The sequence below is a fragment of the Bidens hawaiensis genome, unplaced genomic scaffold (genome assembly GCF_021521415.1).
Source record: "Bidens hawaiensis isolate Kalapana, Puna unplaced genomic scaffold, B.hawaiensis_p1.1 tig00001382_1, whole genome shotgun sequence".
NCBI classification, from domain to species: Eukaryota; Viridiplantae; Streptophyta; class Magnoliopsida; order Asterales; family Asteraceae; genus Bidens; species Bidens hawaiensis.
In genome coordinates this window covers 2,876,024-3,020,202 of record NW_027491078.1, presented here as the reverse complement: position 1 = coordinate 3,020,202, position 144,179 = coordinate 2,876,024, and the positions used below count along the sequence as shown (strand labels likewise).

Sequence of the window (144,179 nt, the reverse complement as noted above, 5' to 3'; positions counted from 1 at the left end):
TGACGTAAAATACAAAAGAATGTATACCTGCAGAGGCACCGAAAACGACATCGTAGATGACATCCCTACCGTTTCGTGGCTCCCCAGTGGCCATACTCCTTCAAGATTATCAGACTGAAATTTCTTCTAAATAAATTGAATCCAAATCTCGAATAAACCCGCATTTATTAAAGTTGCAAGCTAAGTTTGCGTGTTCAATTGTTTGATCTAAAATTGGAATGTTTCAACTTTTATTAAGTCCAATTGCCCCATGTTATGTTTTGATGAGTCATTTGAAATATTATAACCTCTAATCTTATACCCTTTGGGGATTATTTAATTCCTATAACAATTTCATTTTTAATCATAATCCAAAATTCAAATCATGTTGTCAAGCTTGTTGCTTTCGCATTGAAAGTTTATATCTCAATTAGTATGCGTGTCATATATTACATATACGTCAAATATAAATTGCATTTATACCGAGGACCTTTTATTCAAGATCATACATAAATATATGTTCTACACAACTAGAAGTCACGTATTATTCATTTGCTCATATGGTATCATGTGATTGTTCTAGCTTGTTTGCAAAAGCTATCTAAACAATATATTTATACTTTTGATTTTTAAAAATTATGTTTTGATGGAGTAAAGTACAATTGTACAAACGTTGACACAACATATTTGTTGACCTTAATGTGTTTTCCTGTCTTAACGGTGTATTCTAAGAACATGTATTATTAGATGTATTTTTATATCTTAAATGGTTACATGTATTTTCTATATTACGGTTCTGTTCTTTATTCTTCAGGTGCGTTTTGTCAATAAAACAACATACTAAAATTACTCACATGATATATTTGATTGTGGAGTTGTTCTTCATCCACGTTCAATAGTCGATACGATAAGGTAGCGTTTGGTATGCGAGAATGGAGAGCAGAATGGAATGACCCATTGTGAAGAATGAAGAAAAGTGTGTTTGGTTGATCAAAAGAATGGAATGACTCATTACATAGTCCATTCCATTCCATCTAAAACACCCCAATTTCATTCCATCCATACCCCATGTTTTTTTTTCATTCCATTCCCTCTTTCACCCTATATCACTTCCACCACCCTCCCTCCACCACCACCCACCACCATCAACACCCACCACCGCCGCCGCCGCCACCACCAACCACAACCATTGCCGTCCACCGCCGCCTCCACCAACCACCACCATTGTCGTCCACCGCCGTCATTACTGCCACCAACCATCAGTGCCAGCCGCCCACCATCAACCACCACCATTGTCGTCCACCGCTGCCGTTACCGCCACCAGCCATAGCTGTCAGTGCCAGCCGCCCATCACCGCCACCCGCCCGCCGCCACCATCAACCATTGCCCCCGCCCCTCACCGCCACCACTCGACGCCCACCGTCACTACTGCCCACCGCCTACCACCTCCACCACCCACCCCCAACACCACCCACCTCCAACTACCATTATCTCATGTCGCCCACTAGGGATGAGATCGGAATCATACCGCTACCGACCGGTCCCGGTCCCGAAAATCACCAATTTTTGGTACCGGTACCGATACGAAATCTTCGGTTCGGTACCGGTACCAAAGGTAAAAAAAAATGGGGAAATACCGGTACCGGTCCCGGTCCTGATACCGAAACTCAAAACTTTGGTACCGATTTGGTACCGACGGTACCGATTCCGGTATCGGTACCAACCGGTACCCGTACTGAATTTGCCCATCCCTATCGCCCACCACCACCCGCCACCACCATCCACCATCATCGCCCACCAATGCCACGACCGCCACCTACCTCCCGCCACCGACCTCCCACCACCACCATCACAACCGCCACTTACTATTATTTTAATTTTATTTTTTCTTTTTTCTTTTTTTTTCCTACCTACCAAACAACACAAAGTAATCATTCATTTCATTCCTATGTAGTAACCAAACATCTCATCAGAATGGTAATAACTCATTCCATTTCTTTGTCCATTTCATTACCACGTTCATTCAATTCCGTCGTCCATTCCATTACCTAATACCAAACATACCCTAAGTATTACCGGTGTCTAAGGTTTTACATAATTTAATAGCTCTTATGCAAACAAAACAACATAGCATGCAGTTGTTAGAATAAGCGATTTTAATTAAATAGACTTTTTCATTTTGACAAATTTATATATATATATGTATGTATGTGGGTTTGGATATGGTAGAAAACATGTGTTGTGTAGAAATTGTAAGAAACAATCTAGGGTATTCACTTTTAGATCTAAAGTATTAAATTGTGTCAACTAATAAAATGTTGGTTTCTATTGTTTAAATGGTTGTAAAAGGGCAAAATGGTAAAGTATGGGTTTTTTTTTTAAAAAAAAGGAGGTTGCTTAATATTTGGCTGATCATTCGTTTGTAATAGAGCAGCCCACAAAATTTGCTCATTATACTTTGACTAACAATATTAAAGACAAAGATGAAGCAATTGAAGATCATCGACTTGATTTCAACCGGTAAGTGTCTCGTATTGGTGTTGATTAGACCGATTTAGGCAGAAGAAAAAAACCCTAATTTTATCGCTCTGTATTTTGCGTTGACTTTTTTTTAGGGTTGATTGTGAAATCGGTACCCATACAGGTGCAATGCGTGTTGAATTTATGGTTATTTATACAAAAATAGAAGTTCAGTTACACGAATTTATGATGCTAATGCAGTGTGTGTGTGTTTATTTTTATAGGTTTTTTTTTGTGGGTACTGTCAAATGACCATGGTTGGTGTCGGTGTGGTTTTCCTGTGTTGGTGCCAAATGGTATGTGTTGGTGTTATGAGTAATTGTGTTAGAATTTGTGTTGCTATTAGAAATTATGAGTAAATGAAGTTGTGTTACTGTTAGTGACATATATGGTAAACTTCTGCTGATTTCATCTTTAGTTTACATGCTCATGTTAGAAGTTAGTTGTGCTGTTAGAAGTTATTTGAGTGCTGTTGTTTAGTTTATATGCTACTGCTAAAAAAATAGTTAGTGTGGTGTTAGAAGTTGTGTTGGTTTGATATAAGTTCTCAAGCCCCATCCATATTTAGTTTATGTGTTGGTGTTCGAAGTAAATCGTGTACTTGGGTGTGCTAATAATATATGTGTTGTTATTAGATGTACTGCTATGATAAGAGAGCTAATACGTTGTTGGAGTTAATATTGTTTTACTATTTATTTTTTATGTAGATGCAGAAAGAAAAGTCATAGGATTGCTTTAATGACTTCATTTGGCAAATATACAAACACGTCTTCAAAGAGGTGTCAACAAATAAATGTGTAACAAAACAAAAGGCTCTAGTTATTAATCTTGTTTTAAAAAGAGTTAATGGCCATTTTCGTCCATGTGGTTTGCTACTTTCGCCACTTCAGTCCAAAATTTGTATTTTTGTCAATTTAGTCCTCATAGTTTTAAATATTAGCCATTTACATCATATCCGTCTAACGGCATCCAGCTATGCCGTTAGTTTAAGGGTATTTTTGTCTTTCTCCTTTTTATTTTGAGTTATTGGTCATTTTCGTCCCTGTGGTTTGATACTTTTGCCAATTCAGTCCAAAGTTTGAAATTTTGTCAATTTAAGTCATTTTTTTCTATAACCCTAGAGAGCATTATCCAAGCCCAAAACAAGTCTGCATTTACTCTGTCGACAGCAGTAATCATACCCCCTCCTCTCGTATTTAGTTTCTAGACGGTTCCTAAACTCTCCCCCATGGTGGAATTCAATGGTAAAGTGGTCAAAGCAATTCCGTGAAACCGAATTGTACGAAAAAAACTAAAAATCGTTTCTTTGATGAATGCATAATATTTAGGGTTTAGAGATTAACATATCATAACGAAAATCTGGGTCGTAATCAACTATTATACATTAATCAACAAAACAATTTTTAGTTTTTTGTGTATAATTCGATTTCAGGGAATTACCTTGACCACTTTACCATTGAATTCCACCATGGAGAAGATTTTAGGAAATGTCTAGAAACTAAATATAAGGGGGGGTATGATTATTGTTGTCAACAGAGTAAATGCATACCAGTATTTGAGGTTACTCGATGTTTTTGGGCTTGAATTATGCTCTTTAGGGTTATAAACAAAAAACATAAAAAATAAAAAAAACTGAACATTAAATTGACAAATTTTCAAACTTTGGACTGAATTGGCAAAGATATCAAACCACATGGACTAAAATGACCATTAACTCAAAATTAAAAGGAGAAAGACAAAAATACCCTTAAACTAACGGCATAGCTGGATGCCGTTAGACGGATGGGACGTAATTGGCTAAAATTTAAAACTATGAGGACTAAATTGACAAAATTAAAAATTTTGGACTGAAGTGGCGAAAGTAGCAAACTACAGGGACGAAAATGGCCATTAACTGTTTTAAAAACATCAACTCCCAACATACGAAAAGGAACAGATAAACATTGTGAACATATGCCTATTTATTTTGTTTAAATTGATATTGTCATGAATAATGATATGAATAGAATGTTGTGATTTTGTGTTTAAATGGATAGTGGCAGTTTGATGTGTTATTGATGCTATTAAGGAAAGCGTGAAAGACAGATACTTGGGATACGTGACAGAGTTGAAAAGGTGCTCTGATTGGACTGATTGTTTTTTGTTTTTCAAAAGTTTATTTGTGATTTTATGTTTCGGTATCATTTAAGAATATTTGGGATTTTATGTTTTGGTGACTATTAGTAAGTTGAAGTTTAAAACAACGCATTGTTATGTTATATGAAATGGTTCAATCGTTTTTGAAAGATGTGGATGCGTGTTTCTTAAGAAACAGCACTTTGTAAGAAGCGTGTTTCTACACAATACATATGTTCTACCACATCCAAACGCGTTTTAACAAAAGAGCATTTCGTAATACATACTAGGATATCTTAGTAGAAGTTTAGAAACAACATGTTATTGATTCTTTAAGTTATATTTAATGTTAATCCTGTATCAGTTTTTTGAAAATGCGGATGTGTATTTAACAAAAGGGTGCTTGTGTTATTCACATTAGGATATGTAACCGCACTTGAAATAAATTAACAACTGTAAAGACACTAATCTTCAAGCCAATTAGATGAAAGAGTAACAAGCCGATGAACAACAAGTGGTACGTTTCATAAAATAATCATATATGAACAAATAAAGATAAAAATTCTACAATGTTACGAACAAATCAACGTCAAAAATCGACGTTTCAAAACAAAATTACACATGTAATCTACAACAAACCGGTTACCAAATAACAAATCTACAATGTAATGTAATATGTCTCGCAACACTCAGAGAATGGTCATTTGAAGCCTCGACAAGCGGACAATTATTTTCTTCAAAAAGGGCATAAACATTGTATGAGTTGTTATCAAAAGCCTGTAGGCTGTAGCTTCAAATATGCATGACATCTCGTTCGAATTGATGGCGTATTACGACATTGTTTGGAGGATATGAAGCCTCTAAATTGTTCAATGTATCAACTTTTATAAAAGTTTTATGACCTTTCAAACAAACAAAATATTTTAAGATTACCAAACCACATTTGGATACTTGTATAGTCTTTCTAACTGTGAATCCACCAAGTTTGGCATAGTTAAGGTAGAATGTAAGAGCTTGATCAAAGGTTTGAAATATCATGCCTAATGGTGGCCTTTTAGAAAGTGAAACGTCTGAAATATAATAATTCCTAAAAGACCTCAGCGATGTTCGAACTGTACCAGCACCATAGTTTTCGTTAACCTTCTCTCCAAAAGCACATCATGTAACATATCAACACAAACATAAAATATATGGGATAAATAAGTGTGTATGTGTAAAACAAATTAAATTAAATTGAAAACTTGAGAAAACATCACCCAAATATATAACTATATATAATTAAATAACCACAATATTTAAACCAACACACATCTAATATGCACATTGAGACTTTGAGCAGTACGTCTAATATACACATCTAACCAGGAATGTACATAAAAAAACAACACATCTAGAATAACTAATCAATCAACAAAGATAAACAAAACATGTAGTATAGAATAGCAATGTTGCTTTTAAGGGGGGAAACCACATGTCTAATATAACTATAAACATACAAACGAACAGGAATACCAATGCATATTGGCTCAGCCAACACCACCAACAAGCATTTGGAATCAAATATGTATATCTAAACAAAAATTCTGGAAAAACAACACGTATTGACTCAACCAACACACCAAAAAAAACATTTGGAATCGAAAATGTAAAAATAAATACCTACTGAAGCTTAACTATTTGTCCATACCTTGGATGTTTTCAAACTCATGAGCATGCCTATAGTTGTTTTCTTGAACGTCTCTATGATATGATGTATGAAAGAAAATTAAAACCCTAAACCTTATGGAATCACTAACCATAATGATCGACAAACAACCAAAATAACAAAAATTAATAAACTTAATTAGATTGATACCTGGGTAAACTGGATTGTCCATTCCAATAGTGAAAACAATGAATTTTGAACGAAATGCGATTGATAATAAATCTTGAATGATCGTCTAGTGAATGAATAAATGGTGGAATTACCTAAATTATTGTAACTGATTGATTGTAGAAGTGAATAAAACAATCCTGGATTTTTGTAACTGGTCACTTATTATAGGAATTGAAGAAATAAGATTTTATCACATGACCATGCCCTTTCTTATTTAATTATTATTTTTCTAATTGTCTTCTTCTAATTGATTCTCACAATTCTCATAAAAAAAGGACTTTCTATTTGATCCACCATCGTATGTATGTATGTATGTATTTATAAACATAAAGTCATTGTTATTTTTAACAACTAAATATTACACTTTATAGAAATTGAACAATTGAACTCATATATTCTACACCTGGGAATACTCAACATTTTATATTTCATAGGTAGTTGATTAGGCTCTTGATTGTTGTAGCCCCTATGGCATGGGTATATTTCAACCGATCTTAATATGCATTCAATTGCCATTTTACACTTTATAAGAGTATTCATAATGAAATTCTCATCCACATTCATATAATTTAACTAAAATACATATATATCTATAAAATCTGTTCATTTTTTATAAATCTTCCATATACAATTCTCCATATATATTCATAATCATTTAAATAATGCATTTGCCAGCTCACAATTACATTAAATTACAAGATATATGATAAATAATGAACACTCAAATATGTAGATTTACTTTAGTTTCCCATATAATGTGTGATATGGGCTATGGAGATAGAGACTCTAACAGAGACTCTAACGTAAGATTGAAAGTTCAAAAAATCATATGTTTTCCTTATAATTTGGGTATGTGGAAGAGGATGGTGACTCCATTGTGAATGCTCTAAATTCACTATGAAGATGCTCAAACAAAGAGTAGAATTGCTTATGTTTTCTTTTTCTTTTATTCATCATCATCATCATCATCATCATCATCATCATCATCACTACTTTACCAGACTAAACTAAACTAAACAAATTAATAGTTTTTCTTGGTCGTTAAAAAAAATAACCATAATTTTTAAACCTGTTTAAATTTGAGCATGGAGGCTCAGGCCCACGTAGGCCCAATAGCAAAATAAAAAAATAATCTAATAGCCTGAGCCCACACGGCCACACAACCTAAATCAGATTTCCATGATTCCATCAAGCCTTGTTTTTTTTTTCCGTCCATTTTTTTCTTAATGAAACTTCGATTAATAAATAAGCGTTTAAAACTCTGTCTCCTGTTTAGTGTTTCTAGAACCACTCATATACTTTAATTTTTAATGTATATGATTCATATGAAGAGACTTCACACCATAATGCAATGTCCTTTGTCTCTTGTTTAGTTTTAACGGTTTTTCTTTAGTTTTTTTATTTATTAAACCAAGAAAAGTATTAGATCATCAATATTAGGGATCAACATTCTTTGATAAAATTCTTAGATCCGTCATTGGTGATCTAATATTTTTTTTATAAATTTACAAATGCATGTGATTATAATTATATATTGTATATGTGTACGTGTGAATGCTATTATGCTAATGTGTAGCACTATTGATTTATTTATTTTGATATGTGGGCTGGGCGTTTACTTTATTTAGTTATATAATGTATAATTAATTATATTATGAAGAAGATTAGATATATGCTTTATCATATGACCAAATTCACCTTTGGTTTGTTTGTGACTTTGTGATGTAAATTAGTATATGGCGGTCTATAGTTTATTGAAGAAATGTGTGGAGGGCATAAGCATTCCACATGCGGGTACCTTTTTGTAATTAATAATTATTTTGCCAAGATTAATTTACTAAAAAATAAATCGACTTTATTCTTTATTTATTTTATCATTATCAAAATTTCTTAATGGGAGACTTACAATGATTGTCGTTTTTTGTATTTATTTATATTAAGGTACTTTGTTAGAGTATCTAGTAATCCAAGTGAGCACGCTTTGTAAGGCCCCGAATCCGGTAGCATTACTTTAGCGTCAGATTTACTCATAAACACAGTTCTTACAAATCAGAGTTCATCAAAACTTTCGCGGAATATCAAAACTTTCATGAAACGTTACAACAATCCAAAACTTGCCTTAATTAAACATTCCTGTCTTTCAAAATAAACGTCAATTACATTAAAACATCTTGAGTCTTCAAATGCCAGTCTCCTATTCGCCCACCATGTGCCCGCTCAAGCTAGTTGTCTCATTCTACTCACCTGCGTGCATACTAAAAGTCAGCTACGCTGAGTGAGTTCTAGTTAATCGGACGCCATACAATACATACACATACATACATATCCGAAGATACATATCCATACCTAACTAGTTACCCTTCTGTTCCACATACATACTTACTACCATACATACATACATATCTACAATCACTAACCTCAGTCTACCGAGAGTACGTTCATAGTCCGCCGTCTATACCTGTACTCAAGGTCGTGAACACGTAAAAGGTCCGCAGTCCTTACCTATGTTCACCATTTATGGTACGTGCAAGGTCCGCAGTCCTTCCCTATACCATCCTACATCCACAACACGTACAAGGTCCACAGTCCTTCCCTATGTTGCAACATAAGCCATAGCACGTACGAGGTCCGCAGTCCTCCCCTATGCTACCACAATACAAATACAGCACGTATAAGGTCCACAGTCCTTTCCTATGCCATCCTACATCCACAACACGTACAATGTAACACCCCGACCGATGGCGGATTATACATCGGGGCGCCACGTATTGTTTCATTACTCGTGACACTATTTGGGTGTCAATATTTAATAAATACATTTTCATTGCGCACGCGCATGACACAAATCGTAAAGTAACATAAATCATATCATAACTTAAAATATTCAAATAACATAATTTGTCTTGTTACATTTTAATCTAGGTCCAAACAAAAAGAAAACATCCTACGTGTCCTTGAGATTCCCAAAAGCAGCTATAGCAAACCTGAACATGTGTTAAAATAAAACGTCAACACTTGCGTGTCGGTGAGAAATCAAGTTTAATAGATATAAATAGATAATAACAAACACTGCGCGCAACATGTGCTTAACTGGGGTTTAACATAGGGTGTAATCAGATTGTGATCAAGCCTAAATAGATCATAGCTCATAGTTCAATCTGTGCTCCCAATCGAGCACAAAAACGAATAAATCATACGTGCATGTGTAAACAAAACAAGAAAACCGTAAACGATAGGTCTCCCGTGTTCATCTAATGGATCCATGAAAACTTCGGAATAGGCCGAACAAAGCGGTTAATGATTCACACATACAAATAAACAGCCAAGTAAACGTCCATAACACATGGGGTTTTGCGCACATAAATTTCATAAACAAGTTTAAGACTCAAGTTGTACGAACACATGAACATCCCAAAACGTTAAAAATAAAAGGGGATTAAGTACGAGATTACTCACTTGTAAACGGTGCGTTGAAAGATAATGCAAGAACCAACTTTTAAACAAGCACAAGTTAACCTATAAATAAGAGTTTATTGGTTTAACGATTGGTTTTTATGACTTGAATATATGCAGTAAGTATCGATTACTGTTAGTTAAACAAATTAAAACTAAATATATATATTTATAATTACCGAGATCTGGGCAGAATAAAAGAGAAGACGGAGGCAAGGAGAAGAGTTGGAGGCGCTGCTGAGGAATTACGGCAGAGAGCAAAAGGGAGAGAGATTAAGTGTAGTGTGTGTAGTGATAATAGACAAGAAATTTGCTTAATTTATAGGAAAACCCAAGGGAACACAATCCCTTAAAAAGGGGAAAAGATCTTATCAAATCCAGCAAAAGATAGTAAAAAGCATAAGAAAACAAAAGCAAAAGATATCAAAAGATATGCCGGCAGCTGCAGGGGATGGGGAAAAGCTGACAGGTTACAGGTAAAGCATGGGAGGTGTCAGATAAAGCACTGTTCAAGACATGCAAAAGAAGATTTCAAAAGATTATGTCAGTCACTTTTTCTGTCAACCAATAGGATTGGTGCGCATGCTGCGCCGAAAGTGGCTTTTCGGACAGATGTCGGAACTGACCTACAGTGCTCAAACCAAAGATAAGATATTTTCAAAAGCATACAGACTGACCTAAACTGAAGAAAAGACTTAAGGTCTAGCGCGAGAAGACTCGAGCGCGCGCGAGGGCGAAGGCAGACAGAGAACAATCCTTAGCGCGCCGCGGGAAGAACTACAATCCTTAGCGCGTCGCGGGAAGAACTACCATTCTTAGCCGCCGCGGGAGAACTATAATCCTTAGCGCGTCGCGGGAAGAACTACCATCCTTAGCGCGCCGCGGGAGAAGTATAATCCTTAGCGCGCCGCGGGAAGAACTACAATCCTTAGCGCGTCGCGGGAAGAACTACCATTCTTAGCGCGCTGCGGGAACAGTTCGCCTCGCGTATTGCAGGAACAGCTGGTCTTCACGCAGGCTTCCTTGTAAGGAGTCTGGCGCGTGGAGCTGCGCAGACATCCTTAGGCGGGAAGAACCAAAGGACAAGCAAAGAGTTAAGAGAAAAAGGGGTTCAAGGCGCAAGGGTTAAGCAGAGGGGCGGGACGGCGACAAGAGAGAAAAAGGGCGAGAAGAAATTATTATTATTATAAAGTAATATAAAAATATATATATATATATAATTTATTTTATGTTAAATTTACAAAGAGTAATAATTAAATTTTAAATCATAAAAAGAATCGGCTTCGAAAACGGGTACCTGGGTCGGGTCGGATTGGGCAGATGTCACATACAAGGTCCACAGTCATTCCCTATGTTGCAACCTAAACCATAGCACGTACGAGGTCCGCAGTCCTCCCCTATGCTACCACAATACAAATACAGCACGTATAAGGTCCACAGTCCTTTCCTATGCTGATGCCTATCTATAATACGTATAAGGTCTGCAGTCCTTAACTACGTTGTCGTCTATTATCTGTAACACGTATAAGGCCCACCGTCCCTATCTACGTTTACATCTATCATCTACTTTACGCATAAGGCCCGCAATCCTTAACTACGCCATCACCAGCCTAGTCTATGTGCGACAAAAGCTAGAGGGATTTGCCATCCTAACTTACTATGTCGAACGTGGAACTCACATACCATTCGTGTACCTGTATACACATACCTCACATATACAATAATTACATTATAGCATAAGAACACTCTAGGCGTTCTTTACATCATTCATTTAACAACCAAACCTCTTGTCGATACGTGCAATATCCGAAGATCGTTCACGCCCCGACAAGTATTCATTTGTAATGTTCATACATCTTCGATATATAATATTCGTACCTTTATTTTTAACCTGACAGTACGCGCAATATCCGAAGATCGTTCGCGTACCGACAAGCAATCATTCATATCCATCACATATATCACATATGGCATACACTTATCACTTAGGATAAATGTATTAACAACACATCGAGTATGCACACAGCCCCGAAAACATAACAAGGAATGGGGCTAGAAACTCACCTGAATCCTGTTACGCTCTCCGTTAATCGTTATTCCCTTCTTGAGCTGTGCACGGCTAACTGTATAATATTTACATGTATCAATTAACTACTACTACTCATGTTTATTCCCTTCTTGAGCTGTGCACGGCTAACTGTATAATATTTACATGTATTAATTAACTACTACTACTCATATTGTATTTCTATCTTTATACAACCCACAACGAACGGGGGTCCGGGGGCAGCGCCCCTGGCAGCGGGGTCTAGGGGCGGCATCCCCTAGCAGGGTCCAAGGGGCAGAGCCCCTGGCTGGGGTCGAGCTGCCAGGTCAGCTTGGAAAAATTTTATTTACATTAACTGTCTTAACACATTTTCCATTAGGTTTTTAATTTATTTTCCAATCGAACTTGACTTTTAGGCGAAGTTAAACCTTAGGCGAACTTAGCTTTAGGCGAAGTTAAACCTTAGGCGAACTTAGCTTTAGGCGAAGTTGTCATCAGGCGAACTTAGCTTTTAGGCGAAGTTGTCATCAGGCGAACTTATCTTTTAGGCGAAGTTGTCATCAGGCGAACTTAGCTTTTAGGCGAAGTTGTCATCAGGCAAACTTAGCTTTGCAGGCGAAGTTCATCAGGCGAACTTAGCTTGCAGGCGAAGTTGTCGGCTGCAGCTACTGTTCGTCCTTAATCATCTTCGTTTCTTAACCAAATAACTCGATTTAGGTATCCACGGAATCGTCTGACCAGCGCCTACAAACCCCAACCATCAAATCGGCCTAACATCGATGTTTAAGGGGTGCGATTTAGGCATATAGGTTACGGGTTCTTTTATCAATCGATTAACCCATCAAATTTTATCCATTTTCAGTAAGTTTAGCTTTGTAGGATTCGTTTTTACCATACAAACACAGATCTATCATTTCTATACTAATCCAAACCTAAACGAACAAGTTCTCGATATAAACGTACCGTAAATGAGTCGAACTACGAACACGAGCTGGTCTTGTTGCTTTGGTTCGTCACGACGATCTAGCACCAACGAGCTCGGGTCCTCGCCTTTGGATCTTGGTTCGGGTTGTGTGTGTTTTGGAGTGTGTAGAGATTAGGATGGATAAATGGATGGAATGGAAAGGATTGGGGTTTAAGGGGGTATTTATACTCCCTTAAGCCCATGGACCGAATGCCCATATTTCCTTTTGGTCCATATCTAATATCATCTAATTATCCTACTAAGTTTTCATATTTTGCTATTATTATTATCGTTCCACTAACTCGTTTATTTCACCCAACAAAATAATATAATAAATATTACTTTAGAAATTTCAGGATGTTACACGCTTGATAATAAATAATTAAATATATAAAACCAATATGTAAGCCCCCTCTTTTTATTGATTTCTTGTTTAATGAGGTTGAGTATGGATTGAATTGGTTGGATTGGTTGGCTCGTTTATTATTTATTAATTATTTTATATATAATTATAATTATTTTTTCTATTATTATGTATAGAATAAAATATGTTATTTAGTTATTTTTATTTATTTTTTCATAACATTGTATATATTAATTGATAATTATTAAATATATAATTTAAAAAACTTATATAAATGACATGCTAGTTTGGGCTCGCGAGCCGGCTCGAGCTCGTAAGTGAAGCTCGGGCTCGGGCTCGGGCTCGTTTGTTAAACGAGCTTATTTTTAGGCTTGAGCTCGGGCTAGGACTCGATTGAGATTTTTAACGAGCCGATCTCGAGTAGCTCGCGAGCAGCTCGGCTCGTTTGCACCCCTAAACGAAATCTTTATCCAATCTAACTATGGCAAGCTTTTAAAAGATCGGCATTTATCAAAAGATACCCCAATGATCACCAAAAAAAAAAGAACCTAAAAGTATAACAAAATATTTATCCAATCTAATTAAGACAAGCTTTTAAAAGATCGCACGTCTTTGAAAGTCTGATACGTACCAATCGGATTAGATAACTAGAAGCGAGGTTAAGGAGACCAGAAGAACATGTAGAGAGAAGTTAGACCATTTTCATATTTTCATTCATAATCATAAAACAAAACATAAAGGGTTTAAATAGTCTTACAATCTAACATCAACCACTAACCCAGTAACTACTGAACTAACTAGACCCCCACTAACTATTAACTAACTAGACCAAGTAAAAAAGTTAAGATAATGGATGAGATAAGCTAAATATCCCACGTTCACAACGTCGGCAATGCATGGCGGCAAGGTAGAGTTAGGCACGTATCAAAGTCTTATTTAGTTGCTGACTTATTATCAAACATAACTTCGTTTGTTGTTTTTCATATACACCAGCATATTGTAAAAATGATACCATGCAACACTTTTCTCTCTCGATACTTGAGGTTTGTAGTTGTATGAATCGAGTGGTCTTGGACCGAAAAGGCAAAGATATGTGGTATTTTGTACCGGCCATTAATAAACTGCCAAACCAAAGTAGCAAAGTGGCATGAGACGAGGAGGTGGGCGGAATTTCTTCGGTTTCTCCACATAGCTTACACTATCAAACCCACATTTATATTAGCTTACCGCGCCACCGACTAATAAACTGCCAAACAAAAATAGCTAATTGGTTGCAGTTATAAATGAAAAAAAATTCTGAATCCGTCACTGAATGTATATGCGTGTGATTGACGGATTCGATTTTTTTCTCCCTTAATGCCAAAATCCAAATCCATGTTTAGTTAAGGTTCGTAGGATTTTGTTTTATTATTCCTGAATGGCAAGGTTCGTAGGATTTGAAAAAAAATAATAATAATAAGATCAAACTTCACACGTATATGTTTCTAGAAGCTATCCTTTCTCTGATAATGAAATAAGTCAATAACTCATTTGTTATGTTATACAGGTAGGATAACACGACAAAAACTAGGTTTTAAATTTGAAACGAAGTTGAAGTTTTAGGTCATCAAGGTTTTCCTTTTCTATTCTGTAGAAAGTTGTCTTTTTTGTTTACTTCTTTTTCTTTTTCCTAAAAGCCAAACTTTATGTAAAAGGACAACTTACAAACAAGTTTTTCAACATACAAGAGAAGGGAAAATAAAATAAACAGAAGTATTCTTAAAATCTCCATGTGTATTACTTCTTTCAGAGGTGGTGCTGTTTGTTTTTTTCAGATTTAAAATGTCTGAAGTTTGCGAACCACATCTACAGACATATGTAGAAGAAGAGACAGACAAAACCTCTGCAATCTGCAAAAAAAAGACTGTTTGTTTTTTAACGTATCTAAATTGCTAAAATAAACTGATAGTGGTGTACAAACTGTGGTAGTGAGTGGTGGTGGATGATGGTGGTGGTGGTGGTGGGTAGTGGACATTGGTGGTGATGGACGATGGCGGTAGATGGTGGTGGTGGCAGGTGGCGGACGATGGGTGGGTGGTGGGGGTGGACTGTGAGTGTTGGTAAGGAGTGGTGTTTTAGCCCTCTGCAGACCTTAGAAGATCTTAGAAGTGGATGAGTCAATTCTGCATCAAAAAAGAGTTTGCGCATATGTTTTTTAATGAAACGTCTTTGAGAAAATAAACATTATGCAGATGACAATGCCTGCGCGTGGTTTGCGTAGTGCAGACAAAAGAGCTTGTGAAGACTTAAAAAAAACAAACATCACTGTAGTATACTAGTGTGTTATCAATTTATTTTAGTAACTATTAATTTATAATACTTGTGTTCGGGTCTCATCTAAAGTTTATTTAGCATGTCTCTATTTTATACTTGCAATAATTTAAAAAAGCTATTATGAGATTATTTTATAAGACTATATGTATTAATTATTCAAAGATTATTTCATAATCCAAATGAACTTCAATAAGTATGCCCACTTGAAATCATTTTTTTTAATATATTTTGTATAAGTCCACTAGTGGTGCTCTTTCACCATATAGAGCACCTAAAAGCATACTCCACAAACACAATGCAATATACTCCATGGTTTATTTTTAACTATAAAGCTTCTTTTGAATGTGTACACATCATTTTAAATAGCATATTCTTTTAAAAGGTTTTGATTCTTTGGTATTTTAAATAAAATACAGGCATCTCGGTATTGAGCAACTTAAAGAACCAATCAATAAGTCTAGGGGCCTAACAACATATTGAGAAAAATACAAGGGCGTTGGAATAATTTACCACATAAAAAAAACTTAGCAGCATGTGTATTGATTGTATAGTACAATGTCTAACATATCCAACTAAAGTTAATACGTTTTTGTATCAAGATTGGCATATTAAGCTTAAACACAAAGTCAAATATTAGCAACCTTTGATTATGTAAAGGGTGCTCCTTCACCCTAGAGGTCGAAGATTCGAGTCTTGTTATGAACTATGAAGAAGATTAGGTGTGGTTGATTCCTATGTGGCAAAAGAGGTATGGTTTGGATGGAAAATACCTAACATGATCCAGACATGACATAAAAAATGACAGGTTATTGGGTTGGCTAACGGTCTAACACCAGCTTTAAACAGGTCTTTAATTAACGATTAACCAAACACAACCCACTAAATAAATGTGTTAACATGTGTAAGGGTTTTTAAAAAAATTCATACCTAGATTTTTCATTTTAGAGATGAAAAATGCTAAGTATGATCCTACTTTCAAAGAAAATCTATCATAGTTATGGTTGTGCTTTTTAGTTTGCCGACTAAACAAAAATTTTTAGTCCAAACCAACTCATAATTATTCTTATCCCATTCTTTGGTCAAATTTGATGAACTTCGATACTACTCTTTCACACCTAGTCATAAGAAAACACTTTCTGTATTATTAACATAACTTAAATTACAGCTTAATTACGAATTCATTGATAGACACAACCTAAACCCTAATAACAAATAACCGATACCTCATACCTACTTACATCTAACTCTAGCAATCAATAACCAAACTTTAGATTCACAATCACCATGTTGTTGGTTTCGACTTTTGCATAAATTTTTTGACAAATTCCAAGGATTCATTTAAAGCTCAAAATTCAATCCTAACACAGAAAACTTAGGCAAGAGATATAGTTTATGTAATTATTTACATCTTTTATACGCCTCAAGTTTTACTCAATTTACACTCAACCCTTACAAGTTTCATAGTTATAAGTTTACACATTAATTTCAATAATTTCAAATCCTCAAATTAGAATGACCAAAATCCTGGCATTACATTTTACTATGAAATAAAAGGCACTACTTTTCTTATAAAGTGTTATCTAAAAAAGAAAGTTATTGAAAGTGAAATGACTAAAAAAGAGAGAAACTAGTAAATAGAAATAAATTGATGTTACAAATGTTTTAAAGCATTTCAAGATCAGTTCAATGTCTTTATCAAGTAGAATATTTGACCCACACATGAATGCAGCCACTTTTCAAGAGCACATTTCACCGGACCACTTTGATAAGTGCAAATGCCAAGCATTTTGTATTTATTGTACTAAGTTTGCTTTTTCTGTCAATTAATACATAAAAGTTACAAAAAATGTTTGATTTAAAAATGGTATAAAATCATAGAGTTGATTATTTCATAGACTATACTCTATATATAGTCCATTTTAAACTTGATTCGAATTATCACCGTGTTTTATTATTCAAAACACTTCTTGTTATTTCACACGGTTTACGCTTACTGGTTCACGAAAGAGTTAATTTCTCAGTTAGCTAAACCCTTTTTTATCTTTAACTTGCCTTTGGACTCGTATTTTGTTCCTACACAACCAACATAGGTTTAACGACATTATAAAAGATTGCTAAGTTATTCTATTTGAATCTAACCACCCGACAAACCTGACTAGATGAAATTTTAAACTGAAAAACAAACCGAAATATATATTTCGGTTTCATTCAAACCAAATTAGTTATTCGGTTTCAAAAACTCAATTTGGTTAATCGAGATAACCGAATTCATGTATATCAGCCATGAAATTTTGTAATTGTACAACCCAACACTTAGCCTATTATTACAAACCCAAGGAAACTGATCCGAGAAACCCAAAATCTAAACCGTCGAAATACCATATGGTAAAAGTCCCTTTCGAAATGAATACGAATCGAATTCGAATTCAAATTCGGTTTCTGGTTCTATTAGATTTTCAAGTTAACCGATAAAATAATAAAAAAACCGAGGAAATCAAATCAAGAAATTCGAAACATCAAAACCTGAACTCACGAATATCCTGCTAACTCTATGTCTTATTTTGGGTTTTGATTATCTTTTAATAGTTTTATGATTTTTATTGGTTAACTTATGGTGAATGTTGATTTTTCTTGGTGATATAATTATGGCTAGCTCTAAAGTTGTATATTAGGCTGAGGGGTGTGGGGGGCGCGAGAGGGGGCGCGAGTGGGGGCTCCAGCCAATAATATTGTGACGTGTGGCAGAGAGAGAAACTTGATAAGATGGGTGTTGGTTGTGGTGCTCGCGCCCCTGGCCCTGGTGTGGAGGGGCGCGAGAGGGGGCGCGAGCGGTTTATTTTTTTATTTTTTTATAAATGTATTAAAAAACGTATTATTAAAAAAACAAGAAATTATTTAAAAAAACACACATTTTTTTGAAAATTCATAATAAAAAAAAACATACTAAAAATTAAACAAACAATAATATTTAATAATAAAACTAATCTAATACAAGATCATCTGGTCGCCTCGCCCACAAATGTTCAACCAACTCATGTCGAAGCTCCCCGTGTATCTCACGGCTCTTGATATTTGCTATGTTATGAAGTTTTTGTTGATCACTGATTGTGGACGGTTGTGGCGGAATGTCACCTTGGTAGTTTTGGCATATAGCTTTGCCCTCGTCTTCTAACGTCATGTTGTGTAGGATAAGACACGTGTAGACGACGTCCACTATCCTCTCCCGAGTCCAATAACGTATCGGGTTCGCCAGAACATAATATTGTTTTTTTATAGCTCCAAAAGCTCTTTCAATATCTTTTCTAGCAGACTCTTGCTTCTTCGTAAAATACTTCCGTTTGTCGGCGATTGGATCTGTAAAAGCTTGAACTAACACAGCCCATTCGTTGTAAATACCATCGACCAGATAGTACCCGTACTTGAAGAGTTCTCCATTTGCAACAAAAGATTGAGGTGGTTCAACCCCGTCGATAAGGTCGTTGATCAAATGTGACTGATCGATAACATTAAGGTCGTTATTTGACCCAGCAACACCAAAAAAAGCATGCCAAAACCAAAGATCCTGTGACACCGCCGCCTCAAGTATGAGGGTCGGCCCTTCATGATCACCACGGTGGAACTGACCTCGCCAGGCCGTTGGACACATAGCCCATCCAACATGCGTACAATCGATGCTACCTAGCATCCCAGGAAAACCATGTTTTTCTGCGTGCACCTCATATATGCGTTGGATGTCATACGTTGTAGGTTTACGCAGATATCTCCGAGCGTAAGTCGATATGACTCCTACGTACAATATATATTACAAAATGTAATAAATATTTAATAAAAAGTAAAATTAATGTTTTTTACCTTGGCAGAAAAAATGAAGGGATTCACGTGCAACCCTTTTCGACATCTGTAAATACTCATCCAAAGCGTCCGACGAGATGCCGTACGCTAATTGACGGATATCAGCCGTGCATTTTTGAAGAGGGGTAAAACCGGGAAGACCCCAAGCATCCTCCCTTTGTTGAAAAAAGGGACACCGTGCCTCTAAATCACTCGCTATACGCGTGAACAATTGCCTGCTCATTCGAAAACGAGTTCGAAAATCCGACTCCGCGTATACCGGTTGAGGGCTAAAATAATGTCTCATCAAAGTATCGTTAGCACCCGATCGATCACGATCACGAGGTGGTGCTCTAACCCTCGAGAGTCGGGGTTGATGGGCTTGATTTTGCAAGAGATTGACCACGGTTGCGGTCAAAACTCCCACTACATGAAGAAGCAAATCATCCTCTTCGGAGGAGTCGGAATCAGACGAGTACGACGACATTATTTTTAAAAAAAAAATTGGGACGATGGGTTGTTTTTGGATTTTTATATGAAATGGGTTATATATAGGAAAAAAATTTTGGGTTTTATAAAGGAGTTTGGGATATTATATATGAGTTTGGAGATTGAAGTTGTGTTTGATATGGTTAAAATGGGTTGATGGTATGTGATATTGGTATGTGATATTGGTTTTGGGTGGTATGTGATATTGGTTTTATAGAGAAATTTTTTTTTTTTTTTTAATAAACAAAGAGCCCAACGGCTCTATTTACGCAACCCAAGACTCCTTCACGCGTATTCCCAGCCGCTACCCCTCTTGCGCTTGCCTCTTTTTCCGCGCTCGCGCCCCTCTCGCGCCCCTCTCGCGCCTCGGTGGTGTGGTGCTCGCGCCCCGGGGCGCGAGCGGATGCGCTCACGCGCCCCCTGTCGCGCTCCACACCCCTCAGCCTTATCTGAGAGAAGAAAAATGAACGTTATAAAGTCAAGGTCAAGTGGGAGTGGGGTCAGCTCCGAATGTGATGGGGTTTGTCTAGTATTCTGGTCGGACTTGTGACACCACCAATATGTCACATGCCACCTTGTAATTGGCACATCCTGCTTGCACTTTCCACATGTTTTCCAAATTTTAAATCCACTTTGGACTTGTTCTCTTCAATTTACATATATACCCTCCAGGCATTTTTTGCCTTCTGTTGTTTCATATATCTTGTTTCCCATCTTTAGCCTTTATCTTTTTAAGGTTGTAAACGATTGCACTTTTACATCTATGATGGAACACTATGTGAATGTATGATCGGATGAAATACATTCGGGTAGTTTGATGTAAATAAAAGAAATATCACTCTTACCAATTTGACAAATTTTTATACTGTATTCTCAGGTTTAAAATATAAGAAAAAGAAATAATAAGATTGGACAGGGAATGAAAGAAAAAGAAATTATATACTTAAAAGACATTCTCGAGTTTAAATAAAAGAAAGTGTTAATTACATTCTTGAGTTAAATAGAAAGGAAAAGATAGGAAAAAAATTTATAATTTTACAATTATGTTCTTATTCTTGAGTTAGATAGAAATGAAAAGATAGAATAAATTAGTAATATTGTACATGGCTATAAACTTTTCCTTCACAATCAGGCTATATTTGGCTGGAAAGTTTTTGTAGCATTCGTGAATTTTCAAACCCAAAAACCCGACCCATTTAAAATGTTTGATATAATTCGAACCTTCAGTTATTATTAAAGATGGTAAATATATTGAATATGATCATTATGTTGTTTATGATTTTCATGATGTTTTATTAATATTATTATCTCAAGCATTAAATTTAAGTTAATATCAATTCAATTCGTTTATGTTTTGATTACATTTCAACTATTATTTTTTCATTAATTATGATTAATTGCAAATTTTGAATATTCAACTATATTTATTTATTTTGACCAATTTCATGACTTTTACCCATAAGACTTGTCTTTTGACTTGGTTTAGAAGATTTTTAATTCACCTAAACTATATAATGTATAACATCTTTACCTTCATCAATTCTTGGTCAAACCATTTAATTTCATCATTAACTTTTGCTTAAGACTAGCTTGACTAATTAATATGGTCAAACATTGTTATTAACGACTCTTGCACTATAAATTCATGTCCTGCCTTTGCAAATCCTTCACCACAACCCAATTAACTCTCACTCATGCTCTAGCTCACTTTTGGTGTTAAAGTCCAAGTTTGACCAAGAAAGTCAAACCGTTCAAGTTCTTCTTTTACTTTGTTATTCCATCCTCGGGTAATTTATTATTTTATGTAAAACACATCATGTTGTCACCTTATGTCGACAGTCATGGTTGTGTTTCACTATCGCTTGTCGGCTCGTTTAATGTTCGGTTAAAAACAAGTTTTATGTTAAAAAAAAACTAACCTTTGCAAACTAATAAAAGCAAACCAAACATTTTCAACATGTCCACTTCATCTTATCATTTCAAATATGTTAGACATAAACCCGACTCAAAATCGAGTTCATGTTTTACCAAAAATGAACCACTCGATTAACTTGTCTGCTTAAATAATAATCGGTTCAACAACAAACCGAACTCATTAAAATTAACTAATAAATATTATAACATATATTTTCCCAAAAATTAAAATAGATTGACTAAAAGTTAAGTAACTAACTTGTTTTTCTCTTAACTTACAAAAAAAGAATAAAATTTTATTTTTAACAAACCTTTTATTCATTAATTTATAAACCGAACATGTCGGCCATCTTTTTTTTTTCTTATCTTTCCTTAAACTCATTTTTGACCCTAGTTATTTTCTTATCTAAGGTCGCTCATTGAACCAAACTTTGTCGGTTCACTCGCTTAAGACATCTTCGCTTATTTTCTCTTTTCCCGCTAAGTAACAAGTGAGTTTTCATAACCCCTTTTTACTTTTACACGTTTTGGGGTGTAGCACGTCCAAACTTGGTTTTCTTGTGTCAAACTAAAATTCACATGCGTGTCTTGTATGTAGTTGTTTTGTATCATATTGCTTGTAAACTGTGTGATTATGTGCTAGTTGTTTACTGTTTTTTGTTGGTGGATACACATACTCATAGTGGGAGGGTCCGACGGGACGTACCTGCGCCGTCTATTTGTTAATGGAGGTATCATACACATACTCATAGTGGGAGGGTCCGACGGGACGTACCTACGCCGTCCATTTTTAAATGGCGGTATCATTATCATTATTCTATACTCCAAGTAGCTCTGCGAACGGGGGTTTCTTAGTAGATTTGACTTATGTCAAGCGAACGGGAATATCATGTATTTACTTTTCCTTTGCTTTATGATTGAGACGATACATTTTGACTTGTGAATTTTTACTCTTTTCGTATTATATATATGCAAAACTTATGAATTCTCACCAACATTATTGTTGACAAAATATATTATTTTAAACGTGCTGCAAGTTAAAGTTTCAGTATTGAATACTAGATTAGTTGGACCATTAGGTTATTAGAAACATATCATAGGAAATTTCAAATTTATTGTATTGTGTATTTGTGATGTAATGAAATGAATATAATTATTGTCGCTTTAATAGCGTTACGAGCTTATAAGTGATCTGTACGTTACACCCAGACGTATTCCGCTTAAAGCCGGGGTGTTACAGTTTTGAAGGAAAAAAGCCCAACTTTTCTTTCTATTCTCTTTCTTTTCTTAAAAAAAAAAAACTCAAGAATGAAAAAAGAAAAATTTTCTTATCTTTCATTTTTCGAACCCTTAAATAAAAAACTCAAGAATGCAGTGTTAGGTATTATGATAAACAAAGAGTGAGAAAAGGATGTCCTTATTTGATTGGATTATGTGAACCGGGTTCTTTGGATACTTCTTTGTGTGCCCTTAGTAGTTTAGTACCCTATCTTGAAAGAAAAAAAAGGAACTTTGTAGCATTTGGTTAATATGAAGTTACATATTAAACCATGGTGTAAGTTGCGAAGAAATATGTTATCTAGAAGACCCTTGATGCATAGAAGTATCCGACAAGTGAACTTAAATGTCTAAGTTCGTCCACTTAGGTTCCCCGTTCCTTATTTATTTTTTGAGGTGTTTTAATTTTAGGTTGAGTTAATGGCCATTTTCGTCCCTGTAGTTTACTACTTTCGCCACTTCAGTCCAAAATTTTTAATTTTGTCAATTTAGTCCTCATAGTTTTAAATATTAGCCAATTACGTCCCATCCGTCTAACGGCATCCAGCTATGCCGTTAGTTTAAGGGTATTTTTGTCTTTCTCCTTTTAATTTTGAGTTAATGGTCATTTTAGTCCCTGTGGTTTGATATCTTTGCCAATTCAGTCCAAAGTTTGAAAATTTGTCAATTTAATGTTCAGTTTAATTCAGTTTTTTTTATTTTTTATGTTTTTTTGTTTATAACCCTAAAGAGCATAATTCAAGCCCAAAAACATCGAGCAACCTCAAATACTGGTATGCATTTACTCTGTTGACAACAGTAATCATACCCCCCCCCCCTTATATTTAGTTTCTAGACATTTCCTAAAATCTTCTCCATGGTGGAATTCAATGGTAAAGTGGTCAAGGTAATTCCCTGAAATCGAATTATACACAAAAAACTAAAAATTGTTTTGTTGATTAATGTATAATAGTTGATTACGACCCAGATTTTCGTTATGATATGTTAATCTCTAAACCCTAAATATTATGCATTCATCAAAGAAACGATTTTTAGTTTTTTTCGTACAATTCGGTTTCACGGAATTGCTTTGACCACTTTACCATTGAATTCCACCATGGGGGAGAGTTTATGAACCGTCTAGAAACTAAATACGAGAGGAGGGGGTATGATTACTGCTGTCGACAGAGTAAATGCAGACTTGTTTTGGGCTTGGATAATGCTCTCTAGGGTTATAGAAAAAAACTGACTTAAATTGACAAAATTTCAAACTTTGGACTGAATTGGCAAAAGTATCAAACCACAGGGACGAAAATGACCAATAACTCAAAATAAAAAGGAGAAAGACAAAAATACCCTTAAACTAACGGCATAGCTGGATGCCGTTAGACGGATAGGACGTAATTGGCTAATATTTAAAACTATGAGGACTAAATTGACAAAAATACAAATTTTGGACTGAAGTGGCGAAAGTAGCAAACCACAGGGACGAAAATGGCTATTAACTCTTTTAGGTTTACACTAGACATGTTATCAATGATAAATAAATACATAGACGTATAGTATTGTAAACAACTCAAACATTAAGTATGTGTTTGAAATAAAGGTGGAACATGAGTTAAGTGCAACTTTAGATCTATGGTGGTAATACTATATATGATGCATCGATTTAAAACATATTTTTCAACATAAACTTATTGTATTTCATACATAGTTATAAGAGCATTTTCAATTGATTCCCTAAATTATGAGAGGGGGTTCTCCACTTTTTAGAGATGGTTAAAAATGGTTGTGAGAGGAGGAGAGAGAAAATGTTATTGTTTATTGTTACATTTGGAGAAGCGCACTGTTCATCTCAATAATTTTTTAATATTTTTGAAAGTGGTTGTGAGAGAATGAGAGAGAAAAGGTAATGATAAAAGTATAAAAAAGTATTATTTAATTGAAAATGAGAAAGAAAAGATAGTGTTTTTAGTATAATTATAGAGATGGAGATGGAGAATTGAATGAGAATGCTCTAATAATTCGACACTTAATTGTAATCTTTGGTGATGATGTAGTCGACCTGCACAACCACAGGCCCATATATAAAACATTAAGATCAACCTGCTTTCCAAATATTCATCAGCTTTCTCAAGTATTCATTAAGTAACATTCATTAAGTAACGTAAAGTGTGTTATTCTACATATTTTGATTCATTGGAAGTCAAACTCGCTAACACAAAACACATATATGATTAGGAGGATAATGTCACGGAGCAATTCTCTCAGACTTCGTGTGGCACTCGAAGGCCAGCCAATCGGTTCGCTTATGATCAGGGTCTACTATTTTCGTCCTTCCTTGGACTCATTAGACGAATGACAACAACTCACTACCAGCGATGCATTCATCGTGCAAGTATGACTAGGCATGTAACCACTATCTTACTGAGGTCGTTCCCGATAAAGTGCGAGACGAGCCCAACAAACCTAAGCATTCAAGCACTTTAAAGCAATCCGATCTTCAAACATTTGATCCATGACACTCTCCCACCATCATATCCATGCACGTCCTTGTACATGCACATGCCGTCCCATACCATCGTAGCGTGCAAGACTTGGACAATGTGGTTTCCTCTATGCCATGCATGCCTGAACTTGCTGTCCATTACCAGCTCACAAGTCGAAGTCTTGCGTTTTGAGAATGATTCACTATGATAAATCAGACACCCGATAGCTTAGCAACTATGTGCGTTGGCCCATGTCAGTTAATTATGCCATTGGATTATGTTTTGGCGACGCTGACGTTCACCAAGGTAGTACACTTCAAACTAGTTACGACTCTATTTTAGATTATGCCATTTAGATTTGCAAGCCAGCTCAAGCTTTATTATTAAATAAACCTTAACAAAAGCTCAAGCTAGTGAACTGTAAACCAAATAGGCAGACATACCAAACCAAGGAACTCACGTGTGACACTCCTTCTCGCACGTGCCATCCACATCCCGACAAACCCATCCCACAAAATCAACCGCTTCCGTCACCAAGTCAAGCCAGGCCCACTTATCCACGTGGCACACCACTTCATAACACATCCCATTATCCACGTGGCACACCACACATTACTGAATACTGATTACTCTCTCTTTATCCAACCCAAACTCTTAATAACACATTCTTCATTCATAATCACACACACACACACAGATAACATATACATACACATATACATATATACATTCACACTATACCACATATCTAGGGTTTTTAACACTCTGAATCAAATCACACTCATAATTAGCTCTACGAATGGCGACGCCGTTGACGGAATTGCAACGGCGTGACGTCGGAGGCGTGGCGGTGATGACGTCAGCGGCGGTGAACCGGATTGGCTCGTCTAGTGGAAACGAACCGTCGCCGGTTCATATATTCCTGTACTTTCATAAAGCTATCCGGTCCGAGCTGGACGCGTTGCATCGATCGGCTGTTGATTTTGCGACTAATTCGCTTGTGGAAATTGAGCCGTTGTTAAAACGGTATCGTTTTGTTCGGTCGATTTATAAGCATCACTGTAATGCGGAAGATGAGGTGTGTGTGTAATTGTTAAGTTATTGGATTATATATAATTATATATGTTTCTGTATGAGATGTAATGAAATATGATTAGATGCTACAGTAGTGATAGTGATAGAGCTGCTGAAGCTTGTGAATAATTAGTTGTTGTCCGCTTGCCTTCTGTTTGGATGTAATCCAATAAACAATTAATACGGCAATTATTAGTTGTTAATGTTCATGATTTACTTAATAATAATTAAATTCTGATTTAGCTGATGCTTGTATGTACTTAGCTGTTAATGTTCATGATTTACTTATTAATAATTGAATTCTGATTTAGCTAATGCTTGTATGTAATTAGCTGTTAATCTTCATGATTTACTATAATTGAAGATGATACTTAATTTTATTATTATCATTGTTATTATTTTTTATTTATAAATACATTTTTGAACAGCTAGATGATATTAAAATTTGATTTAACTGATTATCAGTTATCAGGGAGAAAAGAATTATGTTTAGAAGCAGCTCAGAAACAATTATAGGAAGTGAATCATATCTGTGGAAGATGATACTTAATTTTTATTATTATTATAATTATTATTTTTTGTTTTTTGAGTATGTTTTTTAACGACTAGATGATACTTTGAGTAGGATATAAATCCGATTTAATTGATGATCAATTTAGTAGGGAGAAAAGTATTATGTTCAGAAGCAGCTGGAAACAATAATAGGAAGTGAATCATATTGGCCGAAGAAAATACTTAATTATTATTATTATTATTATTATTATTATTATTATTATTATTATTATTATTATTATCATTTTTGTTATTTTTTATTTTAAAATCTTTTTCTGAACGGCTAGATGATGCTTTTAAGTAGGATATTAATGTGATTTAAGTGATGATGAGTTAGTAGGGAGAAAAGTATTATGTTTAGAAGCAGCTCAGAAATAATAATATGAAGTGAATATATCAGTTGAAGATGATGTTTTAAGTAGGATATTAATCTTATTTAATTGATGATCAGTTAGTTGGGAGAAACAAGTTGTGTTCAGAAGCAGCCTCGAAACAATAATAGGAAGTGAATCATATCTGTTGAAGATAATACCTTTAAGTAGGATATTAATCTTATTTAATTGATGATCAGTTAGTAGGGAGAAACAAGTTATGCTCAGAAGCAGCTTCGAAACAATAATAGGAAGTGAATCATATCTGTTGAAGATGATGCTTTAAGTAGGATATAAATCTGATTTGTTAATATCTTATAATGAACTTAAATCAGATTACTCTTGGATCGGCAGGTTATTTTTCCGGCTCTTGATATCCGCGTCAAGAACGTAGCGCGGACTTATTCTCTCGAACACGAGGGCGAAAGTGTCATTTTTGATCAACTCTTTGCATTACTGGATTCAGATATGCAAAACAAAGAAAGCTATAGAAGAGAATTAGCATCCTGCACAGGTGCTCTTCAAACATCAATCAGTCAGCACATGTCCAAGGAAGAAGAACAGGTAATTCTGTTTAACAACTACTTTTATCATAATAGTTTGATAATCATTAATTATTTTTCATAATTTTGTAGGTCATACCGTTGCTTGTTGAAAAGTTCTCATTTGAAGAACAAGCTTCATTAGTTTGGCACTTTTTGTGCAGCATTCCCGTTAATATGATGGCAGAGTTTCTTCCATGGCTTTCTGCTTCTGTATCTTCTGATGAACGCCAAGAAATGCGTAGCATGAAGGGGTATGCACCCGCCTTACCATCGAGCGGGGCGGGTCAACCCACAAGATATAGACAAGAGGCTTGAAATCAGGATGTCACGAAGACACAAAGCCAAAACCTATGCGCGTGGCGCATATCACATATGCTCACGCATATCACATATGCGCGTGGCGCATATCACATATGCTCACGCATATCACATCTGCGCATGAAACATCCGCGCGTGAGAATAAAGAGAAGACCTTGCGCATCCCCGGGATAGGCGCATAAAGGACAACACAACAAATGAGACAATAGTCTAATCCAAATCAGGATAAGGACAACCATGATTGTACTCATCAGACAACCTTCTAGAAGGTATCTTTTAAGGAATAAAGAATGTGCTGATGTTGACAGCTGCCAATGAAGGGTGGACAACTCAGCAAAACCCATGTGCCACCACGTGATGGCACATGGGTCAGGTAAAATACCTTGGTCAGAGAATAATCAATGAAAAAGCACCAGGTGTCCTAAGTACACGTGGCGCGAAGCAATAGGAGGAGGCCAAAAAGGCCCTAATTGGGTCTGAGCCCAATCATTGGAAACCCTAATACTATAAATACCACACCACCTCCACAGTTGGGGTCAGGGCAAGAAAATATATGCTAAATCCTTTACTCATTTTCACATCCTCAATATCCTCTCCTACAATATCTGATTCTCACACCGGAGGGTTACCCCAAAGAGGACCCCTCTGTCCCTTTCTGAGGGGTAAGCTCAAGGTGCTGTTCGTTTTGTAGGTGGAAGAACCCGTATCTCGGAAAACCATCGGTGATATAGCATACTCGTACCCGAGGAACGTTGATCGTATACAAGTAAGTCGATCCACGCTTCTTCATTGGCGCCATCCGTGGGACAACGGCAACAAAACCACTATTTCATCAATTTTCTCTCTGAAAATCTTCACCATGGTTTCCGGTGTTCGAAACAACGATCAAGTTCTGGAAGATAATGAGCTTGAGGATGTTAATGAGGGACATCAGGTTCTGAGGGCGCCGCGTGACACTGCGCGCACCACCAGTAACCATCCCTTCAACACAACACCTCATGATCAAACTGAAACTCCTCCAGACGATCTCACGTCTGACTGGTACAAAACAAAAATGACCAATGGACCCGGAAGTTGAAACCAATGACCCTAAAGAATGGCTCATAAACGAACAACGGCGTCTAATGGACAAATACAATGAATTGGTAAAACACAAAAAGTTAGCCGATTTAACACAAAGGCTCGCATTTGATAAACAAACCATTCAGGGAACAGCAAAAAAGACGCGCGCGCTGGAAGACGGTCATTCTGTTCACACCGAACAAGCTGATATTAGTGACGAGAAAGAGGTGCACAGCATGAAGAAGACGCGGGATACTCATACAGGAGGTTCACAGCTTCGCGCACACATGCACATAGCACCTGGAGCCAAAGCTGATATGGATTTATACACACCATAAAACCCACAAGCGAAAGCGCAAGTGGACGTAACCACACCATATAGGCCAGCCATCTTGATAAAACATTCAAAATTCACTGAGCGCATTGCGAAGGCTCCCATTCAACACAAAACCAAGATGCCAAGTGGTTTAGGCAAGTACGATGGTACAACAGATCCAGATGATTTCTTACAAGGTTTTTATAACACTGGAAACTTAGAAAGCTGGACGATGCCAACATGGTGTCACATGTTTGCTCGCTGCCTCACGGGTGCAGCGCGTGTCTGGTTCGAAAGCTTGCCGACAGGACAAATCGATGGGTTCGAAGAGCTATTGGAAAAGTTCCAGGCTCACTTTATACAGCAGCGCAGTCACACACGCGACCTCGATGACATCATGCACTGCGTACACAGAAATGATGAAACCATTGAAGACTACATAACTCGTTTCAATCAGGAATCTCTTGCAATTGGAGGCATCACTGAACAACTCTTGAGCGTTGTGAGCAGAGAAGGCATGCCAACCACTTGGGCTAAGCTTATGGAAGCATCGCGAGTCTTCGCGCGAAATGAAAAACAAATTGCCCAAGACAGAGCAAGAGATAAAGGGCATCGAACAGAAGCACCACGCAACAATGAAAGGAGGGGCAAACAAAACTCCGTATGGTCCAGGTTGCAACAAACCAATTATTCTCTCGCAGAAAAGCAAGCGCAACAAAGTTCACCCCCACCCCAAAAAGACATTCTTAATCGCGGAGAAGGTGACAAGAAGGAAGGTGGCAGAGAGCCTAACAGAACTCTACCAAGAATATGGACTCCCCTCACCAAAACGCCTTCGCAAGTGTTAAGCACAGAGAATGTCCAGTTTAAAAGCCCCAGGCCATTACTCTATAAGGGACCACCGAACAGTGGCAAATATTGTGAATTTCACAAATCCACAGGGAACAACACTGATGCATGCCATCATTTGAAGGATGCAATCGAAAAGGATGTGAAATCAGGTAAGTTGGCTCACCTGGTAAAAAATCCAAGACCAGAGAATGAACAACCAGACGGAGCCTCGGCCAGTAAAAAATTCAAAAGAATCTGTGTAGCTGAAGGAAGAAAGCAAGGGCAAAGATCGAGGAAGAGAAGCGCGCAAATCCAAGGGGATTGGCGCGAGCAACAAGTAATCTTTCCAAGAATCAGAGGAGGCCCGTCTATCAGCAGTCCTCTAGTCATCACTGCACACATCGCTCATTATGAGGTGTCAAGAGTCCTGGTGGACACCGGTAGTGAGTCAGACATCATGTATGAGCAATGTTTCAGGAAGTTGGATCCAGAAGACCAAGCAAGGCTCGAAGTTGTGAGTGCACCAATCTCGGGTGTCTCAAACGAAATTATTCACCCCCTAGGTCAGATACAATTCGAACTAACTATGGGGGATGAGAAGCGCAAACGAGCTGAAATTGTCAACTTCCTGGTCTTGCCCACCACTTCATGCCATAGTATGATCTTGGGTAGAGGAACGATTGCCCAATTCAACGCCATACCGTCACCAGCGCATGGCGCGTTGGGGTTCCCAACACCAACAGGAGTAACATTTGTGTATCGAGATCATTTATGCGCAGTAACAAGTATACCTCGAGAAGGGAGAATGAAGCTTCCAGTGGCAAACAACGCCCCAGAGGAATGGATTCTCAACCCAAAATTCCCAGAACAGACAAATCACAATCGGAGCTACGATATCAGATGACACAAGAGTGAGAATGAAAAGATTGCTCACAACGTATATGTCAGTCTTCGCGTGGCAACATTCTGATATGACTGGGGTTCCGCGAGACCTGGCGCAGCACTCTCTCAACACATTCAAGTCTGTAGAGCCAATTGCTCAAAAGAAAAGGGTCATAGGAGACGAGAAGGCAAAGGTCATGAATGAGCAAGTAGAAGATCTACTGCGCGCGAATATCATTCGCCCAATACGATACCAAACATGGGTAGCCAATCCTGTGATGGTAAAGAAGAGCAATGGGTCATGGAGAATGTGTATTGATTTCAAGGACCTCAACAAGGCGTGTCCAAAAGATTGTTACCCCCTCCCAAACATTGACATGAAAGTGGACTCTGTGGTGCCATTTAAGCTCAAAAGTTTCCTGGATGCCTATAAGGGCTATCACCAAATTCAAATGGCACCACAAGATGAAGACAAGACTGCTTTCAGAACTGACAAGGGTGTTTTCTGTTACACAAAAATGCCCTTTGGTTTGAAGAATGCAGGAGCCACTTACCAAAGACTCATGGACGCAATTTTCAACGAGCAGATTGGAAAAAACTTAGAAGTCTACGTGGATGATTTGGTGATTAAAAGCAGGGAGGAAAAACAAATGCTCAAAGACATCGAAGAAACCCTTCGGCGCCTAAAGGAAGTAAACATGAAGCTCAACCCGAGCAAATGCACACTCGGCGTGAAAGAAGGGAAATTTCTCGACATAATGGTCACCAAGGATGGTTTCAAGGTGAACCCAGAAAAGGTGGAGGCTATCCTCGGCATGCCCTCACCATCCACCATGAAGGAAGTTCAAAAGTTGAATGGTAGATTGGTATCAATTAACAGGTTTCTAGCAAACCATGCAAGCAAATCTACCCCATTCATTAACACATTGAGAAATTGCTTAAAGAAAAGCCAATTCAAGTGGACGCCTGAGGCCGAGCAAGCTTTCAATGAGATAAAGGAATGTCTGATAAATCTGCCTGCGCTCACAGCTCCACTACCTGGTGAAACTTTAACGTTGTACCTGTCAGCAGGAGAGCGCGCCATTGGCGCAGTATTATTGGTAGATCGCAAGGGAATCCAAACACCAATTTATTATGTAAGTCGGGTGCTGACAGATCCTGAGACGCGCTACACCATCATAGAAAAGTTAGTTTTATCACTAATGCATGCGTCGCGCAAGCTTCACAGATATTTCAATGGTCATCCTATTGAAGTCTTGACTGATTACAACATCCAGCAAGTCTTGCGATGTCCCGCGCTCTCAGGAAGGCTGACAAAATGGGCGCTGGAATTAGGGGAGCACACGATCACCTATAAGCCTAGTCCAGCAATCAATGGACAAGTCTTAGCTGATTTCATCGCAGAAATTCCTGAAGGAAAAGTCGAAGAGGCTCAGCGCGAAGTAGACCCTCCGCCAGCCAATAATGAAGAAAACGTTTGGAGATTATTCACTGATGGAGATTCAAACAACGAAGGGTCTGGCGCAGGCCTCAAACTGGTGGATCCAGAAAATCATGAGTATACTTACGCAATCAGGTTGGATTTCAAGAGCACCAACAATGAAGCTGAGTATGAAGCCCTGCTGGCTGGTTTGCGCATCGCGCGCAAGTTCGGAGTTAAAAAGCTAGAGGCTCATGTAGATTCATACCTGGTAGCAGCACAACTCAATGGCCTTTATGATGCCAAGAAGAACACCATGCCTCTGTATCTAGAGCAGGCGAAGAAACTCACTGAACAATTTGACTCTTTCAGAATCATACATATTCCGCGCAGTGAAAATAAGTCTGCCGACGCGCTAAGCAAGATGGCATCAACCAGCTTCGATCATTTTGGCAAAGATGTCAGGGTGGAAGTAATGAGCAACCCGTCAGTGGGAGCGAAGTCTGTCCTTGTAATTCATACAACACCTTCATCATGGATAACTCCAATAATGGAATTCTTGAAGGAGGGAAAGGTACCAGACGATCGCGCACAGGCGAGGAAGATAAGACACAATTCGCAGAACTACGAACTGCTTGATGGTACATTATATCGACGCTCTTATCTTGGACCGCTCATGAAATGCCTAGACGCTGAGGAAGCAAGCTATGTGATCAGAGAGATACACAAAGGAATCTGTGGAATACATGCTGGCCCGCGCATGGTGGTTGCCAAGGCAATGAACGCAGGTTACTATTGGCCAGGCATGTACTTGGACGCGTTAAAAGAAATCCAAAAATGCAAAGCGTGTCAGAGCTATGCGCCGAACACCATGCGGCCAAAGAACAACTTGATTCCGGTGACCTCTGCATGGCCTTTCCACAAGTGGGCAATCGATATTGTGGGTCCCTTACCACAAGCGCCAGGGCGAGTAAAGTTTTTGGTAGTGGCAGTAGACTATTTCACAAAATGGGTTGAAGTCAAGCCACTGGCAAAAATCACAGCTGAGGCAATGAAGCAATTTATTTGGAGCCACATCGTATACCGTTTTGGCCTGCCCATGGAAATCGTGAGCGACAATGGCAAACAATTTACTGATAGGAAGATATCCAGTTGGCTCAAGGAATTGCGCATCAACCAGGTCTTCACTTCAGTATACCACCCTCAAGGGAATGGCCAAGTGGAACGCGCGAACCAAAGCTTGCTGAATGGGCTGAAGAAAAGGTTGGAGGGAGAGTCCCATGCATGGCTCGAGGAGTTACCCAATGTCCTGTAGGCGCACAGGACATTAAGCAAAACCAGCAATGGCGAGTCCCCGTTCAGCCTAACCTATGGAACGGAGGCTATGATTCCAGCAGAGATTGGATGCCCATCCTATAGAGTGCTCATGATGAGTAAGACGGATAACGAGCGCGAAAGGAGGTTGGATCTCAATTTACTTGAAGGACGCAGAGAGGCGGCTATCATCAGTGAAGCCAAATACAAGAAAAATCTAGAAAAATACTACAATCAGCGCGTGAAAGAATGCCACTTCAAGAAGAATGATTTTGTCCTTCGGAACAATGAAGCTAGTCGCGCAATACCTCCGGGAAATATGTCTCCCAACTGGGAGGGACCTTATCAAGTCTCGGAAGAATTGGGAAAAGGCACATACGCTTTAAAAGATTTAAATGGAAAGAAGATCCCGCGCACATGGAACGCAGCACAACTTAGAAAATGTTTCATGTAAAAGTTGTCAAGTTTGTAATCAAGGCTTTTTAAGCCATTATGAATAATGATACGCGCTATTTTCTCTTAATATGGGTTCTATTACCTTTTTGCATACATGTTTCACACTTCCCTTTATTAATTTTGAGCAATATGACAACATTGTATTGACATCAAACTAAAGATAAAACGAAGTAAAACATACATGCGCGAGCTTCAAGCTCAAACGCGTTAACGAGTTTTAACTCTAAAACGTCAGGGCCTTAGCCCAATAATATGAGCCTTAGCTCAGGGCCTTAACCCAATAATATGAGCCTTAGCTCAAATTACTCATAGCATCCATCCTACGTATTGCGCAGCTGGACCATAAAAATACCTAAGCACAACTAAGGCAAAGCACATGCCAAAGCATAGTTGTTAAGGTCTCAGGTCGGGGCCGCGCATGGGATTATAATGGATATAAGCAGAGTAACACATACTGACACGTAAAGGCTAAAAAACTCATTCATAATTCCCTATAATAAATGCACGATAACGTCGCGCAAAAGAGGAACAATGAAATGCTAAGGCACGTGTCAGCATATTCAGAATATTGCAAAATAACTTGAAATATGACAACTGTTAAGGATTAAATAAAATAATTTCCTTACAGCCTTGTCCAAGTTTCAATGTGTAAGCATACATTATATTCAACGAGCACAAACATGCAATATAAAGAGACGAATTGGGAATGCGCAAGATGCGAATAAGGGAAAAACAAAATTTCATTCCACAAACATAGAAGTTTACAAATTTACAAATGATGAGGTAAAAACTACAAATACAAAAAAAAAAAAAAAAACAAGAAGGGCTTTTCAAGTCTCTATATCAATATCAGCCTCTTCATCGTCCTCATCATTACTTCCTCCGTCAGCATCTGGCGCAGCCCGCTCCTCGTCATCTCCAAACTTACCATAATCAAGCTGTTCGTCTTGAATATAGTCGTCTTCTATTATGATAGCGTCAGAAGTAGGTCCTTTGGCCACGCCAGAGCCGCTGGCAGAGGTAGCGTTGCCCGCGCCATCATCATGGCCACCAGTCCCTTCACATTCATCAAGTAATTTCTTTAAAGCGCCAAGATCGGGCTGGTCAGCAAGCGCGGCTATCTGCAAGTCACAAGGAATAGTATGAGTACAAAAGATTATGAAAATAGGTCAAGTAAACTCATTAAGGTTAAAATACCTGCTCAAGGATGGGAATTGGAGTATTCAGGTACTTCTCCCCCACCTCAGCCATGTCAGCGCAGACAACGTCGAGCTGATAAGGGTAGTCGGATGGATTCTTCTTTAGCATGCCATATTCATAACTATCCTTAAACCCTTCAGCTCGACCCACCAAGCGCGACGCCGCATTACAATCCATCACAAGGGTCTGAAACTCGTCTGAGTATTTCATCGCATAAGCGCGAGTCACACCCTGTGAAATCAGCCATTGACGGTCCTGCGCGAGGGAAGAAACAGACGTCTCAAGAGCAGGGATCTGAGAGTTTAACAACTCAACAGTTTCCTTGGCTTGTTTTAGCTCTTCTTTGTCAGACGCCGCTGCCGCCAAGGCTTCATTCTTTTCCGCTCGCGCAACATCGAGCTCTTTCTTCAGGCGCGCAACCTCACTCTCCAATAAAGATTTGTCAGTATTAACCTGCGCAATAGTTTGGTCACGCGCCTCTGCTTCCAACTCCAGGTCACGCGCTCGACGCGCGTACTTGGCCGCGTCTGCCTCTGCCGCTTGCAGCTTCTCCCGCGCAGCTTGCAGCTCAAGCCCGCGCTTCACAAAAGCAGCGTTGGCACTTGCCCGGTTCTCGCTAAGTTCTGCTTGGAGTTTCTCAGCCCTCTCTCGGGCATCAGAAAGATTCCAAGCAGAAATCTTAGCCTTTTGCTTGGCCTCCGCAAGGGCATCACGTACCTTTATATAATCATTGCGAAGCTCTTGGGAGGCACCAAAGAACGCAGACCCAGCAAAAAGGTGGTCATTAAGCAAGTCCACGCGAGCGCGGTCCTCTTGAAACCTCCTTTCAGCTGGAGGAACAGAGTGAGCCCAAAAGTCTTCACATACGCCCATGGATTGGAACGAGCTCTCTTCAGTGATATTCCAGCTCGAGCGGTATATGTGATCGGCTCCCTACAAACACAAAGCAACGCAAAGAAAGGTTTTAGTTATCTAAACACTAATTTGGAAGTCTGCACAGCGGAGCAAAATAAACTTATACTTGCGGAGAACCGGCAGAAAGGTTAGCGCCAGCTGGTGAGCTCCTGCCCGCCCCATGAGAAAAAGGCTGCGCCACGAAATCTCGTGGCGCTATAGGGCTTACGCGGCCACCATCAGAATCTTCAAAATTAACCTCCTCATCATCCTCTATAACAGATCTCTTCTCCTGCGACTTGGAAAAATAAAAAATAGTCTCACGAGGAGGGCTGCGCGCAGGAGGAGGTGAGGGAGGTCTTGACGCTGTTAGATCAGCGCGTAAAATAGTCTCCTGCTCCTTAGTGATCCCAATGAGAGGAGATTCAGTACTTGTTGGAGCAGGAGCAGAACTAACGGCGCCAGCGCTAGCAGTGCCACCAACAGCTTGTGTGCCAGCTATAATTCCTATTAAAAAACCAACAAGGAGAAATGATTCATGACTTGAACTAAAAGAAAAAATCAGACAATCAAAGCGCAATAAATACCTTGGCGCACCGCAGTCCGCGAATTAAACATCGCCATGAAGTCCATTTTCCCCCTTTTCTAAAACAGGGGACTTCAAAACAACCTTCGGCGTAGCCTCGGCACCTTGCTGCGCCTGAGGTTGAGCCACCAACGTTGCCGGCTCTACAAACATTTGAGTGAACAAAGCTTCATTAATGACTATCAGAATCACGCTCATAAAACCACAAAAAATAAACAAAGTATACCTGTTGGAGAAGACGAAACAGCAGGCACAGCACCGCTTCCCTTGTCCGCCCCGCGCAGAGACGAGGTGGCGGCACCATACCTCGTGTGGATGGGAGGACTGCCCACACCTTGAGGCAAAGAAGACGAGGAAAACTTGGAAGTAAAACCCTTGGTTTTCTCAAGTCCCTTCGCCTGAGTAGGAGGAAGATTCTGGGCAACAGATGCATCATTTTTTTTCTGTTTTTTACTGGCCCCTGCGCCAGTTTTGCCTTTAGCCTTGCGCTTGAGTTTTTGCGCTTCAGCTTCTTCCTCCTCCACTTCCTCTTCCACAAGCTCTAACTCATAATTAGCGAGCGCATCTACAATACGCGCAACAGAAATGTTAAAACCAAATTTGGTACTCTAAGGGCCTAAGCACAAATACAAAGGCTTACCAGGCGCATCGCTGTAAAAACAAAATTCTAAATCGACAGGGATGAACATATCATCGAAGCGATCAGGGAAAGCAACTTCCCCGGCGCGCAGCGCGACAGAGCCACCTTCCGTATGCTCGTCATAGGCGGCGTGGATGTATTCCTTGCTTTCTGCATAAAACAAGACAAGTGATATCAGCAAAACGAATTATACTCGCGCAAAATTAATGCAATGAACAAACAACCCACCTGAGCCATCAACATGGATGACAGGCTCAGTCCCGCTGTCAATCCACCTCTTGCTCATGCCAACCCCCACCAACGCTTCCTCGCAAATTTTCCTAGCGGGGGATGGTTCAGCAGATAACTTCTTAACCCACGCGCCAGATGGGTTCTTAAGAACGTCATCATCCGCGGGCGCAGAAGTAATCGCGCGCGTAGTCATGCGGATGGGAATCACACCAGCCTTGATATAGAAGAATTTTTCAGCCCAGTCATGAAGGCTTTTGAAGGAAACAGTGCAGCACTTAACCTTCTGACTGCGCGGTGTGAATGAGAACCAAGAATCTTGGATTTTCGGCTTATAAAAATATTGAAAGCGCCGAGGGGTGGGCTCCTCGCGCTGAGCTTTGCACATGAACTCAAAATGAGTCATGCGCACTAGTCCACAGGGATGAACCTGAGATATATGAATCCCGTAAAACTGGAGGAGCGCACCTATAAACCTCGTCATTGGAAGACGAAGATTACAGTGGGTGAAAAAATGAGAGTATAAAGAGATATAGCCGGCGGGAGGATCCGCCGCCGTTTGCCCGGTCGCCGGGAGCAGACAGCCATACTCAGGGAGAATACCCTGAGAGGCGACGAGATTATCAAAGTCAGATTGTTTCAACTTGCAGGGAATCTCATCCCATCTCTTCACCGCCTTGTTCTTCCCTCCCTCCTCCGACGAGGCCTCGGCAACCCGTTTACCCTTGCCGGTCTTCTTCATAGTAGACATAACCACTGATTTTACACGGCCTTTACTAGGGGAAATTGTGGTGTCTGGGTTATCAGACATACAATTGCGAATCGAACAATATGGTTACTTTAAGCACGGAAATCTGGAAGCAAAGATAAAGGCTCTTAATCGGAATGTAAATTGAAGAAGCAAAAGCTCTGAAAATGACAATGGAGATGAAGAAAAAACCGTTCAAAATGTTTGGTTTTATAGGCCCAGGGGATAGAAAGAGAAACAAGTAATAATCAGATCTACGCTCACGCGCCCCCTCGCGCAGGCGTAGGCCAACATAAACGCGACACGTGTTCCTGACACTGTATGAGGAGACGTGAAAGGCAACTGTAGCACCTCGAGCACGCGAAAGGTCTGACACATAACGTCTCCATCTCTGATGCATGTCAGCATCAACCAACCACGTGCATTGACGATTCGTTTTAACCAAAGGGATAGAATTTCGCGCAACGCACATATGAGAAATGAAAAAGAAAAGACAAACCCTGTTAAAAGAGTAAACTATTAAGTCTAATATCTATCTTACCTCGCTCGCGCGAGACAAGACACACATTAGACTGGGGGGGCTTGAAGGGGTATGCACCCGCCTTAACATCGAGCGGGGCGGGTCAACCCACAAGATATAGACAAGAGGCTTGAAATCAGGATGTCACGAAGACATAAAGCCAAAACCTATGCGCGTGGCGCATATCACATATGCTCACGCATATCACATATGCTCACGCATCACATATGCTCACGCATATCACATCTGCGCGTGGCGCATATCACATATGCTCACGCATATCACATGCTCACGCATATCACATCTGCGCATGAAACATCTGCGCGTGAGAATAAAGAGAAGACCTTGCGCATCTCCGGGATAGGCGCATAAAGGACAACACAACAAATGAGACAATAGTCTAATCCAAATCAGGATAAGGACAACCATGATTGTACTTATCAGACAACCTTCCAGAAGGTATCTTTTAAGGAATAAAGAATGTGCTGATGTTGACAGCTGCCAATGAAGGGTGGACAACTCAGCAAAACCCATGTGCCACCACGTGATAGCACATGGGTCAGGTAAAATACCTTGGTCAGAGAATAATCAATGAAAAAGCACCAGGTGTCCTAAGTACACGTGGCGCGAAGCAATAGGAGGAGGCCAAAAAGGCCCTAATTGGGTCTGAGCCCAATCATTGGAAACCCTAATACTATAAATACCACACCACCTCCACAGTTGGGGTCAGGGCAAGAAAATATATGCTAAATCCTTTACTCATTTTCACATCCTCAATATCCTCTCCTACAATATCTGATTCTCACACCGGAGGGTTACCCCAAAGAGGACCCCTCTGTCCCTTTCTGAGGGGTAAGCTCACGGTGCTGTTCGTTTTGTAGGTGGAAGAACCCGTCTCTCGGAAAACCATCGGTGATATAGCTACTCGTACCCGAGGAACGTTGATCGTATACAAGTAAGTCGATCCACGCTTCTTCACAGTTTATGCAGAGTAATCCCAGAAGAAGCGCTTCTTCAACAGGTAATATTTTTAACATTAAAGATTATATATTTATATTTATTCCTATCTGACATATTATACATTCGTGTAATCAAAGATCATATTCACATGGATGGATGGTGCCAATATCTTCAAGAAACGCAAAAATCTAGAAGATAAAGGCACATATCAGTGCCCGTGTTCATCTTCCCAGCTCATGAAACCAGAATCTTCACCTCTTGATCCGCCCGTTGATGAAATATTACACTGGCACAAAGTTATTAAAAAGGAATTAATTGATATAGCTGAAGCTGCTAGAAGTATACAGTTATCTGGAGATTTTTCAAATTTATCTTCATTTAATAAACGACTTCAATTTATTGCAGAAGTTTGCATATTCCATAGGTATTGCAATTTGCAATATGGCGTAATAATGTTGATGTTACATCTGAATTGATATAATTTTGTTTCACACTGTGGGCGCAGTATAGCAGAAGATAAAGTTATTCGCACAAGAGCATGCAGAAGAAGAGGGTGAATTTGACAAATTTAGATGCTTGATTGAAAGTATTGAAAATGATGGAGCAAATTCATCTTCATCTGAATTTTGTTCTAAATTGTGCTCACATGCTGATCATATTATGGCAATTATTGGTAACCACTTCAAAAATGAAGAACTTCAGGTGAGCTGGCAAATAAAATGACACATTTTCTTGGAATTTAGTATTTATCACAAGGCTTATTAAAGTGAAAATCACATTTATAGGTTCTCCCACTCGCACGCAAGCATTTTAGTCCCAAAAAGCAACGAGAGCTTCTATACAAAAGTTTATGTGTGATGCCTTTAAGGTTAATTGAGTGTGTGTTACCGTGGTTGGTGGGATCACTCCCGAACATTGGCAAGCAAAATCATTTCTTCATAATATGCATATGGCAGGTTTGTTTATTGTCATTTAAAGTTTTCAAAATAACAAATTTTGTTTGATTTAACCGAACAAACGATCGTATATGGACAATTAAACGGACACTGTTTGTTAAAAAAGTTAGCGTGTTCATGTTCGTTTGTTAAACATATAAACAAACGTAAATGAATGAACATAGTTGAACACAGTGGCGGACATACTCACATGGTTAGGGGGTCGGCCGACCCCTGTGAAAAAGAAATTTTTAATGTTATATATGTGTTAAAATCCTGACCGACCCCTGTAAACTTTTGGCACCAACCCCTGTGAAACTATTGAGAATGTAAGATGAAAAGAAAAGATTGAACTTAAACTTGCCGGAAATTTTCCGGGGTCTGTACGTGGATGATGCCAGAGGTAAATGCAGGTTCAATGAAGAAGATGCATAATATTTAAAAGTGGGAAATTATATTAGGTTATGCAAAAAGCAGGTCTAGTGTAAAGTAATGTCAGTGTTATCACTTTATTTTATTAATTACTTATTTATTTTCTATATTAATTAATTAGATTGAAACTTTACGTTTTCCTGTATTATATGATTTATTTTTATGCTATTTATTGTTTTTTTTTCTATAGAACAATTTGTTCTTATGTGCTATTGTGTTCCGACCTTATTCGAATCGAAAAAGTTATTGGACATGCATATAGAGGTAAACATCTGACCCCTAAAAAGATAATAGGCCATGAAATTTAAGAAAGCAAAGGGGGAAAGTGAAGATTCGGATTTTTTAGTGGTTTTTCAAGGAAGCGTGGAAGAAGAACGAGTAATAGGTTAAGTTAAAAAATATATGGTCACGAAAAAAACTAATATTTAATTGCTTATATTATATTTCACATACTTTTTTTTCTTATATGATATTTAGTTTGATTATTATTATCCCGATCGAATCAATTAAACTGGGCTGAAAAAAATTTGAACACTGATTTTGCTCAACCTAATCGGCTGAACCGAGCCGAATTTTTTTAGTACTGATAGTTAATTGAGTACCGAGCAAAAAAAATTCCGACCCCTGTGAGAATTTTCTGGATCCGCCATTGGTTGAACATAATGAACGAACATAACCGGACGAACACCACTTTAAAGTAAACGTAAACATCAATATAGTGGATCTGAAAAACTAATAAAACTAGACTAAATTTTAAGTGGCTATATTTTAATTTCTATCAACATAAGTGACCGCACGAGATACGTGTTCATGTTCCTTGTTTAACTAAATAAATTTTCTTTTTGATCATGTTCGTTCGCTTATTAAATAAATGAACATAAATGAACTTCCCTGCCGAACAGTTCACGAGCAGTTTTGCTGAACACTCATTTCGTTTATAGGCCTATTAATAATTTAATTATAATATTCAATAGTATGCTCTTTGTTGCTAATCTAATATGGTGTTTTGGTTAGCCCCGGCTTCGGATACCGCACTCGTGACACTCTTTTCGGGTTGGGCTTGCAAAGGCCGCCCTCATGAATCATGCTTATCTTCTGGTGCAACCGGTTGCTGTCCCACAAACGCGCTTCTTGAAGAAAATGACAGGTTGGGCCCACGTTCCTGTCCCTGCAACCTTCCAACCAAACGGGCCAACTCAACTTCACGAAAAGAAAGCAACGGGTGTGTTCCTGGGCTAGGAATGGATAGTAATAAACTGAAAACGGGCCCCACGAAATCTTTACGGGCTTTATCTTTCGGCCCGTCTTCTCCTTCATCAAGCTCGAATCTTTTCAACTGGGAAACAGGCATAAGTTTAATCGAAGAGGGTACTGGTCGACCTATCGACACAATTTTCAAATTTCATAAAGCCATTCGAAAAGACTTGAGTTTTTAGACGTTGAATCGGGCAAATTAAACGAGTCGAATGAGAGTTTTTTACACCAGTTTAACGGTCGGTTTCGTTTGCTATGGGGTTTATATCGAGCCCACAGTAACGCGGAAGACGATATCGTGTTTCCTGCATTAGAATCCAAAGAAACATTACATAATGTGAGTCACTCGTATACATTAGACCACGAGCAAGAAGAAAAGCTTTTTGAAGATATATCAACTTCACTCTTTGAACTGTGCGAACTTCATGACAAAAACAATAATAATAGTAATAATTTGAGAACTGATGCTGAGCTGGCGACTAAGGTTCAGGGTATGTGTAAGTCGATCAGAGTGACATTAGATCAGCATATTTTGCGTGAAGAGCTTGAATTATGGCCTTTGTTTGATCTACATTTTTCGGTTGATGAGCAAGATAAGCTTGTGGGTCGGATCATTGGGACCACGGGTGAAGTATTACAGTCGATGTTGCCATGGGTCACATCAGTACTTACTCAAGAAGAACAGAATAGAATGATGGACACGTGGAAGCAAGCTACCAAAAATACTATGTTTACAGAGTGGTTAAATGAATGGTGGGAAGGATCTTCTAGTTCTTCAGATGCATCATCATCATCAGATAAAAATATTTCACAAGGTTAGTTATTATTATGATAGCTGTCAGCTGGCATATATGTAACTTTGACCAGTTGACTTTTTTATTTGGCACTTGAAACCTGTTTTCTGCATTTTTTATTATTTTTATTTTTTGTAGTTTTTAGGGGCTAATTGCAATAAAAACCATCAAATTATATTTAAAAATGATGACCTGGCAGCTGACATATATGCAACTTTGACCAGTTGATATTTTTTTAATGTGGCCCTTGAAGCCTGGTTTCTGCATTTTTTGGACTTTTTGTGGGCTAATTGTTTAAAAACCTGCAAATTAATCTAAAAAACGATGACATGGCAGCTGACATGTATGCAACTTTGACCACTTGACTTTTTTTATGTGGCACTTATCTTTAGTTATAACCTTAATTTCATGTTGACTTTCTAAATGTAAATAAATTTTTTTTTCTAATATGTTATTTTTTTTAAAACTCATTTAGGATTTGAATCACATGAAGATTTAGATCCAAACAGTTATACCTTCAAGCCCGGGTGGAAAGATATCTTCCGGATGAATCAAACTGAGCTCAAATCAGAAATAAGAAAAGTTTCTAGAGATCCAACTCTTAACCAAAGAGGGAAGGATTATCTCATGCAAAACCTTATGACCAGGCGTGTTTCTTATTCCACTTAATTTTAATTTAAAATAAATAAAATGTTAATTCTTGCCGACTAACTAAATCAACGTCAATGTAGTGGTTGGATAGCTGCCCAACAGAAATTAACTCACGGAAGAAAAGGCGACACGTCAGATAATGAAGGTCTATACGGACGCTCGCCTTCATTTCGCGATGTGGATAAACAAATATTCGGTTGCGAACATTATAAACGCAACTGCAAGCTTCGTGCTGCTTGTTGTCAAAAGCTATTCACATGCAGATTCTGTCATGATAATGTCAGTGATCATACAATGGACAGGTATTATATATATATCTTAAAACGCTTTGGTTCAATGAAACAACGTATCACTTTAGTTATTTATTTATTTGTTTATGATATTAGGAAAGCTACAACCGAAATGATGTGTATGAACTGCTTGAAAGTTCAACCTGTGGGACCCGCTTGCACGACTCCATCTTGCAATGGACTATCAATGGCGAAATATTATTGCGGCTATTGCAAATTCTTTGATGATGAAAGGGCGGTATATCATTGCCCGTTTTGTAATTTATGTCGGCTTGGAAAGGGGCTCGGGGTTGACTTTTTTCATTGTATGACGTGTAACTATTGCTTGGCGATAAAGTTGGTTGATCATAAGTGTAGGGAGAAAGGCTTGGAAACAAACTGCCCGATTTGCTGCGATTTTTTGTTTACTTCAAGTGCAGCTGTTAGAGCACTCCCTTGTGGTCATTTTATGCACTCTGCTTGCTTCCAGGTGGCACAATCTTACATTATTATTGGTGTTATTTGTAATTTATTTTTAAAATATTTTATGCTGAATTATTGCATTTTACTTCCAACAGGCGTATGCTCGTACACACTATATCTGTCCGAAATGCAGCAAATCCATGGGAGATATGTCGGTAAGTAGGCCTGTAAACGGATTAAATGTTCTAAGAACCATTCATTTATGTCTCGTTCATCATTTATGTTTGCGAGTGTTTTCTTACGTTCATTCTGTTTATTTTTGCTCATTTACATTCATTGTTCATTAGTTTATGTTTATTCAAGCTCGTTCGTTTATTTTCTTTCATTGATGTTTGTGAAGCTTGTTTATGTTGGAACATGAACAAATTTTTAGTTCATTTAGGTAAACGAGTGAAGATGAACATATGTCTCATTCGTTCATTTATGCTCGTTTACGTTTGCTTTCATTCACTGATTTGTACTCGTTTATTTTCATTCGTTTATGTTTATTTATGTTCATTAGTTTATATATTCGTTTAATCATTTAGGCTCATTACAACTTAGTTTACTTTTATGTAATTACACTATTACTTTAAAGGTTACGTATAGTTTTATTCAATTTTTAGGTGCAACCTATTGACGTTAAACGAATGAACACAAAAAGTAAACCTTGTTCGTTTAATTGCTTAGTGTTGGATCTTTGTTCAGTTAAAGTTAAACGAATGAACACTAACATGCCCCGTTCATGTTTTTGTTCATTCGGTTCGTTTGCAAATGGCCGGCGATTGCTTTTGTTTTATTTACTTATTTTTGTATTAAATACTGAAGTTTTTGAAAAATGTTATGTATTTGCAGGTGTATTTTGGTATGCTTGACGCTTTAATGGCTTCTGAGGTGCTTCCAGACGACTTTAGAGACCGCCGTCATGTAAATATTTTATTTTTATATCTTTCTAACGCGTTTATTTTAAATTCGACCGATACTAAGTTTGAATTTCCAGGATATATTATGCAATGACTGTGATACAAAGGGAAGTGCTCCTTTTCATTGGCTTTACCACAAATGTGGATGCTGTGGATCATACAATACTAGAGTAATCAAGGTTGATCCGGTTTCGGTTTTTTAACTAAACGGTGAAATTGTGTAAATATAGTAAATGTGAGGGCGTAATTTGCAATATATCTTTTTATTGCTACATGTTGCATTCGTGTTTCGTATCTAATAAAATTCGAAGGCAGGGCCGGTTCAACGTCCTCGGAGGCCTAAAACTAACTAAAATTTTTGAGGCCTTTCTCTTTACTTTTCTTTATGCATATAAGGCTAGAAAGTATACAAGAATTGTAGAATTTTGATTATATGCATTGATAATGGATATGAAGCACTCCTCTTTAGCTTGTGGCATATCAATTAATTACTAATTCTAAAAGAACACTATTTCAAAATACATAGCTTCTATTTAAAATTGAGGCCCTATAAAAGTGGAGGCATAAAGCTATGGCCTTATTTAGCTTACCCTAGAGACGGCTCTGTTCGAAGGTAAATAGAAACCTCATCCATCGTTAAATGTATTTCATGTAGTGCTTGATATATGTAACGAAAGTTAGAAAGAAAGTACTTAAATTGTTACATAAAGCAAAAAATATTAAAAAAATTAAGTAGATTTTGTGATTCTCAACATAGTATTACTTTTGTATTAAACCTGTGTGTAATATGTTAACCATCATATATCTTTTAAAAAATTAATCATTTACTTCAATATTTCTTTGTGCATTAAAAGTTCAAACACAAAAGCCACTAAACCAGCATAACATAACACACCCTAAGGCTATAAGCCGAACCGAGTGAAGGCTTGCTTGTTGCTTGGCTCGTTTACAAACTGAATCGAGCAGAGCGGGTCGTTTACAATCAAGAAAAAAACGAGCGAGCAGTTTTCGATCAAGTGACAAGCGAGTTCGAGCGACGAGCTGTTTGGACGCCCTAATCACACCCATGACCCAACCCAAAGGCTAATGGGTTGCTACAAGGCAAAGCTCAGTATGATAAGTCAATAACAATATAACATAGAACCAACTCATCAAGTTGCATTAGAAAAACACTCCAAATTAGTTTTATATGTTTATATCAACTTATTTATTATTTTTATATAAATTTATTTTACAAAACGTATTTATATTGCTCGCAAAACCATATGTCTTCAAACGTTTTAAGCACAAGTATCCATAATATTTTAATTTTATGTTAGTATAATAGCGTTCCAAAAAATATATATATATATATATTAGTATAATGTATTCAACAATTGACATGTATATATAAAGAATGATTTACTTTTTGTAGTTTTGTACCATTTTTTTTAATAAAATCATTGATTCATCTCCATTATGTTTTAGATGCAAGTGCATATATTATTATAGCTCTTAGTTTCTATTTCTTTTAGTTACTCGTTTAACATATTGCATAAAATAATTTTACCAAAACCATGCTAAATAATAATTATATTAAGTGGTGGGCAATTTAAAATAAAAGGATAGTAACATTCTTACAAGTGTTATCCCCTCATGCTCTTCTCTTGGGGCTAATGTGGACGCTAGGCGTCACGTGAACGCCAAACTGTTTCTCGTTGAGATGGAGTCCCCGCATGCCACTCTCTTTCTCCACATATATAACCATTGAACGGTCTATTCTTTAATTTTTCTTTTCATTTTTGTTTTTGTTTTTTTATAAATACCCCCTTGAACTTTCACACTTTAACTACTTCACTATCTATTTCTATAAATTTGTTCACAAAATTGTGAGAACTAAAACTTGGTGGAACATATTTACACAATTCAGCTATCTAATGACAATGAAGACTAGATATTAGTTAATTTTTTAAAATATTTTAGTTTATTTTTTTGTTGAATAAGAAATGAATGAAATATAAAAATTGGGTATGACATAGTTGAAAGATGGAGTGATGATATAACACTAATTTGACACAAATTGATAAATGATGATGGTCATACATTTCAAAAAAAAACTTTTATTTATAAGTTAAAGCTGTTAATTATTAATGTAAAAGTCAATGAGCTGGTGGTAGAGTGGTAAGAAAATATTTAGTGTTTCATGTGACTTATGTTCGATTTCTACCCTCATCATTTAGTTTTGACGGCACCAGGTGATGATTAGAGACTAGGCGAGTTGTTGACGTTCACTAGTTGGATTCTTGAAATGAACAAGTTTTACCTGATTGGGCTGTCGCCTCTTCGGGCGAGGGCGTTGGCCTAAGGTGAGGGGTTTCCCTATATCGAAAGGCGAGCGCATCCCGATGGTGAATTTAGTCTGCAGCCCATTTGAAGGATTCATTGCACGTTCAATTTTTTTTTCTTTGTTAATATAAATCCTCGTATTTACCAAGTTATATTGCTAAAATATATTCGTTTGCGATTTTATTCCTTTTAGTTGTTAAAACTTAGTAATAAGAGAAATTTAATAAATAGGGGTACGTAGATACCTAATTAGTTTTAATGCTACTTTGAAGATGTGGTGTAAACCATTACAAGAAAATTAAGAAAAACAAATGCTAGCTCTACTTAAAGTTTGAATTTAGCTAGCTTCTTAGTAGCTAGGTTAGTTAACGTAGGATTAAGGTGGCGTATTATGTCACGGAAATCTAAGACCAAATCTGAAAAAAAAGACACTATTTGTGTCGTGTTAAAGTGTATATATTTTGAATAAAAGAATTTGTCGGATATATAGAGAAGATCTTTAGGGGGTGTTTGGGATTCCTTATTTTCATCAACTTATAACTTATAAACTTTTTAAAAAGTTAATAAGTTGTATAAGGTGTTTGTCAGACTATAAGGCCTTATGGATTTTAACTTATGAAGAAGACAAAATAAAGAGGTTTTGAAAAGTTAGGAATATGTAACTTATTAACTTAATGTATTTGATTTACATATTACACCCCTCTAGGGGTGCAAACGAGCCGAGCCCGAGCTCAACTAGGCTCGAGCTCAGCTTGTTTAGCTTACACGGAGCTCGAGCTCGAGCTCGGCTCGTGAGTATATTTTCAAGCTCGAACTCGGCTCGTTTACTATATATCAACTATTCTTTATATAAATATAATTATTTTTATATATTTTTTTACTATAACTTTATGTATAAAATAATATATATTATTTAGTTTATATATTTTTTAATAACATTATATATATTAATTAATAGTTATTAAATATATATATTTTAAAAAATTATTTAAATGACATGTTCGTTTAGGCTCGCGAGCCGGCTCGAGCTCGATAAGTGAAGCTCGGGCTCGTTTATTAAACAAGCTTATTTTTAGGCTCGAGCTCAGGCTCGGGCTCGACTAAGCTCGGCTCGATCGAGCTTTTTAACGAGCCGATCTCGAGTAGCTCGCGAGTAGCTCGGCTCATTTGCACCCTACACCACTCTAATCCTTAAAACTCATCACACTCCTTTTAAGAAAGAGTGTTCTTTTTAGTCATTAACACATAAGTTAATCCAAACAATTTTTTTAGAAACTTATTTTAAAAAATTCATAAGTTAATAAGTTCATTTAACAACTCCTTTTTCACTTAAATAAACAATCCCAAATACAACCTTAGTTTAAACATTTTATGATTATGAAAGTTGTTAATATATGTACACAATATATATGGCTTCATTAATAGCTAAATTTTAATAGAAAATACTCATCAATAGAGTGACTTGTTTTAATCTAAAAAGAATAAAACTTATATACCCATAAGTAAGACTATTTTGGCATTGTTCAATGTTCAACGAGCCTATAGAATATGTGGCAATAGCGGCAGATTTACAACATCTAGTATAATGGGTCGAAGGTCACGAGATCTAAAACTTTTTTCCCTACTTTTAAGTTTTGGGTGGGCAATCCGGTTCGAGTTTGGTCGGGTTAGGTTAAATAATAAAAATTCTATATTGAAAAATTAAACTAAAACACTAGTTAAATCATTCAATTTGCCGTTCTTACACATAAAAATAATTTTTAAATAAATAAAGACAAGATGCGAGGGGAAATATGAGTATTTGAAAAAGACAAGACGCGGGGGGGGGGGGGGGGGGGTGAGTGGTTACCTCAAATTCACATTCTAATACCGAATTCACATATTCAAAACACATTCAAGCACCAATTCTTCCAATGATGGCGGTGGCGACGAAAACGGTGAGGACGTGGTGGTGGCAGTGACGGTGGTGGTGCATTTTCTATTTATCTTCCTCTTTATTGTATCAAATAAAATTTTAGTAATTTTTTTTTATTTATATTGTGTAATATCTATCTCTTTATTTCTTATGTATAATTTAATATTATGTTTAATTTTATTTTTTCAAATGTCATCTCCTTACACAAACACAAAATCCAACTTGTTGAATAAGTACATACGAATATACGATCGTAGAATAGTTGACAACCCAGGTGTGAGAACATATTTTCAATTTTCATAGAATATCGATCATACTATCATCAAATACTTTAGGCCAAGGATCGACTCATTATATAATAATTTGTTCATATTCCCTTGTGGGATATATGTAATACCCCCTATATATTGGAATCCAACCTTGCCCTTCCACTTGCATTAATCCATACTATCAAGAACTTATGAATCTTTTGACTTAGGTTGATTCCAGTTAGCTTAACCCTTGTATTATTCTTAATTTCAGTTTCATATAAGTTTTATATACATTGTCTGATTGTCAAGAACCAAATATTGTGTTATAAATGAGTGAAAAACTGAGATTAAAATGAACTTTCCAAACAACGTGTGACTAAAACACTAGTATGATGTTACCACGCTGACCATCCGTTTAATTGTGAGGTGTTTGCGTCTAAGAGCATTCTCATCCAACCCCTTATATTATGCGAGTGGTGTTTTTATAATTTAGAGAGTGATTCAGGTTGTTATGAGTGAAGAGTTTTTATATTTTAGAAAAAATATTGATTTTTTTGTATATTTGAAAAGTTATTGTTCATCCCCTATAATTTTTTAATATATTTTGAAAGTGGTTGTGAGTGAAGGAAAGAGAAAATGTAATGATAAAAGGTATAAAAAGTATTATTTAATCAAAATGAAGAGAGAAAATAAAATGAATTTTAGTGTAATTTTTGGTTTGGAAATAGGGTGTGAGATGAGAATGCTCTAAGAGCATTCTTATCCAACCCCTCATATTATGTGAGGGCTGTTTTTATAATTTAGAGAATGATTCAGGATGTTGTGAGTAAAGAGTTTTTATATTTTAGAAAAAGTAGTGATTTTTCTGTATATTTGAAAAGTTACTGTTTATTCCCTATAATTTTTTAATATATTTTGAAAGTGGTTGTGAGTGAAGGAAAGAGAAAAGGTAATGATAAAAGGTATAAAATGTATTATTTAATTGAAATGGAGAAAGAAAATAAAGTGAGTTTTAGTGTAATTTTTGGTTTGGAGACCGAGAGTGAGATGAGAATGCTCTAACGCCATATGTATGAGATTCATTAAACTAATTTAAATCTTCAAATGTTACTTATTTCTAAACTTTAACCATTTCTTTTTTTGCAGATATTTTTTTAACACAAAATGATCAAATTATAATAGAGAGATGCGTAAGCGGGCAACAAGCTGTGCCGCCACCCCTTTTGAATGAGAAACTTAATCTACTAAAAACAAAATTATGTTAATTAATTAACATATGTGTGTGACACCCTTTGCAAATTGTAGTAAGTCTGATTATGGACAAGCTACAAAGATTTCAAGGCTCGAAAATAATATTTAATCTCAAACTAGGCAAAACATCCGCCGCGTTGCGGCGGAGAGTCGGTATCGGTTGAGTTCGTTAAGATATCGGTACCAGAACAAAAAAAGTAAACCTATAAAAGCCCAAAAAATCAGCATGCATACAACATATGACCGAATACGAATTCAATCGACATCGGTTAGATTGTTACGCTACCGACACAAAATCTTAAAAATAAGTTAGCAAACTATTAGAATAATAACGACACTAGTATAGCCAATACTCAAAAATGTAATATTTCTAAAGCGACATTTAATCGCGCTAAAACTTGAGTGTTAGTAAAATCCGATTGGTGTAGCAACGAGTCGACGTGAATTTGGTCTAATTGTCTAAACAAACATGCCTAAAATAAAAAGAATAAAAATAATAATAAAAAAAGAAAAACAAACTTGTGCATTTTAGGGGTGAACGGAAGCGAATTTGGTCGGTTTCAACATTACCGACATACCGACACTTAATCGTCTTAAAAAACATATAAAATTAATAAGCTCAAAAAAAGATAATAAATTAAAACATATAGCTGCATGGAATCGAACATGAGCTTGCATAAGCAAAAGGAGTTGGGCATACTTCATAGGACCACCGAACCACTTACAACACTACATATTAATGTCCAATTATATTAGCTAAATAGTCAAAGTAATGACTCTTAAATGATTCTGTGGCACGGAGCTTCAATATTTATCTATACAAGGTTTAAACCCGTCGCGTTGCGGCGGTGGCCTGACGCAAATTCGATTGGTATCGGTTAAGTTCGTTACGACACCTGCATTAAATCAAAAAATTATATGTGAACACCCAAAATAGTATCAGCACGCGTACAACTTATGATGAAAGCGGCACATATACGATCGGTATCTGATAGAAAAATAAATTAGTAAACGTATAGCTTATGATACAAAAAATAATACAAATAAAACGACGTTTATTCGGTTGGCAAATTACAGACGTTGTGACGAAAAAATCGGTCGGTATTATAGGTTTGCCACAACACTGGAACTAAACTCAAAATATAATTTCAAAAAATTGACATATTTAAAACAAAAACAAAAGGCAAAATAAACACCGGCGTTGCAGCGGCAAGTCAACATACATTTGGTCGGTAACGATTAGGCTCGTTATCGTACGAGAAGTAAACATAAAAAATAATTTCGTTATTGGCTAGGTTTGTTACGGTACCGAAACTAAATAAACAATAACATGAGTGTTGCGGCGACGCGGCATTGCGTTTTTAGTTAGTGCCGCTTAAATTCGTTACGATACCGAAACTAAATCCAAAACTCAATTTCCTTAAATTATTATACTTAAAAAAAAACTTTAAAAATAATGTAGATTGAAAGGCTTTTCGATAACATGATCTCAAACCACACCACGAATAAATAGGGCGAAAAAAAGCCACCAAAATTACAAGAACAAACTGACAAAAAATTAAATGATGCACATGACAGCAAAGGGATTTGAACCTGGAAAGTTAATGAAGAAACACTAATGGACCCCGGGCTGATTACGGATAACCTGGGGGTTAGATAGATGTTTCCCACGAGGGGTTAGACCCGGCAAAGATGGTTCTTCTGATAACCTGCAAAACAGACACCGTGAGCTCGTCACTGAGAAGGGGGGGGTTCCTCCTTATGACCACCCTCCGGCGTGAGAATCAGACTAGATTGCTCTTGAATATAAATGTATATTAGGAGATTGCTAGAGCAGATATCAGGTATAATATGTAATACGAGATAGTATATGATGATAAGATTAGATGATCATACCATTTGGGGTATTTATAGCCGAAGGTAGGTTTCCAAGAAGGTATTGCCGGCTGAATAGTATTCCTGTTCTACCAACTGTGGCCTACGCACGTGCCATGCTGGTAGTTGGTGGGTAGGCAGCGGCTGACAGTGACCAGGCCTGCTGTGTACTATTCCTTTTCCACCAACTGCCGGCTATGCACGTGGTATGACAGGAGTTGGTGAGTAGGCAGCGGCTAATAGTGACATACGGTACAAGAGCATGCTGCTCGTCATACTGTTGTCAATGAGCTGTCGTATCTTTGGTCAGATCTTTTGCCCATACCTCGTCAGGTACAGTACAGAAGATCTTCCCGTATCGTACGGACTGGCTTATTTGGGCGGGAGTATTCCCCCTCCCGCCTTTGTGCGGGATTGTTCCCGGCTTTGCTCATTCCTTCAGGTGACAACTGAATTATTTGAGAGCTAAGTGCCTTGTGCGTGTAGCCTTGCTGCGCGGGTGGCCTTCCCTGATGGCTTGTATCCGTAGCTGCGGGAACAGGCAGAGTACTTCACCATTGGGAGGCATTTCCTGCGGAAACAGCTTGCGTACTGCGCGTAAGGACGTCACGTCTCTGAGCATGGTGGGTCCTGCGGATCCAGTTGGTTTCTGCGCAGACGTCTCTTTTCAATGTGAGTCTTGCGGGTCCAACTGGGCTCTGCTGGGACCTACCTCTTCGGTTAAACACAAAGAAGTTAGAGAAATCAATTCAACCAATACACCAACACTACAAACTTGTTTAAACAATGAAACTAAAATACTAAATATAAAAACAGTGGGTTTCTAAAAAAGAGTTGTGGCACCATCGTTTGAGCTTTATCTATATATATATATATAATACCATTATTGTGGATGGGAAAAGAACACCACAATGAAGTACGAAGATGTGAGGGGTAATACAAGGACAGGTGGCCTCTGATAAGTCTTCACCAAATTACTAAAACAAAATATGAAATCTTAATAGTAAAAACAAATAATATTGGTTGATATAAGCCAGATGCTAGTATATTACAACATATATTAAATCTCTCTATTGAACATACAACTATAATAGCTAGTATGTTGTATATAATTGCATAAACTTTGTTATCTTTGCCTCTTTGGGCTTTCAAAACTCAAAGAGCCAAGATGTATCCTAAGTATTTCATATCTAACATTAGGTAAATACCATATCAACACATCTGACAAACTCGAATTATTTCATATCTAACATTAGGTAAATACCATATCAACACATCTGACAAACTCGAATTGACCGGTTTTTGACGACATTCGTTGTACAAAAGTACAAATATTTGTGTTTAGTTTGTTAAACATATCATGTTGATTTATAGTTGTACGTGTTAGAATTCTAGACTTCCATGAGAAGGGCACTTGAGAAAGTTTCCTCTATGAGTCCGACCAACTTATTTGTGCCCTTGAAAGGTTGGTATGGTGGTCCAACGTTTCATAAGCTCCACAAGATAAAAAAAGAGCCATAAATATGTTTATGATATTATTTTAAATAAATAATCAAGAGTTTTTAATAATAAATCCAAAAAACCTTTGTAACTAAGAGTGAACAATATACAAATTTGGATTACAGTTTTTAAAAAAATTATGGTTTACAAACACAAAACTATATATGATTATATCATTTGTACAAAGTTTTAATCAGGTTAAAACCTTATTGATGATTTTAGTGTTATTAATTCATTGTAATTATTAGACTCACTTGAAATCAAACGAAAATCTAGATAAGCCTTCTTATGGGTTAGAGGCCGGTGTAGGGTGCATATGACACATTCAATTTTAATCTAATTTTTGGTTTTGGTGATTCAATGAAACGTAACGTTTCATAAAAAACATTGAGATCTTTTATTACTGTTAAAAACACAGTTTTTTGTTACAGTTTGGTAGAAACTTCACAGTGAAATACTCTTGTTTTTTTGAATTAATCGATTGACGTTTTAAATAACTAATTGAAATATTTTTATCTGAAAGTGTTTATACAGAGTTAGAAAAATAATTTATAGAAAACACACAATGTCTAACCTTACTAATTAGAATCATAGTTTATGTGCCATGGTATAAATGTTGTTTGCACTCTGAGCCATTACCATATTATATAGTCCAAATCTCCAACCAATATTCAATATCATATATTGTTATTATTTGATAACTAATTAGCATCTAAATTTTATTTACAAACACAAAACTACAAAAATTAGGCAGCAAAAAGTGTTGTTTCCACATGAACAATATTTGATGATTTTCTTAAATTTTAGAAGTACCATATCGATTTGACAATTCGTTTTGTTTCTCGAGCCTAGATCGATTATGTCTATGATGAGACTCGTCATTTGTCAATAACAACACCATGCATTCACCAAACATGACCCTCCCTCCCCTTAATTTGCTTCAACTTTACTCCTAATGATAATGACGGATCTCATCATTCGTCCCATGCATGCATGTTATAAATTTGCATTATTTGCACACAAAAACAAATAAATAAATAAATTCCCGAAAATGGCTGTAATTAGTTGGTGTAGATCTTAACATTGACTTTATCAAATTTTAAGATTAACCCTTCGATAGTTCAACCACCATGCAACAGTAACATGCATCACATTCTTTAACCCCTATCCCTCTTCTAGGTCTTTAACTACATACATGACTAATCAAATAATATTACCACATGCCAAAGAAGATTAGCATTTCATTTTTCTTATATAACTTTCTATGACCATTTTTTGTGTTTTCAACTATAACAAAGAATATAATTTAAATCGAACTAGTTTAAAAAGGGCCGTGATTTGTTTAAACCAACTTAGAAATTAATCGTCAATTATAATGGATCCTAAATGATAATTGATCGATGAATAATGTTTCGTAGATTGAATGGCTGAAAACCATCTCTCTTTATTAAGAAATTACAATGAAAGGAGGTTGATATGTATATCATGATAGAACTAAAAGAAACAATGAAGATGATAGTTATGAACATTGTTTATTAATAAAATAAAAAATATGAAGTTATAACAAATAGTGACAATTAACAATAATCTCTAAACAATTAATAATATAAAGCAAAACGTTAGTTAAGTACATCAAACATTTGAATCAATGGCTGTACTTACTCTTAATTAGTACTCACTTTATGTCGTTATTAAAAGTATATATATATGTTAGAACTTAGAATATATGTAATACTCAGTTTTCTTATGCACTAACAAATACAAAACCAATAGAGATGAGTGTTGGAGTAATATTTTTACACTAACAATGCATCATTAACTTTATTTATCTTTATTGTTGGTATATGCATTAAGTATCTCTATTCAAATAGAGAATTTTATAAATAGTTTTGGTTAGAATACATCAACTATATTAAAATCCATATCTTGTGTTTACAAAATAAAATTCCTTACATTTCAGCTGCTTATTTCTCTATGAAAGTTTTATAAACAAAAGGTAGACGAAAAATGTATTAAATTTTAACAAATATGGACGTACGACATAAAAGACATAATAGAAGATTCACATATAAAAAAAGAAAATATAAATAATGCAAGATACAATCATGCATTTTATGAGATTAATAAGTGATACAAATAAAGATAGACACAACCAAAAGTCACCAAATGAGATTAATAAGTGATACAAATAAAGATAGACACAACCAAAAGTCACCAGTCACATTTTTCTTTATCTAACTCTATTATATATTTTAAACACAATAATTTTCTTTATACAAAGAGATGCTCCTAACATATCATATGATTATTGCAAGATTTAAAATGAATATTAATATAATATAATATAATATAATAAATAAATGTGGCTAGTCAAAACCTATACAACTTACCCAAGATACTTTTAAGCATTATGAACCACATGCATCAATAAAGACTTGATGTTTGCCAAATTTACACTTACTTTTCTTACATGATGGACTACAATAGTGCAATACCACCTATAAATATCATGACTCATGCAACATCTTTAATCCATGTAGCTAGATTCATAACTTATATATACACACACATAATAATTATATTATGGCAAAACCTAGTACCAACACAACACCACCTAGGTTAAAGCTCTTTGGATTCAACGTACTTGAAGATGAAGAAGTTGTGGGGCCCACCAAACCACCATCCGTCTCGACAGACGGACGGAAATACGAGTGTCAGTACTGTCGTCGTGGGTTTGCGAACTCGCAAGCCCTAGGTGGCCACCAAAACGCTCATAAGAAAGAACGTCAGCAGCTAAAGCGCGCTCAAATTCAAGCTAGCCGACACGCTGCCTTCAATCCACCTCATCATGGCGGCCGAATGATACTTCCAGCCAATGGCTTTACCACCCCATCATGGCTCTTTGTTCCTTGGGTCGGGTATGTCTTACCGGCTTCTTCATATGCTGGTGAGCCGTCGGCTGATCAGCCGAATATTAGAGCTAGCCGTGGGTTAGCCGGTTCGGATGGTGGGCCTGGGTTTGATGATTCGTTTGGACTTGACTTGCATCTGAGACTTTAGACGAGCCGAGCCGAGCCATGGTTAGGAGAAATTTTGAGTTTTTACTGGCTTGGATCTTGTAAATTGTTAATTTCCTTAAAATATGGAGGCACTTGTTTAGCATTAGTATATGTTTTATTTAATAAATGGAGATGATTAAGCTTGAAATTTTTGTATATGTTTGCTATATATTAGATAAATCGGATTTTGTTAAGTTAATATTTATGGTTTATTTGGAAGGGCGGATGGCCTAAGGGCCATCCAAGTGGCATCGGGACAACTAAGGACGGGATGAAAATGGTTTGGTACCGAAGGGGAATGCCCCCACGTGTATATGGTACCAAATATATATTGGGATAGATGGTGAAACCATTGGTACTTGAAATTTGATTTAATAAAAAAATAAATAAAAACTAAAAAAGTGTAACAATAATTATTTAAATGATTATTATTATAAATATTAATTATTATTTGAATTAAACAAGTGAAAAATGGTTTTGAGGCGAGTGAAAGATGAAATGAAGGCATTTATATGGTTATTAGGTGTGAGATAGAAAAAAAAATGATATGACACGAACATAAAGAAGATAAAGTTGCAGCATTAAGTAAATGATTACACTTCACAACAAGATCAATCTAAGTCATTGGGTTCACAACATTTAACACTTAAAGAGAGTGCATCAATAAAAATCTGACTTTAGTGGTTCACTTGTTAAATTTCTAATTTTTAAATCTCTAAGAATAAAAATAAGCAAAGTTATATGATAAATTTATAGAAAATACTAACCGTAATCAGTAGGTTATGATTAATAACATTTTTACAACATTCCTTTTCCAAAAAATAAGACTTTAAAATATAAAAAGTTAATAATAATTATTCAACCTTAACCTACTGACAACTTTTTGTAACAAACAACATAAAAGTTGGTTCTTATTGAATTACTATTTATATATCGGCCGCTTAAAACTTTGTATTTATTTATTAACCACTGACGACAACGTTCTTTTTTGAAATGGAACAACAATGTTAATTTAAAATGAGATATATAATCACATGTCAGTAATCTAGATTCATAGTTATAGAAATATAAAATCTGGCCCACTTTATATATTTCAAAGATTAGGGGCAAAAATTTCATGTGCTAGAAATTTAATAAGGAAAGAAGCTTACCTTGATAAACTTGATATATAATTTGTTTGCATGTTTATAAGTAGGTATTGTAGGAATTTGATGTTATTGATGCTGTTTTAGTTCCTTATTAATTGTATGCCAAATGATCCCCCGCCATAGTTGTAAAAATTGTCCTTAGGCGTCGATTAATCGTTATTTGTCAAAATTAAAAATTATATGTATATATATTTGAAAATTTGCATATAAATTCCATATGATTAATCGTTAGTCTCTATCTCATCGCACACTAGTGCCTAACGAGCTTTACAACACTGGCCCTGACATCACCAATACAATAAAGTAAAAACATGATATTCTTATCTTAGATTTATTTTTAATTTTGAACGCTAACCACACACCCTCTAAATCTACTTATAAATCTATGTCTACCACAAGATTATAACCTATAACCATTTAAGGAGCAGCACCTTTACTATATTCGTTGATATCTTAGGAGTTAGGATACAAGCCATTTGGTTGTAAAGTTACCATAAGAAAGAGAAGCCCCTAAGGTATTACTTTCTCTTTGAAGTTCTTTAACCTTAATTCTACGTTTTCAAGAATTCATATCTTCAACCATGTCCTCGATGAGGTTTAGGCCTAGCAAATCATGCCTAATCCTGTTATCTCAAGTTAATTTAGGTCGGCCTGTACCCGTCCTCCCCTCTATAGTAATGTGTTCTACGGATCTAACATGATTCATCGTCTGCCTTCTCTCACATGTCTAAACCATCTCAATCTCCAATCTTTTACCTTTTCTGATATGCTAGTCAAGTATAATCTCTCCTGAAACACATTGTTTCTTATTCAGTCTAACCTTGTGTGCCCACACATCCATTGTACCTCCATTTTCCGCATATGTGTCTTCTTAATGGCCTAGCAATCTGTTTCATATAACATTACAGGTCTAACTACAACCCTATAAAATTTTTCCCGTTAGTTTAGTTGGGAATCTCCTGTCGCATAATACACAGTAACAGTACTTGTGGCTGCTCTTCATCTACACCATCCTACTTGGACTCGATGAGCCACATCATTATCTAACTCCTCATCGCTCTGGACAAACGATCCTAGATAGTTGAACTTCATTACCCGCGGAACCATTTGCCCTTCAATGGTGATATGGGTGTCTTCATCATCATTTCACCCCCCCCCCCACCCCCAAAAAAAAACCCCATAGTGGAGGTACTTGCTCTTAGAGCGACTAATCCTTAAACCTTTTCTCTCTAAGGTTGTTTGCCACTCTTCTAGCCTTATGCTCAGATCTTGTTTTTCTCTCAGCAACTAACATAATATCGTCTGCGAACATCATGTACCACAGGAGTGTCTCTTGAATCGACTTTGACAACTCGTCTAAGACTACTCACTATTGCAAAAAGAAATGGGCTCAACGTTGACCCCTGGTGAAGGCCAAGCTCCACGACGAAGAAGTCAGTATCCCCCACGGTCACACAGACACCTGTAGCACTCCTGGCATACATATCCATAATTATCTTTATATATTTCCTCGGGACCCCTCTACCCTGCAGGCAATCCCAAAGCACTTTACGTGGCACACTACCGTACGAATTTTGCTCTTAGAATAAGAAACTGGGTTAGTAACCGGTTATTCTGGTTAACCGGTTTGATCATTAACCAAACAAGTTTCATAGGTTGGGTTTTCAGACAAGTTAAAACCTGTTATTAACCTAATTGGTTATTTTCACAAACAATGTTAACCAATAACAGGGCCGATTAGAGGTGCACGAATCGGGTTTTTCAAATACCCGGGTTCGGGTATGGAATCGGGTTCGGGTATGACCGGGTATTGGAAAATCGGGTATTGGTAATACTCGGGTCGGGTTCGGGTCCGGTATTGTCTCTAAAACTATATCCTATGCATCGGGTTCGGGTTGGGTATGGAACCGAGTATTCTAAAACCGGACATTTGAATACCCTATAGGGTACTGAAAAAACCATATTTTTAGGTTTTTTTGGGGTTTTTTTCGGTTATAGATTGGATTTATTTTTAAGGGGTTACAATTTTTAGGGGTATTTTCGAGTATTTTTCAGGTATTTTCGGGTATAGATCGAGTATTTGAAAAACCCGGTTTCGGGTATTGGAAAAACCCGGTTCTGGGTATGTTACCGGTTCCGGGTCTCGGGTATTACCCGGTATAAATGGGGCCGGTTCCGGATACGAGTTTTGGTACTAAAATGCATACCCTATCCGTACCCTACGGGAAGGGTTGGGTACGGATTCGGATATTAAAAACCCGGGCATAAAAAAACCGGTTCCGGGTATTTTTTTCGGGTCCGGTTCAGGGTTTGGGTTTTTTGTGCACCTGTAGGGCCGATTATTAACCGATGTGACTAAAACGGTTAACCAGTATTTGAAGTTTTGAACAGTAATTGCACCTCTACTCTTTACATGCATATGAGCCCAAAGCCCAATCTTTCAAATTGAATACGTATGTATAGATATGAGCCGAAAGCCTTGTTGAAATGTGTGGGCCCGCTTTGTAGGGATTTGCATTTCACGAACTGTGTGGGCCCTCTTTGTAGTGATTTGTATTTCAATGCTTGATTCAGTTGATCGGAGGATCCTATGTGGGATATCCCATGCCGGGTCACATGTATCTTTTCTTTAAAATAAACAGCTTAACTTTTAAGAAAATTCCTTAAATGTTTATTCTTATAGAGAGATTTATAAAATGTCACTCACCTATAAAAACTTTTCAAAATGTCCGTCAAATCCGGCACTGATGACGTATTTGTTTTCTAAGACGACGTGTTGCATAGTTTAATTCAGAAATAAGGCTCTCCGAGTTAAATGTTATATTATTATAATTAATTTTATTTATATATAATTTTGTTTTATAACTTTTAAAATATGAAGTTTTATAAAATTTTAAATGTACCGTTGAGATGCGTGTAATTTTGTCTACGTGCCGACATAAATTTTACTCAATACGAGCCATGCCAAATTTAAATCGGAACGTTTCATATAAATTTGGCCCAACTCGGTTTTGAGTAAATTTTATGTTAGCATGTTGATAAACACAAGCATGTCTCAACGATGTGCTGGAAATTTTAAAAATTTTATATGGTAAAAGTTACAAATTTAAAAAAATTGAGCTAAATAGGTTATAACAATAAAATATTAAATCAAACTTCAAAGAAACACGACGTCGCTTTTGGAATTGGGACTTGGGTGTGGCGACAAAATTAACTATGCGTGGCGGTGATTTATGACGCATAATTTGAGATCAAATTAGGCTTCAAGCATTGCTTGATACCAGGCGCCGTTTTATGAGTGGATTCTCAACGCGTCAGCCATACTTAAAAATAAAGCATGACCATCTACTTGAGATGGGATAATTTTGGATTAGCTTGATTTTAAGAACACAAGTATATTCTCTCTAAAAAAACACATTTTGGGAACTTGCCCTTACTTTTATAGAACGTCGACTCATATAATCTTTCATTAAAACCCATACTAACCAATCAGCTTCATTACACTGTCTGATCCGACTCGTATGCTTATAGCACGTATAATAAAAAAACGTGTACGTAACTAATAAAATATATTAGACATATGTATTTTAGGGGCAATAGCCGTTGTTATTTCGTTAAATAGTCGCTATTTTTCTTTATGACCTGTATCTAAACCCTACATGTAAAAATAATTGTCAAAATGATATGAATGTTATGAAAATCATCACTATGATGCAAAAGTTACCATATAATAAATAATATAAAAGATGGGAAATCATGTAGTAGTATTTCTATATAAAACTAAAGATTATGAAATATTATGTAGAATCAACTGAGCACCAAACTGAGGTGGAAAAGTGAACGTAGGGAACGGAGAATGCTTGTAAGACGGTGAAAGCTCAAACGAGAAGCGTTGCAAAATCATCACCATCGCTGTTTTCGCTTCCATCATCGCAAGGTTTTGTCCGATGCAAACACGAGGACCACTAGAAAACGGGAAGAATGGACTTGACCCTTTGCCTTTCGTTGCATTCATGATCCCTTCTGCGAATCTTTCAGGTTTAAACTCGTTTACATCATCTCCCCATATTTCCCGGTCATGATGCACATACATCATGGCTAACATTAATTGCATGCCCGATGGTATCGTCATGTTTCCTAGCTTCGTGTTCTTGTGAGTTGCACGTGTTAGCATGATCACGGGTGGGTATAGCCTAAGAACCTCGTTTAGTATCATTGTCAAAATCTTGAGGTTTTTTATACCTTCAAATTCCAGTTCTTTGTCACCGAAAACCTTAACAATCTCTTCTCGAGCTTGGATTTGCCATTCTTGATGCAAACTCAGACAAACCATCGTCCAAGCCATAAGATTCGAGGTTGTTTCCGATCCAGCAATGTAGAATAGTTTACATTCTTCAATAACATTTTCCATACTCATTCCGACTCCATGCTCTTCAATCTCTTTTTTGTTTGATTCTAGCAAAATGCCAAGCAAGTCGTCACACGCACCTTCTCCCGTCTCGATTGCTTTCTTCCTTTCGTTGATTAAAGCCGTCAGTAGTGATCGTCGTTCGTTAACATTTTCTTTGAAGTTCTTTTTCGCTCGGGTTGGTATTAACCTAAATTTCCAAACAAATCAATTCCAATATGTTAATCATTACATATAATCTGATTAAGATTACTATATATACTAGATATATTATTTACTGTTTTACTTACCTTGCTCCGGGAACACGGAGCATAAAAAAGCATTTGGAACATAAGATTGATTTGTTCCTTAAGGATTTGGAATATCTTCTCTCCTTCTTCATAAGAGCTTCCGAAAGCTGTTCGTGAAATCACATCTCCAGCTAAATTATCGATGTATGGCCATACGTCAACTTCTGTGGGAGAGAATCTGGCAGTTAGTAGCTCCCATTTGTGGATCATATCACTACAACTTGAGCGGATAGCCAAGAACATGATCTATGCACATCAATCCATGAATTGTTTTAGGTTTGGATTGGACCAATCGAGAAAATGAAAGATGCTATGTATCATCAGACCCTTTAAACCAACTAATATTATCTTTTTCGCTTATAAAGAGTTTACAAATTTGTTTTTCGTTGCTCAAGTGGACTCGTCCAGAAAGTTATATCTTGGAACTTCCCATGCAAGCACGCTTAATTGATCGAGCTCATAGGCGTGAACATGATCTATGTACACACAAATCTGTTTTATTAAGAAAAAAAAAGAAAAGCTTATATATGGATTTGCTTGCGTTGTCTGAGTAGACACTTCCCGCAAGGTCAAAACTTTGTGGAACATCTCTACCCACACATGTTTAACTGTGGAGCCCTCTGTTAACCCAAATCCAGTGCGTCTAAAACATGCTAGTTGTATTTTATGACAGGTATTTCTTATGAGCCAAAAATCCCTCTTGTCCAAATTGGACGACGCTAAATTTGACCATTTATAAGTTTACAAATCGTATTTTTGTAAAACCAAATACATTGGTATTAAAAGTGATAATGAGTTATAAATGAATAAACCTAAATGATATGTTGCATGTAGTCATAGGTAGCTTAATACTATATTAGTTACCTATGGATTATATAGAAAGAAAATGTTATAGGATTATTAATCGACTGAAACGAACATTATTAAATAGTGAGTTATGAGGGTATAATCTACACGAACCTTCAGATTTTGAAGATTAAAAGCTGGATTGATGATTTTACGATGTTTGATCCATTTGTGACCCTCAGCGCCAAGAAGTCCGGCGGCAAGGCCATCTTGAAACGGCACGGGAGGGGGTTTTCGAAACTCGTCTGGTCTTAATAATATCTCTTTTATCAACTCCGGATCCCTTATATACATTCTTGGCTGTGGCCCCAACCACACGAACGATTTTTCACCTGCTCAAATGTTTTATTTTAGGACTAACATTTCCAAAATCATTGTCCTTGATCAAAACTTAAAAAAATAAAACAAATTTAAACATTTAACTTTTTGAACACGACTCACACACCAGTGTTCTCTCCCAAATGGGGAGATTAAACACAGAAAAATTTAACATAGAGGATCGTAAAAACTACATAATAAATGTGTACGACTAAGAGAAGCATTTACATAACGGTTTGATATCATATTTAAAGTAGGGGTGTGCATAAAACAAGGAAAAACCGATCCGAAAACCGACAAATCAAACACACGAAACCAAAAAAACCTAACCAAAACAAAAACCGACAGTTTGAATTTATGTTTTTGTAAAAGACAAACTTACGATTCGGTTTGGTTTTTGCTTTGCAAGTAAAAAAGATGTGAAAAACTGAACTGAATTTGTAGATTTAGTTTTTTTATTTCGAATAATTTATAAGAATTTAACAAATATGTAAGTCAAATAATCCAAATAGAGTGTATAATAATCAATAACTTATTAATTAACATAATGATTTACACCCAAATTCTTTACTTTGGGATATTTTAGACTAAAATTTTCAAGCTCTATTGACAAACCGATAACCAAAACCAAACTGAAAATGAAAAATGAAACTAAACGATTTTCAAAAACTCGAAAACCGAAGTTATGGTTTTAGCCCAAAACCGACCCAAACTGAACTTTGTGCTAAGTTTTGATAGTTTAAAGCAACAATCAAAATCAGAATCGATTCAAACCAAAAGCGCAACAATGAATAGCTACATTAATACCATATTTGGAGATGATATGATGATCAAAAGGAAGAGCATACGAAGTGATATCATGGGTGAAGAGGTAGGTCCCAGCAGAGCCCAGTTGGACCCGCAAGACTCACCCTAAACAGGGACGTCTGCGCAGAAACCAACTGGATCCGCAGGACCAACCATGCTCAGAGACGTGACGTCCTTACGCGCAGTACGCAAGCTGGTCCCGCAGGAAATGCCTCCCAATGGTGAAGGACTCCGCCTGTCCCCGCAGCCTCGGATACAAGCCATTAGGGAAGGCCACCCGCGCAGCAAGGCTACACGCACAAGGCACTTAGCTCTCAATCATTCAGTGTCACCTGAAGGAATGAGCGAAGCCGGGAACAATCCCGCACAAGGGCGGGAGGGGGAATACTCCCGCCCAAATAAGCCAGTCCGTACGATACGGGAAGATCTTCTGTACTGTACCTGACGAGGTATGGGAAAAAGATCTGACTAAAGATACGACAGCTTATGGACAACAGTATGGCGAGCAGCATGCTCCTACACTGTATGTCACTATTAGCCGCTGCCTACTCACCAACTCTTGTCATACCACGTGCGTAGCCGGCAGTTGGTGGAAAAGGAATAGTATACAGCAGGCCTGGTCTCTATCAGCCGCTACCTACCCACCAACTACCAGCAGGGCACGTGCGTAGGCTACTGTTGGTGGAACAGGAACACTGTTGCAGTCGGCCACACCTCCTTGGAAACCTACCTTCGGCTATAAATACCACAAATGGTATGACCATCTCATCTTATCATATCTTGTATTATCATATTATACCTGATATCTGCTCTAGCAATATCTTAATATACACTTATATTTAAAGAGCAATCTAGTCTGATTCTCACGCCGGAGGGTGGTCACAAGGAGGAACCCCCCCTTCTCAGTGACGAGCTCACGGTGTCTGTTTTGCAGGTTATCAGAAGAACCATCTTCTCAGGATCTAACCCCTCGTGGGAAACATCTATCTAACCCCCAGGTTACCAGTAACCTGTCCGGGGTCCGGTTAGTGTTTCTTCATTGGCGCCATCCGTGCATAAAGCTAGAACTACATTTTTCTCCAGTTTTTTCAAACTTCTACAAAGATGGTTAGAGAAATTCCGGTAACCACAACCCCAGCTACTGGGGGGAATACCGGTAACACAGTTTTTACAAACACTACCCCGGTTACCCAAGCCGGGGCAAGTGAAGTAAATTTTACGAACACTACCCCAGTTACTCATGCTGGGGCAAGTGCAGTAAATGATCGCCTACTGGGATCCACTGATACCCAGTTTGAGAAACGAATATTCCCCCGCCAAACTCTCGATGAAGTTAAGGCATGGGCGGAGGCACGACAAAAGGAATTCCAGGCTGAGTTGGACGAACGCTTGCGTTCCGTACAACAGGCCGACGAATTCGAATCATGGGAGGATGACTCGGAGGAATCCGACTCCGACGCGAACCCTCGCCATAGGGCAAAAGGGAAGCGTAAGGAAACGGAATCCCAACCGAAAAGGCATTTTGGACAAGCCTTCAAACCAAAAAGCACAGGTGGAAGTCCACGAGACTTCTCCAAAACGTTCAGACCAAACGTTGCAAATGCGGGAACGTCCAAATTTGCAAGGGACATTGCGGAAGCAATCGCCCCAAAAAGTGCCAAACAAATGTCAAGCATAGGCACATATGATGGTATATCTGACCCCGATGATCATTTGAACAGATTCATAGCGGGGGCAACCGTCAGTAGTTGGACGGAGCCTACATGGTGTTACATGTTCCAAATGACATTGGTCGGGGCCGCTAGAGCGTGGTTCGATCGTCTACCGGTCAACCACATCTACGACTGGGCAGACTTCCAACAGAAGTTTAGCCAGCACTTCAGCCAGCAAAGTGTAAAGGCAAAACCCTTCACATACCTAGCACCCGCAGGGAATTGAAGCCAAATATTCCTCGGCAACCAAGTAACTATAAGACGGGTGCGGGTACAGTGTAAAGGCAAAACCCTCCACATACCTAGCACCCGCAGGGAATTGACGCCAGGAATACCTTGGAAGTAAAGTAACCGTAAGACGAGCGCTGGTACAGTGTTAAGGCAAAACCCTTCACATACCTAGCGCTCCGCTGGGAATTGAAACCAAGAAGGATCTTCTGGGCAATGCCTGCGGAAACGGAAATAACATCCCCGCATAGCGGGAACGTCAAGAACTACGTTGTTTGAAGCTCCAGGATGGAATTGGTGGTTTTAACATAATTGATCACTATGTTCTAAACTGCCAAAACCTCATGGAGAGTCCACACAAGTGGGACTCAACGCTCCTGACTTGCGAGGAGGTTACAGACCTACCCGCATCATACCCAAAGACCAAGCATGAAAATCGGGAATTTCTGCAAGTGACAAGGACTTCCGCGGGAAGAATCCCCATGGAAAACCTTAAAAGACCCTTTTCAAAACCCTTTGCTTAAGTCCAAAAGTTCACCTCACTTTATTAAACACGCATGAGAAGAACATTGGACTGGGGGGACTTGAAGAGGTAGGTCCCAGCAGAGCCCAGTTGGACCCGCAAGACTCACCCTAAACAGGGACGTCTGCGCAGAAACCAACTGGATCCGCAGGACCAACCATGCTCAGAGACGTGACGTCCTTACGCGCAGTACGCAAGCTGGTCCCGCAGGAAATGCCTCCCAATGGTGAAGGACTCCGCCTGTCCCCGCAGCCTCGGATACAAGCCATTAGGGAAGGCCACCCGCGCAGCAAGGCTACACGCACAAGGCACTTAGCTCTCAATCATTCAGTGTCACCTGAAGGAATGAGCGAAGCCGGGAACAATCCCGCACAAGGGCGGGAGGGGGAATAATCCCGCCCAAATAAGCCAGTCCGTACGATACGGGAAGATCTTCTGTACTGTACCTGACGAGGTATGGGAAAAAGATCTGACTAAAGATACGACAGCTTATGGACAACAGTATGGCGAGCAGCATGCTCCTACACTGTATGTCACTATTAGCCGCTGCCTACTCACCAACTCTTGTCATACCACGTGCGTAGCCGGCAGTTGGTGGAAAAAGAATAGTATACAGCAGGCCTGGTCTCTATCAGCCGCTACCTACCCACCAACTACCAGCAGGGCACGTGCGTAGGCTACTGTTGGTGGAACAGGAACACTGTTGCAGTCGGCCACACCTCCTTGGAAACATACCTCCGGCTATAAATACCACAAATGGTATGACCATCTCATCTTATCATATCTTGTATTATCATATTATACCTGATATCTGCTCTAGCAATCTCTTAATATACACTTATATTTAAAGAGCAATCTAGTCTGATTCTCACGCCGGAGGGTGGTCACAAGGAGGAACCCCCCCTTCTCAGTGACGAGCTCACGGTGTCTGTTTTGCAGGTTATCAGAAGAACCATCTTCTCAGGGTCTAACCCCTCGTGGGAAACATCTATCTAACCCCCAGGTTACCAGTAACCTGTCCGGGGTCCGGTTAGTGTTTCTTCAATGGGTGACCGGAATTGGCTTTTTGATCTACCTTCTTTCACTATTGCTTCAAGCTCTTTCATGTCACCTATTAGAAGCTTGTATGGATTACCTTTATACCCTTCATCTCTAAGCCACTTCTCTAGTTTCTTTGGCTTCAACCATACCCAGTTTAGTAATTTCCATCCCCAACTCAAGATCACAGTTACAACAATGGCGATTGCAACTTTACCATGTGTTTCCATCTTTTTTTTAAAAAAGAAGAAAAATGACAAGAAGAACAATGATAAGGGCAAATAATTTTCAACAAGGATGAGTCACTATGGAATTGTACGGATGTTAAGTGAAACATGTACACCTCATGCTTTAGAATCCAAATATGATCACTTCAACATGTGGGTTGTTCCTGGATAAGAGTAAGTTATATGACACGTAGATTATATTTTGTAATTGCATATCACGTGTGAATAATCATGCATCATAATTTATAGGTATATTGCTATTTTATTAATCATAACTATTGTTTTTTAGTCACTGGTTGTCTCAATAAATAAATTGGTTACTGATGGTTCTAACTTTTAACACATTTATTTCTAATGGTCCACGACTAACAGAATCTTAACGCCATTAGTTTCAGGTCATTGGAAAAACGTTTTTGGCTGGAAAAGTCAAATTTGTTGCCGGAAAACACCACCTGAACACCGCAACCACCACCAATTGACTCACCGCCAACCAACTACCACCACTTGGCACCATCAACCGATTCTGACTATGGTTCTAGGGTTTCTGGCGACCTCAATAATTGGGACTTTTACTAGAAAAAAGGTTCCTAAAGGTCCGATACAAAGTTACCAAGATGTTTGGGATGAAAATGTTGAGTTTTCGGGAAAAAAATTTGAGTTTTCCGACCAAAAACGTTTTTCCGGCGACTTGAAACTAACGACGTTAGGATTCTATTAGTCGCAGACTGTTAGAAACAAATACGTTAAAACTTGGGACCGTCAACAGCCAATTCGTTAGTTGGGACCAGTAGTGACCAAAAGTCGATAGTTGGGATTAATAAAAAACCAATATACCTAATTTATGATATAAGTCTTTCATATATAACTAGGTTGTTACCCGATGATAGTTGAGATTAATAAAAAACCAATATACCTAATTTATGATATAAGTCTTTCATATATAACTAAGTCTTTCATATATAACGCCTTGCTTGCGTTGCGCGCATATAATGTATATATGTGTGAACCTTCGGGTGGGCAAAAGTGAAATTGCACTAATTTTGACGTTATTTTACTAATCTTGTGAAAATAAAATTAAAAGTGAGGGAAGGTTAATCAGGCATCATGTGGTGGCGTTGATATTCGAAAGACAAGAGTACATACACCAGTCGACCGGTGTGCCGATGGTTGAGTGTTATGTGCCTTATGTCCAAGACTTGATGCAAAACTACTATCGAGCCAGGGGTCTCACCGGAAGCAGCCTCTCTATTCCTACGGGGTAGAGGTAAGGCTGTCTACATTTTACCCTCCTCAGACCCTACCATAGCTTTGCTATTGGTGGGATATACTGAGTACGATGATGATGATGATGATGATGACCCGACGCGTTGCGCCGGGCTGTTCTGTTGGTCGGGCGTTGTTTTTGTAAAGTTTGCGCGAATTCGGTTGATATCGGCTACGTTCTTTACGGTACCAAAACTAAACCTAAAAAGTAGTACCTCAAAATAACACATTTAATACAAATTAAAAACGAAGCATCACACTACCTTACTTTTTCGTTGCTTGATTTTGTATGAAATCTATTTAAAAAACAAAAAACAAAAGAAAAACACAAAAATACAAAGAAAAACAGCTTAGAAAAGGTTCGAACCCAGGTCGTCCATGTTACATGGATCTAGCAACACCACTACACCGGCTTACTTTTTTGTTGCTTTTATTATTTTCAAAGAAATAAACACGGAAACAAATTTCTAAATATTTAAATAAAAAAGAAAACTTGGTGACTGCCACATACATGACAACCACTGATTGGACAATCATTGTAGCACTCAGTTTTCTTTAATATATAGTATAATTATTAAGTAGTTGATTTATGTAATTGATAATTTGACACATGTATTATTACATAAATAGTTATACATAAGAACTTAAAAAGCTTTAAAAAATCTATAGCAACTGGAATTTAAATTAAAGAAAATAAAACTCATTATTTCATGCATATATATTTTTTAAATAGTAAGTCATTAAAAGGCTATTTGGTTTTTAATAAATTAGTGAAAGACTTAATACCTGAAAGTAGATATTAACACATAAAGAGGATTAACAATCGTGGTTATTCCTTTTCTGTCAATCGAGCCTTATCTCACCAAAAAAACACAAAAAAAATTGTATTTGATTCGGTACAAATAAAATTAACTACTAAACATACGTACAAATGAATTTTATCAATAAAACCATTTGTATTTGATTCAGTACAAAGGAAAAGAGCAAGTTGGTGCATCCAACAAACAACTAACTAGAATTTATTAATAAAATAATTTTTCACTATCAAATATCTATGGTTTCGGCTGACTCGATCGAACATTTATTGCTTGGATGTTTCGTGGCTTCGGTGATATGGAATAAAATTAGTAGGTGGTGCAACATTCCTATGAACTTTGCTTCTTCGATTCAGGCTATATTTGCGATCCATAATCAAGTTCCGGAAATCGAATATAAAAGAAAAATGGTCCGGTCAATCATCATGGTGGCAATTTGGTGCATTTGGAGAGCTCGGAACAAGCGAATTTTCGAGAATAAACCCATCAAAATCGACAACATACTTGGAGATATCAAGATGTTAAGTTTATTTTTGGATTAAACATAGATCTAAATGTTTAGATATAGATTGAAATAGATGGAAAGGGTTGTTTTTGTAACTTGTCTTGTTCGTTGTTTGCGCGGCCTCTTAATGAAGTTTCTATGCTGTTCTCTTAATGAAGTTTGTAGTTAAAAAAAAAAGCCCTTGACATTAATTTGTCATTGTTACGACATTTGAACTAGTATTTTCTCAACCTGCTCATTTATGTCTATACTAACCTCTTAAACTAGATCTTAACTAAAAATTAACACAATCTCATTCTTGAAAATCGATAATCGACATATCTTTCAATCGAAACCGACCAGTTTGATAATCCGGTAACCAAAATGTTATGATTGTTTGGGCAAAAGAACAAGTATATGGAATCGATTTAGGAGACTAATTCATATTGATTAATGTCTACTAGTATTGAAATAACAATGCTGGTATATTGGTTTATGAAGAAAATAAACAACACTAAGTTATAATACCCTCATGATGATGCATGACACTCATTGTACATAGCTATGTAGGTTTAGGAACCAATGGTGTGGCTTGTAACATCAAGTGAGCACCAAATTGAGGTGGAAGAGTAAACCATGGGAATGGAGAATGCTTGTCAGATGGTGAAAGTTCAAAAGAGAAGCATCGCAGGATCATTGCAATGGCTGTTTTCGCTTCTGTCATTGCAAGGTTTTGTCCAATGCATACACGAGGACTATTAGAAAAGGGGAAGAACGGGGTCGACCCTTTGGCCTCCGTTGCATGCGCAATCCCATTTGCAAATCTTTCGGGTTTAAACTCGTTTACATCGTCTCCCATAATTCAGGGTCATGATGAACATGCAACATGACTAATGCTAATCTTACGCCTGGAGGTATCATCATGTTACCTAGCTTCGTGTTCTTTTGTGTCTCCCACATCATCATGATCACTGGAGGGTATAATCTAAGAACCTCGTTTAGTATCATTTTCAAAATCTTGAGGTCTTTTAAACCTTCAAAATCAAGTTCTTTGTCACTGAAAACCTTAACAATCTCTTCTCGAGCTCGAATTTGCCATTCTTGATGCAAACTCAAACAAACCATTGTCCAGACGATCAGATTCGAGGTTGTTTCGGATCCAGCAATGTAGAATAGTTTACAATCTTCGATCACATCTTCCATAGTCAATCCCACTCCATGTTCTTCAATCTCTTTCTTATTTGATTCTAGCAATATTCCAAGTAAGTCATCTTGCTTACCTTCTCCCATATCAATTGCTTTCTTTCTCTTGTTGATCAGATCCATTAATATAGATCGAAGCTCGTTAGTGTTCTTTTGAAACTTTTTGTTGGCTCGAGTAGGTATAAACCTAAAGTTTCAAAACAATATATTGATCATATGTTAGAAAGTGCATATAATTCGAGTAATATTACTAGATCTTCATCTTTCTTTTTTGTTACCTTCTTCCAGGAATGTGAATCATATTAATAGATTGGAATAAAAGATTAATTTGTTCTTTTTGGATTCCGAATATCTTCTCCCCTTCTTGATAAGAGCTGCCAAAAGCGATTCGTGAAATTACGTCACCAGCTAAATTATCGATGTATGGCCATATGTCCACTTCAGTGGAACCGGATTTAGCAGTTAGAAGCTCCCATTTGTGGATCATATCACTACAACTTGAGCTGATAGCCGAGAACATGATCTATGCACACATCAACCAATGAATTGTTTCAGAGCTATATCGGTCGAGAGTATGAGAGATGATATGTAGCATCAGACCCCTCAAACCAGTTAATATCATCATTTACGAATTTGTTTTTGATTGCTAAACTAGAGATTTACTTGTAGTCACCCATCATGAACTTTTCAACGGAAATCTATTTAACTGAGGAGTTGGTAGTATTAAGGATGGACATTTATCATTAGATTAACATTTATTTTGAATCCACTACCCAATGAACGGCACCGGTGTAACCAAAAATCCCGATGAAACCGAATATGTAACTCAATAACATCTCGTATACAGGGGCGCAACTTAATGTAACTCGGGGAGGGGGAGGGGGAGGGGGAGGGGGGGGGGGGGTTGTTCCCCGGCCTCACTATTTTATGTATGAAAAGTTTTATACATATTGAGTCTGCCTCCTTATGTTTTCGTCAAATCTTCACCATTGCTTATATACCCTTACTAACTAAGACATCTATGTATCAACACGTTTAAAAAATGATCCTTTATATATTTTCTTTTAACGATAACTCACACACTTTCTAACTTTATTCTTAAATTAAACCATTTTTTTTACCACCACGGGGCTTGAACCCACACCCTATTGAGAAGATTATCCAACTCCTTCATCAATACTTGGTTTCTAAATTGCCCTAATACAATATAATTGAAGTTGGCAGTGATAGCATTCTAGTAGTCATACGTACCATATTACTATATTATTTAACTAGGATAGAGCCCGTGTGATACACGGGTGATAAAAGAAAGTGCAAGGTTCTAAAACTATACCTATTAAGAAAAAGAGAATGCTAACATCAATTTATCATAGTTGAGTTGGTAAGCCATAAACATTTTAAATGCAAGGTAGTGAGTTCGATACACTTGGCATCCTATATGGAGAGTCTAATTGAATGACATATGGAAAGTTGTGTTGCTTTAATAAATAGGTAGATTAAAAAGAAGTATGATAATGCTTAATTATAGATTTGTTATCTATGAAAATAACATAACTAAATAATGAGTTAAGTCTAAAACTGTTGGATCAAATCCAATATTAGCGTATTCTCTAAACGAACCTTGAGATTTTGCAGATTAAAAGCGGGATTGATGATTTTACAGTGTTTCATCCATTTTTGACCTTCGGTAGCAAGAAGTCCGGCTGCGAGGCTATCTCGAAATGGTTCAGGATATGGCTTTTGAAACTCATCTACTCTTAATAATATCTCTTTTATTAACTTTGGATCTGTGATATACATCCTTGGTATTGGCCCTAACCACATGAAAGATTTTTGACCTATTCAAAAGTGGTAGGTAAAAGAGAGTGTGAGAGATGCGGCTAAATAATTTTAACGTGTATCACATTCAAAACAATAATCAAAGTCATAACTGATTCAAACTAATAATGAAACACGGAGAAAACTCGACTAGAAAATAACAGAAAATGATGAATATATACCGTATTTGGAGATGATATGATGATCAAAGGGGAGGGCATATGAAGTGATATCATGGGTGACTTGAATGGGCTTTGATTTAACTTGTTTCATTAGAGTTGCAAACTCTATCATGTCACCCATTAGAAGCTTGTATGGATTACCTCTATACCCTTCATCTCTTAGCCACTTCTCTAGCTTCTTTGGCTTAAGCCATATCCAGTTAAGTAATTGCCAACCCCACCTCAAGATCATAGTTGCAACAATGGAGATTACAACTTTACCCATTGTTTCCATGTCTTTCTTCAAGAAAAAAGGAAAAAGATGATTAGTAAGAAGAATTCTTTCACTTTTAAAACACCTCTAGATATAGAGTGGTAGTTTATCTAATATGTTATGATATGATATGAAACAATACGATTTGTTATTATATGATATGTGCTATGAGATATGATACTATATTATACTACTAGGTCATAAACTCGTATACTATACGAAGTTGAATAAAATAATAAAAATTATCTAAAAAAAATACAGTTATCATAACAATATGTGTTAATTACATAAATAACATAAACTTATAATTCACGAGTTTGTTGATAATTACATAGCAATACGTATAACATAAATAACATAATTACAATCTAGGAGTGTGTTGATGTTTTTTTTTGCAGTTAATATAGAGAAAGAAGAGAAAGCTATCATGACTTAATAAAAGTAAGTTACGAAGTATAACTTTATAAGATAAAAGAAAGAAACTAATTGAAATGAAATTCAAATTAAGTTAAATATTTACATTCAAATTAGGAGATTACGTAATTTAATAATTTCATATCCCAATATTACTGTTATCAAAAGTTTTCCAATTATGATTCCTTAAAGTTCCTTTTATGAATTTCCAAATGTTTAGCATTATAATTTTTTTTTGAACGACTAATTTGGATCACTCACGGACCACTGGAGTATCATCATGTTACCAGTGGTATCACGTGATCATATCCACCATCAAGCCTTCAGTTCAGGAGGAAACTCAATATTTAAGAAAAAACCCCTCTTGTGATATTCAAACCCAGAATCTTATGGTCACTAAGTCTTATCCCACCACCAAAATACATAATTAAACAAACAATAATAATATCATATATGGTAACAACTAATAAATAAAGGATTTTGGAAACCAATTAAATTTTGTTGCTAAATGCAAACAAAATTAATTCAATAATTTTCTCTTTAAAGGTCATCTGAATCATCAATCAGTCATTGACCCACCTGCTAATTAATTCAATAGTTGATGAATGCAACCAAAAATTAATTGTTTAATACATGATAACTAATTATTAAAAAATATGTGGTAACAACTGATATATGAAAACTCAACCTGTTGTTTTTGACAACTTCATACACTTCATACATGTTGTAACATTAACATTTTTCTATACGAATTTCGACATCAATTTCAATACCCTCCATATTCTTGATTTTCAAATCCATAGCCATGTTTAACCTAGTCGTTCGAGCAAACTCAATCGGAAGTCGCTACAAATAAAAAAAATAAATTTTATTTAAAGACATGTATAAAATTTGTAGTAGTTAATTATAAACACAACCAGACGTTTACCCATGATTGTAGTCAATATTCTGGGCATCTTCTTCATTTCACATATCACCATCAAAATCATTGACTTCTTCATTTAAAAGCTCATCACAACACCAATTACTTCTTAATATAAACAATTACTTCACTTTAAACGTTTACTAATTTATATATTTTGTTTTGTGTTGGTAGCGTATTTAAAAAAAATGTTGTCAGTACTGTATATGTTTGTTTTATTTAATATGGTAATTTTTTTTATAAGCCATACAAGATCTTCCAGCATTGACAGGTTATTTTTTTGTTTAATTTAGTGTCGTCACAACACAGGGCTGGCCCGTATGCATATCATACTAAAGCTAGGGTTTTAGGCCCGTAAATTTTTAAAGCCCCATTTTCATAAAATAAAAATAAAAATTATATATCTATATATAAAACTAGATTTTATCCCCCGTATTACGGAGGTTGTTTTACATTATTCGTTTTCAATATTTATATATGTATATTTGAATTTTAATTTTATTTATTGTAAGAAAGTTAATAATTAATATAATTGAGATTTGATGATGAAATGGTTACACAAATATAAATGATATGCTATAATCCGGTTTAAAAACTATCTAGGTTTGGTGATACCAATTACCCATTTATTTCTTTATTATAAAATTGTTTCTTAATTATAAATAATATCTTTTTTAAAAAATAAAATAGGATATTAATTTTTAATATATCCCTATTTTATAGGATTTTAATATCAAATATTTGATGAGATAATTTTTAATATAATGAAATGTTATAACCCGTTTAAGAGCTACATGGGTTTGGTGAGACCTTTACCCGTGAATTCGAGCTAAATGCGTGAGAAGCCTTCATTTACAAATAAAGCAATCTGATAGTTTGAGAGAATGGTTGTTTTACATTTTTTGTTTTTTAATATTTACTTTTTGTATTTTAATTTTTTTTTATTATAAGAAAGTTAATAATATACTTAGGGGTTTGATGATGAAAGGTTTCATAAAAAAATGATATGTTATAACCCGTTTAAAAGCTATCTGGATTTGGTGACCCATGACCCGCTTATGTTTTTTACTATAAAATTGTTTATTAATTATAAATAATATCTTTTTTTTTAAAAAAAATTGGATATTAAATTTTAGTATATCCCTATTTTATAGTATTTTCCTATCATATAATTGGTAAGATTAATTTTTAATTTAATGAGATGTTATAAACCGTTTAAGAACTATCTGGTTTTGGTAATACCTATACCCATGAATTTGGGTTAAATCAATGAGAGGTCTCCATTTAAAAATCAAGCAATCTGGTGGCTTCCATAAAATGGGGGAGCGACCACATCGCAACACGTTGGATTTTTGGGTTTTCGTTTATATATATTATAGATTATTAAGTTGATTCCTTTAAGACACAAAACTCATTTGGTGTAGCGGTGAATGCCACGCTTCTATTCACTACCGGATGTCTAGATCTTGGGATCGAATCCCAATCCAAGTTATCAATGTTAGCCTTCCCATACCTTTAAAATTGCCCATATTTTCAATTTAAATCACATTTTTTTAAAGGATTACTTCAATAATTTTAACTAATAGCTCAAATACTTTTCAATTTTCTTTTAAAAAAATTAAATTAGATAACTAGAGTGTATAATACAATAGTTCCCTTAATTACCCCCTAAATTGTTTCGAGTTTAAAAGATTAAATTCAATATTATAAATTATTACGCTCATACTTTTACGATATTAGAATGATATACAAATATTATAATTGTAAATATCCATATTAAAAATGTTCAATGCATGTGGCTTTATCGACAAAATGTTTTTCATTATCTTTCAATCACTCATGTTTCAATACATTTATTTTTTGTTTTGACTCTTTAAAGAGATAATCTAAAATTGTCATCCACAAGGTTTTGTTTAAAATAGAACACATAAAAAGAAGTACAACTATTTTGGTTTTATTTTTGCCTTATTCATCTAATTAAAATAGGCTGCATAAAAAGAAAAGTACAAGCTGTTTTTTAATAAAGCCCGGATTTTTTATTAGTTTTAGGCCACCAAAATGATAGGGTCGTCATTGCCACAACAACTAGTACAAACTTAATTTAGTTTAATACTGATAACCTTCCATGAAATTATATCATCAGTAGGTGGTATTACCTACATGGCTACATGTCCATGATGTGCTGAATGAACAAACCAAACTTGCGCACTCATAGTCTACTTTTTAAGGTTAACTAATTCAGTTTATTTATTTAAATTGTGTGAACTTGTGACCTTGGGGGTGAGTTGAACAAAATTGGACGTTCATTCATTGCATTGAAGGTATGCATACCATATGCTGCTCGAATCTCGATAAAATGTTTGCGTGATCTTGCCTATACAATTATTAATTATTCATAATTATTAGTGCCAAAATAGTGACGACCCAACCATTTTGGAGACCTAAAGCGAGAAAAAAAATCGAGGCCCTCTTTTTAATTTCCATTGTTACAGAACGCTACCCGTGTGGTTGGGTTTGAGAGCAATCATAATAAGCTTTTTATAGTACTATTGTAGTATTGCATTAGTAAAGCATATTCCTGTTATGTATCAACAGCGATCAACTTCATAAAATTATATCTCATACTAATTAGTGAAATCATATAACAAAAAAAGGAAAGAAAACAGAATCATGTGTTTTAATAACAAATAAGCCTAAAGTGCTATTTTGAGTGAACACTAAAACCGATAAACACTTGTAATTTGTAAGTTAAATTAGAGAAGCTATTGATTTATTACAGTAAGTTGATCTAATAACAGTTTATTTACCGAAAGTTAGAAAGGTGAAATTATAAAATTTATAGCAATATATTTTTTTTTTCTATTTATCATGTAATTGTCATATTCAGTACGTAAAATTAGAAAATTATGAATTTTTTATTAAAAAAGAAACAAGTGATTAATTTATAATACAAATTCAATGTATATACAAGTTAAAATGGAATGCATTATGTTTGCTGAAAAACAATTGGCAAAAAAGAAAAGGGCCTCTCATAAGAGAATCGAAAAGGTGGGAAAGAAAATGAAAAACAATTAAAAAAATGTAATAAAAAAATTTGAGATTGAGAATCCATCTTGGGTGGGAAAGTTGCCTTACACACTAAAAGCATGTGTGTTAACCAAGGAGACAACATGTAGAATTCGTTTATAAATGAACTCTCTTTTATTTATTTAGTATGCGTATTTAAAAAAATTAGCAAATGGAAGCCTTATTTTTATTAACTGTTGGGCCGGCCCTATGCCAAAATCATCCAAGTATATAAACTTTACATATTTAAACAATAAAATTATGGGAAATTAATAATGTAGTACTATTATTAATACCAAAAAAAGAAAAGAAAAGAGAAATTGGGTATGTAGTATTGTTATTTATACATAAATAATTATGTATAATGATAATACTTATGACATGTTACGTAGAATCAAGTGAGCACCAAACTGAGGTGGAAGAGTGAACACCGGGAACGGAGAATGCTTATAAGACGGTGAAAGCTCAAACGAAAACCGTTGCAGAATCATCACCATGGCGATTTTAGCTTCCGTCATCGCAAGGTTTTGCCCAATGCAAACACGAGGCCCATTAGAAAATGGGAAGAACGGGCTTGACCCTTTGCCCTTGGTCGCATTCACGATCCCTTCTACAAATCTTTCTGGTTTAAACTCGTTCACATCGTCTCCCCATATTTCAGGGTCATGATGAATATGCATCATGGCCAACGCTAATTGCACACCTGATGGTATCGTCATGTTTCCTAGCTTTGTCTCCTTATGAGTCGCGCGTGTCATCATGATTACCGGTGTGTATAACCTAAGAACCTCGTTTAGTATCATTGTCAAAATCTTGAGGTCTTTTAAACCTTCAAAATAAATTTCTTTGTCACCGAAAACATTAACAATTTCTTCTCGGGCTCGGATTTGCCAGTCTTGATGCATACTCAAACACACCATCGTCCAGACGATCAGATTTGATGTTGTTTCGGATCCAGCAACGTAGAATAGTTTACATTCTTCAATAACATCTTCCATACTCATTCCAACTCCATGTTCTTCAATCTCTTTCGTGTTTGATTCTAGCAACATTCCAAGTAAGTCATCTTGTTTACCTTCTCCCATCTCGATTGCTTTCTTCCTCTTATTGATAATAGCCATCAGCACAGATCGAAGCTCCTTCACGTTTTGGTTAAACTTCTTGTTTGCCTGGGTCGGTATAAACCTAAATTTCATAACAAATTAATTCAACATTTGCTATGAGTATTAACTACATTTTAACTGAATTGTGTAATTACAATGGATGTGAATATTCAATATATACAAGAAACAAACCAAAACAAACCTTAGGAAATTGTACTTGGCTTAGGCTCGTTGGCAAAACATAAGTAAATCATAATACTAATAATCTAATTCAAATTTAGAAACATAATGCTATTAAAATTACTAGATCTTTTAGTGTTGTAACCTTCTTCCGGGAATTTGAAGTATAATAAGCATTTGGAAAATAAGATCGATTTGTTCCTTTTGTATTCGGAATATCTTCTGTCCTTCTTCATAAGAGCTACCAAAAGCGGTTCGTGAAATCACATCTCCGGCTAAATTATCAATATACGGCCATACGTCAACTTCTGTGGGACCTGATCCGACGGTTAGTAGTTCCCATTTTTGTACCATGTCACTACAACTTGAACTGATAGCCGAGAACATGATCTGTGTACATATTAATCCGTGATTTTGTTTTTTAGATATTGATCATTAATTAAAATTACATAACGGAAATTAAACGCCTCAAACCTTGAGATTTTGAAGATTAAAAGCGGGATTGATGATTTTACGATGTTTGATCCATTTGTCACCCTCGGTGACAAGAAGTCCCTGGATGATGCTATCTCGAAAGGGCTCGGGATGTGGCTTCCGAAACTCAACCGATCTTAATAATATCTCTTTTATCAACTCGGGATCCCTGATATACATCCTTGGGGTTGGCCCCAACCATATGAAAGACTTTTCACCTATTCAAATAATTCATAATTTGGTGAAACATCCATTGTCAAAATGATTATTTCTTAATCAAAACTAAAGAAACAATATTACTTAGCTGCAAGTCCAATACAGAATCAATTTTAAATAGAAAACTGTAAGAAATACATAATGCATTACCTAGCCTTCTCATTTATCATTTTAAAAGCAACGATCATAATTAAAATTGAGAAAAGTCAACCATAATACAATAAAAGTATGAAAAAAACGGAAGAATTAGATGAATTAATACCATATTTGGAGATGATATGATGATCAAAGGGGAGAGCATATGAAGTGATATCATGGGTGAGTGGACTAGGCTTTGATTTACCTTCTTTGACTACACTTGCAAACTCTATCATATCACCCATTAGAACCTTGTATGGGTTACCTTTATACCCCTCATCTCTTAACCACTTCTCTAGTTTCTTAGGCTTCAACCATATCCACTTTAGTAAGTTCCATCCCCAACTCAAGACCACAGCTACAACAATGGTGATTGCAACTTTACTCATTGTTTCCATGTGTTTCCTTACTGAGTAAGAAAACGGAGAGATGATAAGAACAAATAGTTGACTTTTATAACACCCAGATGACGATGGGATCGAGTGCTAGTTGATCTTATATATTATTATTTATAATAGTTAAGTAATAACTAATAGACTTTTTTTTTTCTTTAGTGTTTGCTACTGTCCTCAATATCTAGATGCATCTTTATGAGACGGAATTTTAACCGGGATTTTGACACGTTGGGCTTTACTTAAACAACACCATCAAGGAGGAACCATCACTGTGCGAAACCACTATGAGTCAGGTTTTGAATTTAAAACTTTAAAGATCTCAAACCTTAATAATCACCTAAAATTATTGGACCATAAAGCCAACTGTATTAATAATAGACTAACAGGTTAAAGATAAGTTATACGAGAGCAAGTAATCGTATAAATGTTGTTTTCTATTAGTGGAAATGCATGTTCATTTACATATCTTTTAATTTATTTGTTTATCTTTTTGTTATGTATGTTTTATATGTATTTATATTCTAGGAATCATATATAATTTTGTAGCTAACATTGATAGTCTTCTATTAAATTTATAATAATGTGTTTCTTCTAGTAAATTTGTTGCTTTGTGGTGTTGATAATAATGTACAATTAGTTACTTTTTAATAATATTTTGTTTGTTCATGAGTTTGGATGGTTATATTTTTGTGATGTGTGTAGTAAATATTTTATATTCAAGAATTTTGATAAATGTAATATAATAGCACAGTTTGTTAATAAGAGTGTATGTAGTGGGTGTTAACACAACGGTACATCACCACAAGCTGGCTTCAAATCTACCTATAATAATAAAGTAAAATAAATGTGAACACTTGTCATGTTTTGGTTAATTTTCATAATTTTTTCCCTCCAAAACTAATATACCCTAATATATGTAATAAATCAATAATTATTCACTTTCCTTTTACACTATATTTATATAATATCTACATATTTTTATAAATATAATTATTAGCATATTATTTTACTATATATTCAAAATACTTGGTGAATTCCAAAAATCAACAACAAATCATGTTTCTCAAATGAAAATTGTTTCAGGTTTTTTTGTGGAACTTAAATTTGATTTTATGGGTCAAAAGTTGGTAAATAGATTGTTTGGTACAAGTTAATTACATTTTGGTCAAAATTTGTTAGGTTCAAAAATGAAAATTTTGAGTATTTTTAAAAGTTTGAGAATGCAAAATAGATTTATCGTCAAATTTGTTATGGGTTCAAAGTGTTGACTTTAAAATGTCAAAAGTATGAAAGTTAAAATTTTAAACATGATTCGGGTTTCAAATTTATTTTTAAGGGCATTTTTTGAAATAATCAAAAGGTTCGGGATTTGGCAAACTGACTACTTTCCCCTCAACTATTAAAATTTAAGAAAATATTGAAAACACTTTCGATATGCCACCCCCATGCCTATCAATGCTTAACTTTTTATCAAATTTGAAATATTTATGTCAATATTAATTTTTCTTTCAATGGTGATCAGAACATCGTGTGGGAAGCATGAAATGCTAAACTATCTCAAATGAAACAAAATATTCACAAAATTGAATGGGTTAACATGTTGTTTTTTATGTTCTCATTATGACAAAGTCGAGAAGCCAACTGAAACTTATCAAAATATTTTTCATGGTGTAGCTCTGGAAAGCATAATTCTCGAAGAACATCCATTGTTACAACTTAATATTCTACTTTCCTTTAATGGGTGGTAAATTGATAAATATATCAATAAAGGTAACGCTCCTTTTGTATTTAGGCTGAATGGTTAGAACTACTATCGTATGAGAAGTTTTATTTCTAAAATTAGGTCATAACCAAAATTCTTTCATACATATATGACACCGAGAAAGAATTTTTCAATAGAAAGAAGCATTCTCGGGTACGTTTTTACACAGGTATTTGTTTATTAAGTTCATTTAAAAAAATCATTTTGTGATATAAATAAAATCAATTTATGTACACGTTGTATAGATACAAGCATAGATGTAATACATTTTTTTTCACATACGCTATGTAATTATTTGTTTTACTTATAATTTTATAATTTGAATTATCCCGTGTGTGACACGGGCTATATAACTAGTATTATATATGCGGAGAGGGAGAGGGGCACCAAAGGGGGAGGCGTTATTTGCAATGGCGTCGGGAGAGGAGGAAAATGGGCTAATGCGTGGGGCAACAACATTTTTCAACTAATCACACTAGGGGTGAGCAAATTAACCGTCATAACCGCAAACCGAACCATAACCGACATAACCAAACTGATTTTAACCGATAACCGATATAACCGGTGGGTCAATTTAATGAATTTTTGAAAACCGCTAAATGTGAGTCGGTTTTGGTTAATGTTAATTCCAAACCCGCCATAACCGAGCCGCCCCATTTATGTAACTATTAATCGGGAAATAAGGGGTTTGGAAATTAGAATTAATGCATGAGCAAGATACTTTTACACTTATTGCTGTTACAGCAAAAAATTCTCCACGCCTATTAGGATATAGGCCAATAATATTAGTGATATTGGTTACCATATTCATTCCAATGTTCCATTATTGTGGTTTCCATCCAAATTGTCATTCAATTATTTAATATGTCAATTAGATATGTATATTCCATAAATTGCAATAAAAAAAGAAAATATATTTGAAATCCACAATACAGTTAGCGACTATTCGGTGTTCACAATCATATGGAATGATAGTTTATTTTGGTCACGGTTAACTAACCCATAAACGACTCGCTATAACCGTTAAAACCGATTAACCGAAACCGCCATGACGGATCGGTTATGATTATGGTTATCTATTAACCGCAATATCGGTTATGGTTACGGGTTTGGCAAAAAACCGCCCTAAACCGACCCATGCACACCCCTAAATCACACACATCTATTTATATTTTAATTAAAAAAACTTAAATAAATTGGTTAAATCATTGCACACATTTGTTGGTTTAGCTAGTGAATACCACTGCGCCTACATGGCAGGGACATGACCACACTTATTGTTACTTAAAGCCGCTCCGGTACACATGGTATAAGAAGGAAGAGCGATGGAATATGCATGACGACATATAGAGATCTTAAAGTTAACTACTTAGAAATTTCACTTGTATGAACATGAAGACTAGTGTTATATGTAGGGGGCGGTTAACGTACACTAATACCTTATCGTACATTAGGTACGCGATAATCCAGAACGTACAATTCAACACGATTAAATTATTAGATACATTAATACGATACTATACGGCGGTTATCAAAAGGGTAATTCGGTCCAGAACGTACAAGTATACTCCCCCAAATCTAGTCTTTCAATTCCCCAAATCGCTGTTCTTCAAAATTCCCCCAAATCCGGCAATCAAAACCTAAACCCCCGTTCCTTACGGCAATCAAAACCTACTAATTTGCAGATCGATATCAAACTAATTGAGTTAATTATCTAACCCTAAAAATGTTCGTTACCTGCAAATAAAACAGAACGTTTTATCAAAACGTATTAAAAAAATCAATTTTATTTCAAAGCAAAACGTATTAAAAGAACGTTTTATCAAAACGTATTAAAAAAAATCAATTTTAGAGTGTATAGTGAAATTGATAAAACGTTATACCCTCTTCCTTAACACATTATAATGGCTTAAACGTTCCTTCACACATTAGAACAAATGGAAAACAAGAACGTATTATTAAAACCTTTTATCTAATAAACCAGAACAAATGCAACAAATGGAAAACAAGGGTATTAAAAAAATTTTTGAGTATATAAAACTTAAAGGTTTAAAACGTATTAACAGAACGTTTAAAGGTTTAAAGCTAATACGTTCTATTAATACGCTTTAAACCTTTAAACGTTCAGCTAAAACGTTTTTAGTTTTAAACGTTCAATGTCAAAAACCCATCATCCAGATCTCAAAATTGATCGATTGAAACTTCAAATTGATGATTAATTGAATCGATTTCAAAGATTAACCGATCAATTGGCTTCAATTTCAATTCAACTAAACAAACCTGTGACGAGTTTTGCGTTTTTCTGATGAGTTCGTTGTCGACGACGATGATGGTGACGAAGAGTGTTGATGGCGCTGGCGAGCGGAGGTGAAGGAGGTGTGCTGATGTCGGCGACTGGTGGTGGAGACGGAATGAGGGAGAGGGACAAGCATATGAGTGTAATTGTGATTTTGGGTTTTGAAAATCTAACGGTCGGAAGTGTCGCGTACGTAATGTACAATAAAGGATTATTGTATTTTATCCTTTATCGTTATATGTATTTATATACAATGAAAATTGGGGTTGAGTTCTTAAGGTCGATGTACATGAGATCCTCACATGGTCTTCTTAGTCATGCAAGTTTTTATATTATATCTTTTACATAAGAATGGCATGTATGCATTGAAAGTAAACTGTTAAAGTGTACGTATCCTTCAACTATAAAATTTGTTAGAATTGTACCAAAATGGTAGGTTTATATAGGAAGTATAGTATATTTGTTTGTATCAAAATGACTTACTAAAATTTTAACATCTGAATTTCGATAAACACATAATACCTATAAACAGGGTCGTCTCGTAGGTAAGCCAAATAAAGCCACGGCTTTAGGCCTCTAGTTTTATAGGGCCTCCATTTAAAAGAGCGGTTATATATTTTGGGTTTTTTTATAGTAGATATTTTTAGAATTAGTAACTAAGTGATGGCCACAAGCTAAGGAGTAATGTCTCATATCTATTATCCCTATCCATGTTCAATAATTCTTGGATGTTCTCTAATACAGTAATACTATAAGCATAAAAAAAGGACTCGGCATTTTAAATAGCTTCAGGCCTCCGACTAAGTTAAGCCGGCCCTGCCTATAAAGTTAGATTAATTAAGAAAATCTGTAAACTATAATACTACCCTCAGTCTCTTCAAGTAATTACTAGCCAATACATTTCAAAATTTTGTTGATCACGTTTTTATTCAAGTTTCGCCACTGATGTATGCACTACATTTTGACTAAATTGTATAATTAAAATGAAGTGGACTACGCAATATGTACATACAATAAACAACCTAACTCGGGCTCTTGGACTATACATAAATAAATCATAATACTGATAATCTAATCTGTATTTAACAACATATAATCCGACTAAAGTTACTAGAACTTTAGTGTTACCTTCTTCCGGGAATTTGAAATATAACAAGCATTTGGTATATAAGATCGATTTGCTCCTTTTGGATTCGGAATATCATTTTCCCTTCTTCATACGAGCTACCAAAAGCGGTTGGTGAAATTACATATCCGGGAAAATTATCGAAATATATATGGCCATACGTCGACGTCTATGGGATCAGACCTGCCAGTTAAGAGCTCCTAGTTGTGAACCATATAACTGCAACTTGAACTAATAGCCGAGAACATCATCTACGTACATATGAATCCGTGATTTTTGAAATTTTGATCATTAATTTAAATTACTAAACGAGCACCCAAGCGATGCAGTGGGAAACAAACACGGGTGAGGATGGCAAAACCGATCCACACCGACCCAAGACTGAAGATATTCAAAAAGAAGAACTGAGACGAATGTTTGTTTTTTAACATTAAAGTTTGTTTGTTTGGCTTTTTTACCAATAGATTATTATGTGAACTTTGTGATTTTGGGGCTGTTAGGATTAAACGCACACACGAAACCGAACACACACACGAAAGCAATAAACGAACACGAGGATTTAACGTGGTTCGGTCTAAACTGACCTACGTCCACGGGTGGCAACTAGGTATATCTTTATTGAGTGACCAAATATTACAAGTACATAATGTTGTTTATATAGAGACTGAACTAGGGTTAGTAAATTATTATGCAAGAAATCTAAACCGGGCCGGGCTTGGGCCTGACCGCCCACACCCGTCTCCTCTTTTGACTTCATATAATAAACCGGGCCAACAAGGCCTACGAACCCAACAATCTCCCACTCGGAGGCCTTGAGTACTCTCGTCTGCACTCCTGATTGTACTTCTGTAATCTGAACATTAAACTTCTTCTAGTTGCCACCGCCTTCTCATCAATTAACCTGAAGGCCCGTTGAAGCTCCCCGGAGCTCCAACACGTCAGTCATGGCTGAAACTGCCCCTGACCCGTTCTCTGTCCCTACCGGCTCCCACTGTAACGAACTACCGGATCCTGAGATAACCTGAGAACAAACACTCTCCATATTCAGCAAGTAATTCATTGGAGAGACTTTTACAGCTGGAATACTGGTTTTCTTAATCCACTGTCGACCTGGAACTATAACTGAAACACGACCTGTGCTCCCACTGTCACGATGTCCCCCAACTGATTTAACCTTCCTAGCTCGTTCATCCTGAATCTTCACTTTGGCTCTGGGTTTGTTACTTGCAAAACGAACCTTCTTCTGCCCACGAGATTCTGTGAACCGGATTTTGTCTTTCACCAAAAACTGGATCCACTCCTTTCGATGACATATCGACCATATACAACGAACCCATTTTCTTGCCACGAGCAACAACGAGATTCCCTTTGACTACTTTTCACTGCCCATTCCCGAACTTAACATCGTGCCCTTGGTCATCCAACTGCCCAACTGATATCAAACGTTTCTTCAAACTTGGAATAACCCTCACGTTTTTCAAAGTCCAAGAAGTACCGGCTGAAGTTATCAAATCAACGTCTCCCATACCCGTAACCTCTAAAATATCATCATTCGCTAGTCGAACCTTTCCAAAATCCCCAAATTTAAGATTCTTCATCGTTTCACTACAGTGAGTGGCATGAAACGATGCACCAGAATCCATCACCCAAGCATCAACGCTACTCTCAACACTACAAACCAAAGCCTCATCACTACTGACCCCGTCATCTGTGTCGTCTTTTGTAACGTTCACCTCTTTCTTACCATTCGGACACTGATTTCTGAAGTGTCCCTTCTCTTTACAACCCCAACATTCAATATCCTTACGAGTCTTAGACTGACTCCTCTTCCTGCTCCCACTGCCTCGTTGTTTTCCCCTACCTCTACCTTCTGTGACTAGCATATTGCCTGATGATTCACCTGAACTTCTGCGTCTTGAATCTTCTCCCAGAATCAGATCTCGAATCCCATCGAAAGTAATATTTGTAGACGAACTACAAACTGCAGTCACTGTTTGCGACCAACTGTCGGGCAAAGAGGATAATAACAAGAGGCCTTGAACTTCATTATCAAACTTAATGTCAACTGACACTAAGCGGGACAAGATCGAATTAAGATTATTGATATGAGTTGTAACTGACCCACCCTCTTTCATTCGAGTTGTCACTAGCTCTCTGATAAGATAGACTTTATTCGCTGCCATTTTCGTCCTTGTTGTTTGATAATAATGCGAATTTAGTCTAAAAAGTTTATTTTTTGTATATAGATTATCCACGTTTTCCAAGTCTTGACAATTACATCCAAATCAATAATCCCATTAAATTTAATCATTAAGTCAGAGGTAGACATATCTTTTCACTATTTATTTATTATATGAGTACAATGCCAAAATCGTCCCTGAAGTTTGTTCACATTTGCTAATTTCGTCCAAAAATTTTTTTTTTCGCAATTAGACCCTCGATTTTCCAAACCGTTGCCAATTTCGTCCAAATTGTTAACTTAGTCTAAATTCAATGTTAACTCAGGAGTGTTACTGTCCTTTTACATGTTTGTTTACATTATGGTATAATGTTTTTAAAAAATATTAACGTCTGAAAAAGTTATAAATGTTTAAACGGCGTGGGTAGTTGGTTTAAAATAAGGGGTATATATGTAACTATTTAATAAATTATCGAAACCTCTAAGAAATAAGCGCCAAGAAACTGATCAAAATCTCTAAGAAATTCATCGAAACCTGTTGTAAATTAAGAAAGGTGATGATGAGCAGAATAACCATAGCAACAACAAAATATTAAAACCGACTCAAAAGTAAAAAAGGGATTTAGCTGCTATACTATACTAGCACCATTTAATGATCATCAAAGCATATCTAATCAAAAACCAAAACCCTAAAGAAATTTTTCATCAAAACCCGTCAAGAAATTAATCAAAACCCGTCAAAAGGAACTCATCGAAACCTTGAAGAAATTGCCGTAAACTTGCATTCTTCTTGCCAAACCTGTTGCTGCTGCTGCTGCTTCTTCTTGTTCTTGTTTCTCTTATTTCCTTTTTTTTCTTTTTAGTACCACGGTTTTGCTCCTCCTCATCTTTGATTGTTGACTGATGCTGCTGTGGTTGTTGTCGGTTATTCAGGTACTCTTCAAGCCTCTCTTCCACTCTTCCCAAAAGAAGGCGGGTTGAAGTTACATAGCAGTTAAGTCTCTCGATCACGGACTCAGCCGAGACCCCGTGTTCAGCGGCGGCTATTTGAACACCGTAGGATTTGACCATCCGCACTATTAACTCCTCCCTTGGCAGGGGATGAACCAGTAAGGGTTTGATTTCGTTCTTCTTGCCGCGGCTTTGTGTGGACATCCATTCGTCAATAACATCATTAATAGCAGCTTGTCGGTTTTCATAATAGACGGCCCGCTCTTGTTCAATTCTCGCCAAGAACAGGGAAGTTGATTCAATGTGTCTCCGACATGCCGAATGAGCCGACAGTTTGGATAAACGTTTCTGAATTCATAACTCCGTCTTCAGCCACCATGATCATAACACAGAAATCAAAATTGAAAAGAGATTATTGATCAAGACTAGTACATTCATGTGTGTGTAAGTGGAATTGGAATGACAACAATGCAATTACAAATCCCCAAATCTTTTCTTTTAAACATCAAACCTTAACCTCAAAATTAAGATAATAGTCGTTGGTTGGTGTGAAGTGTAATATGAATCATATCATGATCATGTTCATGTAAGTTTTTATCAGGCGCTTCACATACTATCATAGTGGCCCTCGTGAGAAGGGGGGCTGTTTTGTCACTATCTAGGCATATTCCCGGGTGATCTTGTGGGCCACTATGATTGTTGGATGTGATCTTTCTTTTGTCTTTTTCTTGTAGATGTGATAATCATGTTGTAATTGTTGATGTGATATTTGGTGTGTCAGAGCATTCACAATCGGTTCTCGAAATTCTATTAATGTGTTCTCTATTTTTTAAGGTGGTGTTGTGAGTGGACCGTGGAGGATAGAGAAAATATTATGGTGTAGATGGAAAGCAGCCACAGGTATATTGTGCGACAAGAGTTTCCCGACTAAACTAAAGGGAAAATTCTATAGGGTGGCAGTTAGACCTGCAATGCTATATGGAACAGATTGTTGGGCCATCAAGAAGGCACAAGTGCGGAAGATGGAGGTAGCAGAAATGAGAATGCTACGTTGGATGTGTGGGCACACAAGGCTAGACCGAATAAGAAACGTTGTGTTTCGCGAGAGATTAGGGGTGGCGAACATAGCAGACAAGATAAGAGAGTGGAGATTGAGATGGTTTGGACATGTAAAGAGAAGACTGACGACGAATCCTGTTAGATCCGTAGACAACATTACTATAGAGGGGAGGAGGGGTAGAGGACGACCGAAATTGACTTGGGATGAGAGGATTAGGCATGATTTGATAGACCTAAACCTCTCCGAGGACATGGTTGAGGATAGGAATTCGTGGAGAAGTAGAATTAAAGTTAAGGATTTTTAGAGAGAATTGAATACCTTAGGGCTTAGACTTAACTTATTTAGGTCACATACCATAATGGTATTTCCCTTACATATATTATTATTATTATTATAATTATTATTAGCTTTTATATAGCTGTTAAACTGTGATCTTATTATTAATATTATTATAATTAGCAGTAGTTTTTATATAGCTGTTAAACTTTGATTTCCTTTATTTTGCTTCATACACATGTACTTAGAGCCGAGGGTCTCTCTGAAAGCCACCTCTTTATTCCTTTGGATAGAGGTACGGTGTGCCTACATCCCACCCTTCCCAGACCCTACTTATAGCTTTGCTGTCGGTGGGATTTTACTGGGTATGATTGATTGATTGATTGAAGTAAATTTAAAAAAACACTGTTTACCCTTCATAATTTTTTAATTTTTTCTTAAAATGGTTTTGAGTCGAGGAAATGAAAAAGGTAATGATAAAACATAATAAATGTATTATTTAATTGAAAAGAGGAAAAAGAAAATAATAATTTATAGTATAATTTTATATTTGAAAATAGAGAATGAATTAGGAATGTTCTTATCCCTAGAGTTTGATTTTAACTTTAAGTTGCCGGTCCAATTGTCAAACATCGGTTCTTGTGAAACTTTAAAACCGATTTAGTAAGTTTTTTTCTATAATGTGGTGGATGGAAAATTCATTTTTTTATGTTTTCTCTTACTTCAATGAAATAACATGGCTATACTATTAGCTATTTTGTAGTTTTATTAAAGGGGAAATTCTTAAAGAAATGCTAAAAGAAGAGAGATTACCAAATTAGTTCAAAAATTGTTAAAATTTCAAAGATAGTCCATTGAAAATCATTGGCGACGATGTATTTGGATTCCTGCTAATGGTTTTCATCTACCAATAAGAGAAAACCAAGTTTATAGCATCTTACCTTACCTAACCCAATTGTTTTGTTCTCAAATCTATCTGACCTGATTATTTTGGACTGAAAGTCATCTCCACGAAAACCATGGTTTTCCATTGAAATCTATCTAGGCCATGAGTTTTCAAAAAGCATCGAATTCCGCGTTTTTTTAATTCATCTTCTCAAATGAATTTCAAAAGCATCTATATTTATCTTATTTCTCTCTTCTATTAACAATCCTCTTGATTACTTGCATTTCTCATAAGTTAACAAGAATTTGGGTTGGTTGCTCTCAACTAGAAGAATGAAATTTAAGAGAGGTGATCAAATTGAAGTGTGGAGTGGTGGTGGTGGGTTTTTTTCCGTCAGGTGGAGTGGTGGTGGTGGGTTTTTGCCGTCGGGTGGAGTGGCGAAGTGGTGATGGTGGGTTTTTGACGGCGGGTGGAGTGGTGGTGGGTTTTTGCCGGCGGTGGAGTGGCGGCGGTGGTGCCGGTGGCTGGAAGTGGGTTTTATGTTCATGGTCGGAAGATAAAGAAGATGAAGATGCAGATTGTTGTGGGTTTTATGTCAAAAAACTAAATTCATTTGAAATTCATTTAAGAAGATGAATTTAAAAAAAAACACGAAATTCAATGTTTTTGAAAACTCGTGGGTCAGATAGATTTCATTAGAAAACCATGGTTTTCGTGGAGACGATTTTCAATACAAAAGAATCGGGGCAGATAGATTTGATAACAAAACTATCGGGTTAGGTAAGATGCTTTGCACGTGTCTCTCTCTTATTGGTAGATGAAAACCATCGACGGGAATCCAAATGTATCGGTACCGATGGTTTTCAATGGACTATATTGGAATTTGAAAAACTTTTGGACTATTTTGATCTTCTTTCTCTACTTTTGGCCTATTCTAATAATTATCCCTTTATTAAAAAGGGAAAATTTTCAAACTAACCTTTTTTTTAAAGAGAGAAATTAAAAATAACCCAATTTTTGTTTAAATTCGAAAATAACCCTTGAAATCTCGTCCGAGCGACACATTGGGAATCAATCCAATGAGATTCAAAATGATTTGAATCTCGTCAACTCCATCCAATTTTTAAATAATCTCGTCTTCCCCGACCCAATTTTAGGAAATCCTGTTTGCTACTACCATTTCTAAGAAAAAAAGTTTTGTCTTTTTTTTAACACTAATTCTCTCTCTTCTCACCTCTCTCTTCACAATTTCTCTCTATCATCTTCATCATCTTCCTTCATCTTCCTTAAAAAAACCTCCAACCATGCAAACCCGATTAGGCTCCCGCGACGTTTGAACCGTTTCCAACAAGGACAAATCGAAGCCAATGGACGGATTTAACGGACTTTGATCTGTGCTCGCCGGAAACGGTTCAAACATCGCCGGAGCCCAATCCGGTTTACATGTTGGAGGTTTTTTTTTAAGGAAGATGAAAATGATGAAGGAAGACGATGAAGATGATAGAGAGAAACCGAGAAGAAGGAGGTGAGAAGAGAGAGAAATGGTGTTAAAGAAAAAGACAAAACTTTTTTCTTTAAAAATGGACGAAGCATACGGGATTTTCTAAAATTTGGTCGGGGAATACAAGATTATTTAAAATTTGGATGGAGCTGATTTGAATCTCATCGGATCGATTCCCAATGTATCACCCCAGATGAAAATTGAAGGGCTATTTCTGGATTTTAAATAAAAATTAGGCTATTTTTAGTTTCTCTCTTTAAAAATGACTAGTTTGGGAATTTTTCCTATCATAAATTATGTGATCAAAACAAGCCAGTTTTATATGGTTATTTGTTTTAATTTTTCCTTTTAGTCCTATTTGATGTTTATAGCATAAAAGTATGCATGTACTATTACCAATTGTTGATTATTATTATTTTGGATTTTATCATAGAGTGTGTAGTTGGTTATGAATTGAGTTGAAGTAACAACCATGAAATTAAAAATAAGACACAAAATAAAGCATTGGAAACAATACATGCTTTATTTAGACCAAACAACATAAGGAAAACAAAAACATTAACTAAACCATGTCACACTAGTTTATGTTGATCACATAATCAATACTAAAACTGAAAGAATAACTAACATCGTTAGCCATTTTGTTCCATTTAATTAAGAGGGGAGATACTAAAACATAGGGAAAAAATAAATTTTCATTCTACCCTTAGCTAATAATTCATACCTTAAATATTATATTTAATTACAAATATTTCATTACTAATTTTGAATGTTGATTAAATGATTTAGTGGTTGAGATCTCTTCTTATGCTTGACGTAGTAACAAGTTCCTCCCGGATTAAAGTAACTATATATGTGTGTTTTTGTGTGTAATATGATTTTTATGGTTACTCCAATAATTAATGTGCATTTACTTTGAAAACATTAAAAACACTATACAAACCAAACTAAGTTTGTTCAACACAACCATGACAACATTGCAACAAATAATCGCATACAACTAATGCTTTATGAAAATAGAGATCAAGAAAAACAGTCAGTGACTGAAGGATCGCCTTCCAATTTGCCTACTTCATCATCCCATTTTCGGCAGTCACCTTCATCATCACAGTATTCACGTTTTGTTACGTCTTCAATTCTTCATTCAGCTTCAAATTCTCCGACAACAGCAAACCTTCGTTCTCGTCTCATAACTTCCAAACATTGCTTTTCGTAAACCTTAAATTCTCTCACGTACACAACATTCACCTTCATCGAGGCATCAAACTAGTTTAGCTTCTTCTTCAACTCATCTTTTAACTTTAAATTCTCCGAAACCGTATGATCATCTTTCTCCTCTTCAACCTTCAATTTTAACTCCAAAATATTTTCTTCAAGCGTTCTTCTCTATCCATCAACGTTTTTGCAACATAATTGAAATCCAGCGCGAAGAAGGATGATTGGAGCTGAAAAATAAGATGTCGTTTCCAATAAGCAATCGTAGGTATGGTTAGCTTCTAAGCCCATTTTGCTAAAATGTACAAGTCACATCGATTGCTTCAAAACCCCTGATTTGTGAAAGACAATATACTGTATGATGGGTGTCAAGAGTTCATGGCAAGCCGAGAGTAGGGTCCGAAGGCTGAATTGATTTGTGACACTTGTAGCTCTAGTCGTGCGTTTAAGGGCACTAGATGCTTGTCACACTCTATGAGCAACCAACATGTTATGAAATCTTCAGTTCCTTTATATTGAAAATATGAAATCATCAATAAAAAGTTACGATCCATTTGTAACAAATAAAAGTTTGCTATATTATCAAAACACAACTCAAAACAAGATGTAAGGAAATATGAGTTACAAAACAAGAATTAAATAATGATTTACCCTGAAGTGACATTGTTTGTTTTCACCTTACACCGGCAAACAAATATTACTAGCTTGGGTTGGCGGCGACACACAGCGCTAGTGGGAATTGAAGACACTTAACAAAAAGAATAGGATTAATGATTTTGGGTGGAGTAGGGATATTTTTTGTTTTATAAAAAAAACTGGATTGGTTTGTGCCTGAGAAATAAAAGGTGGGCCCACAAAGGCCTAAATGTGTGAATAAAAATCACAACACTCACTTTAAAAAAGATAATTATTTGAATTCGAGAAATCACGTTGATAAATATCATAAAAAAAAGTCTACATAGTTTGTCTTTTCTCGTAAAATTTCTTTATCATTTGTTTGCACATAAAAAATAATATACCTTATGTTTTTTCTCTTATAAAAGTACTTTAACATTTCTTATATTTAAAAAACAACACACTTTTTCCGCTTGTTAGCATAAAGATATATTAATATATTGAATTTGGGAAGAAGAAAAAAAACATATCCCTTAATTGTAATTGGATCAATCAATCAATCATACCCAGTATTTCTCATAAATAGCCTAAGCTATTATAAGAAGGATCTGGAAAGAGTGGGATATAGGCAAACCTTACCTCTATCCCCAAGGATAGAGAGGTTGCTTCCAACGAAACCCCCAACTCGAAAATAAATAGATATACAGATAAAAAAGTATATAAATACTAGACTACAACACTATGATATTAATCAGTGTAATTCAACATTTCATTATAGATAACTAAAAACAAAACTAGGGTAAATTTTAGCAAATAATAATAGATAGAAAATAATAATTCTAATAGTAATAGTAATAAAGATAACAATACTAAACAACACCAGCAATAATAACAATAATAATAATAATGAAGAAGAAGAAGAAGAAAAATAGCCCCTTATTCTAAAGGTCTTTAACCTTAATTCTACGTCTTCAGAAACTCCTATCCTCAACCATGTTCTCATAGAGGTGCAAGTCTAGCAAATCACGCCTAATCCTCTCATCCCAAGTCAATTTGGATCTACCTCTACCCCTCCTCCCCTCTATAATAAGGCTTTTCACTTATCTAACGGCAGTCGTTGTCTGTCTCCTTTTTACATGTCCAAACAATCTCAATATGCCTTCCCTTATCTAATCTGATATACTAGCCACCCCTAGTCTTTCCCGAAAAACTTCGTTTCTTATTCGGTCTAACCTTGTGTGCCCACACATCAACCTTAGCATCCTCATTTCTGCTACCTCCAACTTACGCATGTGTATCTTCTTGATGGCCCAACAATTTGTTCTGTATAGCATCGCAGGTCTAATCGCAACCCTATAAAACTTTCCATTTAATTTAGTTGGGAACCTCTTGTCGCACAATACCCTGTGGCAGCTCTCCATTTACACCATCATGCTTGTACATGATGGGCTACATCACTATCTATGCCCCTGTCACTTTGCACAAACGATTCTAAGTATTTAAACTTGGTTGACTACGGAACCTCCTGGCCTTCAATGGTGATTTGGACGTCTTCATCATCGTTTACCCCACCAAAGTCACAGTAAAGATACTCCGTCTTTGACCGACTAATCTTTAAGCCTTACTCTCTAGAGCAAATCGCCACTCCTCTAACCTCATATTCAGATCTTGTTTACTCTCGGCAATCAACACGATATCGTCTGCGAAAAGCATGCACCAAGGAACAGTATCCTGAATCAACTTTGACAATTCATCTAGGACTATTGCAAAAAGGAACGGGCTCAATGCTGATCCCTGATGAAGGCCTACCTCTATTGGGAAGAAGTCAGTATCCTCCACAAGTTTGTTTCAGACTTGGCATACATATCCCTAATTATCTTTATATGTTTTCCACGAACACCTCTACTCTCCATGCAATCCCAAAGGAGTCGACGTGGCACACTGTCGTACGCCTTTTTCATGTCGATAATTGTAATTGGATGAAACTATGAAAACATTATTTGACAAATTCGTTCATAATAACGATATAATCATTTAACTTTTTAACGATTTTAAACTAACACAAACTATTTCATACGTTTTTTTTAGTTACGTCATTCATGCTCATGTATTTTTATTATATTGATTTTCAAAGATAATTCACTATTACCTGCTGAAGAGGTAGGTCCCAGCAGTGTCCAGTTGGACCCGCAAGACTCACCTTGAAGAGGGACGTTTGCGCAAGGACCAACTGGTTCCGCAGGACCCACCATGCTCAGAGATGAAGACCTTACGCGCAGTACGCCAGCTGTTCCCACAGGGAAAGCCTCCCAATGGTGAAGTATCCCGCCTGTCCCCGCAGCTGCGGATACAAGCCATCAGGGAAGGCTACCCGCACTAATAGCAAGGCTACACGCACAAGGCACTCAATAATTCAGTGTCACCTGAAGGAATGAGCAAGGCGGGAATACTCCCACCCAAATGAGCCAGTCTGTATGCTTCTGGAAGATCTTTTGTACTATACCTGCCAAGGTATGGACAAAATAGACAAGATCTGACCAAAGCAGCCCATGAACCAATCACAGGGTGACAGCTCACCGACAAACAGTACGAGGAGCATGCTCTAGTACTGTTTGTCACTATTAGCCGCTGCCTACTCACCAACCCTTGTCGCGGCACGTACATAGTCTGCAGTTGGTGGAAAGGGAACAGTACACAGCCGGCCTTGTCACTATCAGCCGCTGCCTACCCACCAACCAGCATGGCACGTGCGTAGCCCATAGTTGGTAGAACAGGAATATTATACAGCTGGCTGTACCTGCTTGGAAACCTACCTTCGGCTATAAATACTCCAACACCTTGGAATGGTATCATCATCTGGTATTTTACCTTCACTAGCTATTTCTCTCAATATACACTTATATTCAGAGCAATCTAGTCTGATTCTCACGCCGGAGGGTGGTCACAAGGAGGAACCCCCCCTTCTCAGTGACGAGCTCACGGTGTCGGTTTTGCAGGTCATCTGAAGAACATCCTTCTTTGCCGGACCTAACCCTCGTGGGAAACATTACTTAACCTCCAGATTATCCGTAATCTGCCCGGGGTACATTAGTGTTTCTTCACCTACTTAAAGAATTGAAAAAAAATAAATAAGAACAACCGAGCATTGCACAAACTTTGTTTTGATGCATGTCCAATTTAAAACATTAATTCGTCTTACTTCATTCTTTACTTAGCCTTAATACGATGAATGATTCGTAATTTTATTCAAGTTTAGCATGTGGAATAACTTTAATTGAGTAAAAAAATGTTGCAAACTTTTGTGACCAAAGGCAGATACAAGTAGAGGTATACAAAACCGGTTTTAAACCTAAACCGAACCGGTTTGGTCAACGGCTGGTCAAAACCAGTTTGACTCAAACCGGTTTGGTTTTATAAACCGGTTTAGAAGCAAGATAGGCCGCCTGGTCACGTCGGTTCGGTCCGGTTTATAAACTGGTTTAACCGGTTTTCCTCAAACCGATTTGGTAGATCTTAAGGGGAACCGATCTTGAAACTAGCAGTTTGGGTCGGTTTGGGAACCGGTTTAGATGAAACCGGTTTTCTTTTAGACTTCTAGATACAAGGCCTAAAGAGGATGGGTATAGGCCCACCTACCGGTACACCAAAAGTTATGTTTAGCCTAAGTGCTCATTATCAAAGCCCTAAACTATTTAAATCATGAAATTGAGACCTAAATTTGAAGGTTACATGCTTGCATTATATTAGTTTTTATAACGAAATATGAATTAATTAGTAGTTTCAAAATAAAAATTGTCGAATAAAACTGAAACTATTTGTATTATTTATATCATTTTATAAAGATGAGATTGTTGAATCAAAATAAAAACAATGGCTAATTTATATGTGTGTTGGTGATTTGATACTTTAGTAAGTTGGTGAGGTCTTCACAAGTAAAACGAAAACAAGTGCAATTTGTCAACTCTCTTACACAATTTGTTGATTGTTTCATTTGTGTAAATTGATTTAAATTTGGTTTTCATTAAGGAATTGTTAACAATTTCTTAAAAAGAAAAGTTTCATCTTCAAGTGAAAGTTCATCTAGTGGTAGTGTTAGTCTAAGATCTATCTCTACTTGGCTCTTCCTAAATTAATTGATTTGGATATTAATGTAATTGATGCTGTATGCTTGATTGTGTTTAAATATTAATGAACTAGTTTATTTGTTTATCATTTTTTTTGTTTCGCCTATTTTTAGTTTATCCATACTGTGCCTTGATATAAAATTTTTTTGTATTCGTCTGTTTGTGAGTAAAAAAAGACAATAATCAAATGATTTAGTTCTAGATCTGAATCGCTCTTGAAATATAAAATGAGACAAATGTACAGAGTAAAGTCAAAACAAACACGAATGATAAACAATCTAATCAATTGATTTGATTGTAACCAAAAGATTACAATCAACCTAAGGAGTATGCATCTCTCGTTTAAGCCATGTCCCACACAAGGTAAGGTCCCCTCGGTGGGTGATTTCACTACAAAGACGCACATAATGAGAACAATATTATACAAGCCCTTATTTCCATTTCTAACACTTAGATTGAAGGATCAGGTAACATAACCAGCACATCCTTTAAAATGATGAATATATGTATAATTCAACGGTGCAACAAAGGAAATCATGCAATAAGAAAAACAACAAAGGAAGTTGAACAACCTCCATTAAAGTTGAGTAGGTGGAACACGAACTTAAGATTAACGAGTTTTGGCTTTAATTCAGATGAGTCCATTTAAGCTCACCTGTAAACACATTTAGCTAAATGAGCAAGACTCAAGTTGACCTGACGGTTCGTGAGTTGACCTATTAATTTTAGTACATGAATTAAAAAAAAAATTAAGTCTATTCCTTAAAAGAAAATGAACACAAATAAAACGACAAATTATGATAATTAGAATGTTAAAACATAAGGAGTTAGGAGTACAAGTCATGATCACATAAGTAGATGATAAAACTAACTGCTTTGTTATTTAGCACCCACCCACATCTTTCTTCTATCCCCTTTGGACAAAATCAACCACGAACAACGATCTTCACCGCCACAACTAAAATAGAAAGTGCTCATGACTTTGCAGGGGACCTGGACTCATCAGTCGGCTCTCTACAAACATCTCAAAAATGGCGCACAGTTTTAGCTGCACAACAGGTCGTCTATGAGCAGATGCGTCCATCAAACCCTCGTTGTCGGTGATCAAGTGAAGTAATATCTTACACTTTTATACATTTATTTTAATCTTGAGATTCTTTTTAAATAACTCTTGTCACCAATTTAAAATTAAAAACAAACAAACAAACAAACAAAACCTTAAAGGGTGACAGAGTGGCAAGTGTTTAAATCTTTCCAGTAAAGGTCTCGGATTCAAGTCCAACTTCAGCAGGTTATTAGTATGATGCTGGTAACAAGTTCTGACTGATAAAAAATTGAACGTGGAAAGTACAAAAGGGTTCAAATTATTGTTCGGGTTGATTTCTAATGCTACCCAGCTTTGTGGCAAATATCGATTACGAAAAAGTTTATAGCAAATTTATCATACTTTGGCAATTTGGCATCATTTAGAATGCCAGACGATACTTAGAATTCTCTACGGCAGCATAATTTTACCAGATACTAGCATAATCGATGATCAAAATCAAGTCAGTTTCAGAGTAACAAAGAGACCATAAACAAGAGCCAAAAGTGTGAGAATTTCGACCACAACAGCCACCAGATCATGGTAGATGGCTAAGAAATTGACTTGTGTTTGACCAGTTTGACCATAAATTCCACCCATGCACTGGACAGCTGGTTGAAACTGATCCTATAAACTGCAAACAGGATTCTAAGAATGAAACTAGCATTAATCAATTAAAAACCAATAAGAAAACAGTTATCTGCCTGTTTGGATTGAATTTTGAAAGATCAGTCGAACATACATACAGGGTTATACTTATATCTACAGTCTACACACAGACAGAGATACATATGTCATGTGATTGCAAATGGGGTTGCAGGTCAGATAGTTGGAAACAGAACAATTAGGGGGAGTTCGGATTAAGGTTTTTGGAATGAGAGCAATACAAGGCATGGTTATTTAACTTTTATGGGAACAGACGCAGTAGATTAATGAACCAATAAAGCTAGTGTTGTATTGTGATATCCTTTTTCTGATTATTTGACAAATAGATGCACATATTAGCATCCATGACCCTATCCAACCCAAATTAATATTCATGCAGATAGATATACATATTAGGTTATATAGGTTTAGATTTGGTATACACACGCACACACATATATATAGGGTAAAGTTAGAATACAAAGGGAGACAAAAATGAGAAGTGTGAGAAGGATTTGTGACCACACAAAAAACCCCTTAAAAATAAATTCAAAAAAATAATAAAAAAATCATAACTCAAAATATAAATAAAAAACGAAAAAATTTAAAAAACTAAAATGTTTCCCCTATCATTCCCATTCAAAAAAAAATGACTAAAAGACACAATGCCGAGATCAAAGACACAATGATAACTAAAAAAAGACACAATAGATCGCAAAATATAACACAATGCCTAACAAAATAAAGCACAATGTTGAGTAATATAACACAATATCAAGAAAAAAAGACACAATGTCAAGGAAAAAAGACGCAATCAATGACGCAAATAAACACAAAACACAATGATAAACAAAAAGACACAATGATCTTTTTCACTCAACATTGTGTTTGTTGTTTTTTTTTTTTTTTTTTGAGAACGAGAAAGACGGTGGAAACATTTTTATGTTTTTACTTTTTTCGTTTTTTTATTAAATTTTGAGTTATGATTTTTTTTATTATTTTGTTTTTGATGGGTTTTTTGTGTGGCTAGAAATCCATCTCATCCTTCTCATTATTGTCCCCCTTTGTAGAATAACTTGACCCATATATATATATAGTAACCATGAGACCTTGTCAAGGCCACTATTACGGTAGCCAGGCGTGGCCTTCATTGGCTTAAGACAGAAACCAATAAAAGCTGGATTCAAACCAGTAAAACCGTGAGAGACCCTCTGAAGGTTGGTTCAGTTCAGTATGTAATCACCACAAACTAGGGAGTATATATGCAGTTCAATAATAAGGTATTATCATCACATGTTGTAAAACAAGAGTAATAACTAAATAAACCAAAACAAGCATCAACAAGGGATGCAGGCCAACGCCAGTACAAAAAGATACTCTTCACGAATCGTATAAACAGATCTAGCATACCATGTAAAATAAGATCACTAGTCAAAATATCTTAACATGAATCTGTCTAAATGCCTTCTTACAAAGACCAATGATGTTATATGAAATTCTTGCTATCACAGTACCGAAAAGATACTTACAATTTGGTGCTCTTGCTCTCCACTCTCCAGTCATACTGAAGCACTTAACTTTATTCAGCATCGGTCAACTATAGACAAAATTCTTCAAAGTTCCGAAATATAGAAATCGCTACCTCTGCTTTGAAATAAAGTAAGCATAATAAGATGCAAAACTATAAATTTAGAAGAACAAAGAATAGGAATCAAAATATTGTACCTTCTTAGTCTCAGAAACTCTATACAGATCAGCGTGTATCTCGGTCAACCACAAGCCAGGAAACAGAGTCTGCAATAATATTAATTGAAATACAAGTTAGCGTTAGCATGAATGAACAACAATCAAATGCAATAAAGCATCACTTGATCAAAACTCGTTTCAATCTTATGTGCATAAGATAACAGATGATTTGCAGATACGTTGGGCTCGGCTCGTTTATTACTTCTTAATTAATTTATATACATTTTTTATTTTTTTAATACATTTATAAAAAAAAATTTAACGAGCCTAAGCTCGTCTCGAGCTTGTGCGGTACCTTAAACTAGCCAAAGCTCGGCCCAGCTCGGCTCGTTTATTGTTTCTTAGTTAATTTATATATGTTTTCAATTATTTTATATATTTTGAGAAAAGTCGAGCTCGTGCTACCTTAAACTAACCAAACTCGGCTCGAGCTAGTACGTAAAACCTATGCAGTCAATCTCGGTGATATCTCGGTGGTATCTCGGTTATCGGTCCTCATGTGAAACATCGGTAAAATTATCGGTCACAATATCGGTACGATAATATCAGTGATATTGACCGATATTTACCGATATTCCCGATATCAGTGTTTTAAGTCTTAATTTTCAACTTTTAGTGTTTAATGTTGGCGTTTTTAATCTTAACAGTTCCTACTTGCTACAATTGTTAGTGTATTGCAAGTTGGAAAAGGATAATTTGTTAATAGCAGAAGAGTATACTAAATTGTTAGTGTTAAAGTGCTATATATATAAATTCTGCAGGGTATTAAAATTACCGATATCTCAAATATCAGTCCTTAACCGATATCCGATATTTTTCCGCATTAACTGCTTAGCGTAAAACTAGCCAAAGCTTGGCTCAAGCTCGACTGTGCAGTGTGAAATTATCAAATTAATGCATACAAGTCCAGTAAACAAGCTTCCCATACAGCTCGAGCTCGATAACTAAAAAAGCTTTATTTGAGGTTCGGGCTCAACTATGCATTGTAAAACTAATACATACAAGCCCGTAACAAGGTACAACTTATTAAATACACAAGGCTCAACAACCCTAAACGATCTTCCCATATAACGCTCACGCTCGAAAACTAAACAAAATTTATTTAAGGCTCAGGTTGAGCTCGAGCTCGAAAAAGCTCAGCTCATCTCGAGTAGCTCGCAGCCGACTCAGTTCGTTTGCACCCCTATTTGCAGACAATAATTCACTCATACGACACTCGAGCTAGATAACTAATTGCCTATCAATATACTAATATTACAAAGGGTGATACAAATACATAAAAGTCCAAAAAAGAAACAAAACTTATAAAATACACAAGGCTTGTCATATACTTATAGCTCAACGAGCCTAAACGGCTTTCGATACAACACTCGATCTCAATAACTAAACCAGCTTTATGTGAGGCACGGGCTCGTCTTAAGTTCCACTGTGCAGTTTAAAACTAATAAATACAAGTCCGAAACAGGGTAAAACTTATTAAACACACAAGGGTCAACAACCCTAAACGAACTTCCCACACAACTAGGGGTGCAAATGAGCCGAGCTACTCGAGATCGGCTTGTTAAAAAGCTCGATCGAGATGAGCTTAATCGAGCCCGAGCTTGAGCCGGCTTGCGAGCCTAAACGATCCTGCCAGTTATATAATTTTTTTCAATATATATTTAATAATTATTAATTAATATATACAATGTTATGAAAAAATAAATAAAAATAACCAAATAATATATATTATTTTATACATAAAATTATAATAGAAAAAAATATATAATAACAGTTATAATTATATAAAAATAGTTGATATATAGTAAACGAGCCGAGCTCGAGCTCTGTGTAAGTTAAACGAGACGAGCTCGGGCTTGGCTCGTTTGCACCCCCATACAACGCACGAGCTCGAAAACTAAACAAAATGTATTTAAAGCTTAGGTTCCCCTCGAGCTCGAAAAAGCTCGGCTCATCTTGAGTAGCTCACGGCCGACTCGGTTCATTTACACCCCTAATTAAAAACAGTATTCCACCCGCACGAGAGCTCGATAACTAATTTCCTATCCCTAAATACTAATATCACAAAGGGACTAATCACCTAATTTCAGATCTATCAATATTCAATACACACACAAATATATTTATATAAAAAAACAATTAGGGTTTCAATTTTGAAACAACTCACATCCAATTGATTCTGAATGCTTTTCGGTCTCTTCCTCGGCTTCCGCGGCAGCCGGCGTTCGCCCATGTCTTCAAAATCCTTCTCCATCTCACGCCGCGAAAGCGGCACGCTAAACTTCGCCCTACCCTTCTCTCGTCTCTCAATCCCATTAATATTATTATTATTATTAGATGACGTGGTGGCTTTCAATTGGTGTTGTTCGGTTTCAAGCTCTTTCTTGAAATTGAGTATTGTTTTCTCCCAATTGGCTTCCATGTCGCCGTGCTTGGCTTTCAATTGGAGGACTAGGGTGTCGATTACTGCGGTGGATGGTGGCCAGAAGGTTGGTGGTTCGTCTGGGTTGGTTGTGGTGCATTTTGTTATGTTTAATTGGGGTGTTGGAGTGGATTTGTGAAGCATTGTTGTTGAATTGAAGTGGGTTTCAATGGTTTGATTGTGAATTGAATTGAATTGAATTGAATTGATTTGATTGAATCGGTTGGTTGACGGATGTGAAGTGAAGGTTGTGTTCGTCACGTTTATTACAGATAGGTTTTCCGGTGAAAGGCGTGTATATATTGGGGAGCCCAATAATAAGGTTATAAAGCCCATGAGTCACTCAAATAATAATAATAATAATAATAATAATATTTTAATAAATAATTAAATATAATTATTTGTTATGGTAAACACTTGTTAGTTGCCAACGAAGGATTTGAGCTACGTCATGCAAGGTGGTCAGTTTGAATCTTGTGGTCATTCTGGTTTTCGTTTCATTGTTAGTTACGCCAGAGAGTTTTGCTTTTGTGGTGGCATAATGACTGTCAGGTGGCAATCGACGGTATGGTTTCTCAAGGGCCCGTTAAGATAACATGGTCTGGCTAGTGTGGGCAATGGGGCTCTCCAAATTTGAGGAGTGCGATGTCTGATACACAAGAAAGTTGTCGTTAAAAAAAAGGTATATTGGTTTTTAATGATCCCAACTATTATCTTTTGGTCACTGCTGGTCCCAACTAATGAATTGGCTACTAAGGGGGTGTTTGGTACAGAGAATGGAAAAGGAGCGAAAATAGAAATGGAAATGGAATTGTAAAGAAAGAGAATTGGTATGGAGAATGAGAATCATTTCTCTTGTTTGGTACACGAGAAAATAACACAGAGAACTCTACCATACCCAACCCCACCTCCACCCAACCTGACACCACTCACCACCGCAGCCCCACCACCACAGCCCCACCACCACAGCACCACCACCACAGCCCCACACCACCACAGCCCTTTCTTCAACCACATCCCACCACCACCGGCTGCCGCCACCAAATCCCCTTCTTCAACCAAAGTACACAAGAAATTAAAAAGATTCAAATTTTTGGAACATAAGATATAGAAAAAGGAGGCTCAGATCTGTCATCACTGCCTCTTTGGAGATTTTGTGGTGGTGGTTGTGGTGGCGATGATGATGATGATAATCAGAAGCCACCTGCGACCACCACCGATTTCCACCACCACTGTCACCCACCTGCGACCACAATCACCCGACCATCTGAAAACCCTAACCTACCACGAACCACCACTTGAAACCCTAATCTCCGTTCACCCGTACCACCTGCAACCTACAACCGGTTACCATCTCTGTGTTCACCACTGCGAACGGCGGAGACGGGGTGGTGGTTGCAGACTTGGAGACGAGGTGGCGGTTGCAGACTTGGAGACGAGGTGGCGGCCGGAGACGGGGTGGTGGTCGGAGACGGGGTGGTGGCCGGAGACGAGGTGGTGACATGCTATGAGGAGGCTGCTGAGAAATGGATTTCTCTTTGTTTTAAAGAGAAATGGAATTCTCTAGTTTTAGAGAAATAGAAATGAAAAGTGGAAAACAAACAAAAGAAATATTTCTAATTCCATTTCTCCCCAATCAAATCCCTCTACCAAACACCCCCTTCCTAACTTTTAAAGTATTTGTTCCTAACGGTCCGCGACTAACAGAATCCTAACGTCGTTAATTTTAGGTCGCCGGAAAAACGGTTTTGGCCGGAAAACTCAAATTTTTCCCGAAAACTCAACATTTTCGTCCCAAACATCTTGGTAACTTCGTATCAGACCTTTAGGAACCATTTTCTAGTAAAAGCCCCAATTACTGAGGCCGCCGGAAACCTTAGAACCATCGTCGGAATTGGTTGATGGTGCTCAAGTGGTGGTAGTTGGTTAGTGGTGAGTTAATTGGCGGTGGTTGCGGTGTTCAGATGGTGTTAGTCGCAACAAATTTGAATTTTCCGGGCCAAAACGTTCCCGACGACCTGAAACTAACGACGTTAGGATTATGTTAGTCGAGGACCATTAGAAACAAATACTTTAAAAGTTGGGACCATCAGTAGCCAATTCATTAGTTGAGACCAACAGTGATAAAAAGGCAATAATTGGGACCATTAAAAACCAATATACTAAAAAAAAGGATGTTAGCGAGATGGTGGTGAAGTGGTAAGAAAGAGACTCTGTGTTCCATGTGACAACAGGTTCGATTTCTGCTCCATGCATTTAGTTTTGCACTAGGGTGATGATGGAAGACTAGGTGAGTAGGTGACATTCACTAGTTGAATCCTCGAACTGAACAGGTTTTATCTCACCGCACCGTCGTGCCTTCGGGCGAGTGTTCACGGGTGTTGCCCTTGGATAAAAGTTTTTCCTGAATCAAAAGATGAGTGTATCCCGATGTGTTGAATTTATCCAGTGACACATTTGGAGAATTCGTTGGTCGTTCAAGAAAAAAAAACACTTCCTAGATGTGACAGGAACTCCACTGATATCGGTTTGTTATGGCATAGGTACAGTCCCTTATGGTTACAGTATAGTATATTAGTATGCATACGCTATAGCAACCGTTAAATAAATACTAAAAATAAATTCATAATATACCTAAATGATTTGTAAATTTTCATGTTTATTAAATCTAGTTATTACCATTTTAAAGAGAAGATTAAAAAAATGAAAATCGCCATAACATGTACATGTATTTGCTTTTGTGTTAAATAACGCTAGTTATATATTAAAAAGATATATTTTTTTTCTTCTAAACAACGTTTTGTCTTTGCGATAAGGCGATGGAATTAACAATTATCAATCACCAACACTAGAGTTCGAGCCCTAATATATAATTCAATCTTTCATTAGTTTGCTGCTAAGATTCAAACACAAAACCAACCTATAAGGAAATCCTTAACGGAAGACTATTGACCACATATGGCATCAAAAATAGTCATTAGCACACGTTAACGTTAACACCTAGCGTTAAATCTCTTTATCCATCTCTAAACTCGTCATATATATCAACCTTTCGCTGCAAATTACACATTAAAGCCAAAACACACACACCACCGTCCGCCTGAGCAATTTCAAACCCAACTGAATCTGTATATTCATGGTGTTTTCTGGTAACAAAAATGACAGCAAACACATACAACAATCAAAGAAACAGCACATGGAGAATTCGTATATTCATGGCCCCCGTTACAAATGGTTTAAAAATCATCTTTGGTTGGTTCTAAGTTTGTAGTGTGTATTGATTATGGTATTGGTATTGGACTATTGTATGGTTTGTTGTTGATTCATGCTCAAATTAAAGGGAAAGATGAGCCTAAAAACTTTGACCTTGAAGGATTTTTGATGTTGCCTTGTGGAGAAAGTCTTGGAACATTCTTCTATTGTCTAAACCCCATCCTCAGCTAACAGTTGGCATCATCTCTTTGAATGCTTAAAACGAAACGAGAATCAGGTTCTTTAACAAAGCAAAACAACTAATCCGAATATGTTTGTCTTTTCAAATAACTTAATGGTCATTTTCATCGTGAGTATGTTTTTATTATAACTTGAACACTTATTCATCGCGTTTATATAACCGGCCTAAAAATTGAAGGCCTTATTCAAGTTGGGGCCTAAAGCCTTATTCATTATCTTTATTTCACTTCGAGATGAAACTTTTCTTTTTAAAAAATAATTAATAATTCCTATATGAAAATCAAATATAAATCAATTTACTTTAAGTATCAAATCACCAACGCTAATGTAAATTAGCCCTTGCTAAAAAAATATACAATAAAATTTCGATTAATGTAACATTTCAATTTGATTCAACAATCTTATCTTTATAAAATGATATAAATAATATATACATGATATAAATATGCATAATTTGACAATATTTATTTTGAAACTACTAATTAATTCATATTTCGTTATAAAAACTAATATAATGTAAGCATGTAACCTTTAATTTTTAGGTTTCAACTTCAAATGGTTTGGGGCTTGGATGATGGGCAAATTGGGGCTAAATAGAAATTTTGGGTTATACCATGCACTTCCAATGTGGACAGGGTGGTGCGTGACGGTGGGCCTAGAGTCACTTTCTTTAGGCCTTGTATCCGCCTCTGCTCACACAAGTCTTTAATATTATTATCATAAAGTCATTCTGTACGTTCGGCAAAATACTAATTGGTGGCTGGTAACTGGTAACTGGTAGCTAGAAGCTCGTAGCTGGTAGCTAGAAGCTATAGCTTTTAGATATATTTAAGTGTTTGGCAGAGTAGCTGGAGCTTTTAATAAAATGTATAAATGACCAAAATGGGCATAACTAAAAAACAATAATATTAATTGTAATTATTTTGGAAGGTTATTTGAGTAATTAAAAAACTAAAAGCTTGTAGCTTTTTCTAAACGCTACTAGTTGGAACTTTAAGCTTTAAGCCTTTTCTCATGACCTAAAAGATTCAAGCTCCTTCAATCAAACAAGTCTTTTAATTGAGTATGAGCTTTTTCTTAAAAACTTGAAGCTTGAAGCCTCTAAAAGCTAAATCTAAACAAAATTATAAGTCCTGTCTCTCACATTAATACTAAGTAAAGAAAAGAACTAACACGAACAAATGTTTTAAATGTGTCAAAGCAAAGTCTGCTCAATGTTCTTATCCAATTTTAATTCAATAAGTTGGCAATAATAAATAGTCTTTAAAAAATTAATATAATCAAAATACATGAACGTGAATGATGCGTCTTAAAAAAAACAAAGAAAAACATATGAAATAGTTTGTGTTAATTTAAAATCTTTAAAAAGTTAAATGATTTTATCATTATTATGTAGTAGTTTTTCAAATAATGTTTCCATGGTTTCATCCAATTATAGTTAAGAGATATTTTTTTTCTCAAATTCAACATTTTAATATACGTATATGCTAACAAGTGGAAAGTATGTTGTTTTTAAAAATAAGATATTATTGAAGAGCTTTTACGTGAGAAAAAAAAAATAAGGCATGCTAATATTTATGTGCAAAAGAATGTTAAAAGAAATTTTACGAGAAAAGACAAACAATATTGACTTTTTATGATATTTTCCAATGTAATTTGCTGAATTGAAATAATTAATTTTTCTAAAGTGGGTGTGTGATTTTTACTTATACCATTAGGCCTTTGCGGCCCACCTTTTTTAGGCCCAAACCAATCCAGTTTCCTTTATAAATAGAAAATATCGAACCCTACTTCACCTCAAAATCATAAAAACCCTAATTTTCATTTTGTTAATGTCTTCAGTGCCCACTAGAGCCGTGTTGTGCCGCCAACCCTGGCTAATAATGTTTGTTTGCCGATGCAGGGTGAAAACAAGCGATGTCATCTCAGAGTAAGTCACTATTTAATTCTTGTTTTGTAACTTATAATTCCTTACTTGTTCTTTTAAATTGCGTTTGCTAATATAGCAAACTTTCCACTTTATTACCAATGGATCATCATTACTTCTAACCGATTTCATTATGAAGGAACCAAGGAAAGCATATTCACAACATGTTGATTGCTCATAGTAGTGTAACACGCATCTTGTGCCCTTAAATGCCCTTGGTAAGATTAAACTTTCTAATATTAACAAATTTCAATTTAACAATCTCTTAGATCTCTTGCACTATGTTCACCCATTCATAAAACTGAGAAAATAAATACTCAAACTAACTCATTTACAACTATCATCTCATGACAGACACGACTACAACTACAAGTGTTACAAATCAATTCAGCCTCAGGACCCTCCTCTCGGCTCGCCATGAACTCTTGACACCCATCAAACACGTAAATATGAGCCGTGTTAGAGAAATTTTTTCGGCACTTTCCATACCTTATTAAGACAACAACGTGGGGTGATGAAGTAGTCGAATTGGAAGGTGATCCACTAGTTATCGACACCGTCTTCTTTATCTTCATTTTCATAAAGAGGTAATTATACACGGTTATTTGTTGCAATGTTGTAATAATTATCTTGAACGAACTTAGTTTGGTTTATATAGAGTTTTTATTGTTCTCAAAGTTAATACAAATTAATTATTGGAGTAACCATACAAATCATATTATACATACATACACACATATTTATATATATAGTTACGTTAATCCAAGATGAACTTCTTACTACGTGAAGAGATTTCAACCACTATATCATTTAATCAACAATCAAAATTATAGAACATTTAAGGTACGAATTAATTAGAATTAATTAGGTAAAGGTAGCATTAAATTTATTTTTGTCTATGTTGTAGTATCTTCCCTTTTAATTAAATGGAACAAAATGAGTAACAATGTAAGTTGTTATTATTTATTTGTTTTGGTTTTATTATTAATTATTTGATAAAAACAAATATACAAATATATATTATTAAATGATCAAATGATCTGGTGATGGTTGAGAACTTGAGATCTCTTCTCTCACTTTGCGTAGTAAGAAGTTCCTCCCCGATTAACATAACTATCTATAAATAAACATGGAATCGAGGGTTCGTGTATAAAATAATCTTAACATAAAAACGTAGGAAACAATACCAATTTATCAAAAATTAAAACCTAGAAAGCAATACAAACTACAATACCAATATACATAAGAAATGCCTTATAATTACCAAGAAAAAAAATCTAATAATAACAAAAGAATCAGAATCAGCAACCAAATATAACAACAAATAATTATAACATCAAAAGAAAAAAAACATAATAATAACAACAAAGTATAAATCATTAAATAATTATAACGTCTTATAATCATAAATCATTTAATACGAGCAAAAAATAACAGTAAACACTTATAAAACAAATCAGATAACAACAAATTGGTTATCACTGTTTTCATATTAACTGATCTTGAAACTATAGACAAATATATATGTGTAATATAATTTTTATGGTTACTCGAGTAATTAATGTGCATTTACTTTGAAAACAATAAAAACTCTATATAAACCAAACTAAGTTCGTTTAAGACAACTATTACAACATTGCAACAAATAATCGCGTAGAACTACTGGTTTATGATAATGGCCGGAGATAAAGAAGACGGTGTCGATGACTGGAGGATTGCCTTCTTATTTAACTACTTTATAATCCGACATTGAATGTTATTTAGTCGAGGGATATTTTGGGAATCTGGAGTTTACTCTTGGGATATTTAGGGGTCTGGTGTTTACTCTATTTCATCAGATGAGGAAGTGATATCACAATTGGTCTTGGCATTACAAAATTGCATTATATAAAGATTCATAGGGTATTGTGGAGTGGTGCCAAATTGAATTTGTTATCCATAATTGTGAATTGATACTCAAAACTGACATTGATTTGCTAAAAGAATATGTATTTTAACCTCACCCACATTTAAAAACTAAATGCTGCTAAAAAAAAAGGTTACTATCTATCAATTGATTAGTTATTTAAAAGTATAAGTCACTCACTACTTTTTTTGTTGCCACTATTTGTTATTTATATGAAGTAAACTTTCGTTTTTTTTTTCTTTGTAATTTTTTTTTTGTCTCCGTCTACCCAAATTATTATCTAACTAGTGTTTTATTCGGCGCTTTACGCCGGACAGGGCAGATAGCGCGTCTGGTAGGTCGGATATGTTTATGTACCCGTCGTTTTACACGGTGGTACACTAATGTGGGTTCGGTTTGTTAGCATATGAAAAGTTCAAATATTTAAAATGACATTTATTTGGTCGATAAAACCCGGGCATTAGCAAAACCCAAGCCATAGTCATAAAACACTAACAAATTATAATTATAACTATTATAATAATAATAATTTTCCTAATAATTATAATTTATTTGGAGTATCTAAATAACAAAGCAAATAATATATTTTGAGTACACCAACATAACAAAGCAAATACAGCGGTTATACTAAGCTAACTGAAATAAAAAAATAGGTCCCATGCTTCAAACCAGATTTGAACGTGCGCCCGTTCAACCAGTGTTTTAACAAATAGATCATCAACAATTAAACCTGAACATCATATTGGTTAACCTCCCAAATAATATATCTAAAAGTCTGTATCTAAATAACCAAGCAAATAATATATTTGGAGTACACCTACATAACAAAGCAAATACAGCTGTTATACTAACTGAAATAAAAAATATTTCCTCTGCTTCAAACCAGATTCGAGCGTGCGCCCGTCTAAACAAATAGAGCATCAACAATCAAACCAGAACATCATATTGGTTAACCTCCCAAATGATATATCTAAAAGTCAAAACAGCAAGCTAAACTTTGTGGCACCGACCACCACTTTTACTCTATATAGATAATAGGTTATGCCTCATTTTAAGTTTTTAACCAAAGACTGAAAGACATACACTCTATTGATGCCATAAACTGCTCTTTTTAATGACTTAAATTTTTCAAAATGGCCATTATTAACCGAATAAGTTCTTATTATTGTGCATCCATTACTTAGTGTTCTTTGATTTTGTTTTCTTAATGCATATATATGCTCAAATTTCAAATTACGATACTCTTATTAGAGAGACTTAAATAATCACGCTTAGAGAGACCTACTTTCAAAACAAGCAGACCACAACATGGTAAACAAGATGTGGGCGGACATGCAAAATTCAGCTTTTAGATGAACGAAGGAATTAAAGTTCGTACGAATGTTTATATGGACTGTCTGGTGTCATTTTTGGCCTAGCAAAATTCAATTCAGAATATTGATTTTCCTGACACAAACTTGACGTGGTTGTTAACAAAACATGCTCTCTCCGCAGCGTGCGACGGGCAAAATCCTAGTTCAGTAATTAATTTCTCATACCACTACAAAAAATGATGTTACGGCTTAGAGCACTCACATTCTCTCCACCAAATTTCGTGAGTGAGGTTTTCATCATATAAGTTCCTAAGTAAATATCAGTTGAATAGGTTCATATATAAGGAATGGTTAAATAAGTTCATAAATAGCATACAATAGTTCATGTATAATCAGTAGTAAAATAGGTTCATAAATGAAACAGTCGAAAAAGTTCATGTGTAAATTCGTAGATATTCACAACAAATTAGTAGGACAGCAAGTGTTTTAATAAACAATTTAATACTAAATCAGGTAAACAATTAGATAATTAAGTTTAAGTAGATAGTCAAGTTGGTAAAAAGGGAAAAAAAATAGAGGAGCAAGTACTTATAATAAAAATGATCAAGTTCTTTGTTAAACAATTCAGTAGACAAATACTTTGATGAGCAGTTAGATAATTAAGATAATGATGAAAAGGGAGAAATTGTTAGCAATAGAACAAAAACAAACAATACCGAGTAAAGTGCCACTGATAAGAGCATTCATAGCCTATGGGATTTTGCAAATTATAAGGTGAGGTTATTAGTAGAAGAATGGGAAAAGTTACAGATTTTTTTGTAAACTTGGGATAGTTTGTTTGCCCTCATTTATTTTTTTAATATCTGTCAAAATTAGTTGTGAATAGAGGAGAGAAAAATGCAATAATAAATATACGAAAAAGAACTATTTAATTGAACATGAGAGAATTGATTGACCTATGATGGCGGTTAATGTTTGTTTTAAAGTTTTGCTTGAGGGCAGGCAAAAGATAAGTGTGGGGATGTGATGTTCGGTTTATTTGTATATAGTTTTGTTCGTTAATCTAGTCGTTTTAGTTATTTAGTTTAGGAACTTTGATACTTCATACGTGTTCTTTGTATTTCAGGTCACAGGTACTTAACGCGATTAATTTGGACCTGTACGAGCATGGGATGAAGACCCGGGATGTCCAGCACGCAAACCAAGATGGAGAATAGAAGTTGCGGAGTGAAGCCACCCATCGCGTATCGCGATGGGTATTGAAGACGCGATGCCATTAAATTATTTTAAATGAGTTGACATTTGGTCCATCGCGTATCACGATGGACCAGGGAAGAGGACCATCGCGTATCACGATGGGTCCCACAATCGGGAAAGTTAGGGTTTTTCATTATATTACGTTTGGATGACCCAACTCGAGATGATTCAGCTCAGGCAGTTTCTAAAGCAGTAAAAGGAGAAAACCTTCATTCATATCCATCTCAAGGCCATAGACATGATTCATATCACTCAAATCGAAGACCGAGAGATGTCGAGGCATGGCTAGATCCTTTGAGTCATATCCGGAATGTATAGTTTGTAATCTTTCAGTTATTTTCTCATGTACTAGAACAACTAATTGTAATTGTCTTTGTGTTAATCTATGAGTATTGATGTTTAGTATGTCCATGTATTCGGTCGATTTAGGTTTTTGTCGATCAGAACGATTAGTTTGTCGGTTGCTATAATAATTGCTTATAGGGTTGTGTTAACTATTTAATTGCAAGGAAGCATACAATTGTCCTTAGTTGAACCACACTGGCAGGGACCGTTTGATAACCAGTGTCGTGTGTTAGCGATTGTGGATGCCTAAGGTTTAGCTCGTAATCAATATTTAATTGACACAGGATAATTAAACTGTTAGGTTGCATGAGAATACTATTAATTGCTTACTTGAATTTCCAGGTGTGATTTGCTTTGTTTGACTGAATATTTGTTTAAGTTGTTTGTTTGATATTATAACCAAATCAATTGCTAGTGTGATCAACACTTTGACTGGTTTACTTCATAATGTTAGGAATTTGTTTCACATTACACTGACCACATACTCCTCGTGGTTCGACACCATACTTACCCCTAACTAGCTTAAGGTGATTAGGACACTGATTTAATTGTTTTTGACTAGATAGCAACAGTCTAGCATCATTGCCCACCCTTCAAAACTTTCAGATTTTTCTCCATAATTTTTCCAGCATGGTTATTAATACGATACGATATTTCAGAAACTTTGACTCCAACATCCGCGATTAGGGAGACAAACCTAATACACATCCAACCGTTGAAATTGGTCTCACTAAGCACCAATAGCATAGCAGCGCAACCCAAGAAATGTATTATCTGTTTACTTTCGGGACAAACTACAAATCCTAGTGTTATATCCTGTTTACTTTGACTCACGTTGGCTGCTGTAAACTCAACCAGTTGTCCAAGCATCGCCTCCGACGCGCCTTTTTTCTTCAAGTTGCATAATTTTGACCTTCTCGAGAAAGGAAACAATATGGCATAATATTACCTTTACATTACGTTCTAGTGTCCCTTAGTACACACGACCCTTATAACACCGTTGTGTCTAAGACAGAAACTCACACGGTTTTTCAAATGCCTCGTGTATAGGTAATCAAAGCGGTTGAGATGAACATGAAAGAGTGTATTAGCGACAGATTGCTTTAATAACAGTAAACCTCGTGTTCCAATGCATTACAGGTTGCTTTTCCATAATATTTTCCATCTTTAAAGCATACATGGGGATAAAGTATATCATCTTGATGTTGCACCGTACACTACTCAGATATAAGGATACTTCCTTCTTGAGTTCGTCATATTTTTATTTATAGCATGAAGGCGTAGTTTCATTCAGCTACAAAATTTTGAATTTAATAACAGAAATTAAAACAATTAAAATCTCAAAAAATGCAGTTGAGTTACCTTATTAATACAACATACATTGCTTTTTACACCTATGGTGTACGATGGCAACGAATGTTCATTCCATGGATCTCTTCTAATTTTCGTTGCGAAGTTGCGAGCGGAGTCGATGACCAATAGTGAATCATCATCTTGAAAGATACCTGTAGGGGTATGGTACTAAAACCCGGTTCTACGACCCTAAATCTATTATGTTTGGCTTATTTTATCATATGGGCTAATACATTTGTTTTTGGGCCGAGGGGGTTTTGTGGAGGTAACCCTAACTGGGCTAGGCCCATTAGGGTACCATGATGGTGGCCATGAGACTCTATATAAGGAGGTCTCCACCTCCTTATCATGGGTCATGCTCAGTAAGAGCCACCACCACTTTTTGTGTCTGTGAACAAGAGATCTTCAAGATCATCTTAGCGGTCACCTCCACACCCCCAGAAAAGCCATCGCAGGTCTCACAGTTGCAGGTCGCCGGCGCTGCCGTAGAGGAAGAAGATCAAGAAGTGGTTCGTTCATCTCGAAAATCCGTGGAAGCATCGGCATGGATCAGGTAAGATTCATTTCGTGTTTCGACAGTAGTAAAAAAAATAAAACTCGTAACATAGACATTATCTCCACTCTCTCTTTCCTCTAGCATTGGTCTAACTAGACTATACACCAAGTGAGTTGTCATGTCTCTGTGTTGTTGTTCACCATACCTGATCGATGTTAGAAGAGATGAAAAATTGAAAATATTATTTAAAAAATAAATATTAGCTTGTTAAAAACATGTTTGTAATTTATTGAAAAGAAATATTAGCCCTAAACATAACATTCCCCTTCTCTTATATTAATTATCATGCTTGCTAAAAACTACCACATTTTTTTTACATTCTATAGGCCATAGGGGTATCATCCCAAAACAACAAAAATGGGAAATAAAATATCTCCCCTAATCGTACCAAAGAATATCTCTTGAATAATACAGTAATGGTCCCAAGGAGAGACAGTTAGAGGTCATTGTTATAATAGATCCCACGATCGTACCAAACATGGTATTCTTGAAAGGGAAACGAAATGGTTCCATTGAGGACCATCTCTACCATAGCACTATTAGTAGATGTGATTGGTGTTAATATAAATATGTAAACCAAAGCTAATATAAGAAATAATTTACACCATTATTGTATGTTTTTACTCTCTTATGTTACTCTCACCTTATTCTCATAATATACTCTCGATAAGGCGTGTATCGTCCTATTTTCATAATGGTTGATATTTGCTTCAACATGTTCAATGTCTAACCTTATTTTGTATTTCAGAGGGTGACAATAGTCATTTTAGTTCCATTAAAATCCAGGAAATTCATAGTCACGGGTAGACTGGTTGATGGAATCGACAAATACAAGCTCATTTCCTTTACGAAGTCAAGGATAGTACCTAGAATTATTATCCCTACTTGAGTACTAGGAGTTCCAAGTGCAATTATACTATTATTGCTACCCTTAATTATGTAGAAAATGCTGTTTTGGTATTGTCGAAACACGAAATGAATCTTACCTGATCCATGACGATGCTTCCACGGATTTTCGAGATGAACGAACCACGTCTTGATCTTCTTCCTCTACGGCAGCGCCGGCGACCTGCAACTGTGAGACCTGCGATGGCTTTTCTGGGGGTGTGGAGGTGACCGCTAAGATGATCTTGAAGATCTCTTGTTCACAGACACAAAAAGTGGTGGTGGCTCTTACTGAGCATGACCCATGATAAGGAGGTGGAGACCTCCTTATATAGAGTCTCATGGCCACCATCATGGTACCCTAATGGGCCTAGCCCAGTTAGGGTTACCTCCACAAAACCCCCTCGGCCCAAAAACAAATGTATTAGCCCATATGATAAAATAAGCCAAACATAATAGATTTAGGGTCGTAGAACCGGGTTTTAGTACCATACCCCTACAAGCCCCCCCAAGTCCAGTGTTGCTCCTGGGCGCGCAAGCGTCTAGGTGGAGCGCTGGACTTTATAAGGTGTGAGGCGATTTTTTCCCTTTTCTTTGGCTTTGTCTTTATTGTCTGAGTTTTGGGAGGTTTTCTCCATGATGGTGACTAGCTGTAAAAATAATGAAGCCTGCGCGCGAGGCGGCTTACGAGCTATAATAATAGAGCCTGCGCGAGTGGCGACTTACGAGCTATAATAATAACGAAGCTTGCGCGCATGGCGACTTATGAGCTGTAATAGTAATGAAGCTAGCGCGAGAGGCGACTTACGAGCTAAAATAATAATGAAGCTGGCGCGAGAAGCGACTTACGAGCCTGTAGAATAATGAGAGCCTGCGCGCATGGCGACTTACGAGCTGTAATAATAAAGAAGCTGGCGCGCGAGGCGACTTACGAGCTGTAATAATAAAGAAGCTGGCGCGCGAGGCGACTTACGAGCTGTAATAATAAAGAAGTTGGCGCGCGAGGCGACTTACGAGCTTGTAGAATAATGAAGCTGGCGCGTGAGGCGGCTTACGAGCTTGTAGAATAATGAAGCTGGCGCGTGAGGCGGTTTACAAGCTGTAAAATAATAAAGAAGCTGGCGCGCGAGGCGGCTTACAAGCTGTAAAATAATAAAGAAGCTGGCGCGCGAGGCGACTTACGAGCTTGTAGAATATTGAAGTCTGCGCGCGAGAGGCGTCTTACGAGCTAAGAATAATAAAAGCCTGCGCGCGAGAGGCGTCTTACGAGCTTTGAGAATAATAATGCCTGCGCGCGAGGCGTCTTATGAGCTAAGAATAATAAAAGCCTGCGCGCGAGAGGCGTCTTACGAGCTTTGAGAATAATAATAGCTTGCGCGCGAGGCGTCTTATGAGCTGTGTGAATAATAAAGGCCTGCGCGTGAGGCGACTTACGGGCTGTAAGAATAATAACAGCTTGCGCGCGAGGCGTCTTATGAGCTGTGTGAATAATAAAGGTCTGCGCGTGAGGCGACTTACGGGCTGTAAGAATAATAACAGCTTGCGCGCGAGGCTTCTTATGAGCTGTGTGAATAATAAAGCCTGCGCGTGAGGCGACTTACGGGCTGTAAGAATAATAACAGCTTGCGCGCGAGGCGTCTTATGAGCTGTGTGAATAATAAAGCCAGCGCGTGAGGCGACTTACGGGCTGTAAGAATAATAACAGCTTGCGCGCGAGGCGTCTTATGAGCTGTAAATAATAAAGGCCTGCGCGTGAGGTGACTTACGGGCTGTAAGAATAATAACAGCTTGCGCGCGAGGCGTCTTATGAGCTGTGTGAATAATAAAGCCTGCGCGTGAGGCGACTTACGGGCTGTAAGAATAATAACAGCCTGCGCGCGAGGCGTCTTATGAGCTGTGTGAATAATAAAGCCTGCGCGTGAGGCGACTTACGGGCTGTAAGAATAATAACAGCTTGCGCGCGAGGCGTCTTATGAGCTGTGAATAATAAAGCCAGCGCGTGAGGCGACTTACGGGCTGTAAGAATAATAACAGCTTGCGCGCGAGGCGTCTTATGAGCTGTGAATAATAAAGCCAGCGCGTGAGGCGACTTACGGGCTGTAAGAATAATAACAGCTTGCGCGCGAGGCGTCTTATGAGCTGTGAATAATAAAGGCCTGCGCGTGAGGCGACTTACGGGCTACTTTATGTCACGCGCCACGTGCAGATGTTGCATGCACGTGCGCGTAGACTTTGTTTTTGTGTTATGCGCCACGCGCAGATGTTGCGTGTGCGTGAGTGTAGACTGTGACATGTGCGAGCATGTGATGCGTAAGCATGTGATGCGTAAGCATGTGTAATATGCGTGAGCATATGTGATGCGTGAGCATATGTGATGCTTGAGCATCTGTGGTGCCTGAGCATATGATGCCTGAGCATGTGATGCATGAGCATATGTGATATGCGTGAGCATATGTGATATGCGCCATGCGCATAGGTTTTGGCTTTGTGCCTTCATAATGTCTTGATTTCAAGCCTCTTGTCTATATCTTGTGGGTTGACCCGCCTCGCTCGGTGTTGAGGCAGGTACATACCTCTTCATGAAGTTTGGCGTGTAGCCACATGGGATCTTAGGAGGATTCCCAACCTTGAAGTTTGGCGCGTAGCCATATGGGATATTAGGAGGATTCCCAACCTTGAAGTTTGGCGCGTAGCCATATGGGATATTAGGAGGATTCCCAACCTTGAAGTTTGGCACGTAGCCATATGGGATATTAGGAGGATTCCCAACCTTGGCGCGTAGCCATATGGGATATTAGGAGGATTCCCAACCTTGAAGTTTGGCGCGTAGCCATATGGGATATTAGGAGGATTCCCAACCTTGAAGTTTGGCGCGTAGCCATATGGGATATTAGGAGGATTCCCAACCTTGAAGTTTGGCGTGTAGCCATATGGGATATTAGGAGGATTCCCAACCTTGAAGTTTGGCGCGTAGCCTTATGGGATATTAGGAGGATTCCCAACCTTGGCGCGTAGCCATATGGGATATTAGGAGGATTCCCAACCTTGAAGTTTGGCGCGTAGCCATATGGGATATTAGGAGGATTCCCAACCTTGAAGTTTGGCGCGTAGCCTGATGCGCGCATGCACGGCGATAGAGTGGTGACTCGCAAGTGCGTGTGCATGGCGGAGGTCTCTTGCGCAAAACCCAGATGGTGATTTCCGCGGCGGCACATGCACGGCTGCGGAGTGAGAACCCCCGGGCGTGCGTACATGGCGGCGGAGGTCTAGTAACTTCTGGATCTGCAATTTAAGAGTCAGATCTGCAACTTTAGACCTAAAATCCAGGTCTGTAATCTAGACCTAGATCTGTAAATCAGATCTGGGCAGCTCTGAAGATTCGGAGCAGATTTAAAGCCATCACAGATTCGGAGATCCTGAATCACAGGCTCACAGATTCGGAGATCTGATCATTCGAATCACGGATTTTCCTTCTTGCCCAGATCTGGAAGCCTCTTTTTAGATCTATGGATCTTTTTGAGCTTTAAATAGAACAAGCTTTGAAGCCTTTCTCTGTAAACTTCCAGATCTGCGTTTTTCTTGGGAGAGATCTGACAGCCGAGATGAAGATCGAAGGGCAGTTCGTTGCCGTCCCACGGATGGCGCCAATGTCGAAACACGAAATGAATCTTACCTGATTCATGACGATGCTTCCACGGATTTTCGAGATGAACGAACCACGTCTTGATCTTCTTCCTCTACGGCAGCGCCGGCGACCTGCAACTGTGAGACCTGCGATGGCTTTTCTGGGGGTGTGGAGGTGACCGCTAAGATGATCTTGAAGATCTCTTGTTCACAGACACAAAAAGTGGTGGTGGCTCTTACTGAGCATGACCCATGATAAGGAGGTGGAGACCTCCTTATATAGAGTCTCATGGCCACCATCATGGTACCCTAATGGGCCTAGCCCAGTTAGGGTTACCTCCACAAAACCCCCTCGGCCCAAAAACAAATGTATTAGCCCATATGATAAAATAAGCCAAACATAATAGATTTAGGGTCGTAGAACCGGGTTTTAGTACCATACCCCTACACTCTCCATGAACACAATTGACATACCCCATTGCCCAAGTTCGAATTCCTTTTACATTAGCGCAAGTGCATAAAACCCTAAACCCTATGAAAAACCTTCTGACCGCTTCATCAACTATTAAATCCTTCTGATTTCTTTCCAACTATTCATGTATCTATCAAATAAAAACACCAGATGTAAACATATATATCGAAATCCAACATTAAAAGTTGATGTCATATATTACTCAAAATTTAGGTTTGAGAAATGGAAATCCTGAGTTTAAGTTCCACAGACGGCAAAGATTAGCGTTAAAAAAAACACTCAAAATTGAAAATCCTATTTCGGCATTTTAGGTAAATAGTAAATACCAATCCCATAAATATATTTCTTGAATACATAAAATAATCTACATGCGACAAAGAATCTTTCCCATATATTAAACTGTCCCATTCCAACTCTTAACTATTTGACTTCAACTCAAATTACCATTCTACCCTTTCCTTATATCATGCCTATAAATCACACCTTCTCTCATCACACCACATTTTCATTCTCATTTTCATTTTCACCACCCAAACACCATGGCTGTTGATGTTTACACCAGCCCAAGACTCTCATTCTCAAACGATCTCACCGACCCGGAATCCGACCCGACCCGACCCGACGACCTCCTCTTATCACCCACTTTTGATTTCGATTTTCGAACCTCAAATCTCACTCCAGCTGATGAACTCTTCTCCAATGGTAAAATCCTACCCACCCAAATCAAAAACCCGGATAATAATATCCACAATATCCACACTATCCAAAACCCGGATAACAATATCCAAAACCCGGATAGCAAAACCAAAAAACGACTTAAAGAGCTAATTGAAGACCAGGATCCGGATCAAGAACCCGAACCCGAGAAACCATCACCCAAATCATCATTCTGGCAATTCAGACGAAGTGCAAGTTTAAATTGTGACAACTCAAAGAACTCAAAGGGGTTGTTTGGATCATTGTCTAAGAGTTTAGCTAGGAGTAATTCAACCGGGTCAGCATTTAACCCGAAACCCAATTCGGGTCAGAAGACGGTTGAGAAGTCAAAGGAGTCGATGTTTTTAAGAAGGTGTTCGAGTTTAAGTCAACCGAGTAATAATTCGCATGTTTACTACAGTTTTCGGAACTCGAATAAGGAGTCTAGAACCGGGATAAGGATTATCCCGATTCTGAATGTTCCACCGGCTTATAATATTTCTAAAGGGTCGATTAATTTTTTTGGATTTGGGTTTTGTAATGGGAAGATTAAAAAGAAGACAAGATCATAAGAGCTGGTTGTGTTTTATTTGTTGTTTGATGTAATTTTTGTTGTGTTTAGTTGTAAATATGTTTTAGTTGTCATATAATATTAGGTTATATTGAGAGAATGAAATGATTTGATTCGGAGTATAAAGTTTGTAAGATGTTATAATATTTGTTATTAAAGTGTTCATAAATTGTTGAAACCGACTGAACAATCTAACAAGTCGGATAGTTTGAGGTTTAGCGGTTTGATTTACAGTTTAGTTTTAGCGGGTGTGCTGGTATAGCGGTTGAGTCTGGTTTGGAATTTGGAACTGGTGTAAATTGAACAAGGTGTTTAATTTATATTATAGTAGAATTTGGGACCCTATATAAAACTACAAACGCCGAAGCCTGGTACACCGGGTGTTTTTTTTTTGGTATTTAAGTTTGAAATCTCCGGAAAAACACTACTAGCTTTCCTCCTGCTTAAGCGCTACAACATGTTGTGAACCTATATTTACTGGTTGGATACCGACTAGCGATTAATCGGGATTTATAAGCTTTCATCGAGATTAATTGGATTGAAATTTTATATGTGATTTTTCAAATGCATATACATACCAAATTTTATATATAAATTTTAATTATATCTGATTTTGAATAAATAGCGATTAATCGGCGAATTTGATAACCTGTTTAAGTTGGTTTGTCGTTGCAGATATTTAGTGGTTTATTCCAAAATTTTACTAAACTAATAGAACAGGATAGTCAAGTTAACACGTCTCATATTTGATCTAACATGCTGTAACAAAATTGGAATTAATATTATTGAAGTTACCTTTTTTAAAATGTGGGAATTATAATAATAATGAAACCTACCCATGATATTAGATAATTAGTATGATTGAACCGCGATTTTTAAAGTGGAATAATTGTTGTAGTACCTAACCGAAAGCTTAAGTTATAATTCAATTTGCAAAATAACTAATATATTAGCCGTGTGTAATGAGGCGAAACACACACAATTTTGGGACGATACGTGGCACGAACGCCCCTCTCCCCCGCAATAAGTTGTGGGGGGACATATATTTGTCGTCGTCATATTTGATGGACTGGTGACATGGCGACCAAGTATTGGGGGTGGGGTGATTTGTGAGCTACAGCATCACCTCTTGGGCTACATATCGCCCCTTTGGCCAGGTGTCACCCCCCTCCTCCCACCATTTTGTAGCCCTCCACTATACATAGCCTAAGACTATGTGTAGTGGAGGTCTACAAAAATGGGGCAAGTTTTAACACGTGACGTCACGTCAGCAGAGCAGCGATTTTCATTTTAAGGGTGTAGTGGTGTTGTAGCCCCATTATATCATATACATATATATGTATGTGTGTGTATATTACACACACACACTAAATATAATACTATTAACCCATAAAACACACAAGGCGACAAATACATATCAAATTCGCCCGGAGGGGGGGGGGGGTGTTCCTTGCCAAATTCACCCCTTGACGCCTGGCATGTCGTCCCACCACACACACTTATAGTATGGCTACATAAACCATCTAAAATATCATTTGTACACGCACTATATAATTATGCATAGAAAGTATAGATTGATGTAGTTACTTTGATGGCACTCGAAAGAGGCCATGGGTGGCGCCCCATATCCTAACAACAAAAAACAACCTTATGAAATTTTACTGAATATCGTAGATGAACAGTAATAATAGGGTATGGTATGGTTTTTAGTAATCCAAATATCATATGATTATAAAACCACATTTTATACTATTTGGTACCCGCTATTTTATACATATCATTTTTTTTTTGAAAGGCTAAATTCATTAAAAAAGAAGAAAGGAACGACTTGTAGTAACAAGAGCTCGAACAGTCAAACGTACAAAACGAAAATACAAAGCCTATACATATCATGTATCATGTCTAAGTGTATACTCTTTTATCGTCTTTGGTAGTTAAAATTTTATTGAGATATCCATTGTCTACATAAATCCACCTAAAAGGCTAAAAGCCAACTTTATTATAAAAAATATCTTAGATACACTTCTTACAATTCAATAATTTAAATAATATTAAGGTTTTTACGACTTCAACAAACTAGCTTTTATGTTTTTATGCTTTTTAAGTTATAAATATATTCGGTTTTAATGCGGATGATCAAATTCGGGTAATCGGACAGTGCCACTTAATACCATATCCCATTAAAAAAATGATATTCTTTCTTATATCAATGTCTCATACCTAAATACTGGTTCTGAATAACGTTTTCGACAGATTTATGTTTGTTTGTCGTTTTTATATTACCTAACGGTCTATAATATATAAAGGGATGCATTTGTTGAAGAGTAACCGAGTTTTAAAAGTGTTTCAATTAAATCATCTCTTTTTTTAATTTTTAATAATTAACGTTTTTTTTTATTTTTTAAATATAAGTACATATACTGCAAATCTGACACCCCCACATCTTCTCCTCCATTGCTTTCTTTACGCACAAAAAATCCGATGAGACTTGATATGAAGATTTAGTGCCTCATATGAGCAACATTTGCATGAGTAATCTAATTAAAACACTTTTAAAAAACACTTTTAAAGGGAAGGAAAAGAAAATTTTCTCTTCTTATCTTTTCTTTTAGCATCACATATTTCTTTTTAATTTTCTTTCCTCCTAATCTTTCCAATTTGAAAAGATACATTTTTTCTTATTTTACTTCTTATTTTCTCTCCCCTCCCCTCCTTTTCTTTTCTTTAATGAAACTCGGGAACACCCTATTTATATTTTCCTTTCTTAAATGAAACTCAGGAACACAACAAATTTTTTTCATCCCTTGTTTTCCTTTCTTTTCCTCCTTGAAATGAAACTCGGAAACACAGTGTTAATGCTATAAAACAATAAAATAATCTTAGAATTTATCTTTTTGACAAATTGTCAAATTCTTTTCGAGAATAAGATACCTTCTCAAATTACGTTAAGATTGTTGTGTGTGGCTAAAAGTGGTGGGAATAGATTTGTATGCCTAGTACGAAAATGATGAAATGTGCATGAGCATGTCTAAAGGTTGGGGAACATAAAAACAAAGCATCCTTGTTTAATGCTTTCTCTTCTTCATCTATTTTCTTTTTTACTCTTTTCTTTTTTTTCTTCTTCACTAATGTGATTTAAATTTTAATAATATACACACGTCATAAGACCATTCATATCGGTTAGAGTTAAACACACTTTTAAATACGTCCATGTTAATTGGAGCATCTCCAATGGTGTCCAGTTGACGCAGTCTGAAAAAAAAGAAAATAAGAGAGAGAGAGAGAGAGAGAGAGAGAGAGAGAAAGGTGAGGGAGCCAACCTTCTTAGGAGGTTACATGGTTTTGTAAGGGAGAAGAGAGGAGTGAATGTAAAAGCGGAGAGGGGAAGTGGTGGTATTGGCATCACGGGCGAAGCTTACCACCCGGGACCCCATGTTTTTTTTTGCGTAGTGGTGTAAATTTACTTGTTTTCGCTCGAAAATTTTTATACATAGTGTAAATTTACCTGTTTTTGACTTAAAATTGGAGGCCGCCCCCTGCGTTTATGAATTTTTTTTAATTCATTTTGAGTCCCCCGACAAACTCGTCCAAGCTTCGCCACTGATTGACGTGGAGCTAGTGACGGACGATTCTTGGTATCTCGCACTAGTGATGCTCTGACACATCAACTTTCTATTAATCATTCAAAGATACTTATTAGTTTGTCTTTACCTTCACAAATATTCTTACAAATTCTCACATTTCCACATTATCACCGTTTTTTTTAACTTATTTTTCATAATTAGTTTCTCTTTAATATCAAACGAAGTTATATCTAGAAAGTTTTATTATATTGTTAGTAAAACAATTTATATAAATTAAGTGTTGTATGAAAGCTAACAAATTAATAGTGATGCGCAAGTCATTTTCAAAATGCTTCAAATAAAATATTAAAAATAAAATAAAATTTGCGTGTATAATCATTAACCATTCTTATTTTGGTAGGATGGTAAGGTAGTTAGGGTGTAGAATAGAAGGTTAAGGGTTTAATCTCTGAGTATAAAAAGATTTGGATGTTTAAAAAAATTAGTCATTAAGCATATGATATTAACGCGGCTAAAACATCACAAATCCTGAAAGAAAAGTAAATACTTGAATGGGGATCACATCACCCCCCCCCCCCTCGATTTAGCCCATGTATAAAGGTGTGCCCTTGTTCGAACCTCACTGACCTCCACGTTTCCCGCCCTAGTGTCGTGCCATCTCATCCTCCGGGCGGCTCATGGGGAGATGCAAGGAGACTTAATCGACAAATTATACACAACTATATGTTTATAGTTCACAATATTCACCTTTAAAAAGACTAGATTTGTTTAATAGAATTGAACATACACAAAAGAATTATGTTACCTGAAAGAAAAGACAATTATATCTATGTTATTATTGTTTTAACATAATTGAGATAGTATGAACATGAATAGCAATTGCTTGAAACAATAACAGTAACAAAACACACCTCTGCATTAGAAAAAAAAATGCTCAGTTATCACTAGAAAAATTTAAAAGAATGTTATTTAGATTGAAAAAAATTGTGTTGCTTTTTTTTTTAACAAAAACATATAAAGTTGTACTTCCCACACCATATGATGTGGTGGTAAAGGTGGTTTAATAATAAATTGAATGTTGCAAGACGTAGCCTTTGCTTACATGTTGTTTTACGGCATAAGACAACCGTTTAAAGGCTTATACTCACAATGGAGACGCATCACATTTTGTCATCTTCAAATTTTAGAAAGTTATCAAATTTTGTTTCTTTATTCGAATTTACATATCCAAAATATATAGATTTTGTCATCTTCAAGCATTTTGGTTTGTAAGTTAAGCAATTCCGATTTGTACATCAAACATGAAAGAAATAGAAAGAAATGACAATTAAAACAAATAAGAAAATATAAAGATAGAGAATGTGATCTAAACAAAATTTTGAAAAAACAGAAAAATTTGACTTTATATAGATGGATATGGATATTCAAATGGGAATGCCCTAATTTAACATTTTATCATAGTTGCATTAGCCTTTATGTTGTTGTAAATAGAATCAGGGTAAGGTGTTCATTGACTCACTTTTTGATTAATTAAAACTAATAGGTTACTCTAGTTTGAAAATTTTGAAACTGAATTTGAATTCAAAATGTCTGAATTCAGTATGCGTTCGGATTGATTTAAATAACCTAAAATATGAGAAAAAGTAAATATTATAAATATAGATAAAGGATCCGATTCATTAATCCCTTATCGTATAATAGGTGCGCGACTTTATTCACCTTGATTTTAAGAAACTCTAAATCACTTCTTCTGCCCAACGATCTCCTCTATGTGAATCGTCACCAGAAAAACGATCCCCACTCAATCCATCTCCACCTCCACCGTTCGCCGGCACCATCAACACTCCCTGTCACCATCATTGGTGTTGACAACGAACTCGTTGGAAAAACGCAGAACGTCACTCTCTTTTGTTCACATGTTTGTTTAGCTTTTTTATAAGAATTGAAATTGAAATTGTTGAACTTATTGATCAATTAACATTGAAACTGATCCAATTAATCATCAATTTGAAGTTTCAATCGATCAATTTTTGACTTTGAGTGATGAGCCTCGAATGTATTATGATTTAAGCCTGAACGTTTTAGGATTTAAGCCTGAACGTTTTAAGGTTTACCTTGAACGTTTTAGGGTTGGGAATTTAGCTTGAACCTTTTTAGTTTTTTAATATCGAACGCATTTCGTATACCTAATGTACGCTAAGCAATTATTATACGTTAACGTATCCATTGTTTTAAAAGTATACCTCTAATTTATTAATTTTTCCATGTTATATTTGAATAATAAACACTTTTTAACAAATATGTTTGAAGGTTCAACTTTCAACCACAATCTCATGGTATTTTTTCATTATTGAATGCTTCAGACCCTTTATTACTTTTAAATATTGAACAATTCTCTTCTTCCTTTTTCTTTCTTTTTGTCTTTTTCTGACATTCAAAATAATTGTTGATTAAATATATTTTATAATTTAAATATTGGTTCCTTACCTATTTTTTTCGCTTGTATTTGTTTGGGGCTAATTATTGAAGTGTTCGTAACAAGATTGGATCTGAATTTAAATCATTTCTATAATTTTTCAATAATTGGGAGTGGCATATGTATCAAATTATCATCCTTTAAATATAAATACAAGATAAATATACTAGTTAAATATATTTCATCTTACCACTAATTTGAACTCGACAGTAGTTAAATATATTTAACTCATTACACATATAATATTTATTTAACACTAGTTTATATACTTATTGTTATTTTTCGTAAACTATATTCATAGACGTATAACAATAAGAAATGAGTATTTAGGGGTGAACAAACTTGTCAGACCTGAACCCAGACTTGTTTAGTGGTATGTTCAGAACCTGAAAATTGACCATATAGTAAATAATCGGGTCTGATTGTTCAATGGGCCAAGCCTTCGAGACACGACCTGGACCCGTACACGTTTAGTGGTATTTTTAGGGTCCGAGAACCAACCATATTATAAATAACCAGGTCTGATCCGGTTTAAGTATTACGGGTCTCGTGGGTCCTACCCAGTTTATGTTCACTCCTAACAAAAACGCATTCATTAGTTTTGAAGAAAAGACTTAAAGATACAATAGATGGTCAATATTGGTTTTATTCGATAAACTTAATTAAATTGATGGTCACTTTCTAATCCATATCAAATCTTGTGCTTTTGCGAACACATTCATTTTATTTCTGTTGTTAATTGATTAAAATATGAAGAATATGTGTAATAGATATATGAATGTTAATATTAATCAAAGTTAGATAATTATTTGTCGTCGTTATTCATTTATCATTTATGAAAAGAAACATACAATGGAGTGGTTGTTAAACATAATGCTGTCCTTTTGGTGCAATTGTATGGAGCCGGTATAATTACTACATTTATGTTCAAATCAACCATAAACGTTATAATTCACCTATTGGCCCTATTACCATCTTCATTTGTCCAATTAGCATCATTTTAACCCGTAACAATAACACTTAAAAAAGGCTGAAATTTCACATAGGGGTTGTTTAGTATCATAGGTTAAAGTTCTGACTAGACCAATGGCGTTGATGACCCATTGATAAAAACAAAGCCTTTAAAACACAAGAAGGTTAGAAGTTTTTGATTACAAGTCTCTAGGTTAACAAAATTTCACCATTCAAAAATAAAAATAAAAGTTTCTTAACTAGTCTTAATATTCTATATAACTCCGTATTTCGTCAATTCAACTCACAATTGCTTAAATGCACAGGCATGCATTTCAGAGTTTGTTGGGTGTGAGTTAATAGAACGAGTGAGGGAATAGTATAACATTGAAACGAAATGGATTATTACCATTTCATTGTCTTATTTGATTTATATCTAAAAATGAAATAAATTATTACTTTATCGTGTGTTGTTAGGCACAAAAAAACGTAGAATTGAAATACTAATGAAAAATAATAATAAGAAGAAAAATGGTAATGACGGCGGCGGTGGTCAGGTGTTGGTGGCGTTGTTTGTGAGGCGGTGACGGTGGTGGCGACGATGAAGGTGGTGGATGTGGTGATGATGACCATTGTTGGGGAATTCACGAATAACTTGGATAATCTGAGAATCGTTTGCACTTTAGGTTGAAACTATTCGGTGGTTCTCCAAATATCTTAATCGGATAAAAATTAGACAAGATCAAGAACGAGTATGTAAATTTTGAGAGTGAATTTTTGAACCAGTGAAACGACCTTTGGCAGTTACCATTTTGAATTTTAAATAATCTTAAAATACGCCCATATTTTGACTTATAATCGTTGCTCTCTAGACCCTGCTACCAGGGGCGCTGCCTCTTGGACCACCCCACCCCCCCACCCCGGTTCAGTAGGGGTTTCACCTTAACGTCGTAATAAACTAAAACCAGCATGCACTCCGCACCTCCTAACTTGCTTATTGCACGATTTAAATTGGTCAACAAGTCAATTCAGTTATACTAAAATATCTAACAATGGTGGTGGTGGTCTAGTGACGACGGTGGTAGTGACAATGGTGGTGGTCATGTGGTGGCGATGATGATTAGCGTTGGCAGTGACGAGAAGTAATGGTGTAAGAGGAATTAAAGGTTAAAACGAAGTTGGGGATGATGAGGAATGGTTTTGAGAGAATAAGATTTATCATGGAATCGGTTATTACATTCAGTTAACCAAACAAACGCACGTCTTTTCATTCCCTTACAACGTCCGCTATGGTGGTTATAAAAATTAAGCTTATCATATATGAACTCCCACAAGTGAAATTAACGCATCTATCATCACTTTCCAGTTTCCACAAAACAATCACTTAGGTTATAACACTAGAAAATTGTAAATAATTTGGTTCCTGAATAAAATGATGCAAGCAAAATATTTGCAATAGCACTACCCATTTTTTAAGTGAAATATATATACTTAGTATTTCCATCTATATGGTTACATGATGTACCATATGGAGGCGTATGCAAATTGTTATTCAACATGTGATTTTAGCATTAAATTTATAATGGGACATGGCATAGTTTGTGCATTTATATGTACATGGCAGCGGTGGATGTAGGGATGAAAAAAAAGGCCCAGTCTTAGTGGGATATACTCGAAAACCAAAACATCTGGAACAATTAATTAGGCGTGAGATTGAGAAAATAGTTATTTCGTTGGTATGTGATAAGTATGAGATTAGGTGATATATACCTAATCTGATTACACGAAATTATTTAACCATTTACTTAAATTGTTTACCCAAATCATATACCTGAAAAATAATAATTTTATTTTATCTTAACCTGTGTCCGGTGATACTTCATTCTACTAATTCTGTTTGGTATAAAATGAAGTTTTCTTTCAAGATATATATGTTGATGATATTATTTATATTTAAAAAAATATAAAATCATATAACATAAAAGAAAAAATATGCATGAAAATTCCAATACGTATTTTTTAAAATCTAAATAACCGGATGCTTGTGGGTATGCTCGATGCCCAACAAATACCCGACGTGTAATGGACAGGATATGAGACATGGTCTTACAACCGAATGCATGACTAAGATTACCTACACCATTCTAATTGTCATCCCTAGGTGGGAGATTACATTCAAATATTATTGTTATGATACAGAAAATGAGTTATGGAAACGCGTCCAAAGAACCAAGCATGACAAATTGATAATTCAAAGAAGAAAACTCCTACACCAAGCGTATCATACATCGATCGACATATTGTAGGCCTTGCATACTACAACAAGATCCGATGTACAACATCAAAGACCGACGTATGATTTTTTGATCAGATTATATAACAACTTAATTCCGTATGTCGGTGTCACAAACCAGAAGGTCCAACCAACTCTCAATATGGCAGCATGTAGTGATGCCATGTCAGCTAATTCCTTTTTTTTTTCTCTTAGAATATGTATTTTTGTTTAAACAAGTTGAGCATTTTCTTTATAAAAACAGAAAATAAAAATATGTTTTTTTGGGTTTACTAATTTATTTTACGATTTGAAGCCGGTACCGTCAGTTCGGACCGAAATCTTGTCGTCGCCACCATAGCACGCGAGTTTTGTTGTTTCTTTCTTTGTTGTAAATATAATAATTTGTTCTATTTGGGCATTGAGGACTTATTTTTGGTTTAGTTCAGGTGCCGTAACTCGATACCAACCGAATTTGCGTTCAATCACAGCTGCACCGCAGGGATTTAATTGGCCGACTATACGTCGTTTAAATATGTTTTTGTCATGGGCTATACGAGTCTCAATAATATTCTGAGTGTTGTTTATTTTTTAAGTTTATCATAGCGTAACGTATTTAATTGATACCGATCTATCACTCCAAATTATTCAACAAAACCCTCATCTGATTACTGCATATCACTCCTCCAGATTCCACTTAAAATAAACTTAAATAAAGTTAAAATTCGAAGCCAATTTAATATATAATTTGCACTTTTTTGTTCTTCACTTTTTTGATTGCATAACTGAATACATTTTGGTCATGAAGCTCCTTAAACATGGATTTTTGGGCTAAGACATCTTTTTGTAAATATATATTATGGGCCTTCACAAGTGGGCTGGTACTGTTGTGTATAAAAAAGTTCATGTAGATAAGAATGTTGTGGGCTTGTGGCAAAGAAGATGTACAAAACAAACTGGTGGTGGTGTACGAACGATGATAATGGGCGATGGTGGTGCTAGACGATGGTTTTGGTAGTGGATGGTGGTGGAAGACGGTGGTGGTAGGTAGTGGACGGTGGGTGGTGGTGGTGATGGATGGTGATGGTATGGTGGACGGTGGTGGTGGCAGATGGTGGGTGGTGGGTTGTAGTGGTGGTAGGTGGCGGATGCTGGTGGTGACGGACAGTGGGTGTTGATAGGTGGTGGTGTTTTAACCCTCTGCAGACCTTAGAAGATCTTAAAAGGTGTTGGGCCAAGTCTGCGCCAAGAAAAGTTTGCGCCGACGTTTTTTAATGGTTCTCGAATTCATTAAGTGTTTTAAGTTCATATATGGTTTGATCTGTTAAGAGCATTCACATCCTATCCATCAATTTTGTGAGTGATTTTTTTATAATGTAGAGAATGGTTTAAGGTGTTGTGACTTGTAAGTGGATGATAGGGGTGAGCAATTCGTGGTTCCGAACCGCTAGAACCGGGGAACTGAAACCGAACCGGTAGATCCGAACCGTATTATTGTATTTCGGGTCCGGTTCTGGTTCTTAAATTTGGCTAAAAACGGTTCCCGGTTCGGTTCCGGTTAGAACCGGCGGTTCCAGGCATAGAACCGCTAGAACCGGGTTAGGTTTAAACTTTGAAGATTATATTTAAAATCCTATTTATTTAGCAGGCTTTCATACTTCCATGTACGAGCAACCATCCACGTTCTCACTTTCCCGGTTACATTAAATCCCTTACAATATCATAAACAATAATCATCTTCCACGACCCTAAATCTGTTTTAAAAAATGATGGTTTTCTGAAATATTTAGAGTTATTCTAATATTTAGAACCGATTTTCAATTAAAATTCTAAAGAAATATTTAGAATAGGTAGATAATATGTTGATATGATAATGTTTTATTTTATGGGTTGTCGCTTGTTTCTTGCACCTTCTAATATTTCATATTTAGAATTTTAATTAAAAACCGGTTCTGGTAAGAACCGTTTAACTCGGTTCCGAACCGAACCGAAACCGTTAAAATACGGTTCGGTTCCGGTTCTTATATTTAGCATTTAACGGTTCTGGTTCGGTTCTCGCGGTTCTGAACCGTTGCACAGCCCTAGTGGATGAGAGAAAAATACAATGATTTTTCTGTATATTTGAAAAGTTATTGTTTATCCCATGCAGTTTTTTTACTATTTGTTGAAAATGGTTGTGAATAAAGAAGAAAGAGAAATACATTTTTAATTTATGTTGAAAATGGTTGTAAATAAATGAGAAATAAATATAATGATAAAAATATAAAAAAAATATTTGTTGAAAATAGCTATGAATAAAGGAGAGAAATATTAGTGTTCACAATATATTTGATCAAATATTCACTCTCTCTTAATTTCACATAAGCTAAATTTTGTGCTGCATTTTTCAGCGTTGCTGTTGTATCGACCATTCTGATCACTCTATAATTTTATTTAGCCTTTCATATTCAAACATGGACTGTAGTAGACTCAAAGAGCTTTCCAAACATGTATACGTCTTCATTTCTTTAATAATCTACAATATTTCAAAGAACAAGACCGAACATAAAAAGGCTTATATTCAGCTTGCTTTTTACTAAGTTAAGCCACTTCTTCCAATCATTTTAGTCACTTCACGAAAGCAAAGTCGAGCTTTTTACTAAGTTAAGCATACAATATGAATCCATCTTATTAAACATAACATAGACGGACATACATTCATCTTTGACCCTTTAACCCCTTTTCTCATCTTCATATATACAAAGCTATTTTCTAACAAGAAAATGTAAATACATCATTTATAAGTAAAAAGTTAATGTCACGATGAAACCTACCCTTAATTGCAGAATCTTCATATAAACTTTAATTCAAGCATTTCTACAAACACCCTTTTATATCATCATAATCGTAGTCGTCGTTGTCGTCGCATTCAAAGCGATGAGAAGAGCTAGTAACAACAAACTAACCATTACAACTTGTTATCTCAATACATGATACACGTAACTTTACTAATAGAAATGTGGGGTTAGACCCTCACCCATTTCCTACCTTAAAATTTGCACCACTTGGCAGATCTTAGTGTGGGACAAGGCGGGTCGCGACCCACGCCCGACCCAACTTTTTCGTTTAGTAGTGTAATTTTTCTTAAAAAAATACATATATTAACTCCAGCCCATCTAAATTAATATTCAAAATCCTTCTGCCCACCGATATTATGTGTTCCAGATCCACCACTGTGTACCAGCATGTAGATTTCAACAAAAGTTTAACAATCTAAACATATACACAATCTTTATGATGGTTAATCATCTATAACTCAATGATTTTATACCCCCCCTCCCCCAGAATTGATCCATTCACCAAAATCAGGAATTAGGGTTTACAATTTCATGCCTTATACTTATGGAACCTTAATCCATAACGATATGCATAGTCTTGAATTGCGTGATTAAACCCTTTTGTAATCTTTATAAAATTCACACAACAATAAAATCCCCTTTTTGTTCCATTCATTTACACAAAGTGATTACCGTTTGGAAATGCCATACTCATCAATACCATTTCGGAAATTATAATCAACAACCTCAACTTTAAATAGCAACTTTTTATTATGATGGATATCCACCCAAAGCATCATCATTCTGTAAAAATAATAAAATATTAATACAAACATGTTATACAAATCAGTTGTTGGTTTATTGATAAGTAGTTTTGTATCCCTATCATTAAAAACTTAATAAATACTATAAACTAACAAAATACCAAGAATGACAGCAATTTCAATTTAGTAATACTTATTGGCATTTTTGTTATCCTTCACGGTCCTACTTTAATACATAATTTTACCAGCTACACTAGTTTCCGCGGAGGTCTCGTAAGTGCGTGTGCATGGCGGAGGTCTCTTGCGCAAAACCCAGATGGTGATTTCCGCGGCGGCACATGCACGGCTGCGGAGTGAGAACCCCCGGGCGTGCGTACATGGCGGCGGAAGTCTAGTAACTTCTGGATCTGCAATTTAAGAGTCAGATCTGCAACTTTAGACCTAAAATCCAGGTCTGTAATCTAGACCTAGATCTGTAAATCAGATCTGGGCAGCTCTGAAGATTCGGAGCAGATTTAAAGCCATCACAGATTCGGAGATCCTGAATCACAGGTTCACAGATTCGGAGATCTGATCATTCGAATCACGGATTTTCCATCTTGCCCAGATCTGGAAGCCTCTTTTTAGATCTATGGATCTTTTTGAGCTTTAAATAGAACAAGCTTTGAAGCCTTTCTCTGTAAACTTCCAGATCTGCGTTTTTCTTGGGAGAGATCTGACAGCCGAGATGAAGATCGAAGGGCAGTTCGTTGCCGTCCCACGGATGGCGCCAATGTCGAAACACGAAATGAATCTTACCTGATCCATGACGATGCTTCCACGGATTTTCGAGATGAACGAACCACGTCTTGATCTTCTTCCTCTACGGCAGCGCCGGCGACCTGCAACTGTGAGACCTGCGATGGCTTTTCTGGGGGTGTGGAGGTGACCGCTAAGATGATCTTGAAGATCTCTTGTTCACAGACACAAAAAGTGGTGGTGGCTCTTACTGAGCATGACCCATGATAAGGAGGTGGAGACCTCCTTATATAGAGTCTCATGGCCACCATCATGGTACCCTAATGGGCCTAGCCCAGTTAGGGTTACCTCCACAAAACCCCCTCGGCCCAAAAACAAATGTATTAGCCCATATGATAAAATAAGCCAAACATAATAGATTTAGGGTCGTAGAACCGGGTTTTAGTACCATACCCCTACAGAGAGACATCGCTACCACTTCGAAAGACGTCTTTCAAAAAGAGAATAGTCAGGAGAGTGTGGGGTATAGCTAGGTGTTTATAAGAATTTCATGCCTTGTTGTTTATTGATGGAGTACTCTCATATTCATATAAGTTATGCCTTCAGATGCCAAACAGCGCAAATAGATTTTTTGAAAATGAAAAACTTGAAGAATGAGGCGATTTATTAACGACTATATTTGCACACTCAACGCGGTTTAAACCCCAACCTCCTATTTCATATCCTAATCATCTTACGCTCCCAGCAAATTGGTGATGACGAATGAAGCAATTTATAATAGTCTATTTTATAACTATAAATTCAAAATATTATTAATAACCCGGTTCCTATATTTTCCTTTTAACAGACTTGGTTATACTATTAATGTATGTAATATTCGGCTTCATACACCAATAAGGATAGATTGTTTTGCTCACAACGAGCTCACATGTTTCTTTTTTGTTTTTGTCTAGATTTTAGGAGGCCACATAATACTATTGATTGATCATACTTAATACAATTTAAGTGTTTGTATATAGTAAATCATAAGAACTTTATTAAATAGATGGATTACAATTTATCTGACCGCCAAAGTTATTTCTTTTCTTTGAAATGGGTAAAAGAGTTTATATAAAAACCCCTATCAGCAAGAAGCTACATAGCACCACAAACCAACATTATAATTATAATATAGAATAAATGAGAACTTTGGCGATGTAATAGTATTATTGGTCCACTTGACGATGTGAGATTGGCCAAGTAGTTTTTTGTTGTTTTATATTTGATAAAAGAAATTGTTCTTCGCGTCAACTCACCGCCGCAACGGTCGGGTTTTATTAACACTCCGGTGTTACCGGCCTTTTATGTTTTAGTTTAGTAAGCGTAACGAACGTAAACGAAATCAACAAAATTTGTGTCAACTCACCGCCGCAGCACCCATGACTGAAAATGCTAGGGTTCTACAGACTCACCACCGCAACACTCGGTACTACAACACTTTGGTTTTACCAACACTTGGGTATTACATATCCTTTGTTTTAGTTTCGGTACTGTAACAAATTTAAAACCGAAACTGACCAAATTCGCATCGACGAATGCCCAGGACCGACAAAGCTCCTGTTTTACCAATGCCTAGGTTTTACCGACCTATCGTCGTCATAACGAACATAACGAAAACTGACCGAACGTCGATTTTTTAATGTTTTAATTCTGGTACCGTAACGAACGTGTTGGAAACTGACCGAATTTGATTAGACTCACCTCCTCAACTCGCGGTATTGATAATGATTGGGTTTTACCAACACTTGAGTTTTACCGACTGACATCATTCCATTAGTCCACCTCAATTTTTATAATTTTTTGTTTTACTTCCGGTATAATAATGCATGTAAATGAAACGAATCGAATTCGCATCGACTTACCATATCAACGCTTAGACCGACAACATTTGAGTTTTTTCACTGTCTGTGTTTTACCGGCCTACCTGGTGCAACACGCTGGTAAATTTCTAGTTATTACATAATAAATAACGAGTTTTTTTAACCACTCTACAAAACCTATTAGATAACATATGTATGTCATCTCTAAACAAAGTACACTATCTCAAACAAATACTACTGAGTTATTGATGGCTAATCCTATTCTAAGAGTTTTATAGGTTACACCATGCCTTACTTTTTAGTTTGTACTTCTTGTTTTCTCCTTTTATCATATCCATAATCACTCTTTTATAGGTCTTTAAATGTAACATAAAAATGTTCTAAATAAAAAAGCAAATAAACACACCCACTTTTAGGTTTGTCCAAAACAAAAAGAGATAAATGGGGCCACCGAAAGGCTATGAACTCAAGTAAATTACATGGTTATGTTTAAAAGTTTTTGCTTTACTAAAAGTGAAAAATATTAAGCAATTGATGATGCACATTGCATTTAGATAAACGAGACTTTTATTTATTTACTTAGATGTACATATATATTTATGATAACTTATTACATGATACTTCATGTAAGATCATAATAACATATGTATGTCATGCCACACATATGATACAAACTTTACCTAAAAATTTCTTAAATATTTAAACAATACTATAATACTATAATTAATTTAAAAGAAATACTACCAAGTACCAAAGAGAAACTTATTGAACATAAATAGTTCATATCTTATTCCATAACGTACATTTCTTCGATTAAAAATTATCATTTTGTGTCAATAACTATTTTTTAAATGAAGTTGTCATATATATTTGATTGTTGTTCTCCAACCAAAATATAACTGATTTACTTTACAATAGTTAATTTTACAAATTTCATTTGATTTGCAATTAAAATCCTTGAGTTGGGAAACGAGTTTATATCAAAGCAATGTGAGTAAAACTGTAACCAAAGGAACCGATAACTGATTGTTGGGTTCGTATGCCTTTAGACCGGGTTTAGGGCAAGAAAAGAAGGGGCGACCGTCTTAGCTCATTTATGATTTCTTTTTCTTCAAACTACTAGTCTTTATACATATGATTATGTATTTGACTATTTGTAATCAGGCCCGACCCAAGGGGAGGGCGGGGAGGGTAACGGACCCAGGCCCACTCTCGAGAGAGACCCATAATTGTTAAAAAATAAAATTTAAATTTTATATAAAATTTTGTTTTAACACAAAAGCCTACAAAATGACTCTTTGGTAGAATAAAAATTGCTCCAAACTAGGGAAATAAAGGTCATATATTCAATTCTCATAGTCCGTGTTCTATTTTTCTTATAGAAAAAACTTTATTTTATATGCCATGTTAGTAACATTTTATTATTATTTGTTTGTTTTGGGTTTTGAAAGATAAACTTATTGGTAAAATTATAAAATTATCTATTATATAATTGAGAACACGATTTTAGGGGCCCTTTTTTTACTCGTCCCGGGCCCCAAAATTTTAAGGGTTCTCCCACGGCCCTGTTTGTAATGTTTGTATCAGTCAATAAAACAAAAAAAGAAACCCTAGTTGTCGTCCATGGATGTTTGCCAGTTTAAACCAAACAACCTTAATTCCCTATGTTTGTTTATTTGCTTTTGTGTGTTTGTTAATCGCTAACATTAATTGCTTGTGGTTTCGAGTTTGGTAAAAGTTTATTGAGTTGATTACTAGAAATCAACTTATTTTGCGAACCATTAAAGTATGATCCGTATGGATCAGAGCCTTATGGTCATGTTTAGTTATACTAGAATTAACTATAATTTGATGGTTCCAAACCATAGTTTTATGGTACTAACTCGTAAACTTATAATTTATTTTTGTTGTGCTTTTAATTTGTCAGTTTCTAGTGTTTCTGTTACAACATTTTAAACGATGATATAGCATAAAAGTACATACATGTGTGTGAATAAAGTGTGTACAAACAAAGACGCCCACTATTTCACATGTATAAACATAGAGCTTTTAAATGAACTGAACGAAATCAAAAGATACCTTGCTCATATTCGTTCATTAAGCATTTACCACACAAACAGACGGTTCATAAACAAATAACACAATAGAGCTTCTTGTTCGTATTTTTCATTAATTAAGGAATTGAAATTGTTTGTGTTTATATGTATATGTTCATTAATTTAAAAAATAAACATAAACAAACAACAAACACTTGCGATCAAGCAAAGACAAATGGACATAAGTCTGTTTAAAATATTGAAAAAAAATGATAAAACTCAAGAACTAGGCATAACCATCCAAAATAAATATAAAACTAAGTAGGTGACATAATTATTCGACAATACTTAACATATTAAACCAGAACTTAGAAAAAAAGAAATATAAAGACCTTTAATGACCAAACATAAATGAATAATCTGAACAAACAAAAACGAACACATTACCAAACGTACACAAAGACAATGAGCGCGAGCTATGTTCATGTTAATTTATTTAATTAATCAAACTGAATTCTTTGTTAATGTTCGCTCATTTATCAAACGATATACTTCTTGCCATATTGATTAATAAAACATTTGATTTGTTTATAACCCTACTTATATATATACAACATAAACTTAAATGAAGGCAATACTAATTGAGATTGTGGATTTAAAGCATATAAGTTAATCTTGATTTACAACATTCTTAATTTTTATGTATATAATAATCTTATTATTAAGATGAATTGGATTTTAATAATGCGAACTTAATGCAGTTGACCGATAATAATCTCAACTTAACAAATAGCTGTCACCGGTCTCAACATTCACACAATTTGTTTTCAATGGATCTCTGTTAAAAAAAACTTAACAACGTTAAGTTTTTTTTCCAATGGACAACCGTTTTGAGGTAAGTTTTACATCAATCGACTCGTATCCTCATTTTGAACGAAAGCCCTAAAATATCAGTTTGAAATTTGGAAAAAACTTAACGTCGTTAAGTTTTTTTAACGGAGGTTCAATGAAAACAAATTGTGTGAAAGTTGGGACCGGTGACAGCTACTTTCTAAGTTAAGATTATTATCGACCAACTGCATTAAATTGGAATTATTAAAATCCAATTTGCATGTTTGCAAATATAGTTTACATTATTATTTTGGTAATAAAAGGTAGTTATCCAATTGAAGAATAAGAGAAAGGTGGTGGAGCATAGACTAAAGGACATAGTCACATTACATACCCATGTGGGTTCCACTGAGGCATCTTTTGTGGGGACTCAAGAATGAAACTATAGCTGATTTCACAACTCGTGACATGTTGGTAGAGCATTATGGGTAATGGGTGTTACGAGCCATATGGCTGGCTATTGCCATCATTTATTTCAACAACTCACATTTTAATATTATCTTGTCTTTTCATAAATTAATAATAAAAGTAAATGAAGAAGCAATTTTCATCTCCCACCGGATCTCATTAAATACTTCAACCAAATGGATATTTCATATTTCATATTTGTATTAGAAGTTAATTTTGAAACGGATTATTAATTAAGTTAAA

The 144,179-nt window shown here is 36.3% G+C and overlaps 5 protein-coding genes and 3 pseudogenes across 8 annotated transcripts in view; 4 read left to right on the top strand and 4 right to left on the bottom strand.

Annotated features, from left to right (window-relative positions):
• Window positions 1-94, bottom strand: part of LOC143573518 (nicotinamide adenine dinucleotide transporter 2, mitochondrial-like) — a 5,026-nt gene extending 4,932 nt beyond the window's left edge. Inside the window, exon 1 of the mRNA XM_077058377.1 lies at window positions 28-94. Within this exon, the coding sequence (XP_076914492.1) occupies window positions 28-94 (67 nt within the window). The remainder of the gene's footprint in view (window positions 1-27) is intronic.
• A 26,306-nt stretch (window positions 95-26,400) lies between these two features.
• On the top strand, window positions 26,401-41,004 carry LOC143572804 (zinc finger protein BRUTUS-like). Its single transcript, XM_077057859.1, has 5 exons — window positions 26,401-26,689; window positions 27,963-28,172; window positions 28,244-28,404; window positions 40,559-40,589; window positions 40,666-41,004. Exons 1-5 carry the CDS (start codon window positions 26,411-26,413, stop codon window positions 41,002-41,004), a joined length of 1,020 nt encoding a protein of 339 aa, XP_076913974.1. The 5' UTR covers window positions 26,401-26,410.
• Window positions 41,005-42,893: 1,889 nt separating this feature from the next.
• Window positions 42,894-46,489, top strand: LOC143572793 (zinc finger protein BRUTUS-like; annotated as a pseudogene). The gene is made up of 7 exons (XR_013142325.1): window positions 42,894-43,964; window positions 44,419-44,590; window positions 44,675-44,896; window positions 44,981-45,353; window positions 45,442-45,501; window positions 46,181-46,252; window positions 46,326-46,489. The product of XR_013142325.1 is annotated as a zinc finger protein BRUTUS-like (transcript).
• An 11,459-nt stretch (window positions 46,490-57,948) lies between these two features.
• LOC143572784 (zinc finger protein 6-like) lies at window positions 57,949-58,425 on the top strand. Its single transcript, XM_077057842.1, has one exon. The coding sequence runs from the start codon at window positions 57,949-57,951 to the stop codon at window positions 58,423-58,425; it is 477 nt and encodes a 158-aa protein (XP_076913957.1).
• Window positions 58,426-63,308: 4,883 nt separating this feature from the next.
• LOC143574059 (cytochrome P450 CYP72A219-like) lies at window positions 63,309-69,975 on the bottom strand (annotated as a pseudogene). Its single transcript, XR_013142522.1, has 5 exons — window positions 69,744-69,975; window positions 66,242-66,301; window positions 65,231-65,448; window positions 64,271-64,516; window positions 63,309-64,170 (listed from the first exon to the last, which is right to left on the bottom strand). The product of XR_013142522.1 is annotated as a cytochrome P450 CYP72A219-like (transcript).
• Window positions 69,976-72,888: 2,913 nt separating this feature from the next.
• LOC143573509 (cytochrome P450 CYP72A219-like) lies at window positions 72,889-76,008 on the bottom strand (annotated as a pseudogene). The gene is made up of 4 exons (XR_013142442.1): window positions 75,735-76,008; window positions 75,355-75,572; window positions 74,013-74,257; window positions 72,889-73,921 (listed from the first exon to the last, which is right to left on the bottom strand). The product of XR_013142442.1 is annotated as a cytochrome P450 CYP72A219-like (transcript).
• A 4,750-nt stretch (window positions 76,009-80,758) lies between these two features.
• LOC143573500 (cytochrome P450 CYP72A219-like) lies at window positions 80,759-82,898 on the bottom strand. The gene is made up of 4 exons (XM_077058366.1): window positions 82,625-82,898; window positions 82,147-82,364; window positions 81,818-82,062; window positions 80,759-81,574 (listed from the first exon to the last, which is right to left on the bottom strand). Exons 1-4 carry the CDS (start codon window positions 82,896-82,898, stop codon window positions 80,764-80,766), a joined length of 1,548 nt encoding a protein of 515 aa, XP_076914481.1. The 3' UTR covers window positions 80,759-80,763.
• A 41,515-nt stretch (window positions 82,899-124,413) lies between these two features.
• Window positions 124,414-125,142, top strand: LOC143572777 (uncharacterized). The gene has a single exon (XM_077057836.1). It carries the CDS (start codon window positions 124,414-124,416, stop codon window positions 125,140-125,142), a length of 729 nt encoding a protein of 242 aa, XP_076913951.1.
• Window positions 125,143-144,179: the final 19,037 nt, after the last annotated feature.

Coding starts and splice junctions, on each gene's coding strand:
- LOC143572784 (XM_077057842.1), top strand. CDS start 57,949: ATGGCAAAACCTAGTACCAACACAACACCACCTAGGTTAAAGCTCTTT.
- LOC143572777 (XM_077057836.1), top strand. CDS start 124,414: ATGGCTGTTGATGTTTACACCAGCCCAAGACTCTCATTCTCAAACGAT.
- LOC143573500 (XM_077058366.1), bottom strand. CDS start 82,898: ATGGAAACAATGAGTAAAGTTGCAATCACCATTGTTGTAGCTGTGGTC. Junction 82,365..82,624: donor TCATATCATCTCCAAATATG/GTATTAATTCAT, acceptor TTATTTGAATAG/GTGAAAAGTCTTTCATATGG. Junction 82,063..82,146: donor TTAATCTTCAAAATCTCAAG/GTTTGAGGCGTT, acceptor ATATGTACACAG/ATCATGTTCTCGGCTATCAG.
- LOC143572804 (XM_077057859.1), top strand. CDS start 26,411: ATGGCGACGCCGTTGACGGAATTGCAACGGCGTGACGTCGGAGGCGTG. Junction 26,690..27,962: donor ACTGTAATGCGGAAGATGAG/GTGTGTGTGTAA, acceptor TTGGATCGGCAG/GTTATTTTTCCGGCTCTTGA. Junction 28,173..28,243: donor TGTCCAAGGAAGAAGAACAG/GTAATTCTGTTT, acceptor ATAATTTTGTAG/GTCATACCGTTGCTTGTTGA.